The sequence below is a fragment of the Schistocerca americana genome, chromosome 7 (assembly GCF_021461395.2).
Source record: "Schistocerca americana isolate TAMUIC-IGC-003095 chromosome 7, iqSchAmer2.1, whole genome shotgun sequence".
Lineage (NCBI taxonomy): Eukaryota > Metazoa > Arthropoda > Insecta > Orthoptera > Acrididae > Schistocerca > Schistocerca americana.
The window spans coordinates 548,389,909-548,534,087 of record NC_060125.1 but is presented as its reverse complement, the minus strand read 5'-3'; the positions used below and the strand labels follow the sequence as shown (position 1 = coordinate 548,534,087).

At 39.4% G+C, this 144,179-nt stretch overlaps 1 protein-coding gene across 1 annotated transcript; it reads left to right on the top strand.

The window, feature by feature from the left end:
• The first annotated feature begins 69,888 nt into the window (after nt 1-69,888).
• Nucleotides 69,889-134,766, top strand: LOC124623081 (odorant receptor 83a-like). The gene is made up of 3 exons (XM_047148873.1): nt 69,889-70,265; nt 129,960-130,505; nt 134,763-134,766. Exons 1-3 carry the CDS (start codon nt 69,889-69,891, stop codon nt 134,764-134,766), a joined length of 927 nt encoding a protein of 308 aa, XP_047004829.1.
• Nucleotides 134,767-144,179: the final 9,413 nt, after the last annotated feature.

The following is a 144,179-nucleotide window of genomic DNA, read 5'->3' as shown; positions in this document are numbered from 1 at the left end:
TCCGACGGTGAAGTGTGTCAAAACATACTGTTTGTATTCGTTTCTCAGCTCTGCCCCCCCCCCCCCCCCCCCCAGTCTTTCCTGATCGTGGATGAGTTCAATGTCCATCATAACCCTCTGTGTGGTATAACCATGATCACTGGCCATGATAAAGACCTCGAAAATTTACTGGCTCAATGTGACCTTTGCATTTGAATACTGGTACCACCACACTCTTCAGTGTGGCACACAGAACTTACTTGGCCATTGATTATTCCATTTGCAGCTCTTTTCTTCTCCTATCCATCTGCCCATCCATACACCCACCCAACTGCCCACTGGAGGGTCCACAATGGCCTGTGTGTTTATGACCACTTCCCGATCTTCCTGTCCCTCCCTCAGCGTCGCTCCTCAGCGTCACTCCCCTGGGTCCACAATGACCTGTGTGCTAGTGACCACTTCGCGATCTTCCTGCCCTCCCTCAATGTCACTCCTCTGGGCGCCTGTCCGCATGGGCTCCCAACAGTGCTGACTGGAGTGCTCTAGCCTCTGCTGTTGATCTTGGTTCCCCGCCACATGGAGATATCAGTGAGGCAGTCTGGAATACAATTATTTCCATTCTTTCGGCAGCTGATTTAGTGATGTCCTGTTCATTGGACCCGTTCCAACAGAAGACAGTACCTGGCTGGTCTTCAGAAATCGCAGAAGCCATCAGAGATTGTAGGCAGGCTCTCGAACACCATAGGTGGTACCCATCGTTGGAGCACCTCATTGCCTTTATGTGGCTCTGTGCCCAGATTCACCACCCAATAAACAGACTGAAGCAAGAATGCTGGAAATGGTACACTTCAACTATCAGACTGTGTACTTCTCCTTCGCAGGTTTGGGCTAAGATCGGACATCTCTACAGATTCGACATCTGCAGGTGTACCTGGTATTAGCTTGAATGGCACTGTCTACACTGACCCAGCTACTGTCGCTGAACATTTTGCTCTGCACTGTGCTCAAGCCCCAGCATCTGAGAATTATCAACATTTCTTTCGTGTTTGAAAACAGCAGGTGGAATGGAAGCAATTATCATTTACTACTCACCACCTAGAGCCATATAATGCTCCATTCAGTGAGTGGGAATTCGTCAGTGTCCTAGACCACTGCGCTGATACAGCCCCAGGGCCAGACTGTATCCACTACCAAATAATCAAGCACCTACCAGTAGACTGTCAGCGTCATATCCTTGCCATCTTTAACTGCATATGGAGTGAGGACGAGTTCCCATAGCATGGCGAGAAAGCATCATTGTTCCAGTACTGAAACCACGTAAGCACCCGATAGAGGTGGACAATTATCACCCAATAAGTCTTGTCAATGATTTCTGTAAGTAGCTTGAACACATGGTGAACTGGCAGCGGTGTTGGCTCCTCGAGTCTCGGAGTCTTCGGGCTCCATCCCAGGGTGGTTTATGTCAAGGCCGTTCTACTACTAATAATCTAGTTTATCTCTAGTGTGTCACCCAAATAACCTTTGCACAACGTAAACACCTTGTACCCATGTTCTTCGACCTGCAAATGGCTGATGACACCACGTGGTACCACCACATCCGTGCTACCTTACCTGAGTGGGGTCTCTAGGGCCCATTTCAGATTTTCATATGGAACTGCCTGTCACACCGTGTGTTCCAGTGATCCATGTTCAAGTTAGTGATTCCCACAGTAACCCCCCCCCCCCCCCAATCTCCAAGAGAATGGGGTCCTGCAGGGATCTATACTGAGTGTCCTTCTCTTTCTGGTAGCCATCAGTGGTCTAGCAGCAGCTGTGGGGATCCTCAGTAGCACTCTCCTTGTATGCTGATGACTTTCGCCTCTACTATTGCTCCTCCAGTGTGGGCATTGCTGAATGTCAAGTGCCAGGCACCACATGAAAGGTGCAGGCATGGTCCCTTTTTCAGGTGCCAAAATTTGCATCGTGTACTTCTGTTGACATAGTACCATTCACCCACAACCAGAACTTGCCATCAACAAGCAACTGCTCAGTGTGGTGGAGACCTATCGCTTCGTAGGACTGCTCTTAGATTTTCAATTGACGTGGACCAATCTTCACCAGCTTCAGCAAAATTGCTGGCTGCACCTTAATACACTTTGCTGCCGGAATAATGCCAGCCAAGGTGCAGATAGCACTACCCCTTTACAATGACCTGATTGTAGGAGTGTGGCACTTGGTTTGACATCACTCTCAGCATTGCAGATACTGGATCTAATACACCACTACTGCCTTCGACTTGTGACAGGAGGTTATCGAACTAGCCATGTGAACAGCTCCACATGTGGAGGCTGGGGTCCTTCCATTGTGAATCAGGTGACAACAACAGCTTTTTAGATGTGCTACCCATGTTCACATCTCCCTTAAGCATCCAAACTACCTTCTCCTCTTTCCAAACACAGTACTCCAGCTCCTGTAGCAATGGCCAAGATCAGGGATTATGATTGCAACCCACATCTGGTCTATCCTCTCTGAACTTCTGTTGTTTCGTCTTCCACCTCTCCTCAAGATGTATTCCCGTACAACTCCATGGGGCGTTTTGCGGCCACAGTTTCGTCTTGACCTATCACAAGGTCCGAAAGACTTGGTTCATCCCAAGGCCCTCCACCACCAATTTTTCTCCATCCTTGGTGAATCCTAGGGATCAAAAATAGTCTACACTGATGGCTCCATGGTTGCTGGTCATGTAAGCTTTAGAACTGTGCTCCTTGCCGGAGGGCTGCAGTGTTTTCACTGTCGAGTTGCTAGCTATCTCTCGTGCTCTTGAGCATATTCCTTCATGCATTGGTGGGTCCTTTCTCGTTTCCAGTGACTCCTCGAGCAGCTTGCAAGCTCTCGACCAGTGTACGCTCACCATGCCTTGGTCATTGCTATCCAGGATTCCCTGTGTGCCCTCTAACAGTGTGAATGCTCAGTGACCTTCGTCTGGGGTCCAGGCCATGACAGGATTCCTGAGGATGAACTCACTGATAGCCTGGTCAAACTGGCTTCCTGTAAGCTGACTCTTGAGACTGGTATTCCGGAAACAAACCTGATTGTAGTTGTAGGTGCCTGGAATACGGATTGGTTCACTCTAACTTCACCATACTAACTACGGGTGTTAAAGGAGACTGGGAATGTATGGAAGTCCTCCGTGCAGGCGTCTTGCAAGGAGTCTACCATCCTTTGCCAGCTCCGCATCAGCCATACTCGGTCGTCTCTAGTTCATCTCCATAGTGAGGACCCACACCACTGTTGTTGTCGTTCGCATTTGGCGTTGGTCGTCATTGTGCTGGACTGTCCCAACCGGCCTGCCCTGCAGCGGACTCTTTAATTTCCCTGACTCGCTGCCCCTGATGTTAGGAGATGATGGCTCTGCAGCTGATTTAGTTTTATGTTTCATTCATGAAACGGGATTTGACCACTCCCTTTAAGAGAGGTGCACTTAATCTTATCAGCCCATTGAGGTTTTCACAGAACACTCTGTTGCCTCCTCTGCCCAGACGGTCCACCTCTGTCCTCACTCTACCTGCTATTTTCGTCTTCTTCCCTCCCTCCACCTCCCACATAGTTTGTTGGACTCGTTCATTTTTTGTCTCTGTGCTTCTCTTGTCGTGTCTGTGTTGCTAGTCTTTCCAAGCCAGTCTCTGAGTGGAGTGTCTCTGGTAAATGGCAAGGACTGGGGGATGTATGTCCTCATTGCACTCTGTTTTCAGGCTTCTGGGTGCTCGCTGTGTGAGGTACTTTGCCTGCCTTTCTTCCCCTGACTCCCTTTCTTCTTTTTGTCCCTTGGCTCAGCTTTGCTGACCTTTGGTAGACCTTGGGGTTTTCTTCCCCTGGGTTTTACACGGTATGCTCTCTCTATCTACAGTCGTATAGACCTCTCTGTTCGAGGAAAAAGGGACTCATGACCTAGTAGTTTGGTCCCGTCAATCATCCAACTAACAAACCAACCAAAGAATTCAAAGATTTAATTGGTAATGAAAGAGAAAACTAGTTGACAGATCTAAAAAGGTGCAGTGCAGCGCAGCAAGCCTTTCTCAGTGTGATCATTATGTTTGTGTATTTTACCCATTTGCTTGTAGAAATCCTATGTGTTTTACTGTCTTAGTGACTTAAGTTCTTACATTTCAGTTTTGATACAGAAGAAGACACAAAAGCAATCTCTACAGAATGCCGTAAGGGATGGAAAAAATTATCGCAGCTATATGAAAAGTTATTACCGAGTACTTCTCTAGAGACAGTGCCATGGCAAAATTCTCACCAAAATATACCAAAAAAATTTTTCATCATTATTTAATTACTTTTGATTTGTTGAAGACATAACAAAATTTATATCTGGTAGAAACTGTCAGCACACTGGCAGGTGCAGACAAGTTTATCAGATTGTCACTCAAGCTGCCATGTAATCATGACTGACTTAGTTTCATTATTGAAAAAATCCTCCACTCACACATGTTGATGCAAACATGGATATCACTTCTGTAGCCTTATCATGGAGACATAGAAACTCTTCCAAAGGAAAACCATCTTAGAACTCTTGGACAGTTTTAATGTAAAAGAATTTATCTTTTAATCAGGAATTACACTGTAGATCCATCAGCTCAATCTGCAAATTAACAGGTGGGCACTATCAACTGTTATGGCAAATCGATCCAAAAAGCCTCAAAAACAGATGTGTGAGGTTGGCACTGTCCTGAAAATGATTTGAAAACTGTTCCTGTGTTTATTATGAACTGTCCAAAAATTCACATTTTCTTGAACATTGGAAAACTTAGAGAAATAGGTGGTGTACTTTTTCATAACTTGTCTCTTCCACAATGTGATTTTCATTTTAAATGCACCCACCTTTCCTATTAAATCACATATTGATTGCTTCTCACCTTGTTCCATATTATTGTGTTAAAGTGTGCAGTCATGTCAATGAAAAATGCGAGGTCTGCAATCCATTCCGTAACTTCTAACATTTGTTTCTGCTTTTCTTTTTCCTTCATAAATTGAACAGCAGCAGGACTTGACTCGAAAAATCATTCCAGGCATGCCCTTGGCATAAAAAATATACGTCACAGTAGAAATTTGCACGTACATACTGTTCCTGCAGTTCCATCAAAAACTATTTAAACTGATGATGTAATAATCTATGTGACTTGATCATTGGTTGATCGTTTTAGCTTTTTGCGCAACAATGCTATGAGCCCTATTTGTGTAAAATTCCTTTGCCGGTAGTAAGTGAGATCAACATGTTCTAATTCCAGCCAATGACTTCAACTGACTCTTCAACTATTTTTACCATTTCAATCCCTGTAGTTGCGTCTTTCATTGGCACCAGATTTAACAGTTTTGTCACATGCAAATTGCTGTCGACTCCAAGAATGTAAATCACAAGTTGTACCATGTCCAAAATGTTGATCAACACGTCCAAAGCAATCGAGAATGCAATGAACTTGCTGGGCTTGTCAATTAAATGCCTGTAGACACCTGCTGCCTCAACAGCTGTAACATGAGTTATTGTTTGTTGCAAAAGACTGATTTCGGTAACCTTCTGCACCTCCAATGGTGTCATGAATTTCACTGCCCCCAACAATTCACTCTTTAATTAGCTTGCCATTGCTGAAAGGCTTATTAGATCTGGCAAATTTCAGCTTTATTTTGTAGTTTGCATTAAATGATGCGCTGCTACAGTTTTCTGCCAGTTAAAAATAAAGACACAGCTTTAAGTTCTTCAAATTTCCTAATATGGCAAACTATGAAACAGCCGCATGCAAGCCAGTCTGTTTTGTGTGTGACTGTTCTGCCATGTGAGTGACGTGTGAGGTAACGGGCGAATTGTGGCGCCCTGAAAATATTCTAAGTTTGGAGTTGGCGTGGCTGCTTGGCAAGCCGGGGCCCGGCAGCAACCCCGTGGTGCCGAACATTAGCTGAGCAAGAGGGGTAGCCCCAGCACAGGGTCCAGCCGAAGTGTGGCTTGGAATTCCATGGTGACACTGTATCAATGAAGGAGACATGCCAGGAGTGCCAAAGATGGCGGACTTTGTGACACCTTAATGGCAGACATTTCACAGTTTGTATAGAAATTAATATTAGCCAGATGATTCATGATACCTCAAAAAGAAACATGAACGTTACCATTATTTGCATGACGATTCTCATGGTGTAATCAAATTTTCAATATCTTTATTAGTTTAAAGTTTAGTATCTGATGATAAATTATACAAGTATCACCCAGCAATGAATTTCCAAAATCTAAACAGTTAATCTGATTTTTTTGATCGATGCTTTTAGTGTAAACCTAAATTGGTATAAATTACAGGCATGTCACTTGAATAGTACACGAGTTATGGGAGGTCAAAGTGACCAATTACTAACAATCACATCAGACCATAAGTACTCCACAGTTACACGAGAAAACAGTAGCAGCATGCTTATAAATATATATATTCATCTATGTCTTTGTTTATATCTGATATATACAATTCGTGAAGAAATTGGTCAATTATTTACTCTATTTTAGAAAGCACAGAGACAAGAGTCTACTGGCTTACTTCTGTTCTGTTCCTTTGATATATGTTTATTTAATTTTTTTACCTATTAATATTGTGTGTTAGAGTGTGTTTATGGTCCAGCTGTAGGAATATTTATTTAATTTCAAGTTATTTAAATGTAAATCCAGTATTTCGAATGTGTTTCATTATGTTTGTGAGTGTACCGTTGGCTTGAAGGCAGGACGGGAGCACTCTAGCAAGTCACAGTGATCATTTTTAAAAAGGACACATGAAGAGACGTATGGAGGTTGGGGAGGAGCTTCGTTTCCGGGGAGGACATGAGGCAGTTCGAACAGTGCGGCGCGAGGGACAGTTCGGGAGAGGACAGAAGAGAATCCTGGACAGTACAGCGTGACGGACACATGGTCACGGGAAAGACTCGAAGAGTGTAGCAGTTTGCGGGAGATAGAAATATTTCATAGTGCCGACTTGTGCATTTGTGAGATTTCCGTGGCTTCTGCAGTGAAGACGTAGTATGCGTTTAGAAGTGAATATCTCGTGAGCTATGTTGTTGTTCATAACCAATTATGTGAAGTAGGAATCTATTGTTTCCCTGTTATTCAACTTATATTTTATTTAATTGCTGGACCATCGACACCAGTAAGTGTTACAAAGTAATAAAGCATTCTTAAAGGTACTTCTGCTATTGTACTCCTCATTTAAAGTCATTAAAATAGTACCTGCAGATTTTATTTAATTGCAATCTTTCGTTTATAAACTTCTATATAACTTTCAAAATTCGCAACTGCCGAGTGATGGGAACCTTCAACCATTCAATTCATGTGTATATTCACATTGTATACTGTAGACTCAGAAGTATTTGGCTTGTAATGCGGCAACTACATATCCCAGCCATCTAGACAATGAAACCAGCCGATACCTTTTAATATTTCAACTCTGAGTCAGAGGGTATGTACTTGAGGGCCATACCACATTTCATTACATTTTTTTCTTTTTTTTATTAGAAAGCCTGCAATTGGGGGCTCATTCAGGATTTGTGTCCTGCAAAGTGGTAATTCCTTTGCTCTCTGTTAGTCAGCATACTATGTGAAGTGTAAAAACCTTTGCAAAACTAGTAGAGATTTCTGTAGGGTGAACCCCTCACAAAATACAGTGTGAGATCTGTTTTTTTTGCTAGTAGGTTTCTGGAAATAGTGAAATTATGCAGTAATTTTCCCAACTAACACATACCATCCATAGAGGTCCTAAGCTATCATGTTAAAGGCAATTTGCATGGGGCTCAGAGTCTAAGTAAGTTGAGTGTAGGGAACAGTAGCGGTTAGCGCATTTAATGGACAGAGGTATCGGAGATGGATGGAACACACGGTAACCGGCAGCAGCTACAACTACATCAGGCGACTTCTCCAGAGGCAGACGCAGTTCAACAGCAGTACCATGGCAGCGTCTTCAAGTACTCCAGGGCAGTCTTCACTGTCATCTCCCACTACAACCAACGGCATCACCATGGCAGAGGGAACCATCTCAGATCAGATAAGTGTGTGTGCAAATAGTGAGATAGTGTTTAACTCTGAAGTTCAAGCTCCACTTATAGATCTCACAAATATAAAACAGTCACCTAGTATGTGCAATTCTGAAAACGAAAGTGAGCTGGTTAGTCTGAAATCAGAGTGCGAAAGTGTAACTAGTAGGAATTCAGGCAAGGGGAATGAATGTGGGGGAGATATGATGTCTCAGCTAATGCAAATGATCCAGGGAATGTCAAATAATATCAGTGCCGTTCAAACAGATATGGGTACATTGCGAACGGGTATGGGCACATTGCAAACAGTTATGAATACAATTCGGACTGATATGAGTACAATGTGAACTGAAATAAGTTCTGCTGTGAAAGAGAAAGTTGAAAAAATTATGAGTAACCTTGAAAAAGCAATTGATGATAAATTAAAATGTGTCCGGGTGAATACGGGGAAAATTACAGACAAAGTTGTAATAGTAAAATCTAAAATCGAATCAGTGGAAAAAGATCTTGGGGAAAAAAATGGATAAGAAACCGATGGAACTTGGGGGTAAGGTAAGCGATTGTATAAAAGTGCAAGATGCTCATAAAAGTGATATAAATTTAGCAATTAATGACATTTCCATTCGTGTAGATGAGGGGGAGAAAGAAGTGGGCAAAATTAAATATAAAATAGAGTCCAGTATCACTACCCAGTAAATTTCTTGACTTTGTGTAGGGACGCTTTTGTTCATGTCATGTCGGACGAAGTGAAAATAAAATACGTTAAACGGCATTTGGAGGGAGACCCACAGTCTTGAGCAAATGTTAAATGTAGTTCATGTGAATCGTACAAAGAGTTTGAAAAGTGTTTTTTGAATAAATATAGGAGTGAGGCAAAGCAGACACGGATCCAAAATGAATTTTTAAACAGGCTGAGTTACAGGTACGGTAATGGGATGATGAGAGATTTTTGCAAGCGCGAACTTTGCAAGCTTATGTTGTGAAACATTTGTTGGGGGTTCTAATGGAAATCACCTTAAAAAGGTGATTACCCAAAAATTTGCAGTGGGATCTTGTCCACAGTCCATGTGATTCTCTGGTCGAATTTCTAGAATTTGTAGAAAAATTAGAGAGGGCTTTGAAGTTCAAACCTCAGAGCAAACTGGGTGGTAGTTATCAAAACAGGAATCCAGATAATCATCCCAAAATAGTAATTGTGTATGAAATCAAAGGAATTCTCAGGGAAGTAGTAGCTGAAATGAGCAGAATGGTCAGAGAACGAACGGGAGGATAACTTCTGTGCACAGGACCCAAGTAAAGAACGCAGACTTGATGGGGGAAATTCACACGAAGTGCAATCACACAACAACCGCTCAGGAAACTGATGTTTGCCACATCTCAGGTCTGGGGATGGTGATCTGAATAGGTGATGAAAAAGACTGGAGATAATGGTAATGGTAGGAATGTTGGTAGGTTTGGAGAAAGGCAACAAATATGTAATACGGAGTATGTTAAAGACAAAGGCTATATAGGTGGCTCTTTCAATAAAAGCAGGCGCGAACTGCGGAAACATAGATTTGTGAGAGATTTAAGTAAAACTAATGGGAATTAATTTGCGGGGAATGATGTAAGTTATGAATGTGTAATGAGTGAGTGTGCGAATGCTAATGAATGGAAAGATTGAGCAGTTCAAAAAGAAGTTAAAGAGATGAATTTGGTGAAAGCAAATTTTGTGGAGAGTTCTGAAGAGGTATTAGCAAACAGTAACAATTGAAGTAAGTAAGGTGTTGTAGTAGCAAGTGTTTGTGAGTTGGCAAAAAGCGTTGATGATAGTGAAGGCGGCGTAGCTTTGGTCTCGCCAGCTGCAAGTGAGGGTGATCGTGTTTCAGCGGAAAGAGTCAATGTTACTAAGGGGGGCTTAGCATTGGTATCACCAGCAGTTGAAGTTAAAAATGTATCTGTGGAGGTAGATGATTTCTGTTTAAAGGAACAGAGTAATGGTAATTTATGTAATGATGTAAAAGCTACTGGTATTGACACTTCGGAGGAAGGAATTTACACGTTTCTAGTCACAAATGAAGGCGAAACAAAACTTATTGATGAATGTGTGTATCTAAAACGTTCGTCAGTGTATGAATGTGAGAATGTATGTAAAATAGGATTGGGGGTTAATCTGGATGAAAGATGTGTAGAAATGGCAGTGTGTGCTGATTTTTGTCTGATCACAGTGGAATGTAGCAGGGCTGGAAGTCCCAAAATTGTACGACAAAGTAGCAGCAATTTGTGTAATGTAGGAGCGGAGGATAAAGTTGTGTACAATTCACGTAAAGTTAATTCGTCGACGGAGGAAAGTACGGTTTCTGATGTGAATTTATGTAGTGATTTAAATGATGTATCAGCAGATAAGGTTGCTGAGATTAGTACTTATAGTGATGATGGCTTGGACATCGATGTATTATTTCAAGAAGATAAAGTGTTTAACAGTGAATTGATGTGTAATTTTGTTGAAGCTGCAGATGTCGATATTTTGGAGGGGAAAAATAGTAAAGTTGTGCATGCTGTGGGTAGTGAATCAGCGAAATGTGTGGAAGAACTAACAGAAAATATAGAGAGGGATGTGGATGGGGATAGTCTGTGTAATGAAGCTTGTACGAATTGGTATATGAAGGAGGAGTGTGATTTTAATGTGACTGATTGGCGTTGGTACGGTAGAACATTACAATCATTACTGCCGCATATGTGGAAACGAGAAAAGTTTAGAATTGCTAGGGGCTTAGAAAAGGGAAGGAATGAATGTGGGGTAAAGGAAATATTTAATGAATTATTTTGAGATGAACATGAGATTGGGGGATGGATAGAAGAGGAGGTGTGTGCACTAGAATTGGAATGGAAGGGACGAGACATAGAAGATGATTTATTAAGGGAGAAATATTTAGAACGAAAGGAAATGGTAAATGTACAGCCAGTTATTGAAATTAAAGTTGGCAAAGAAATTGTAGAGGCACTTCTAGATTCAGGTAGTAATGTGTCAGCAGTGTCGAAAAGTTTCATGAACATGATCAAAAGTAGGAAACTAGTAATCTTCCCAGTCACTAGTGTTCAGATTAAAACGGCAGTTGGTGGTATGAGTAAGCCAGTAAGACAACAAATACTTTTAGAATTTCAATGTGGAGAGAATAGATTCGAGATATAATGTTTTGTTGGGAGTGGTCTAGTAAAGGAGGTAATTTTAGGAGCTGACTTCCTGTGCAAATGCAATACTTCACTTAATTGTGTAGGGAAATATCTAGAATTTTAATTTAAGAATGAAAAAGGGCAAGTAAAATTTAAAAGACTTTTAACAGGTGAAAATCAGATTGCTCATGCCATAGTTACTGAGGGTTTGAGTGAGGAAGTCGATATGCATAATAGAATTAAGGAAGTGATTCATGCAGTCAATGGTATATCAAAAGGGGAAAAGAAAGAGTTGTATGGGTTGTTGTACTGCTACAAGGATGTATTCTCGGAGGGACCTGGTAAAGTTACTGATTTCAAATACTGTATAAAAGTGAAACCACATGAACCAATAAAGTGCAAACCGTATGTAATACCTATAGGTGATTGGGATGCTGTCAGAGTTCAATTAAAACAAATGTTGGTTTGGGGTATAGTCGAGCACTGTAGGAGCGATTACTGCAATCCTATCGTTATTGTTAAAAAACATGATAACTTGGTCAGAATTGTATTAGATATGAGAAAAATAAATAAAGTAATTGTAAGGGATTTGACCAGCCTGGCAATATGGAGGAACTGCTTCAGAATTTTAATAATATCAATTTAATGTCCAGTGTTGATCTGACCTCAGGATTTTGGCAGATCCCATTGGCAGAGGAAAGCAGACGGTACACTTCCTTCCTTTTTGAAGGGTGAAGCTACCGGTTTAGGGTAGTACCATTCGGACTTACTATTTCTGTGGCAGTTTTCGTAAGAGCGTTGAGTCATGTCATGGGAAGAGTCTAATGAGTGACCTCATGATATACATAGATGATATATTGATCACTACAGAAACATGGAATGAGCACTGTCGAGTTTTGGAGGAGGTACTCATAGCTCTGAGATGAGGTGGAACGGCTTTAAAGCTCACAAAATGTGAACTTGTTCGAGCAGAAATTCAATTCCTGGGGCATATCCTTACTTTGGAAGGAATTTTAGCTAGTTCTGAAAAAGTAAATGTCATTGCCAAATGTTATAGACCCAAAAGTAGGAAACAACTGAAGTCACACTTGGGCTTGTGTGGTTCCTACAGAAAATTCTTGGGGGAGGGAGGAATGAATGGTCCAAATTTATGCAGATTGTTGAAGAAAACTGCAGCTTGGAGGTGGACCAAGGAATGTGAAATGGAATTCCAGGTTTTAAAAGATAAATTGTGAAATAGTAAGATTTTGTACTACCCAGATATGGCTATCCCTTTCTGTTTAGCATAGGACAGTTCAGACTATGGAACAGGTTGTGAGCTGTTTCAGGAAAAGCTAGTCGATGGAAAAACTGAACTCCTTAGTGTGGCATTCTCCAGCCGCATGCTAAATAAGCACGAACGGGGATACAGCATATCCCAGAAGGAGATGCTCATGATTGTACATGGATTTAAGAAATTCTGCATGTATTTAGAGGGCAGAAAAGTGACAGTGTTGTCAGACCACAAGGCGCTGAGTTATCTGCTGGACTGCAGGATACTGAATGACCGCGTAATGCATTGGGCAATCTTCATGCAGCAATTCGAATACAAAATCCGCTACATCAAGGGTACAGAAAATTGTGTTGCTGATTCTCTGTCCAGATTACCAGTGGAGACGGAAGACGATGGAAAGGAAGAGCCGAACAAATTTAAGCTATTGTATATCAAGGGGGTAGCGGTGGAGAAAGAAATTCGTGCGGTGTGCAAAAATATGCGGTGAGCACAAAATGATGATCCTGAGCTGAAACACATTAAGATGAATTTCGATGGCAAGGGATACAAGAAAGTACCAAAATATTTTAAGATACACAAGTAAGTGTTATTCCGGTGGAAGGATGAAAAGACAGACAAACCCAATATGTATGTGAAGCAGTTAATAGACTACATCCATTTAAGTCACGGACATTACGGGGCCAAAAAGTGCACCGAAATCATCGCCCATGTAAATAACCTGGCCAGACGGGTCCGCGTGTAGCTGGCAGTGTGTGACCATTGCCAACGGGTCTAATACTGCAGGACTGCACAACGGGGGGAAGTGCAAAACATTATACCTACTAAAATGGGCGAGTTACTGGTTGTGGGCAATTTTGGCCCACTACCCACAGGACACGGTGGCATAAAGTACATCTTTGTTGTGGTGGACGTATTCTCTAAGTTCATTAAACTGTATCCAATACGGAAAGCGAATACTAAAACTCTGATCGCCAAACTGGAGGATTTCTTCAAGCATATTGTAAAACCAGTAAGCCTTTTGTCTGAAAACAGATCACAGTTTACTTCGAGTGATTGGAATATGTTCATGAACGACCAGAGTGTGCAACATATCCGTCTACCACCCAGCAAGCAAGCCGTGTGAACGGTATATGCTGGGAGTAGGACGTTTATGTAGGATCAATCATCATTCCAAGTGGGTGGAGTACGTGAGTGCATTTGAGGACGTACTCAGCAGAGTAAAAAGTAATGCTACGGGGTACTCACCTTTGGAAATCATGACCGGGGTGAAACCAAAGTTCCTACTCACAGAAACGGTTAGAATTCCTGCCACGAAAAGCTCAATTGGCTGCTGAAAGAGAGCAGGCAGTAACGGCCCGCATGAAAAAGTTAGCCGCTGAAAAGAAAGACGACACGATGGGCGATACACCCGATGAAGTACAAAGTGGAGGACAAAGTGCTTGTACGCACCAAACAGCATGCTAGCGAAGTGAATGGGGAGATTAAGAAATTATTCGAGTTATGCTATGGACCATTTGTTGTGGCAGAGTGCCCTCACTCAAGTCATACTGTTTAAAATACCCTGTCTCAGGAAAACCTTTGGGTCTAAGAAATGTGATGGAGTTGAGGCTGTATATAGAGAAAGGGAAGAAATGAAAAGCTGTTCTAATTTGTAATTAGTGGTAGTAATTTTGGAGGGATAAATTTATATGCTTATTTGGGGATACATTAGTAATTTGGTATTTTATTCTCGCACTGTGTGTGTGCAAAAGGGGAAGTTTAGGCACTGAGGGTGCATGGAGGTCAGTGACCTCATGGATTTAAGGAAAAAAAGTATTGATTTATGCTTTGTATAAGAGTGTGGGGAAGAATTTAGTGGTTAATTTGAAGGGTATTAAAATTGTAATTGTATGTGCATGCAATATTTGGTGCATGGAGGTCGGAAGGATTTATTAAAGTCAATCAAATAGAACTTGTGGGAATTTGAGCTTACTGTTATTCAGTCATTTGCCTTGTGACTTTGTTCCTAACGTATCATTTTCTGCTGGAGTGAATCTTTAGCGAGAATCATGGTTGGGTTTGGGAAATGGTTTGTTGTCGGGTTTCTACTTTTGGTTTTCGTTGTAGACTGATTTGTCACGATAAACGGTGGAACTCAGAATTCAGAGGCAGTGCCCAGGGCACTTGGTCAAAAGACTGATATGAGTTGATCAGTACTTTGTGCGAAAATCCATGTGAGTATGTGTTGTGCGACAGAAAAAACTCGTGCGGTTCTGGGCGCTACAGTCCGGAACCGCGGGACTGCTACGGTCGCAGGTTCGAATCCTGCCTCGGGCATGGATGTGTGTGATGTCCTTAGGTTAGTTAGGTTTAAGTAGTTCTAAGTTCTAGGGACTGATGACCAAAGATGTTAAGTCCCATAGTGCTCAGAGCCATTTGAACCATTTTGAACAGAAAAAACTGGAGCAAGAAGGCGACATAGCGCTCAGTGGTGGCACAAGAAGTGCTTACAAAATCGTACATAAGTGAAAGTGCATTTAAAAATTTTATTTCTTGTCCAAAAAATTGTTTATGCACAACTGAAATGCAGGCACTTCTTTAATATGCCGTTTCATTCATAATTAGTTTTAGTTTATTTCGAAATCCATGCTTGTTTATGCATAACTGAAGTGCGGGCATTTAATTAATATGCCGTTTAATTGATAAAAATTTGGGGAGCGCCAGAAATCTTGATGACTTTCCGTCAATTACTACGAACTGTGACCTCTCTGACAGGAAATCACAAATCCAGTCACATAACTGAGACTATATTTCACAAGCACGCAATTTCACTGCGAGCCACTTGTGTGGTACAGTGTCAAAAACCTTCCGGTAATCCAGAAATACAGAATCGATCTGAATTCTCTTGTCGATAGCATTCAACTCTTCATGTGAATAAAGAGCCAGTCGTGTTTCACAGGAACGATGTTTTCTTAACCCATGTTGACTGCGTCTCAATAGACCGTTTTCTTCGAGGTAATTCATAATGTTTGAACACAATATATGTTCCAAAATCTGCTGCATATTGACGTTAACAATATGGGTCTCTAATTTAGTAGATTACTCCTCCTACCTTTCTTGAATACTGGTGTGACCTGTGCAGCTTTCATCAGAATACGCCAGTCACTACTCTTGATGAACTGTGGTATCATGTTGAAGCTGCATGGGCAGCTGTACCTGTACACGCCATCCAAGCTCTGTTTGACTCGATGCCCAGGCGTACCAAGGCCGTCATTACGGCCAGAGGTGGTTGTTCTGGGTACTGATTTCTAAGGATCTATGCAACCAAATTGCGTGAAAATGTAATCACATGTCAGTACTAGTATAATATGTTTGTCCAATGAATACCCGTTTATCATCTGCATTTCTTCTTGATGTATCTTATGTAAAGTTATACACAGACATTGTAACACTTTAATTCATTAAGAAATATACCCAGACGATAGAAAATAATTAATTACCGTGATGTACAATTGGGTGACAGAAGTCGTGGGATACCTTCTAATATCTGGTCAGACCTCCTTTTGCCCGGCGTGGTGCAGCAACTTGATGTGGCACGGAGTCTGCAAGTTGTTGGAAGTGCCCTGCAGAAATACTAAGCCATGCTGCCTGTAGAGCCGACCATAACTGCGAAAGTGTTACGAGTGCAGGATTTTGTGCACAAACTGATCTCTCGACTAACAAGGGGAGGCCGCCAATTGTGAAATTCAGATTCGATTCATACTGTGCATAATAAAAGCTCATGGCCAGAGGTGTAATGTGGCAAAGCACCAAGATGCACTTCTCAGCCGTTGTCGAGAAAATCGACAGTTAAAAGAAACCATTGCCGTGAAATACTCTCTACGATTAATAATTTTCTTCAGCATCGTGGCGCAGCGGTAAGCGCTCGGGTTCGTAATCCGAAGGTCGCCGGATGCAACCCTTTTTTTGTATTTGTTTTTTGTAATTTATAAAATTCCCGGCAATCAGTTGCAACAATTATGCATATAATAAGTTGTTGAAAGTCGTTTGTCGTGCAAAAACTGGCGACTTCGAACATCATTATGTTTTCCGCAAACAAAGTTGTATTTCACAAATGTTATTAATTGTCTACATAATGTTAACCACGTATAGTTAACGGAAGACATAGAAACGGTATTCCGAAACGAATACGTGTAGCGTAAGTCAAACGTTCGAATTAGAATAGAGACCCCACGAACACAAATTTGCTGCGGCATGTATGAAATATAAACTCCGTTACTCGCTCGTTACACTTGAATGACAGATGTTGAATGGGCCGAAACGAGCCGCCGCATAACAGCGTAGTTGCCTGCTAACTTCGAAAGAAGGTAGATGCGGTCCCTAGCGCAACTTATAACATCGTCGAAAATCAGTGCGGACGGGAGAGCTTTGGTACACCCTGTTAAAAAAACCGAAAAATGGAGGCGGTACAATTGGAGAGCGATCCGCCTTCACCAACATGTATAAGCAATTCATTAATAGTTATATATATATATTTGAATTACAAAAAACTAATAATAAAAAAAAATTGCATGGTGCGAGACTCGATCCGGCGACCTTCGGATTACGAACCCGAGCGCTTACCGCCGCGTCACGACGCTGTAGAAAATTATTAATCGTAGAGAGTATTTCACCGCAACGGTTTCTTTTAACTGTCGATTTTCTCGACAACGGCTGAGAAGTGCATCTAGGTGCTTTGCCACATTACACCTCTGGCCATGAGCTTTTCTTATGCGCAGTATGAATCGAATCTGAATTTCGCAATTGACGGCCTCCCCTTGTAAGACCCATAACTGTTCGACGGGATTCATGTCGGGTGATCTGGGAGGCTAAATCATTCGCTTGAATTATCGAGAATGTTCTTCAAGCCAATCGCAAACGAGTTTGGCCTGGAAACATCGTGCATTGTCAACCATAAAAATTCTATCTTTGTTCGGGGACATGGAGTTAGTGAATGGCTGCAAATGGTCTCCAAGTAGCGGAACATAACCATATCCAGTCAATGATCGGTTCAGCTGGACTAGAAGAGAGAGTACATTCCATGTAAACGCAACTCCCACCATTTTAGAGCCATCATCATCTTGCACAGCTCCTTGTTGACAACTTGGCTCCATGGCTTTGTGGGCTCTGCGCCACATTCAAACCTTAGCATCAGCTCTTACCATCTGAAATCGGGACACATCGGACCAGGCCACGGTTTTCCAAACGTCTGTGGTCCGACCAATACGGTCATGAACGCAGGAGAGATGCTGCAGGCGATATTGTGTTGTTAGCAAAGACACTTGCGTGGATATATATATGAAGATGGTATCTGTTCTTTCGGACATGTCTGAAAGAACTCTTACGGGAATCGGCAGTAAAGCCACGAGTAATGAGTATGATGGGCAGGGGCACTATGAATATAGTGCAGGGCAATAAGCTGCGAGTTTGTGTATCACGGGAGGCGTGCCACAGATAAGTCCCTACAGTCGCACTATCCACTGTGTCCTCTGTGGCTCAGATGGATAGAGTGTCTGCCATGTGAGCAGGAGATCCAAGGTTTGAGTCCCGGTCGGGGCACACATTTTCAGGTGTCCCCATTGACTTATATCAACGCCTGTATGCAGCTAAGGGTATTCATTTCATTGTAATTTCAACTTGCGTGGATAGTCTGCTGCCATAGCCCATTAACGTCAAATGTTGCCGCACTTTCCTAACGGACTTGTTTGTCGTACATCCTACATTGATTTCGGCAATTGTGTTACGCAGTATTCTTGTGTATTAGCATTGACAAATCTATGGAAACATTGCTGCTCTCGGTCGTTAGGTGAAGGACGTCGGCCTCTGCATCGTCCGTGCTGAGAGGTAGTGCCTGAAATTTGGTATTCTCGGCACACTGTTGACACTGTGAATCTTGGAATATTGAATTCGCTAACGACTCCTGGGGTGAAATGTTCCATACATTTAGCTCAACTACCATTCCGCGTTCAAACGCTCTTAATTCCCGTCGTGCGGCAATGATCATGTCGGAAACCATTTGGCATGAATCACCTTAGTGTGCATGACAACTCTGCAAATGCGCCACCCTTTTACACCTTGAGTATACGATACTAACGCGACATGTATACTTGTATATCGGTATCCCATGGCTTTTGTCACCTCAGTGCATACACTAATGAGCCAAACCATGATGATCATCTGCTTAATGGCGAGTTGGTCCACCTTTGGAATGAAATACACCAGAGATTCTACATGGCGTCGATTCGACAAATCCTTGGTGCGTTTCCAGAAGTGTGTGGCACCAGATGTGTCCACGCAGGTCACGCAATTCCTGTAAATCACAGACTGGTGATTTGTAGGCCTGGAGCTTGTGCCAGATAGCATGTCTGAAGTGTCACATCAGGTCCAGATCAAATGAATTTTGTGGGAAACATAGTCCGCAGCTCGTGGTCGTGCGGTAGTGTTCTCGCTTCCCACGCCCGGGTTCGATTCCCGGCGGGGTCAGGGATTTTCTCTGCCTCGTGATGACTGGGTGTTGTGTGCCGTCCTTAGGTTAGTTAGGTTTAAGTAGTTGTAAGTTCTAGGGGACTGATGACCATAAATGCTAAGTCCCATAGTGCTCAGAGCCATTTGAACCATTTGGGAAACATAAATTTGCGTCCACTACCATACTTTTCAACTCAATGTAGCGTGATTCCGCCCTTTTGACATGGGCAGTTATTCTGCTGGAAGTTGCCGTCACAGTTGATCTGTAATATTGTCCACGTAGTCCACAGCTTTCGAGATACTTTTGGTTATCCCCAGGGGTCCCATGGAAACCCAGGTGACTGTCCTCCATAGCATAATACTGCCCCCATCGGCCTGTCTCTGTGACGTGTTGCATATTTTGACTGGCTGTTCACCAGCAGCGTAACTGGGCACAACCGTCAACTTGGTGTAACAAGAGATGTGATTCATCCATTACGTGATATGTCTCCATTGATCCAAGCTCCATTCTCGATGATCACATGCCCATTGCACTCATAAATGATGATGCTGTTGGGCCAATATGGCAACATGTACGAGTCATCTGCTGTGGAGCTGAATGGTGTGCTTGCAAACACTTTTGCCGGCACCAGCTTTGTACTCTGTCGTCAGATATGTTACAGATCGCGGTAATTTCCAAAAATGATTGTCTATCGAAGTCCCTGGGTCCAAACGATACATATCGAACGTACGATCGTAAATCGATCATGCGACTCAGCGGGCGTTATGAGTATGTTTGCGTTTGTCACTACAGCAACGACAAAAGAAGAGCGTTACAAAAATACTTGTAATTGCAAAGGAGACGACTTATCTTACTCGTCGTCGGTGTTGTCGTCATGTGAAAGTCCATTACGGTCGTCTGGATCGATAATTTGGAAGAGTAGAACCACGCATTCTTAATGATACTCGTTCGTTTTCCGCACTGTCTGCAATGAAATTGTAACGGTATTTCAGCGTAGAATCTGTTGATACGAAGTTTTACACACATCGCACTACCACAGTCTACAGTCTACACAGTCCCTTTTTTCCTCGTCCGGTAGTACTCCATATTTGCGACAAAAAGTCGAACAATTTTCTACGCTGGATAAAGGTGGAATTAGATTCTTCCATGTGAGAAACGCCGAAGAAACGTTAACACCAGACATCCCACTCACTAACGACATAAATCGCCTGGATTTCCCTAGAAACTCAAAAATAATTCGCGGAGGTATGTAATTTAGAGCAAGTAAGGGTACAACCGAAAACAGATAAAAATGATCATCACAAATAATTGATCACAACGCCCGCCACCGGTGGAGCATGATCGATTTCCTATCGCACGATCGATATGTATCGTCTGGACTCAGCGACTTCGATAGGCAATCATTCTTGGAAATTACCCAGATCACCGCCTATTCTGCTGTACAGAGTGGGTAAGCCTCTGATTTCTCGATGTTCTGGTATGAAGCGCGGACATCCAGTACCTTGTCGTCTACTTCTGGTTTCAGAACTCTTCAGCCACTTTCTACAGGTATTACGGTAGCACGTGACAAGCTATGCCATTTCTGAGATATTCGTCCCCAGGAGCCAGGCCGAAACAATCTGCCCTATGTCGAAGTCACTATTGTCAGTGCATTTACTCATTTGTGCCCCACATAGTCGCAAGAGTTATTCCCCATTCGCCTCTCCTCAGCCTGTATACTTTGCTTACCGCGTCACACGTCCAAAAAGCATCTATGCGGCGTTCAATGTAGTGGTGAGCAGTGCTCAGAATAGTTTGGTTCATCAGTATGTACATGGCGTCCAAGGTGGAATGGCCAGTATTCAGCGATGTGACAGAAACGATAAATCGGAGCTAAAATGTGTAGTAAATATGGGCTCCAAAACGCAGGCCTTATGAGCTAAAAGCACGCCTCCATCTTCCATACCGCGAACACATCTCTTCAACAATTGCTCATAGCTCTTAAGGCATGCACTTTAGAGCCCATTTTTAACAGGCTTTTTCCTTCGAATGATCGTTCCTTTTATATCTCTGAATATTGACCACTCCTTCTGGGACACCCTGCATATACAAATTTCTGTGTACATCGAAAAGTTTTTTACTTCATTCATAATACGTTTCGATGCTTAGCCCACCATTTTCAGGTAAAAGGCATCTGTTACACGGGTGGTTTTAGTGGCAAGCATTGGCAGTCTCTTGAAGAATGTGCATAAGATGGCCAAGAGCTTAGGTTGTATCTTGCAAGTGCAAGACGAACAGTATGTGATTTACATTCCAGAGTAGAAAATCTCATAGCTTCTCACTGTAGCCCAATCACATAGTGTTGTCATTTCATTTGGCCCATCAAATGATGATGGACAACAGCATCATCAACCACATGACAGTGCTGCGAAAGCTATATGATAAATCGTTTATGTACTGGATGTAACAAAAAGGTACATAAATATTCCTCACACATGTAGGAATAAGATGTGTTGCATGGTCATGGATCTGGAAACGTTTTATTTCCATGTTGGAGTCCACTTTCTACTTGTCTTCATAATCACATGAATCATGGGATAGACACATAAACAGAACATTACGGCCTACTAACATTACATAAACGTTTCCTTCGATGCAATGTTCAAAATACCCTCTCACCTATGCTTGGTTACAACGCCAGTAATCGTCGTTTCAGTTGAAGGTATGTTGACATATGACTCACTTCATTGCACTAGTAGCATCAAGCACGTAGTATCAACTGTTTAGTATTCATTGTGAGCTGTGTTTCCAGTATTGTGCAGTGGAAGTGTACTCAGACGCTGAGTTGGCATTTTCGGTGCAGATTAGTAGATAGTAAGGACCGTGACTTTCAACACTGGAATTGGGAGATATTTCCAGAACGAAAGTGGCCGACAGGAGGACGTTTCAAGTAACTGATCGTCGTGTAATGGAGCATGGGACGTAGCTCCAGGAGGAACTCCTTCGTTGAGTTGAAGGCAACACTACTGTCAACCTAAGACAATTAGCTGTAACTAGTAATGTTGACGACATGTCTGTCTCGAGGCTGCTATATGAGAACCTGCTGTATCCATATCACATACAGGTACACTTCTGTGAGTGGTTCCTTCAAGAACGTGGTCATCCCTCATTTTAGTGCAAATGTGCTATTCACAGATGCGGGTTAGTTTCAAAGTAAATGGTTAATATGTTGAACAGTTGTAGGAACTGAGTTCTAACATGGTGGCCTATTCTACACCTTATTTTATATCTATGTGACGATGCTGTGCTGAGTATATTTACGTGTTTTGTCGATGCCATTACGGCCTTATCACTTTAGGACATGGTGTAGAAAAGGTACGTTTTACCGTATTTTATCTATACATTTCCCTGGTTGTATGATAATATATTGTGATACGTAATGCTGTATTGTGCTGACAGACACACTGCTCAGTAGGTGCATATATTTTTATATTGTAGATCTGAGGATGGTCATTACTGACTGAAACCAGTCATCGTCAAAAGAATTAATATTGTGATCAAAGACTGGACTAAAAAACATTTGACAGTATTGGATCACTGTTCATATACGCAACTATGTCGCAAATGGTGAAATCTTATTATTCTCTTCATTTGTTAATACCACCGCAAACTGTGCTGCTGTGTCAAGGGAACACAACACACTGGTCGTCGGGCAAAGAGACCACCCCCACACAATATCCCTGCCACTGGGGAGCGTGAGATTGCGTGCCTTGCCTGTGGGTCACTTAAGGCCTGTTGCACCTGTGGCGGTCATCTGCTGCAGTAGTCGACCGTGGTCGATCACCTCTTCTTCTGGCAGCAGCGTCTGTCGTCTGGAACGCTCCCCATGCACGTGAAGCAATGCTGTGAGCAACGCCAAACTCCAGGGCTACACCGCTCACACTTCACCCTTCTACCATCTTCCCAATGGTTCTTCCCAGTATTAAACCGTCCAAATGTTGTCCCAGAGCCACGTTGCAAAGAAGAACACCACCACTGTGGACCGCAACAGCTCGCTGATTGCTACGCGCTCTCTTTCTCCGTTTCTTCACCTGCATCCATTGGCGGCGCCAGCCCCATTTGGCGCCATAGTCAGGCTGAGTTCACGCCATGTGACGTACAGCTTTCCGTGAGTCTTGAGACTCCTGCACTTTCATTCATTTCCACCGTGTAGTTACAGTTTTGCACACCAGCGTAGTAAGAAACTGGAACAGACATGTGTATTCAAATACAAAGCTATGTAAACAGGCAGAAAACGGCACTGTGGTCGGCAACGCCTATATAAGACAACAAGTGTCTGGCGCAGTTGTTAGATCGGTTACTGCTGCTACAGTGGCAGATTATCAAGATTTAAGTGAGTAAGAACGAGGTGTTATAGCCGGCGCACGAGCGATGGGATACAGCACCTCCGAGGCTGTGATGAAGTGGGAATTTTCCTGTACGACCATTTCACGAGTGTACCGTGAATATCAGGTTCAAATGGCTCTGAGCACCATGGGACTTAACAGCTGAGGTCCTCAGTCCCCTAGAACTGAGAACTACTTAAACCTAACTAACCTAAGGACATCACACACATCCATGCCAGAGGCAGGATTCGAACCTGTGTGAATATCAGAAATCCGGTAAAACATCAAAGCTCCGATATCGCTGCGACTGGAACGAGATCCTGCAAAAATGGGACCAACGACAACTGAAGAGACTCGTTAAACGTGACAGAAGTGCAACTCTTCCGGAAATTGCAGGAGATTGCAATGCTCGGCCATCAACAAGTGTCAGTGTAGTAATAGTAGTTTATTCATCCGTAGATCTCGTTTTACAAGGATATAGGACATGTCAAAGTATTTAAAAGTTTAGACCAATTTAAAATAAGCTAATTCGTATACACATATAGTTACAGACTTCTAGTTAGAGACAATCATTACATTTACTCCTGGTATAAAATACTTTTTTTTACAAATAACTTATTAAATAATAAAATGTCACACTATTCACTCATATCTCACTATCAGTCACTGTACACACTATACACACATCGTTTCATAACACTTCACTCACTACACACACACACACACACACACACATTGGTGATCTCTGGGCCATTTTCTGTACCACAACTTCCCATTTGCTATCCTGAAAAACTGAGTCGGCGTCCCTCCATAATGAATGAGATGTTGAGCTCAGAAATAGGAAGAGGTGTTAGTATTGTGCTATGCATAGATTGGGGGAAAGTATTTCTAGAAAGGAAAAAAGAAGGAAAAAAACATAAAGTGAAGGTGTTATATGGAATGTTGGATGTTTTATAGTCCTTATTATTGTTATTTATTTGTATAAAATTTTTTTCATGAAACCCCTACTTTATTTTATCGCAGTAATCCTTCAATGTATAAAATGTATTGCACTACAGGTATTTTTAGCTGCCTTTTTAAATAAGTGTATTTTTGCAATTTCTTTAATCTCTTTTGATAATTTATTGTACAGTTTTATTTCTTGGTAGAAAATGCTGTTTTGAGTTCTGTGTTTATTTTTTCTTGGTAAATGTAACTTGAGTCTATCTCTTGTTGCATGGTGCAATAATTACCAATGTTATTTTTGATGTGTACAACTGACTGGTAAATGTATTCACATCGAGCAGTTAAAATCCTTGGTGTTTTGAACTGATCTTTACAGTGAGCTCGACTAGTATTTTTGGTTATTATCCTTATGGCCCTTTTGTGGAGTTTGAAAATTGTGTTCATATTTTGTGCGTTTGTTCCCCAAAAAAGAATGCCATAGCTAAGAATTGAGTGTACATATGAATAACATGTAACTAAAAGAAACTGTATGTTACACACTGATGATAGGATTCTAAGGGTATAACATCTGATGACATTCTGTTTGCAAGTACTTTCGTGTGTTCACACCACTTCAACTGAGAATCAATATTCATTCCTATAAACTTTGCATCTGTTACACAGTCTATAGAGGTGCCATCTACATTTAATTTAACGTTGTCATTTTTCCTCTTCAAACTGAAATTCATGGCATTGTTTATCTCTACGTTCAATGTCACTCTATTGCTTACCGACCAATCATAAACGTCCTTGAGAGTTTCGTTTGCTTTCTCAGTGACTATAATATTGCTGTTATCAGCGAAGAGAATTTTTTCACCATGAGTAACATTACTGGGAAAGTCATTGATGTACATCAGGAATAGTATTGGTCCTAATATGCTACCTTGCAGAACCCCTATAGTAATATATTTTGGTTCTGATAAGTGTTTTACTAAATGTTTAGATCTATTTGAAGTATGTGTTATCTCTACTCTTTGTCCCCTATCTGCTAGGTATGATCGAAACCAGTCATTAGCTACACCTCTTATTCCTAATGCTTCTAATTTATTTAATAGAATCTTGTGGTCGACTGTATCAAACGCCTTAGAAAGATCCAAAAATATGCCTGTGACACAGCTATCTTTAACAAGAGCATCAAGTACAACTGTTGTGAATTCTACTATGGCTGGCTATGTATTTTTGCCACATCAGAAACCAAACTGTGAGTTGCTTAAAAGATTGTATTAATTCAGGTAACTCATTAATCTGTCTTTCATAATTGCTTCTATTATTTTTGAGAATGCTGACAGCAGGGAAATGGGCCAATAATTTTCTGTCTTCTGCATTACCTTTCTTAAGCAAAGGTACAACTCTTGCCTGTTTTAACTGCTCTGAAAATGTCCCTGATGTGAAGGATTCATTCATTACATTTGTTAAGGGGCCATGTATAATCCCTATGTATTGTTTCAGTGCACACATTGGTACTTCATCTAAGCCTACTGACTTTTTATTTTTTAGTTTTTGAACAGTTTTATTGACTTCATTCTCTGTGGTTGGAAGTAACATCATTGTATTTAGTGCAACATTAGTTACAGGTGTTATATTTCTTTTGGGGAATTTTTGCTGTAACTTCTCTGCAATACTTGAAAAATGTTCGTTTACATAGTTTGCTAAGTGTTGTGGATCATTTATTACCTTATCCCCCTCCCTTAGCAGTATGTTATTCTGAATTTGTTTGCCTCTCCCCATTTCCTTTTTCATAACATCCTAGATTGCTTTGCTTTTATTCTCTGCATTATATATTATTTTGCCATTAAACGACTTTTTTGCAGCAATCTGCACCTTCCTATAGATAATTTTGTATCTATGATAGAAATTTAAGAATTGTGGATCATTGCGAATCTTTTCCATGGAACTGAGGTGTTTAAGTGTTTCGGAGGACTTCTTAATACATGTTATCCATCTCTTTTTGTGAGATGTTGATACAGACATGCATACTTTTGGAAATGCCTTTATAAAGTTAAATTTAAACAGTGTGGAGATTTTAGAGAATTTCATATTCACTTTGGTTTCCTTATACACTTCATCCCAGCTTTGTTTTTCTAGTTCTTTTGAAAAATCTTTTATTTTTATTTCTGATAGATGTCGTTTGTAGGCTTATAGTTTAGGAAATGATTCGATGCCTGATTTTACTGTCGTTATTTGACAGAGATGGTCTGATAGTCCGAGACCTTTCACAGCTACATCACATTTTTCCCTGTCGATATTTGTGGCCACATGGTCAGTTACTGATGCAGTCATTGTAGTAACCCTTGTTGCGCTATTGACCAATATGGACATGTCAAAACTTTGAAGGATGTGTATGAAGGTGCTACTGGATTCATTTATGATATTAGTGTTGATGTTAATGTCCCCACACAGAATTATGTTGACCTTTGTACTTGTGACTTTATCTAGAACTTCTGTTAATTTATTTAAAAAAAGTGTCCACACTACCACTAGGAGATCTATACACACACAACATTATTAATTTCTTGCTGATATCAAGCACTGTTAATTCAATAGCTGATATTTCAAAGTGTATATCTTCACTTACTTTACTGAGGTCATGTCTGGATTTGAACTGTGTTCCTTTTCTGATATAAATACATGATCCTCCACCCCTTAAATTAGTTCTGCAGTAAGAGTTTGCTCTTTTGTACAGTGTGTGAAACATTCAACGAAACACCATTGCTATGGGCTTTTGGAGCTGAAGGGCCACTCGTGTACCCTTTGTGACTGCATGACACAAAGCTTTGCGTCTCGCTTCGACCCGCCAACACCAACACTGGACTGTTGGTGAATGGAAACTTGTTGCCTGGTCGAAAAAGTCTCGTTTGAAATTGCATCGAGCGGATGGACGTGTACTGATATGGAGACAGCCTCATGAATACATGGACGCTGCACGTGAGCTGGGGACTATTCAAGCTGGTCGAGGCTCTGTAATGGTGTGGGGCGTGTGAAGATGGTGTGACTGGGGCCCCTGATACTTCTAGATACGACTCTGACTGGTGACAAGTATGTAGACATCCTGTCTGATCACCTGCATCCATTCATGTCCATTGTGCATTCTGATGGACTTGGGCAATTACAGCAGGACAAAGCGACGCCCCACACGTCCAGAATTGCTACAGAATGGCTCCAGGAACACTTTTCTGAGTTTAAACACTTCCGCTGGCCACCCAACTCCCCAGACATGAACATTATTGAGCATATCTGGGATGCCTTGCAACGTGTTGTTCAGAAGAGATCTCCAGCCCCTTGTACTCTTACCAATTTATGGACAGCCCTGCAGGATTCATGGTGTCAGTTCCTTCCAGCACTACTTCAGACATTAGTCGAGTCTGTGCCACATCGTGTTGCAGCACTTCTGCGTGTTCGCGGGGACCCTACACGATATTAGGCAGGTGTATCAGTTTCTTCGGCTCTTCAGTGTAATACCTGAAAACTCAAACAGAATACTTGTTGTAAAACAATATATTGAAAATAGTCTTAAGCGATTATTAAATAATTAAATTATTGAATAATAAAATAATTAATTAAAATAATTAATATTAAGGTATTTAAGTCACTCATTTGTATAAAGTTTGTTTTGGCGCCAACATTGCCAGTCGCACGTCTGTAAAGTACAAGCTCTTACAGACAGTTCCAAGATGGAGTGCTTTGTAAAAAAACTTGTATAGGCTCATGGAGAGATTAAAGTAAAAATTATTTGAACTGAAAATATTGCTCAAATGCAAGATGTTGTAATGAATTTTATGTAATCTATGGACGGCAAAGTAGAAAATGTAATTAATAGGACTTCCATTTTCAATACTATAACGAGAATTCGATTCCTTGAATTTTGCAAGTTCCTTCAATGTTCCTGGGACCACAAAGAAAATATTTCGACGTGAGCTACAAGATTACAACTAAATCAGACAAAATTTGAATAATTAAATATTATTTGTATGCTTTCATTTTTAAAATAATTATTCTTGTAAGAAATATTTGCCAGTTAATTTTAGAAGATAGTAGCTAGTCATTTTTATTTCTCAGGCGGAAATATTGCTGTCCTTTCTTACACGGAACAGGAATATTAAATGGCTATCATTTGCTTTTTTCTGTTCGTCATTGGAAAACGCAGGACAGTGAAACATCGAGCGGATCACATTAGTCTTATGCAAAACGAAGACGGGACTGTTCTCGTGCCTAACACGTGTGTTGTGTAATGAATTTTTTCGTCCGTTTGGAAGACAAAGAGAAGACGCTGCGCTGCGCAGTACGCATTAAATCTTAAAAATTCCCCAGGTTCTTACCGAAAGCCAGTAGCGTGACACACATCCTTGAAATATTAATATGCGTGCGAGTTCGCCACATGAAGATCTTCATTCAACGTCTTTGAGTTCCTTAATCGGTTGTTTTACGCTGGCGAATAACTTCAGGTAAGAAATATGATGAAACACACTACTTTTCCCTATTCGAGTTTTTGTGAACAATGTTTTCGGCTGTATTCGTCGACGGAGTAATTCTTACCGAGAATATTTATAGATGATTCAGGCTTGGTGTGACACTTGCAAAATCCCTTTCGTATTCGCAACTCTACGGATAGCGCTCTGAACATCCTGTCTGCGACGTCAGATTACGTGCCGCAGGATATGTAGTGTGTACCAAAGACACTTTTACAATTCTTGTGAGAGAACTTCTCACCCCAAAACACTGAAACGTATTTCATATATCAGGAAACCTTTCGTTTTGAGTTGTTAATGAAATAACATTTCACAAAGTTTTCAAGTCATAAAACGACAACAAATGTTCAAAATGTCTACCGATTGTATTCATGCAAGCATGCAGTATTTGAATCACGGATTGCACACTTCTTAAATCATTCTCAGATGGTTTCAAATGGTTTCACAGACCTCCATGACAGTGTCGGAGGCTCTAAATTCGAAGTCTCTGCTGCATAAACCATTTGGTACCACAGTTAACAGTTCAAAGGAACAAGGTGAGAGGAATTTTCTGGTCATGGAACTGGCCCTTTCCTACGCGTCCATACATCCACATACCCATCTATCATGACCGAAATAGTGCATCTCGAACAGTGCCCCTGAAATGTGTTGTATCTCCAAGATTTATGAACCCACTCCCTCTTACTTGTGGGACACATCCTGTAGTAGGTCTGGAAGAGTGTGCTGAATGAAGTCCTTATGGACAGTGCCTTTATGATCTGCCAGGAGAAAATGTGGACCTACCTTGCAGTCACCTACAATACCATTGGTCTTAAACTGTCGCTGGTGTCTAAACTGAATTTTATCATCAGTATTTTAATCCATGCATAAATGTTGAATGAGAAGCTGTCAGAGGACATTCTTAAGGTGCATTACAATTTCTATCACGAAAAATACACTCTAAGACACAGAAAAGGACACCCAATGAAGGAATTCGGAGATGGGACGAACACGTTCAGACAAACAAATGACTACAAATTCAAATAAATTGGATGATTTATTCAAGAGAAACAACTTCACTAACTGAAAACGTCAATAATGCGTTGGTCCACCTATGGTCCTCACGCAAGCAATTGCTCAGCTTGATATTGGTTGAAAGAGTTGTTGGATGTCCTCCTGAGAGATACACTTTCAAATTATATCCAACTGGCGCGCTATATCGTCAAAATCCGAGATGGTTGGAGGGACCTGCCATAATGCTCCAAACGCGCTCAATTGTATAGATATCCGGTGACCTTCCTGTGCAAGCTAGGGTTTGGCAAATACGAAGAAAATCAGTTCAAGCGAGGTGGCGCAGTGGTTAGCACACAAGACTCGCATTCGGGAGGACGACGGTTCATTCCCGCGTCCGGCCATCCTGATTTAGGTTTCCGTGATTTCCCTAAACCGCTTCAGGCAAATGCTGGGATGGTTCCTTTGAAACGGCACGGCCGACCTCCTTCCCCGTCCTTTCCTAATCCAATGAGACCGATGACCCCCGCTGTTTGGTCTCTTCCACCAAATCAACCCAATCAGCATAAGACTCTCGTCTTGTGCGGGCGGGCATTATCTTGCTAAAATGTAAGGCTAGGATGGCTTGCCATGTAGGGCAACATAACGGGGCACAGAATATCATCAAATTGCCGTTGTTATTTAAGGGTGCCATGCACGACAACCAAATGCGTTCTGCAGTAAAATAAAATGGCATTTCATACCGTCATTCCTATCTGTCAGGTCGTATGGCGGGCGTAAAAAAAAAAAAAAAAAAAAAAAAAAAAAAAAAAAAAAAAAAAAAAATTTCAAATGGCTCTGAGCACTATGGGACTTAACATCTGAGGTCATCAGTCCAAAAAATGGCTCTGAGCACTATGGGACTTAACATCTGAGGTCATCAGTCCAAAAAATGGCTCTGAGCACTATGGGACTTAACATCTGAGGTCATCAGTCCAAAAAATGGCTCTGAGCACTATGGGACTTAACATCAGAGGTCATCAGTCCTTAGAACTGCTTAAACCTAACTAACCTAAGGACATCACACACATCCATGCCCGAGGCAGGATTCGAACCTGCGACCGTAGCGGTCGCGCGGTTCCAGACTGAAGCGCCTAGAACCGCTCGGCCACATCGGCCGGCGGCCGGCGTCAGTCAGGTTGGTGTCCCACCGTTGTCTTGGGCGCTTCCAACACGGCTTCGGCCTATACTCTCATTCACTGGGGTAGAATTGTCTTGAATGATGAGTGCCGCTTCGAATTGAGCCGCAATGCCCAGCGAAAACGTGTCTGGAGCATTATAGGCCGATCCCTCCAAACATCTCGGGATTGTGACGCTCTAACACGACAGCTGGACAGAATTTGGTACGATGTCCCTCAGAAGTACATCCAAAAACTATATCAATCGGTGCCAATCCCTCCAAACATCTCGGGATTGTGACGGTCTAACACGACAGCTGGACAGAATTTGGTACGATGTCCCTCAGAAGTACATCCAAAAACTATATCAGTCGGTGCCAAGCCGAGTAACTGCTTGCCAAGGGGCCTTAGGTGGACCAATGCATTATTGACTAGCTCATTTTGTGAAGCTCTTTCTCTTGAATAAGACATCCAATTTACCTAATATTGTAATCATTTGTTTGTGTGTGCATGTACATCACATCTACCTATTTCCATCCCATTCGGATAATTCCTTCATAGTGCATCATTTTTTATTTTTTATTTTTTTTATAATAGCCAACAGAAGGACGCCTATGACAAACTCTATTTTTTGCGACTGTTTCATTACAAGTTTAATAAAAAATAGCGAACTTTCATTTATAAATGTACAGTTCCGAGTATTTATCCTGCTGGCCATTAAAACTGAAATGTCAGGAAGATTACCAAATAACAAAATATTACTTATTTGATATATACAGATTTGTAGGTGATCCGGGGATATATAGGAAGCAAACTTTAGTTGACAGTACTGCCACCCTTGATAAAAACAATGGTTCTAACATGGCCAGGCGTTGAGTCGAACTGAGCTTGGCACAGGTCCTCCATTCTCATGCTGCTTTGAACAGTCATAGTCACCAGTTGTGGTGGCTGACAAGTGCTGCCAGTCTCACCAACGCATGTGTGTTCAACGGGTGACATATCAGTAGAACATTCTGGTCTGGGCAACAGGGGGACATCCTCTACGTCGAGGTCTTGTGTTATATTATTGAAACATAACACCACAGAGACCTCGAAGCTAGGACACCGTTGCTGACCGTAACGCATCATAAATGTGACGACTGCTGTTCGTAACAGGTGGGTTATGTGAACCACAGGTGATAGTCTTGTGTGGCCGCTGGGACCCGTACCATCGCCCCATGTACTGGTTCCATGTGGCGGTGGCGAATTCAGTCTGGCACATTCATTCTTCTCGGAGCATCCACACACAGATGTAGCCATCGTGATGCTTTACGCAGGACAGAAACTTCCCGGAATAGATAATTTGGTGCCACACCTACGTCCAGTGTGAGCGTTAGTCACATCATTCTATGTGTGCTTCTCAGTGCTGCTGTGACAATGGGAAGCTGCAAGAATGGTCCCCTGCTGACTGTCTCTGGTGCTCCAGACATGGTCACATCGTCCTTTTAGATACTTGCCTTGCTGTATACAAGTCCAATTCATAAATTTCGTCACATCATTCTGAGCGTTCTTCTCAGTGCTGCTATGACAATGGGGAGCTGCAAGAATGGTCGCATTCTGACTGTCTCTGGTCCTCCAGACATGGTCACACTGTCCTTTCAGATACTTGCCCTGCTGTATACAAGTCCAGTTCCTGGATTTGGTCACATCATTCTGAGCATGCTTCTCAGTGCTGCTATGACAATGGGAAGCTGCAAGGATGGTCGCTTGCTGAATGTCTCTGGTGCTCCAGACATGGTCACACTGTCCTTTAAGATATTTGCCTTGCTGTATATAAGTCCAATTCCTGAATCAGCGTAAAAGAGGATGTGCAGAAATATGGAAACAGCGAAAAAGACAACTCATTTGTCATACCCAGCGCTGTGTACGAAAACTGTGACTATTCAAAAGACCTTCCAGTCATCTCTGAATGGATAAATACGGGCCCTGCATGATTTTCAAGGGAATATTATATAATTCTTGCTGCAAAATAGCGGAAAGTTCTGGTGATGATGATGGAGTTGGACAGCGATCACGCACCCTTCTTCCCTAAGTAGACCACAAATGCTCACCAATATTGAGATCTGGTGACTGTGGTGGGCAGGACATATGCGACAATTCATCCTTGTGCTCACAAGATCAGTCCTGGGCAAGGTGAACTCTGTGAATATGGGGCGGTCGTCTCGGAACATAGCATCATTACTGGGGAACAAACATTGTTTCATGGGATGGACCTGGTCAGCTAAAATGGTCATATGTAACGCCATTCTGCAGAGCAAGCATGGGCCTTTGACATACCATGATATGGCTGTCCAAGTCATCATTGGACCCACGCCATGTTTCACTCTCGGAACGTAAACTCAGCTAGAAGTTAGAAACAGTATGAAACAAGACTCATCTGACCAAATGGTTTCCTTCCACTGCCCCATAGCCCAGGTTTTATGGCTTCAGCACAACTTTTTCCTGTTACGGAAATTTGCATCACTGATGAGAGGTTGTGGGATTCCAGTTTGCCCCGCAATTCCCAGTTCATGGAGCTCCCTTCATATTGTTCTGGTGCTGGCAGGGTTCACAAGTGCGACATTCAGCTCAGCAGTGACTTTTTCAGCTGTCGTCCTCTTAGTTTTCGCCACAATCTCATTCAATGACTCTCTGTCACTATCACTTAACACATTGCAACATGACGTTTTTCGGCTTTCCCTGTGAGCGGTATAAATCTCCGATACAGTGCCTCTTGAAACACCAGATACTTCGGCTTCTTTGGTTACAGAAGCATCTACATATAGACGTTCCCAACTGGTAGTAAGGGGGGCGGGGGCGGCATTCCCCCCCCCCCCCCCCCCCTGGAATATGGGTACAGATTTTTCATTCATTATAGATTTCTCTCGAATTTCTAGTAGCTATTGTCTGCGTCTCCACTCAACTGCAGATTTGACATTGACGACTGAGACGAAAAATACTGCAGATTCAGCGGTCACTATACAACATGGATTTTTTTAGTTGTCACAATGCACTAACAATCTTAGCGTGAACGGACGTTAAGTTTTGTGAGCGAATGAAGTGTTATAGAGAGTGCCAAAATTCTATAAGCCATCTTAAAAGTTTTCTCTAATTCGAGGGGTGTTAACGTGGCATTGTTATTGACATCCAACAGTATTTTCTCTTTCATTTATTCCCCCCCTCTCCCCTGCTATTTTAGATTTTTAATTTGCTATTCCAGCCTAACATTATTAGGATATGAACAAATAATATTTGTGAATATTTTCTAGCTGTATTTCATTACTCTCCGGATGTTCTGGATTTAATAATATGAGGATGTAATTTCAGATTGCTGAATCAAAAAGTGTCATCCACATTCATATCAATAACGTAAAAAGGTGTGCAATTGAAATGTGCTTATCGTTTAGGTACCAAGGTAATCTACCTTAAAAGTGCTAAGTAGATTTTCTCCAGATACAATAAGTTTTGTGGACTTCTTGTCAGTTTTACTTCTTGGGGGCACGACTCGTTCGCAAACTCTCCGAGACGGTTATATCAGACTGGCAAGTTTTGAATCTTGTCCCCTCTTGGAAAAATTTATGTGGACACCCACAATTGAGCATACATGCTCTGAGCTTGAAGAAAGAGAGTATCTTACGAATTAAGTCTCTCGCTTGCTCGTGTATAGTTCATCGCATACCAATGCCATCAGGAATGGCAACTCGCAACAAATGGAATTAAAATCCACTAAATAAATCGCTACGATCACGTTTAATGCTCGCATTGGCTACGACGTTCACACCACCACAAACCGCAGAACACTATAGAACGCTCATTGGCTGTCGCAAAAAGCGTGGCGTAGGTGTGCAGGACAAGATTAAACTCGACCGCCATTGTTCACGAAATATAAATGGGTCAGTCTCAAGTGTTGGCGGACGAGAACGTCGTGGCTATTAGCTGCAAGAGAGGTGGATGAAGGATGGATATATACCATCAACTTGCGTCTGCATGATCTTGTGTTACAAATAGAGTTTTAAAGATTGATCCTCCAGCACTGAACCACCACTCGAGATGGTGGAATGGCATCAGCGATGCCTTATAACTGTTTGCAGTTAATGAACACTGTGATCAGATTTTGTAAGGCCCAAAGAGCTTCAGGTTGCATTATGATAGACTCGCATTTTATCAGCTTCTCGTTTGCACATTTGCAAATTATTTTCCTCGTTATTGGGCAGTGAATCCTTCAGTTCTCCAAAAATTACAGCATGGCGAGGTGTATGCAGCAGGTTGCTTGTATGTTCAAATGATACTCCTGATCTGATACTGGACGTGGAATGCTGGCACTACGACGATGACATTCAGAAAAAGAAACAAAATATCACACTTCAGTCTGATGCACTGGTAAGGCAGTTCATGCGTTAAAAAGGGCAGAAAAAATTGAGTCCCACATAGCGGTCAGTAAATTGATGAGGAGACCATCAGACAGGGCATGCAGTCAGTGATGCTGACGATAGACAGACACAACCACTTAGGATCGACGCGCAAGTCGCCGAAATGGCGTCAAATCGAGAGACTTGCACCAGGTGAGCGGTCTACCCGAAGGGAGGCCCTCGTCACACGCCATTATTATTATTATTACCACTTAGGAGGACGAGATTTATGTTGTGACCCAATATGAAGTGGATAACGCACATTATCTAATCCCACATTGGAAGCAGGCACCTGTATGCGTCGGTAGGTGTGGCGAGGATTGACTTTTAGCAGCTAGATGGCGGCGCGGACTGACGGTCAACCATTGATCAGTGGTGTTGAGTTCTTGGAGGTGTAAGCAAACAAAGTTCTCTGCTCAGAAGAACTTTTAGTTTGGAACTGCTGTTGGGCATTAACTCACCGATTTTTCTATGGCGTGGAGGACGTAAGAGGACACTTTACTGCAGTGAGACTGAATTGGAGTGTCAGCAGCTCTTGCAGGAAACCATAATCGGCATTTGTAACCTGAAATCATTACAGTGCAGATTTTAATTTCCATTATTACTGGTTGACACAGAGAGAAGTAAAACACAAAATTACAGCTACCATATATTTGACTGAAAGTTGGGTTGGCTGATTTCACATTAAACTTAGAGTAAGGTGAGGCGAGGAATTTGCTTGTTCTCAAGTTTTGCTCACGGCAGAACTTGAGAGATAGATGGATAGAGTGTGTGTGTGAGAGAGAGAGTGAGAGAGAGAGAGAGAGAGAGAGAGTAGTCGACGCAGTAAGAGGGAAGACGCAATTGTCTGGAACAGATGAGATAGCAAACCGCCACAGTCCCTTCTAATTACCAGTGCAGTTGGGAGAGAGAGCTTAGTCAAAATTATTCGCCTTCACCAAATAAAGTATAGCATTTGTAGTTCAGCAGGAGAGTAAGAATTAAAACAGTGACAGGCAAAACAAAACCAGGTAACATTCAATGGCAGTCGCCCGCCGATCTTAATTCAAGACGCAGATTGGCAGAACAGATAATCGTGGACGTGCCCCCTTGCTAGTGGAAGATACTGGGCCACCCAAAGTACATCAGAGCCAGTCTCTATCTGTTGTGAGTTTGATACAACCTCCCTAACTGCTTGTTTGTCATACAGGTAACACCAAAGGCCAGCAGATTCTGACAACCACATTTGCTAGTGTGCGTACCCTATGTTACATGAGCTAACCAATGTAGTATAACTCAAAAGGAACGGTGGAGGAGAATTCCTCGATTATATTTTTGCAAGATGTAGGCAACATGGGTGTGTAAACATGATTGTGCATAGGCAGTATCAGATTAAGAGTGTTTGATGTTTATCGTATACAGTCCAAATGACTCTGAAGATTCCTCCAGGTTAGGTAAATAGCCTTTTGTTTGACAGGTGCCAAACGAGAGTGTATGTAGCGTAGGCAGTAGAGTAGTATGAGGCAGCCTTTAGGATGTTATCCTTTAATATGCAGATACTCAGTTCAGCTGGAAAAGATAAGGTGTACATGTTCCGGAAGCTAATGATTAAATTCATACAGCTGGTGGAACCCCTTTGTTTGCTTAGTTGGTGTTATACAACTGGTCATTTAAACTCAATATCTTGTTACGTTATAGAAGCAGTGTAGCATAAAATGTCGTTAAAACAGGCAGTAAAACGTCGTCGCATGCTACTTCAGGAATGACATTCACTCAAATGTGGATCTGATTAAATCCCTGAACTGGCTGAGCACTGTAGTAAGCCATGTGCGAGTTGCATGGAAAAAGCAGGCACCATAGATGGCAGGAATCGGCAAAGTTAAGTGGAACTCGCAGCATACGGACATGGAGATAGAATAGTCATCCATAACATGGAAATACTTAAGGGGACACGCCCCTGAGTGGGCTGCATTTTTAGCATTATCTTCACCCTCACAGTGCAACTGATCTACACTACATGATCAAAGGTATCCGGACAACCTCAAAAACATACGTCTTGTCAGGATATAGCTCTCTGTACAGTTCTGCTGCCTGCATAGCATTTCGCCTACCTTCAACAACAACAACAATAAAGGAAACCTTATGTCGATGCAGTTTGTAGGAAGAACAGCCTTTATTGTTTGCCTACTCTACACACAACAGTATTTGAAAGGACTGGACTACTGCCGCGCGGGATTAGCCGAGCGGTCTTGGGCGCTATAGTCATGGACTGTGCGGCTGATCCCGGCGGAGGTTCGAGTCCTCCCTCGGGCATGGTTGTGTGTTTGTCCTTAGGATAATTTAGGTTAAGTAGTGTGTAAGTTTAGGGACTGATGACCTTAGCAGTTAAGTCCTATAAGATTTCACAAACATTAGAACATTTTTTTGACTAAACTACTGTACTAAAATTACCTGTACATAAGGAAACTGTATCGCAGTTACTGTACTGCTAACTTACATTCCCCAAAGATGAGTAGCATTTCTACCTTCTCTTCGTTGGTGTACATTCTACTCACACAAACCTTCAGCTGACGATGGTTGACGGAATGACGGGTGTGCATTCTACTTATGTTTACATTTGTCCTCTGTCAACGTCAGCACGTGGATGTGTTCCATTACTCCGAGTACCTGCACTAAGCGCTGGGAGTGTCAACGTCAGTGTTGTGTTATGTAATTAATAACGTTGTGTTTCAGTGAATGGTACACTGTGATACATTTTTGAACAGGTCTTTAGGAAAGGAAACGAATTACGGAATAAAAAATACAGGGTGCCATTTAAAAAAGTCAAACCTCTGTTCCATTTACTTGAAACATTTTGTAATTTGCATCTGGACTAACACTTATTTAGGGTGATAAAGATAAATGTGACACCCTGTGTGTAGGGATCTGGCAGACAAAAATCTACTAAGGAAATGCCTCTCTCAGAATGCAAATGAAAGGTTCAACAGCTGTATATGGGAGAGAATACCCAAAACTGTATTTGTTGGGCTGACAGTGCTGAAGATTGGTGTAATGGATGCAATAATAGCATTCAATGATAGTGCAATGTCAAGTATCAATGTTATGAAGAAATTGAACATCCAGACGATAAGGAATATGGCTTCAGGTCTAACTGCTATTGATAAACGGTGGGTAACCGAAGCAGAGACAGCTGCAGAAGCTCTTACCAAGGAGTCAAGGATAAAGGAAAGAATGAAGAGAAAGATTATGGAGGATAAGGAAACAGAAAGACAACTGGTGTATACAGCTGGAATATTCTAAACGAGCATAGTCATGAGTTAATAAATCTGAAAATCTTCTTTTGCGATTACCAAAAACTTGAATTTTCATCAGTCGGGTACACTTTTCTCCTAAATGACTGAAGTTAAACTTACAGAAATTGGTACAGATACTTAGAATGACCTCCTCTACCTCCCTTGCCTACTATTTCCTGAAAACTTTTAAACATGAAGATAATGTCGGTTATACTTGAGCTACATTTTTAAATGTTTTTGTTGTAGTACAATAAATTACTTACCTTTTTCACAGATCAGCATCAGGAAAGGAAATTGGAAGCGTAAAACACTTATGTTAATGTTGTCTGTACTCTGACTCTTTTTCCAAGCCGTGCAGTCAGTTGTTCCAAAGACAATGGTACCACAGTGAAATAGTGCTCCATTTTTTATACTATTATAAATATTGTCGTCAGTACCAAAATGTAATAAATGTCTCAATGGTTTTGTGGGAAAAACTTTGACTAATGGCCCTGACTCAGAGTGTAAGAGTTTTCAGCTATCTCTCATTTATACACTATGTGATCAAAAGCAAACGGACACCTGGCTGAAAATAACTTCCAAATTCGTGGCACCCTCCATCGGTAATGCTGGAATTCAACATGGTGTTGGCCCATCCTCAGCCTTGAAGACAGCTTCCACTCTCGCAGGCATACGTTCAATCAGGTGTTGGAAGGTTTCTTGGGGAATGGCAGCCCATTATTCACGGAGTTCTGCACTGAGGAGAGGTATCGATGTTGGTCGGTGAGGCCTGGCACAAAGTCGGCGCTCCAGAACATCCCAAAGGTGTTCTTTAGGATTCAGGACAGGACTCTATGCAGGCCAGTCCATTACAGGGATGTTATTGTCGTGTAACCACTCCGCCACAGGCTGTACGTTATGAACAGGTGCTCGATCGTATTGAGAGATGCAGTTGCCATCCCTGACTGCTCTTCCATAGTGGGAAGCAAGAAGGTGCTTAAAACATCAATGTAGGCCTGTGCTGTGATAGTGCCACGCAAAACAATACGGGGTGTAAGCCCCACCCATAAAAAACACGACCACACCATAACACCACCGCCCCCGAATTTTACAATTGGCACTACACACGCTGGCCGATGACGTTCAACGAGCATTCGCCATACCCACATCCTGCCATAGGCTCGCCACATTGTGTACCGTGAACGTCACTCCACATAACGTTTTCCTACTGTTCAATCGCCCAATGTTTACGACCCTTACATCAAGTGAGGCGCCGTTTGGCATTTACCAGCGTGATGTATGGCTTAAGAGCATTCGCTCGACCATGAAATCCAAGTTTTCTCACCTCCCGCCTAACTGTCATAGTACTTGCGGTGGATCCTGATTCAGTTCGGAATTCCTGTGTGATGGTGTGGATAGATGTCTGCCTATTAGACATTACTACCCTCTTCATCTGTCGGCGGTCTCTGTCAGTCAACAGACAAGGTCGGCCTTTACGATCTTGTGCTGTATGTGTCCCTTCATGTTTCCACTTCAATATCACATCGGAAACAGTGGACCTAGGGATGTTTAGGAGTGTGGAAATATCGCGTACAGACGCATGGACAGAAGTGACACCCAGTCACCTGAACGGAGTCCGTGAGTTCCGCGGAGCACCCCATTCTGCTCTCTCACGATGTCTAATGACTATTGAGGTCGCTGATATGGAGTGCCTGTCAGTAGGTGCACAATGCACCTTCCCGACGGATGTTTTCTCGTCTTGTTGCGAGGTTTTAGGAAACGGGAAGTTCCAGCCCACGACAGCGCAATCGTCGTAGCACTCGCACAGACAAAGCTGCCGAAGTTACTGTACTCGCTTCTGTTGCTACGAATCCACATATGAGCACACAACAGCTTGAACACGAGATTGGTACTCCTAAAACCAGTGTACATCGTATTCTTACACGTCACCAGTTCCATCCTTACCATGTACACCTACATCAAGAATCGCATGGGAATGATTTCCAGAATCGTGTATAGTTCTGTCAGTGGGCAAAGCAGGAAATCCTCGCCAACCCGAACTTCTTCTCCAATGTTCTATTTACCGATGAGTATTCCTTCTCAAACAAAGGACAGGTAAATACAAGGAACAAGCATTATTGGTCTAGTGACAACCCACAATGACTTATACAGGTGGAACATCAGCGTCAGTGGAGAGTTAACGTCTTGTGTGGGATGCTTGGTACTACAACTATTGGCCCTTATTTCATCAATTGTAGTCTAAACGGCACAGCGTATGCCAAATTCCTCAGACAAATTTTTCCTCCTCTTCTGGATGAAGTGCCACTAAGAACCAGACTACTTATGTGGTATCAATACGATGGATGTCCAGCATATAATGCCTTGTGTGCACGTCTTGTTCTGAACTGAAGGTATCCAGCCAGATGGATTGGTCGAGGAGGAACAGTTACTTGGCCTGCTAGGTCTCCCGATTTAAATCCTTTGGACTTTATTCTTTGAGGATGCATCGCGATATTCCAACAGCTCCAGAGGGCTTGCAGGAACGTGTCGACCTTGCTTGTAATTTTCTTCAGCAGGCAACACTGGAAGCAGTAAATAATTCTTTCATTCAACGAGTACACCGGTGTATCGGTCTCCAGGGTCACCACTTTGAGCACCTATGAAGTTCTGTTCCTGGTCAATGGTACAGGAGAGTCAAAGTCAATTTTGTGTTATGTTTTTACTTGGTTTTCAGTTGTTTTCTGACAACTCCAGCAAGTGGAAGAGTTTGTGATCCTGGGCTCAATGTCAAACTTGTGTTATGTAATTAATAACTTTGTGTTTCAGTGAATGGTACACTGTGATACATATTTGATTAGATCTTTAGGAGAGGAAATGAATTAGCAGGGTGCCATTTAAAAAAGTCATACTGTTGTTCATATCTTTGTAAAAAACAAAGCTACAACGAAGGCAATCATGCTGATTGTTGTCCCCCTGACGTCTAAAGGACATTTGCTTGAAACATATTGTAATTTGCATCTGAACAAACAGTTATTTAGGGTGGTCAAGATAAATGGGACACCCTATATAGGCCTAACTGCGTCCATTACAGCAAGTGGTAAGGAATGCTTGTGGGTATATTGTGTGCCTGTAGCATTGCTCAGCCAGTAATTGCACCACGGATCTTCCCCTTTTGGACACAAACCACACTGTGGGGTTTCATCTGTTGACACTCTGTGAAACCATGTTGCCCAAATCTCGTACATCACTCTTTATTGCTGGTCCATAATATTGAGTCAAAGAATCAATTCCACTTTGTAAGACGATCTGGAACACCTGTGTGTTTTCTGCCTGACAGTTTTTCTCCACTGAAGTCTTTACATAATTTTCTCAGACGAGCCCCCATTCTTTTTTGTACATGCCGAACACATTCAAGCTTGTCTATCAGTGTGTCCCCATATGGTCTGTCATTAACAACAGTACTGTGCCCTTTACACTCTCCATCCCCAAGGTAGCATACATACCTCACACCACGACTGACCTTTGATCTTCTAAAAACGTTTAGAACTCCTTTCGTTTCCATGTTTGCACTTGGGCCACAAAAATTTCTTTTCACAAACATGGGTGCCACTAAATTTACTTGAACAAACTGGCAGTGCTTTGTTAGACATTCATAATCTAGTATGTTACCAGTTACAATGAATGTGGCAGTTACAACCCCATTCAGAGAAGTATGACCTCTCTTCTGCCAAGATTCATCAAATGCTGCTACAATGTCTGTATTCTCAGACAAGGCTATTGCTTCTTCTGCTGCTCTTTTCATTGAATGTTCACTCACACCACATAAAGCATTGCGTTTTAATTTATTGTATCTGTCAAACCTCAGTGGAGGAGGAGTCAAATCCATCATTGCACAAAAAGTCTGTGCAGCTCTCCTGCCCCTTCCAATACATCGCATTGCATAAGGAAGCTGAATATTTACACTACAATGTCAACTATCAGTTACTGGCGATGTCATAGTATCGCTGTGCATCTTACATGAGTTACAGGCAATCACAAACCGACTTGAAAGGCCCTTGCTTCCTGAAATGTCCTCAGAAACGTCAATACTATCTTAACAACTGCAGTACTTACATTTCACAACACTCTTCAAAAGTCTTGACAGCATATTTAGGTTCACAATAACATTTCCGTCGTTATTGCTGCTCACAATACTACTAGGCTTGTGCTTATTACATTCAGAAAGCGAAAGTTTACTCCTAGAAGCACTGCCTGTAGACATAGTTTCCGCAGGCGACTTTTGAAGCAACTGATGTGTACTATTCAGTTGTGTTTGGAACTGGTTACCGCGAAATTTTTGTCTGGGGCTAAATTTCTTTACTCTCGGCATTTGTAGCACAGGAAACACACATAGAAACACACAATAACTACAAAACCACACGTGTATGAAATTCCGAAATCATATATTCTCATACTTTTCTTTACATTCGAACCATAGCCTTCTAGACATGCCTGTACTTTGGTTCTGGTAGTCAGTGCCTTCTAGAATACACCTGTGTTAACGATCCGTAACTAACAATGGAAGTAATGGAAAAACAATGTAATGCATCACGTATTCTGATGCACTTCAAACTGACAGATACGTGTGGCCCCGGTGCAACATTACGTTCAACCTCAATTTTAGAATGAACAGAAAATAATAATGCCCATTAACTATACCTTTTTGTAGTCTGCATGAAATGCTCTTTTCTATAAGGCAAGAATTTTTTTCAAATTTTTGATAATTTTTATGAGCATGTCCTCTTAAACTGTTCAGAAGAAGACAGTTAACAAAGTAATATACCATTATCACTAGAAACTAAGGTTTATATAATATGTGCAAAGTATTAACATTGTTAATAGCAAGCATGTAACATCTTATAATCATGCAATTAGCTAGGCTCACCAACACATCACTTATGCGTTGGTGGAAGTACATGACACTGCTCACTAGCTGACTGATGTTAGTGTATCTTTATAAGAAATCAAAGAGTAATAATAGGCATATTTTGGGCATCCTCGTACTTAATCACAGACATCACCCTCTGTTTTCAGCAGACTTGTCAGAAAGAACAGACACCACACATATAAATACATGTGCCATGATGGCAAATAATGATACCTTCTGTGTTTGTTAGACCTCTAGCAGGAATCAGGTGACAATGTGAGCAATGAAGATATTGGATGGTGGATGCCATGTATGTAGTGTGTAACATATGAGAATTTGGATCAGATGGGAAGCATGCTCAGATTGTTAAGGCCACAACTCGTGGTAAGTGGGGAACCTGGTTTCAAGTCCCAGACCAGCACAAATTTTCACTTGTCACCATTACATTTATTTCAGTTTCCAATTGCAGCTGAGATCAGAATTTCTGTTCCATCATGTATATATGGCTGAAGTATCATGAATGGAGTCTGTTCTTCCAAATATGTCTGAAAGAACAGACACTACACATATAAATATATGCACCTTGACACCAAGTAGTGATACCTTCTGTGTGGATTGTGGACATCATGTGAGGCTTAAAACAATGAGGATAATGGACAGGTGATGCCGTACTCTCTTTATTCTTATTTGGACACTCCTTTTAATCCAGAGGTGAACTGCTTTAAGAACTTACAAAGGTGAGGTGTACACCTGCCTTTGGATGGTGTAGCTATGCCAGCTGGACTAGGAACTGAGTCATTGGGTCGGATCAGAAGTGTGCTCAGATAGCCAAGGTGGTCAAGGCCACCATCCGCAATAAGCAGGAAATTCAGGCTCAGGTCCTGGTCCAGCACAAATTTTCACTTGTCACCACTTGATTTATTTCAGTGCCAGGTTGCAGCTGATATCAGAATTATTCTTTCATCATGTATATATGGCTGCAGGCTCATGAGTGGAGTCTGTTCTTTTGGACACTGCACATATAAATATAAACCATCTTAGCTATCAGTTGGCCTACTTCTTCATGGTAAAGTATACCCTAATCCATATTGAAAGCGGGAGCAGCTCTGGTAGCAGGCAGTGGGGCCAATACTATTAGATCAAATTAAAAAGTTGGCAGCCAGAAACATGGTGGAGTTAGTTGTCAGTTATTGGGGTGCTTGGGGTGGCCTTTCATTTCAACATATGCAGGGAAACTAAAGAAGATATCAAGACATTTCTGTGAAACCTTCAGGACATAAGTCACCACAGAATAAAAAAGGAGAATAAGTGGCTTATATGAAGTCGTCCTGCCAAGATTGGACAAATACAAAAGTCTTTAGGACAGAGTACAGTAATTTTTCATGACATGGTGACATATCAGTGCTAAGAGATATGGCTGCCAGGCAGTGGTGCACCCTCACATGCAGTGTGGTTGCTGACAGCTCATCCCGTGGCTCAGTACCTAGTCCAGCTGCCATAGCTACACCATCCCAAGGTAGATGTACATCTCACCTTTGTAAGTTCTAAAAGCAATTCACCTCTGGATAAAAAGGAGTGTCCAAATAAGAGTAAAGAGAGTAGAGTGTTGTCTATCTTACGGATGTTTCTTTGTATATTGCACGTAAGAGTGGTCCAGCCTAAATAAAGTTATGAAATGAGCACTGAGTTAGTATTAACTGCACATTGCATAGAATGTTAAAACTCATATTCAGTGTGCTAGCTGCTAAAAATTCTAACGGGTACACACAGTCTACCTGTTGGCATAAAGATAGATGCAGCAGAGCCATGGCTGGGAAAATTAACGTTTAATGGTGCAGTTGTATCTAATGCAGTTGCACCAGGATCTAGATTTTACATCTGGATGTATACTCTCATTTAGCAGGTTATAACTAAGGTGAATTTGACAGCTCAGACTGGAACAATGCTCCATAAATAATATATTAGGAGCTAAATAAACTCACACCTTAAGTTTCCAGTTATGGACGAAGGAAGAAAATAGTGACAGTGATTGGTTGAGCTTGCTGCTGAACTGAATCGTGGACATTGCAGTGTGAGTGACTCTGGCTAACGCAGGAAATTGTGATGGACTGACAATCAGTAGAATGCCACTAAGTAGAGAAACCATGAAAGTGTATGAAATGACTGAGACCCTGTGGATGTGTTTTTCACATCTATCTTGTAATTAAGATGTACAGCTCATCACAGGATATATTCTCTGTATAGGTATGAAGATATAAGTATTGTCTTGTAAAACACACTGTGGAAGAAAAGAGGCACTGCTCAGGTGACAGAGGACTATATTAAAAACATTGTTACAAAGGACAATATAAAGAAGGGCATTCATATCATAACATGCAGAGAACAAAATTCTTGGAATAACTCTCCTGGAAAACATATGAAACAGTAGTAGCCAAAAGCACCGAAAAAACTGTAGAAATTCTAGTCATACAGTTTACTTTCCAGTGCTGTTTGATGGTGGCATCATTAAAATGTTTGGGACTAAGACTAGCAAGACTAAAATTGTCCAGAGATGCACATAACTATGCATAGATTAAGTAATTGTAATAGTAAGGCCAAATGGGTAAGGTGCTTTCAGTGGCATAAAGTGTATCATTCCCATTGACAGAAGAGTAGTAACAGATACAGCTTTGATCATGACCATAGGCCCCAGATATGGCCTGCACCAATTTGTCAAATGTAACAACTATTTGGCACGCACACCAGATGTATAATTATATGTGCAATGAATGAAGTGTTACTAGAAGAGGCCAAGGTTATGGCAGCATTCTTTATGCACCCAGAGCTCACTTCCACAGTGGTCCTAATGCTGCTAGGTGAAAACATGGTGATAGCTTCAATCACAACTGTAGTGGTAAATACTGTTTCATGTATGTGGGTAAAATTGTGAATAGAGATATCTGTGGATCTTTCTAGGACTTACAGGCAACATGAAGATCTCTGGCAGGAGACACAGCAGTCAAGCTCACTCTATTGAAGGTAGTAACGTGGCAGGAGGGGGCGATAAGGCACCAAAATACTTGGCATGGGCTAGCATTCCAAGACACTTGCATGGCAGGGAGACAGGTTACACCCCACCCCCACAAACACGGGTGCCACACATGTTTGCTAACTCCTATAGGAGAGTGGGGCGTGGAATGCCTCTGAATTGGTTGTATCAGTGGCTCTCTTAAAACTGGCTACAGTTAACATCAAAGAAATAGCTCACTTCACTATAGCACAATCAATATTAGAGCCATGACTTCAAAATAGCAGCAAAATACAGTAGTCATTCTAGGAGGTCTGGTTTTCTCATCCACATGTGTCACGAAACATATATTGACATAAGCAATATACCCTTGGTTAAAAAAGATTGGATAGGTCAAATAAAAGCCTAAGAAACATACCTGATATTTAAAAACCATAAGTTACTTAGGTGTAATAGCAAGATCTGTAGTGAGTAGCAAACAGAGTTTATTTATTTATATAGTACCAGTGTAATGTACAGTGGTCCACATGTCAGCTTAGGCCCCATGTAAACAGGTATCTGGTTCTGCTTTGTTTTCTCATTGATTGTCCTTGGTGTCGACGTACTGCGTTGCTATACTGGCTGAAAAATGGGGAGGGGGTGGGGGTGGAAGATCAACACTGACGGCTTTAAATGATGTAGCCAACAGGTGCACATTGGCGTTTCACAGTTCTTTACTTTCACTGTCGACAATCCACCCAATAATACACAGTTATATGGCCAGTGCACTATTGTTTAACTTTCGATAAGCCTCATTAATAGTTTGCAGGCATACATCAGCATACTGCTACAATAGTTACCGTTAAACATCTATGAGCAGTAAAAACATAACCACGCAGTTCACAGTTCTTATAGAATAATACAGTGTGTATTAAACAGACACTGTCATTGTTTTAACATGTGGCCTATTTGTATTACTCTTATTTCACTGTTAAGTCGATGCATTGTTGTTGATCTAACCAATATGGGTTTCTCGTCTGAAACTCGGACATGGATTGATCATATCGAGACCAAAAGTGGAGCATTTATATATCATCAAAATAACACATACTGAAACTATACATTGTTTTATGTTTAATTTAAAGAAATTACAATTACAACATCACTCATTAATTTAACTGAATTCATCGAAAAATTGGTTCTTTCTAACTGTTTCTTCTACCAAGAGGATTAAGCCGAATTATTTGTTTAAATGATGAAATTAACAGATATAGTTACGCAAACAATGCTTTTGACAAAACTGGTGATTACTTTGGAATTAATTAAGGGCTGGTTTGGCTAACATGTTTTCGAATAGAGCCAAATAAATACTTGTAGAATACTATTGTTTTGTCCTCCCAATGTTTATAATTAGTAAAGAATTTATATTTGTTTATAAGTCAACAATAGAATTTAAGTTACTAAACAATTACTGATTTCACCCTATAACAAAAGATATTAACTAGGAATAGTCGAAATAAATTAGAAAATCAAATACATACATAAAACTAAGCACAAAATTAGATCTGGTGCTATATTCTCTAAAACTGAGGACCAATCTTTCTCTTTTATGAAAATGGATCTTATATTCATGTATGTTAATAGTAATTAGTCAGACATGGAAAATTGAATTTTAAGGAGGCAGATGGCAAAACAAGAGGGGAAGTAAAAATATCCCAGCTTGCTTCGTCACATGGTGACAAGTCCAAAGGAAAAAGGGTAAAATGTTTAAGCAATTTTTTAATTTGTTTGTCTTCATCAAATGCAATAATGAGTGATCAAAGTGTATACATCTCAATAGTGTATTCCAGCAAATGGCTTTCCTGGATATGGTTCTGTAGGATGCCTCTCTTTGTATAGGCACAGCGTGTGCACACTTGAACAACACTTAATAACACTCACATTAGGTGTATGTTCTAAACCCAGACTGTTGTTGTTGTTGTGGTCTTCAGTCCTGAGACTGGTTTGATGCAGCTCTCCATGCTACTCTATCCTGTGCAAGTTTCTTCATCTCCCAGTACCTACTGCAACCTACATTCTTCTGAATCTGCTTGGTGTATTCATCTCTTGGTCTCCCTCTACGACTTTTACCCTCCACGCTGCCCTCCAGTACTAAATTGGTGATCCCTTGATGGCTCAGAACATGTCCTACCAACCGATCCCTTCTTCTAGCCAAGTTGTGCCACAAACTTCTCTTCTCCCCAATCCTATTCAACACCTCCTCATTAGTTATGTGATCCACCCATCTAATCTTCAGCACTCTTCTGTAGCACATTTCAAAAGCTTCTATTCTCTTCTTATCTAAACTATTTATCGTCCATGTTTCACTTCCATACATGGCTACACTCCATATAAATACTTTCAGAAACGACTTCCTGACACTTAAATCTATAGTCGATGTTAACAAATTTCTCTTCTTCAGAAACGCTTTCCTTCCCATTGCCAGTCTACATTTCATATCCTCTCTACTTCGACCATCATCAGTTATTTTGCTCCCCAAATAGCAGAACTCCTTTACTACTTTAAGTGTCTCATTTCCTAATCTAATACCCTCAACATCACCCGACTTAATTCGACTACATTCCATTATCCTCGTTTTGCTTTTGTTGATGTTCATCTTATATCCTCCTTTCATGACAGTGTCCATTCCGTTCAACTGCTCCTCCAGGTCCTTTGCTGTATCTGACAGAATTACAATGTCATCGGCGAACCTCAAAGTTTTTATTTCTTCTCCATGGATTTTAGTACCTACTCCAAATTTATCTTTTGTTTCCTTTACTGCTTGCTCCATATACAGATTGAATAACATCGGGGAGAGGCTACTATCCTGTCTCACTCCCTTACCAACCACTGCTTCCCTTTCATGCCCCTCAACTCTTATAACTGCCATTTGGTTTCTATACAAATTGTAAATAGCCTTTCGCTCCATATATTTTACCCCCTGCCACCTTCAAAATTTGAAAGAGAGTATTCCAGTCAACATTTTCAAAAGCTTTCTCTAAGTCTACAAATGCTAGAAACATAGGTTTGCCTTTCCTTAATCTAGCTTCTAAGATAAGTTGTAGGGTCAGTATTGCCTCACTTGTTCCAATATTTCTACGGAATCCAAACTGATCTTCCCCAACGTCAGCTTCTATTAGTTTTTCCATTCGTCTGTAAAGAATCCGCGTTAGTATTTTGCAGCCGTGACTTATTAAACTGATAGTTCGGTAATTTTCACATCTGTCAACACCTCCTGATTGGAATTATTATATTCTTCTTGAAGTCTGAGGGTATTTCGCCTGTCTCATACATCTTGCTCACCAGATGGTAGAGTTTTGTCAGGACTGGCTCTCCCAAGGCCGTCAGTAGTTCTAATGGAATGTTGTCTACTCCCGGGGCCTTGTTTCGACTCAGGTCTTTCAGTGCTCTGTCAAACTCTTCACGCAGTATCATATCTCCCATTTCATCTTCATCTACATCCTCTTCCAATTCCATAATATTGTCCTCAAGTACATCGCCCTTGTATAGACCCTCTATATACTCCTTCCACCTTTTTGCTTTCCCTTCTTTGTTTAGAACTGGGTTTCCATCTGAGCTCTTGATATTCATACAAGTGGTTCTCTTTTCTCCAAAGGTCTCTTTAATTTTCCTGTAGGCAGTATCTATCTTACACCTAATGAGATAAGCCTCTACATCCTTACATTTATCCTCTAGCCATCCCTGCTTAACCATTTTGCACTTCCTGTTGATCTCATTTTTGAGACGTTTGTATTCCTTTTCGCCTGCTTCATTTACTGCATTTTTATATTTTCTCCTTTCATCAATTAAATTCAATATTTCTTTGTTGCCCAAGGATTTCTACTAGCCCTCGTCTTTTTACCTATTTGATCCTCTGCTGCCTTCACTACTTCATCCCTCAAAGCTACCCATTCTTCTTCTACTGTATTTCTTTCCCTCATTCCTGCCATTTGTTCCTTTACGCTCTCCCTGAAACTCTGTACAACCTCTGGTTTAGTCGGTTTATCCAGGTCCCATCTCCTTAAATTCCAACCTTTTTGCAGTTTCTTCAGTTTTAATCTACAGTTCATAACCAATAGATTGTGGTCAGAGTCCACATCTGCCCCTGGAAATGTCTTACAATTTAAAACCTGGTTCGTAAATCTCTGTCTTACCATTATATAATCTATCTGATACCTTTTAGTATCTCCAGGCTAGTCACTGCATATTGACCTTCAGAGTGGCTGACAGTTCTCTCCACGATTAACCAGTGTAATGGAGAGGGTGTCATCAAGACGGTTGATAACACCTTGTTCATCTTGTGTAATAAACTTGTGAATGTAGCTGCACAGGTATTCTGTATGATTTACATTGCCACTTCCAGACATCAAGTCACCAGGTTATTAATCTCAGGGAAGTAGAATTCAATGGGAAAATTAGGGAATTTATTTAAAGTTTTCTTTTCTTTTGTTTTTCTCTCCCTATTGTGAGCTACTGAGGACCAAGGACTGTAATTACTATGAATGACAGATTATAGTCTGTAATATTAACAAGGTAACAAAAGACAAATTGCTACTTGCCGTAAAAACGGCATGTCAAGTTGCAGACAGGGACAATTTAAAGACATTCACATATAGATTTTGGCGACAGCGTTTGTCAGTAAAAGACACACACACACACACACACACACACACACACACACACACACACACACACGACCGCCATTCCAACCTGAGATGCTGAAGTTGGCAGTCATGTGTTTGTGGGGTCTGCTTGCTTCTGTGTGTGTGTGTGTGTGTGTGTGTGTGTGTGTGTCTCTCTCTCTTTTACTGACAAAGGCTGTCCCCAAAATCTATATGTGTGTGTGTCTCCTTTATCGACGAAAGTTTTGGCCAGAAGCTTTATGTGAGTGTTTTTAAATTGTGTCTGTCTGCTACTTGACCTGTCTTCTATACGGTAAGCAGATAGTGTCTTTTACTACATTGTTGATATTCCTACCTGGAGTTTCCATTGTTTGAGGTGTAGTCTATAAGACATGCAACAGAGGTTAGCATGACGTACATGGAAGATGTCAGGTACTAACTACAGACTAACTACAGACTACATGGCAGTGGAGTGTGTGGTGGGGTGGCTCCATCTATACAGCGATGACATTACTGATGGTGGTGCGTGATGCACTGCAACACGTAATCTCATGTGTGAAACAAATCCTGTTGCTCAAGAAAAATGTAGCTGTCACTAATGGAATTCACCAGAAAAGAATAAGGTGGTCAGGGTCTGTACTGCACATGCAGCCTGTTAACAGTGGACTGTACAAAACTTCACTTGGAATGAAAAGGGCAAAGGCTGGTTTGGTTTCAGTGTCCAGTAGGCATAAGGTTAACGACAGTATGATCACAAACTAATAATTTCCAGCCACATACAATTCCAGTACTACTTCATAATGCTACTTCACAGCAGACTTCTTACCTTTCAAAATTACGCAAGGAAATGTATTTGAGATGTGCATGAGGGGGGACTCCGGGCAACACAAAAGTTAAAGGGTGAAGCCTTCATTCGAGTAAGTACCGATACACCCAGACATTGGTTAATGTAAACACACTAACAATAACAGTGATCGTCTTTACATGCAGTAGTGCCAGAAGGAAGAATTAGTGTAGGAGTTAGCAAATTATTACACAGTGGGGGCCACACATTTAACTTTTAATCTCAGTGGGTACTGGATAACACGTTTTCAGACATACTAAAAAAATATATATCAAGAAGTTTATTGTTGTTTGGCGCACCAGGCTGTCAGTGGAGTCCTCAGTCACGCTGTGTTATTCTTTACCATATTTAGTGACATATATGAAATTTGTCTTTTGAAAACAAAACTTTCTCGAACTGTAGCTCCAACCTAGTCTCTGGCTTAAGTGAAATATCTCGTAAACGTTCATTACTCAGATTATTTCTGCATTCAAATCATGTAAACTTCAGCAAAGAAAATATTTGTTGCCAAGTTTATTACAGAGCTACAAGGGGGGAAAGGAATCATGTTAATGATGTAACATTTACATTGGCTGTTGTCTGAGAAGAATTCACAAATAAAGGCAGCACAGTATAATTGGCACATATTCAACCTCACAAATGGTAGTAACTAGCCGTACTAATGGCTTACATGTTGGTGCATGAAGACATGCTTGGTGAGGTGCTATTAATTCCAGTAGAAGACTGGGAATACTTATAATCTTGTCATAGAAGTAACTGTCCCCATTGTTACAACATAACATTTCACATTAGGGAGGACAACATTTCAAATCCGCAGACAGTTCATGGTAAAGGGATAATCTTTACTTTTACTTCCTCTGAATATGCAAATACAACCACTGATGGAAGTTTTAGAAAGATTTTTTCAATGGAAAGTGAACAGTGATTGGTGTGAATATTTTAAAAATTTTAGTAAAACAGTCTTGAACACTACAGATGTCTATTTTGGTTGTAAACTGGCTTTGGTCTATAACTTAGACCATCTTCGGATCACAGGCACCATGATAGTGGCAACTTGAGAAGTTAACGTCCGCGTTCTTATGATCTTGCTCTATCTGCCGCCAACAACTTCCATCATGGGTCCTACTACCTGAAGTTGGTCTAAATTATAGACCAAAACTGGATAACAACCAAAATAAACATCTGTTGCGTTATACTAACATTTAGTAAAAAAAAAAAAAAAACATTGCATAAAACCTGCAACGAAAATTACACGTAATCTTAAGGTATCCATATCCCACATGTGAGTGGCACAGTGCAGCACAACATAGCAATGTAAGGCGTTTGACGACATCACATTGATCCATCCCTGAAAAAGAAAAGCAAGCAACTGGTCCAGGCAGCTGAGAAGCATATCAGCAAGTACCGATAGTGGGAATATGGAGACCCATAAACATAATAACCATAACACAACATCATCTACTGAAACTGATCAAGGAGTTTGTGAGATCATATACCCTAAGTGAAGGCCTCCGCTGAAACAACACCAAGGGAGGGATGACAGGTGGTATGAAAGGTCACAACACAAAAATATAAAACGAAATACTGTTGTAACCAGCTAGGAATATTCAGTGAGCGCCAGCTACATCTTGCGAGCTATCATCCCAGAGATGTTTTGGCTCACATGCAGTTCCTCTTCGTCGAAATATCTTGGCACAAACTCGTCTAGGGGTTGAACTGCACGTGTTGCATTACACGCCCGTTAAATTAGACACTTGTGATCCTTTGGTTAAATTGTCTGACTGATGGCAAGTTTGCGAAATACAAAGTTAATTTTACGTATAATAACAGTAATAAAAATATCGGGAACTAAATCAACGACCCATAAATGATGTAGGCCACACAGTTGCGATTTGGTTAGAGTAATGTTTATTCAGAAAGCAAACTAATAGAGAAAGTCGTCGTATTTAGAGTTACTGTTACACTCGAGTGCATATCTATTTGACACAGTTCGATCATTTACAATCTCATCGCTAAACACAAGTCCAATACTCCGCCTCCTTAGCTACACGAAAAGTTACGAGTTCACACTAGGCGTGCGGCTACTCACTGCTCAGAGACTAGGTCTCGCGATACCACACAACGCGAAATTTTCTAAGTCGTTTCACTTCCTAGCTACCTAATGACCGACCGTGTGCTTTCACGTCTCCTCCAGCACTCCCTAGGCCCGTCCCCGGCCGCGTTTCCCGCGCGCCGAATATCCTCGTTCAATTGACTAGGGTAGTTCCCTTTCCTGAAGCCGTCCATCTGATTGGCTACAACTTATTCTACATTGTTTTACTTTTTAACATATCTAAATAATGAAGGCTTGACCACTTTCAAATTCAAAATAATGTAACAAGAATATCCATTACATAATTAACGTTAAATTCTTCTACATAAAACCAATACAATTTTCTCCTTTACTTTGAATGTCACGTCCAGTAGCCTTGCACCAATGTGCTTTCTGATAAATAAATAAAGAACAAAAGTAACTATTATCCACTAAACTTTACAACAAATATTCTAGTACCTAATGATTCAATAAGGTGTCATGCTGTCACCGTTCAATGTGTTTTGCGTGGAGGAAATGATGATCCGATGCTTAACTGAAAATACTGATAATTTAAATTTAGTATATCTTTTAAACAAATAAAGAAACAATGGTGTTATTTACAACATTGTCATTTTGATGATGCGCTTCTATATGAAATTCAAGTTTTATTGGGATCACCATGAAAATTTATGAAGGATGATAGATTAAAATAACTGTGGCTTAATTCCATGCACTACTACAAAATTAAACAGTTTTCATAAATGTTTACCTTTATGCCCGATCTTAGGTGCGCCATATTTAACACTGCTACGTCTCCTTGGCCACAAAAGCCCTCTACTGGGTTTCCCTGTGATGTAGGTACTCGTCTATCTCACTCGCACACTACAGTGCTTAAGCCTCAATAGACAGACGTCTGTGAGTTACCCCATCTCGTAGTGAATCTGCGCCTTTGGGGCATCCGGTACTTTACAACAGGGTTCATTTCAGAATTCCTGAAGGCTGACTCTTTCAGCCATATACTTAAATTAGAGAAAAATCTTTGTTAACTCAGAATATCTCCAGTTGAGAGTTGCTAGAGAATAATGGCTCTGAACATAGACTGCTGCTAACTGTGTGATCATAGTGCATAAGGATGCTCTGAATGTAGAGGATATCTTGGTCATGACAGGGGTGCTGATCTTTTCCTCTTCAGCATTGCTTTACCAATGTGCACTTTGTCTCTTGGTGGCTCTATTATGCCAGCAGGCATGGTTAGCACTGTGTTCCCCTGATAAGCTCATCAACTGACAAAAAGAACTACCATGGAGTGGTCAGCTGGTTGTATCCCTGATTTGACAGGAGATGGTAAAAGCATAATTTGATAAGAATTTTCATAAGGAGGAATAAATTTCTTTGTCTTTCCATTCTTGAATACTGTGTTTCGCATCAGGACCCAGTCATTCTGTTGATAAAGAGGATACTACTGTTCTTTTATTTACTCCCTGTACTTACTTGGTTCTGAGTTTAGTATTACACTGAATCACCAAAGAAACTGGTATAGGCATGCGTTTTCAAATACAGAGGTATGTAAAAAGGCAGAATACAGCAACACAGTCGGCAACACCCATATAAAACAACGATTGTCTGGCGCAGTTGTTAGATTGGTTACTGTTGCTAGAATAGTAAGTTATCAAGATTTAAATGAGTTTGGACATGGTGTTATAGTCGGTGCATGAGCGATGGGAGACAGAATTTCTGAGGTAGCGATGAAATGGGGATTTTCCCGTACGACCATTTCACGAATGTACCATGAATATCAGGAATCTGGTAAAACATCAAATCTGCGACATCGCTGCGGCTGGAAATAGATCCTGCAAGAATGGTACCAACAACAACTGAAAAGAAGCGTTCAATGTGATAGAAGTGCAACCCTTCCGCAAATTTCTGCAGATTTCAAAGCTAGACCATCAATAAGTGTCAGCATGCAAACCATTCAATGAAACATCATCAATACAGGCTTCCAGAGCTGAATGCCCACTCATGTATCCTTGATGGCTGCACAACACGAAGCTTTACGCCTCGTCTGGGGCTGTCAACACCAACATTAGGCTGTTGATGACTGGAAACATGTTGCCTGGTCGGACAAGTCTCGTTTCAGATTTTTTCGAGCAGATGGACATGTATGGGTATGGAGACAACCTCATGAATCAGTGGACCCCGCATGTCAGCAGGGGACTGTTCAGCTGGTGGAGGCTCATAATGCTGTGGGGCATGTGCAGTTGGAGTGATATGGGGCCCCTGATACGTCTAGATATGACTCTGACAGGTGACACATACATAAGCATCCTGTCCGATCACCTGCATCTATTCATGTCCTTTGTGCATTCCGACAGACTTAGGCAATTCCAGCAGGGCAATGCGACACTTCACACGTCCAGAATTGCTGTAGAGTGGCTCCAGGAACACTCTTCTAAGTTCAAACACTTCCACTGGCCACCAAAGTCCCCAAACATGAACATTATTGAGCATATCTGAGATGCCTTGCAACGTGCTGTTCAGAAGAGGTCTCCATCCTTTCGTACTCTTACAGATTTAATGGCAGCTCTGCAAGATTCATGGTGTCAGTTCCCTCCAGCACTATTTCAGACATTAGTCGAGTCCATGTCATGTCGTGTTGCGGCACTCCTGTATGCTCGTGGGACCCTACATGATATTAGGTAGGTGTACTAGTTTCTTTGGCCATTCAGCGTATTTCGCTGAACTCATTTCCACATCAATTTGGATCCATGTGCCAAGTTTCTTACATCCTTACAAGGGAACCTCCCCATCGCACCCCCCCCTCAGATTTAGTTGTAAGTCGGCACAGTGGATAGGCCTTGAAAAACTGAACACAGATCAATCGAGAAAACAGGAAGAAGTTGTGTGGAACTATGAAAAAAAGAAGCAAAGTATACAAACTGAGTATTCAATGCGCAACATAGACAACAACATAGACAGTGTGAGCTCTGGAGCACCGTGGTGCAGTGGTTAACGTGAGCAGCTGCGAAACGAGAGGTCCTTGGTTCAATTCTTCCCTCGAGTGAAAAATTTAATTTTTTATTTCAGACAATTATTATCTGTCCGTCCGATGCGAGGTAACTGCTCTTATGTTTTCATCACTTTTTTGGGAGTGATTATCACATCCACAAGAAAACCTAAATCGGGCAAGGTAGAAGAATCTTTTTACCCATTCGCCAAGTGTACAAGTTAGGTGGGTCGACAACATATTCCTGTCATGTGGCGCACATGCCGTCACCAGTGTCGTGTAGAATGTATCAGACGTGTTTTCCTGTGGGGTAATCGGTTGACCTATGACCTTGCGATCAAATGTTTTCGGTTCCCATTGGAGAGGCACGTCCTTTCGTCTACTAATCGCACGATTTTACGGTGCGGTCGCGAAACACAGACACTAAACTTATTACAGTGAACAGAGACGTCAATGAACGAACGCACAGATCATAACTTTGCGAAAATAAAGAAAGTAAACTTTTCACTCGAGGGAAGACTTGAACCGAGGACCTCTCTTTCCGCAGCTGCTCACGCTAACCACGGGACTACGGCGCTCCTGAGGTCACATTATCCTTGATGTTGCCTATGTTGCGCATTTACTACTCAGTTTGTATATTTTGCTTATTTTTTTCATAGTTCCTCACAACTTCTTCCTGTTATCTCGATTGATCAGTGTTCAGTTTTTCAAGGCCTATCCACTGTGCCAACTTATAACTAAATCTGAGGGGGGTGCGATGGGGAGGTTCCCTTGTTAGAATCTACACTTCGATGCAACTTGTCTACCTCAAAATGTAATCTCATAGGACAACCACAGATCACCTCATAGTGGATGTGCCCAGTTGCCTCATGAATTCTGCTACTGCAAGCAGATTGGGCATATAGAATATACTGGTCCCAATCAGAAAGTGATTTATTCAGATAATACAATAACTTACAAATGATAATTTGATGGCCCATTCAAACAGCCATTCACCTCTGGGTGGAAGGGCATAGTCCTCCACTTTTTGATTCTGAGAAGTCTACACACTTGTACAAATAATGAAAACATAAGATTTCTTCCCTGGTAGTTAATATAACATCAGGAGTGTCAGAAGATAGTATTATGTGGTTGACAAATGCCTTTATTGCAGTTTCTGCAATGAAATCAGCAAGTGCTATTAGTGCTACTAGTAATCAATAACTGACCAGATATATTCGTTTTCCTGTTGGGTCTGGGAGAATGGTCCTGTTATGTCTGTAGCCACAATCCCAAAAGATCTAGAGCCTTCAGATATGATTTGCAACAGAAATCATGGACGTATCTGTCGTGTCTGCTGTGTGCATATCAAGCACATGCATATATATTTATTGATGTCACAGAGCCAATCGGGCCACCAACAGTGAATAGCAGCATGGGCATCTGTGGCATGTTTGCCACTGTAACAACTTGGACGCTATCATGACACTAGGAGCAACTCCTGTGTTAATAACCCATCTCCAAGTTGAGTCTGGCGGTTTAAGACACTGTCTTCAGACACAAAATCAGGCTATGTGGTATATTGTTTGTAATCTGTATTTTTTCTGTGAGTGTCTTTTAATGCTGCTATAAGTACTTCATCTGCTTGTAGCACTTGGGCCTTCTACTTAGGCCATCTGCATTTTGAAGTGGTTTACCAGGTTATGGCACACTTCCTAGTTATACTCAGATAATTTTGATGCCCATCATGTCAGGTGGCTACTGGGGTCTTTTACATTGAAAAGCTATAAGAGGGCAATGTGATTAGTTACCGTGGTAGTTTTTCTGCTGTGTAAGTAACATTTAAAATAGTTAACACCAAACATCAAAGTGAGCAACTCTTTTTCTGTGGTGCTGTAGTTAACTTCAGCCTTATGGAGCTGGCAAGAAGCATAAGCAATAGGCTTTTCCTTCCCAGTGTACTCTTAACTCAGAATACAGCCTATGAGAAATCAGAGGCATTGCATGATAATATAAATGGATTTTCAAGGTCAGAGTACCTGAGCAAATGTGAACTTGTTAGTATCTCATTATTTTGCCTCATTACAGTTTCACACTCAGTGGACCCTTCATAACTTGGTCCTCATCAAAGGTTTAGTCACAGTAGCATTGTCTTTTAGAAAGTCAAGGCAGTTATTAGTCAGCCCCAGAAAACTCTGTAATTATTTTACATTTGTAGTGGCAGGAAAGTTGTCTACAGATTCTGTCAGCCATAGAACTGCCTTTACTCCAGGAAAACTGATAATGTATCCCAAATCCTGAAATTGAGACTCTACAAAGGAGCTTTTTTTTCAACTTCAAAATTAAGAGAGCATTCTGCGACACTGCTAATCCATTTATCAGTCGCTCAGCATGCTCTTTCATAGTTTGAGAGAACACTATGGTGTGATCTCAGTATACTGAACAGGTGATGAATTTCAAGCATCATAATAACAAATCAGCAAATCTCTGGAATATGACAGATGCATATCTCAGCCAAAAATGCATACTTAAGATCTCATATAAATCTGAGGGTGTGACAAAATCAGTCTCTGGCCAGTCCTGGGAGGCTATTGTAACTTGGTGGTAGCCTGATAGTATACAAAGAGTAATGCAAAACTTCCAATTCTCCAAGCTGTTCAGTGTTTCGCCAATTTGTGGCAAGGGGAAAGTATCAGCTGTAATAACCTTGCTTACTGCCTTCATGCCTACACGTAGGTGATAGGACTCCTCACCATTGATTGATTTTTATATCTATGCTAGCAGATGACTGAATTATTCCTGCATCAAGCTGTTGCTGGATTGTCTCTTTCACAAAAGACTGTAATTGATATGGAATTTTGTATGGTTTCTGCACTAGGGTCTGAAGTTTCCAGTAGATATTTCATTGTAAATGAGATCAGTGGAGGGGACGTACTGCATTTCCTCAAACAAACATGAATGTAACATCAAAACCAGATACAATTGATTCCACTCAGAGTCAGTAACATGTGACAGCTTACTTTGCAACTGCCATTAGTGGGCTGGCATGGCTCTGTACGCTTCTTGGATAGGTAATGGCTTTTGTTGGCATTTTCTCTTAATTACCCTTTCAGCACAGAGCTCCTCAGCCTCACTTATTTTCTGTATACTGGCCAGTATAGTTCCTGACGGTATTACTACGTCTCACACATCAAAATTATCTGCACTCAATGAGATACACACTTTCATCCCTCCAGTTTCAGTTGTGCACAAACTTCTTGTTATATGCTCCTGGATTCTATGGAGAATATCATTTTAGATGAACAGGTCTTGGATTTGACGGTCAGCCAGAGAAACTTTCCATTACCAGCAATGATTGTTACAGGGGTGTTGGTTATCAATGCCATAGTACGCAGTTTATTCGGAACTCGAGAAATAGGCTTTTTTCCCATGTTTCACACGTCTGCATGGTGTGGCTACCATTAAAACAATTCACCGAATCCAACAGAATGCATCCTGTAGTCAATTACATGCTGGTAGTAGCCTCCATTTCAAACACATAAAAGTTGCCATTAAGGCTGCTGGTGAAATATCGACATAACTATATTCTTTCAAAAAATATCGATATAATTTGGAGACATTTTCCCACAGTATATCGATATCAATATGGTAATATCGAGAGCCGATATTTTTATTTTGTGTTATATTTTTTTCACAATTTTCTGTAAATATTTGAAGTTGTTATTTTGAAATTGCAGTATACCATAATTTTACTTTCACTGTGTGAAGAAGTCTTACTGCTTTTTGAGCTTTCATCACATTAGGTCTTTCTCTTTGACTGTGCGAAGCAAGTGTAGATGGCACAAAGGACCAAGTCTAATTGCAAAGGGGGATGGCGGCGTCATTGGAATAACAAGATCTCCGATGTGAAGAAATATGACATCAGTTGCATTAAAAATCAATTTTGAATGCAACTAGTGTGCTATTTCTTCACATCGGCATTCTTCAGAAACAGTTACTGGAAATGATAAACAATAATCTAAATCTAAATGACAACAAGATTGGTTTTTGTGGTGGACAGAGACATGCGAGAGGGAATGATGGTGAAACCGGCGTTCGGCGCTTCCATCAGAAACTGCAAGGTTTAGCTTCACTGTGCAATTTTGACGTTACTCCTGCTAGGTCGCTGTTATTGGCAGAAACGAAAAGAAACAGGTAAGTCGACATGAAGTGGTCCAGCCAAATCCAATATCTGACGAAACCGGTGGATGGAACTACTTACCTGGAGTTACTAGTGTCAGCAAAGTGGTATCGTTTTCCTTTCAGTTCTTGTTCTAAGGGTGGAGGGGGGGGGATTGGCAGATTGCTAACCTGTTGATGTACAGAATATATAACAATAAATTATTACTTAAATATACAGCTCTAAAGCCGGCATTGTATTTACAACGTGCAGCCGATAGGTCGGTACGTCGATATTTTTTCTGTCGATATATCGATATATTGGGACTTTTTCCGATATGTTAAGAGCCGACAATAATATTTTTTTAAATATGTATAAAATGGATTCTCGATATTTTTAAAACTATCAGCAGTCCTAGTTGCCATTGATCGTTAATTTAGTGAACATGCACCTGCAGACTTTATCACTTCAGTGCTCAAATTACTAATATGAAGGTGATTCGGTTTTAGTGACTGTCTGTCGCCGGGAGGGAAAGAGATAGTTATTTGGTCAGCAAATTGTTGAAAATTTCTGGCCGTCTTTGTCTTGGGGTGGACTATTTGCCACTGCAGTAACTAACAGCCCACTTATCAGAATACTTCTCTGCTAAGCCTTATATCAGGATTTCAAACTCATCTGCATTCTTTAATGTGCCAACTGATTCCGCAGCGAAGTATGGGTCTCCTGTCAACTTTACTCGTGCCATATTCAATAGAAAACAGTTCTGCCATGAAAAATGATAACCCATGACGTTTTGTTGTAGATTTTTCTAAGAATGAAGGAATAAAATTAACTGCTGGAAATCTATTTGCAACAGTAGATTGTGAAACAGCCACGCTAGTTTCCAACCCTCTATATCCACTAGGAGGAACCTGAAAATTAAGGTCTGCCCTGGATGTAGTTGCTTGTCTTCGCGTCCCACTGTTCTGGTCTTACAGCTCTACGGTTTTGGCCATAAGTTTCTGTATTTGTTGCTGCATTGATACAACAAGGTCTTCTCCGTCACTCTCAGCAACATTTTTCTTCTTAGAACTTGCCTTTTGAACCATCATTGTAGCAAAAAGAAGTCCTAGCACGCAACAGTAAACAACAGTAGACCAAAGCAAAACAGGAGGGAGATCGTGCAGAAAAAAAATGCCCTACTACCTCTGGCTGCTACCGAAGCAAGCACATTCTCCAGCAGATCGGCGACAGGATGCGAAAGCAGTGGCTAGCGTCAGTCACGTTTGTAGTGTTGTGTGGAGATGGTGGCGGCAGTGATGCATCACTATGGCGTGGACCCCATGACCCTTGGTCAGGTGGCAGCTTGATGATAGTGATGATGAGGTGGCGTCGACACCTAGACCTTCACAGCGACGACAGGAACAAGCGAGAGCAACAGTGATTGCAGCCTGGCATTGGGCAGCACCACGGCAGCAAACGGTGACGTTACAGTGAGCAGTGCCTGACCAGCAGCAGCCATGGTTGGGTGGAAGGAAGTGTAGGCCAGAAAAAACCTTCTCACAGTGGGCACGTGGGTATGTGTATGTGTGTGTGTGTGCCAAGTGTGCAAGGGTGGTGGAATGCAGCTGGCTAGTTAGAGCCAGATGTGACCACAGGCTGTGTCTAAAGTTGTGGCACGTGTCTGATCATGCCAACAAGGAGCAGTAGCGACAACTAGCCATAAGGAAATAACTGTTTCTGCACTGAACGATGGGACTTAGCCTACTGATGTGACACCAGACTGTGCAGGACAGACGAGTGGGCACCTGGAATATCCAAGATCTTCGAAATACTACTTGGTTACTTGTGGGCGCCTAGAACAGCTGGGTTCTTTGAAATAATAGTTAGAAAAATTAAGAAAAATCCCAAAGGGTTTTATTCACGATAAAGTAGTACAAATAAGACACCTTAGAAAATTGCCACTACGGTCAAAGTTCAGATAAAACCATGGAAGTGCAGGTGAGCACCATGTTAGCAAATCGGAGGCCAGCAATCTCGAGAGAGTAAAGCGTCGTCATCTCACCCATTTCTGTTGGTGTCCATTGCACTACATAATCCTTTCTTGCACCCTTATTGCAATTCACCCAAGGTGTCACTCCTCAGCAATCCTGTCTATGTGCACAACAACAGGCCGGCAGCACATACTGATGCTACGGGTGGGCTGCAAAGAGTCTTCACATCATTTACACTTGGAGCAAAGGAATGAAAGCATTAATTAAAAAAATTGAAATTGTCTGTCCCTACCCCTCCAAGCAGGTGGCTCTCGTACAGGGTTTATGCTGTAGCATGAAAAAGATCGTAATTTAGTATTTCTAAACTTGTTGGTTAACTATTTCCGTGGAATAGCGTGATTGGCCTGTGTTTTCTGTGTCTGGCCACACCACTCGCTTGACTGTGCTGGTTGTTGATGTGTAATGAACACATGAGCGTCCTCACACAGTATGCTTCTGCTGATACATGCATTTGTTTGTATGCCAAAGCCTATGAGGATGAAAATCAAGTTTGCTTTAAATAAACGCTGTAATGGTTGTAAACATGAGTTACCTTTGAGATTGAACGTGGTGAGTTGATGATGGTCAAGAATGTCTTTAAGGTGACAAAGACGCCATAGTCAGTACCTCACTGAGTTTGAAAGAGGTTATGTAATAGGGCGAGAAGAAGCTAGATGGTCCTTCAGCTGTACTGTAGAAAGACTTGGCAGGAATGTAGCCACTGTACATGTTGCTGGCAGCAGTAGTCACCAGAATGTATGGTGCTAGAAGACTGGGCTTTAAATGGCCATATGGTATTACAAAGAGGGAAGACCTTGGTTTTTGGGATATGCCTCTGGTACATCACACTGCATCTGTAGCAGCAAATTTAGCAGCAGTTGGCAGCATTGTGACACAACAAAGTGTAACAAATTGGTTACTTCAAGGATGTCTCCAAGATGCCCTGTAGCATGCATTCCACTGATCCCAAACCACGGCCATTTGCAACTGCACTGACGTTGAGTGAGAGCTCATTAGAGGACAGGATTAAGGGCTTTGTGTTTTCTGATGAAAGTTGGTTCAGCCTCAGTGCCAGTGATGGCTGTGTTGAGGGCTTGTAGCCACCCTGTTTGTGTGCTAGACACAATGGACCTACACCTGGAATTATGGTCTGGGGTGTAATTTCATACGACAGCAGGAGCACTCTCGTGGTTATTCCACACACCCTAACTGCATGTTTGTACAACAATCTGGTGGTTCGACCTGTTGTGCTGCCATTCATGAACAGCATTACATGTGGTGTTTCCCAGCTGGATAACACTCGCCCATATATCACGTTACAACCCAACATGCTCTACATACTGTCGACATGTTGCCATGGCCTGCTTCATCACCAGATGTGTCTCCAGTCAAGCACCTATTGGACATCACCAGATGACATCCACATTTAGCTTTAGCTGTCCCTGCATTGACCAACCAAGTGCAACAGATATGGAACTCCGTCCTACAAACTACCATTTATTACCTGTACATAACAATACATGCTGGCAGTCAAGGATGTAGCCAGGATTTTGTCAAAGGGTGAGTCTGATTTGTTAAAGAGGTCCTTAAAAAGGCTCATGTTTTTATTTATTCTGAAAACATTTTTTTTAATTTTATATATCTAATTTGCTTTTGGGAGTCCTTCATAAAAATAGTAATTGGTCTATAAAATTAAACATGGTGCCTTGTATGAGCTCCACTTGACCCATGGATTCACACGTGAACATTCCACAGACCATACTGAATCTGCTGCCAGTTTGTCTCTGTCTTGCAGTATAAGTATCACAGAGATGTTTCCCTGGAAGAGACAGGCCCCCACAACCGCACGAGTGGTCGACTGTGAAGAGCGGACAAATTGAATAGCTGGGCGGCAGCCATTAGAGTGGTAAACTGATGCGCGGAGTTCAAATGTTTATACATCGCTTCTGGTTATAAAATGCCTTTCCTTGAGTTAGGTCACAAACATAATGCCTCATTTAAATACGTTACTACGATATACTTTTTAATTTATGAACAAACAGCAACTAGTCACTGTTTATGAATTTATCTTACGTACTACATGGAATCTGCCGTAGCTAAAAGTTACGTACTGGACCCCTAGCATTTTTCGTAGTTCATTTACGATAGATGTACGCAAAATGCATCAAAATACTCGAAGATTTGCCCACTATATTAATAGATATTTTCTGACTCTACCTTGCTTTAGATTTTATGACGAGAAGTGCGTTATATATGGCATAGTGCTTTGTCAACTCACGACCAAATTATCAAGTTTCAACCTAACCTAGACCATGAAAACACTACAGATCAGCCAACTTTCTTCAAAATGATCAGAACATATAAAATGGTATTCTTTCGGTCGGAAACGTTGCCTCCTGAGAGCGTGTAACCATTTATGTAACAGCTATGGTTTTGAGAAAGGAAATCTGCAAATAGATGCACAGACATTATGCTAATATCGTGTTACAAAAACATTTATTAAGCAAGTGCACTGACATACAAAACAACTTAAAATATTCACTTACCTGTGAAATGTAATATTCGTTCCTTTCTCGAATTTAATGGTACAATTAATCGCTGCACGACTCTTCACCATTGTACTTCTTTTGATTGGAATGTACAGACAGTATAATTACGAGTAACAAATACTGTATGTACGTCCCAACAAGTATACAACGTTGAATCAGGGTCTTCATAAACAACAGCACTACACAACACATCAGATTACAACCACTATAATGGCGTCCAGCCAAAGGTTCAAATTATCCCGCGACTGCAGCGCCATCAGTGAGTCTAGTTATTTTTTACAAGGTCTTTGGGAAGAGAACAGATTTTCGTCTCATCGCAAAGCTCTGCTAACGCAGTCCTTGGTTTGCATTCCCCACAACATGTTGTGTGTGTTCTTTCCACTTTAAGTTCTTTATAATTGTAATTCCTATGATTTACTTGAAAAATGGTTCAAAATGGTTCAAATGGCTCTGAGCACTATGGGACTTAACATCTATGGTCATCAGTCCCCTAGAACTTAGAACTACTTAAACCTAACTAACCTAAGGACAGCACACAACACCCAGCCATCACGAGGCAGAGAAAATCCCTGACCCCGCCGGGAATCGAACCCGGGAACCCGGGCGTGGGAAGCGAGAACGCTACCGCACGACCACGAGATGCGGGCTTTAGTTGAATTTACAGACTTTAGATTTGACTTATTTGTCGTCTAATTGAAGTTTAACGAATTCCTTTTAGCACTCATGTGGATAACTCCACACTTTTCACTATTTAGGGTCAATTTCCAATTTTCACACAATACAGATATCTTTTGTAAATCGTTTTGGAACTTGTTTTGATCTTCTAATGACTTTACTAGACGATAAACGACAGCATTTCTTGAACAGACCTCGTATTCCTGAAATATCATTAATCTGCATTAATTTGTTTATGGTGTTGTGATATTTTTGCCATCAGTGTAGTTGTTCCAGGCCTCAACTTGTCGATTGTATCTCAGAAAGGATGGTGGTGTCGTCTTAACTTGTAGTAGCTTTTGGCCTTTGCCCTTGCTTTCTTCATGTCTGGCCAAGCACATCACCATCATATCCTAGCCATCAGTTGTAATAATTGGAGCATGGGCTGCAGGATATCGAGTTAGTTAGGCAATGTCTGAAAAACACACTCAGAGCAGTTTACAAAATTCAGACAAATCTTCCTGAAAAAGAAACGGATTGGTAGTCCTAGCATCTAGCATGCACAGAATAACTGGAAGACACACAGTGTCGCCACGAAAATAAATGAAATAAGATATGTGCTCGAAAGAGAAAACTGAAAATAAAAATACATGCTTAATGTGTTAATGTTGTTTCCAGTACTGGTTCTTTTTGCTCGCCGCCCTTGAAGATGAGAATAATTTCTGGATCTGCACAGTCTTGTTGGGAACTGGCAAAAATATCATCAATGTTGACTTAGTCTCGACAGCAGTGCTGGGTTCTGATCAAAACTTTTAGCAGTTAGTAAGCTGTTTGCTCATCGCCAATGTTGGGATATTGGTCTTAAACCGTTTACCTCGTCGCCAGTGTTGATAGCTGATGAAAAACTGTTCTCATCAAATTTCAGTTTTCCTCATCGCCAGTGCTGATAACTGGCGATAAATTATGAACAATTTTTACTTATCCTTGTCGCCAGTGTTGGGATGCTGTAACTGAATGTTACTATCGGTTCAGCGCAAACATCCATGCTAGCAGAAAAGATATTTCCTACAATGGTTCTAATTAAGGTGGCAGTATGCACGCTAGTAAAATCTACTTGCTTGACAGGGCGCTACTAGCAGAGAGATGTGCAACACTACAAGAAATTAGCAATAATATTTACTAATAGTTATGATACAAAATTGTACATAACTTTGGTAACATTTTGATGCGTGGTACTTAATATCCTACACCTAATACAATGAAATCTAATTAGCTCTGTTGTCTTTTAGCAATCGGCGGTATTGTAACTATAATTGAAAGTAATTATTCAGACACTCCTGACTGACTATATCTAGTGTCCATAAATAGCAACAGCTGAGTCAGAACTGTTGTCTTCTGGAAAGAACTCAGGAACTATAATCCTTAGTGTAACTGCAGGAAATGGTGGTGCTGTAGGGATGGCTGAATTGCAGTAACTCTGAGTGTCAGTGGGTCATCGTCCTTTGTTGGCACTGGTAGAACAATCTCCAATTGTGCCCGTACTAGGCGGAAGCAAAATAGTCCACTGTTGACAACTCTCTCTCTCTCTCTCTCTCTCTCTCTCTCTCTCTCTCTCTCTGGTGGTTGACAACAACATTGGTGAAGGAATAACAGGAGCAGAGTGTAGTCCTGACGAGTGAGTGCTGTCTGGAAGCATCTGCTCAGAACTGAGAAGGCATCAGGCGACTGGTTGTGCATGCATGGTTACAGGCTTTCGTGGTATCGCAGAGTACCTCTTGGCATGTACACAGCATTAATGACCCATCCTCACAACTTTATTTCTGGCAGTACCTCATCTCCTACCTTCCAAACTTCACAGAGGTGGTGCTGGGGATTTTCATCACAGTTACCTTCTTGTACTAATATTTGTCTTCCCACTTCTGTGATTTCTCGTTTTGGGTATATCCACTCCTCTTCAACAGCACTACCTGTATGATACTCATCATCTCAGTATCTACAGCCTTTGATATCTTCAAATGCATATCATCATTCCTCACTATTTCAGTGCCTCACTTCTTCCACATTGATTCTTCAACATGATTAGCTTACGGATCACTCTGCTCTTCATCATCATCATTACATTGTCATCTGAGTCTTTAATTATCTGAGCGTGGTTACGCCTTCCAAGCAAGTGGCTGTGAAATCTCTGTCTGACCATGATGTAATCCAGCTCGGATCGTTATGTGTCTAGCGGCCTTGTCCAAGCATACCTTCCTCTCTTGTGATTTTTGGAGTATTTATTTCAGAACTCAGTTAATCCTTCTCCTCTCTCATTCCTACAATCAAGCTCAAATTCTCCTAACGCTGTCTTTTATTCTTTGCCTACTGTCATGTTCCAATGCTCCATGATTATTAGATAATTATCTTCCTTTATATACCAAGTTACCTGTTTCTGTCATTACATACTTTCTCTGTCTCTACATTTTCTGCTTTTAATATTCGCAGTTATATCTGAACTATTATTGTCAGCATTGGTCTGCTGCTGGTTCTGATGAAATCTACCTTATCCCTTATCCCTAATCTGTTCACAGCAACTCAGTCTTTGCCCTATCTTTCTACTCGTAACGAATCCTACTCCAGTTAAAGTATTTTCTGCCGTTGTTGATATTACCCTGTACTCATTTGAGCAGCAATCCTTATCTTCTTTGCATTTCACTTCACTTCTGTCAATGGAGAGATCGTTATGAATAATTTTTCTATTACAGGCGATAGGTCTTGTAGATAACCATCATGTGTAGTGAGCGCAGTGGTTTCTATTGCCTTCTGCGTCCTCATGCCGTAGATCATTGCTGATTCTTCCGCCTTTTAGGAGCAGTTTCGCACCCAAAGGGTAATAAACCCCTTCCCTTCCGTTGTCTTTGACAAAGCCATTGGCAGAATGGAGTGATTCTCTGAACCAGAACTTGTTGGCTGCCATTGCTGATATATTTTATTCAGAATTTAAATAGTGGCTGGGATCGAACCCACGGACTCAGTGTCTTTCAATCACTGGTCTACATCACTACCACTAGAGCATGAGTCTTCTCTAAGTGTACACGTGCTGTAATTGTTAGTTTCCCTTTCTTCAGCCCATCTTGCAAGATGAGTCGAAAATTCCGTATAGCTTCAAGTGCTCCTACATTTCTTTGAGCCCAAACTGATCTTACGCCAGGTTGGCTTCTATCAGTTTTTTCATTCTTCTGTGAATAATTTGTGTTGGCGTTTGCAACCACGAGTTACTATATTGATAGTTTGGTTCAGGGTATCATTCGCAGCTGTCGGCAGCCACTTTACTTGGTACTGCGATTATTACATTCTTCTCGATGTCTGGGGATATTTAACCTGTCTCATTTACCCTGCATACGTGATGGAACAGCTTCATTGCAGCTCGTTTGCCCAAGCATGATATAACACCATGAAATCGGCCAGTAATTTGTGACAACCCCATATTTCTCCCTAGTTGCAGCAGTGGCAGCCATGTTACGGCGGGTGTACAATGCACTGCGTAATGTGGATGAACCATCACGTTACATGGAGTTCAACATCCTGATGGTGCGGTTCATGGGCGTGCTGGTGAACCGTGGCATGCCTGGAGCGCTGTTGACATGGTCGCTGCTCGCGCTGCTTCTCAGCCAGGGGCTGGCCGGTGTGCTCGACCTGTACGAAAACCATAGTGACATCGCTGATATCACTGCTAACCTGCCTGTCACCACCATTGTCTTCAGCTCTGCCTACCGCCTCTTCTTCTTCACCCTACACCATGATCGCTACCAGGCGATCGTAGACACCGTTGGGGATCGTTTTGTCGCCTCTTCCAGCAGCATCAACATGGCTCCCTGGCTACGACGCTCCAGGTTGGTGTGCCCAACGTCTGCTCATTGACTGTTTAATGTTTTGTTTCAGTTACAGGTTTGTAGAGAATGTATGTAGTACTAGATGACACTGTCATAATTGGAATACCTATAGGAATTTGAGCCAACAGTTCAAGCAGCCATCGCTAGTCAGCACAGCAGTCGCCAAAAATTTCGAGACGGTGGTGGCAGGAAATTCAAAAATTCAAGATGGCGCTAGCAGTAAATTCGAAAATGCAAGATGGCAGTGGTGGAAATACAAAAGCTGCAAGATGGCCCAGTAGCTGAATTGTGCTAGTGGGAAATAAAAAATATCCAATATGGAAAAAGTAGCCCACTTGTGCTAGCAACCATCACGGATCCATGATCAAAAGAATCCAGATAGTCTGAATTTTGTGTCATGTTGAAAAACATCTGAATAAAAAAATATGTAAAGGGCGTATTAAAGGACTTCCACATGCATAGCATTTATCAGAAATACATAAGCATCGTCTGGATTTCATAAAATGTCGCCATGTTCGAAAGTATCTGAACAACCTTGGGAAAGATGTTTCAATGTGTGTGAACAGTCTGAACTGTGTAAAGTGGTGTAATGTTCAAATGTATCCAAACCACAGCAAATATTGATCAAACACACGCACAGACACACACACACACACACACACACACACACACACACACACACACACACACACACAATTGGCATGTCAATTGTCACAATGTTAATTCCACATCTAAAATGACTGTCAAAATACATAAAGAGTATAACTCACAGTATTTCCACCTCGAAAATATATGTCAATAAAAGCCACCAACACACATAATGTTTATACCAAGCGTCATGAGATTATTACCAAATCTCAGCTGACCCCTAAAACATAACTCTGGACTCCTAAATTGTGTGCCACAATGTCATTTTCACATCTAAATGGTCTGTAACATTTGTTAAAATACGTAAAGGGATTGGCATTCGAACTTAGGGCCATATGAGGCTAGATTACTAGTAATACAAAGACAGAAATTTTATAATCTAACATTTTTAGATACTTTTCAGTAATGTTTTATTTTACTAAGCACTGTTTTAGGGGAAAAGATGGTAATGCATGATGTTCTACACTACAGAAATGTTATCGATGTTATTGAATGCCTAATACAGCTTTTTTATTAGTCTAAGTCTCAGGCCTACTTGAAGTTACACTGAAGCGCCAAAGAAACTGATATAGGCAGGCACATTCAAATACAGAGATATGTAAACAGGCAGAATTTGGCACTGCAGTCGGCACCGCCTATATGAGACATCAAGTGTCTGGCGCAGTAGTTAGATCGGCTACTGCTGCTACAATTGCACGCTATCAAGATTTAAGTGAGGTCGAACGTGGTGTTATACTCGGTGTATGAGCGATGGCACACAGCATCCCCAAGGGAGTGACTAAATGGGGATTTTCCCATATGACCATTCCACCAGTGTACCGTGAATATTAGGAATCTAGTAAAACATTAAATCACTGACATCGCTGCAGCTGGAAAAAGATCCTGCAAGAATGAGACCAACGACGATTGAAGAGAATTGTTCAGTGTGACAGAAATGAAATCCTTCCGCAAATTGCTGCAGATTTCAATGCTGGGCCATCAATGAATGTCGGCGTGTGAACAATTCAACGAAACGTCATCAATATGGGCCTTCAGAACCAAAGACCCACTCATGTATCCTTGATAACTGCATGACACAAAGCTTTACGTCTCACTTGTCAACACCGACATTGGACTGTTGGTGACTGGAAACATGTTGCCTGGTCATAAGATTCTTGTTTTAAATTGTATTGAGCAGATGGATGTATACGAGTATGGAGACAACCTCATGAATCCGTGGACCCTGCATGTCAGCAGGAGACTGTTCAAACTGCTGGAGGTTCTGTAATGGTGTGGTGTGTGTGCAGTTGGAATGATATGGGACCCCTGATATGTCTAGATACGGTTCTTACAGGTGACACGTATGTAAGCGTCCTGTCTGATCACCTGCATCCATTCATATTCACTACTGGCCTTTAAAATTGCTGCACTAAGAAGAAATGCAGATGATAAACGGGTATTCATTGGACAAATATATTATACTAGAACTGACATCTGATTACATTTTCACGCAATTTGGGTGCATAGATCCTGAGAAATCAATACCCAGAACAACCACCTCTGGCCGCAATAACGGCCTTGATACGCCTGGGCATTGAGTCAAACAGAGCTTGGATGGCGTGTACAGGTACAGCTGCCCATGCAGCATCAATACGATACCACAGTTAATCAAGAGTAGTGACTGGCGTATTGTGACGAGCCAGTTGCTCGGCCACCATTGACCAGACTTTTCAGTTGGTGAGAGATCTGGAGAATATGCTGGCCAGGGCAGCAGTCGAACATTTTCTGTATCCAGAAAGGCCCATACAGGACCTGCAACATGCGGTCGTGCATTATCCTGCTGAAATGTAGGGTTTCGCAGGGATCGATTAAGGGTAGAGCCACGGGTCGTAACACATCTGAAATGTAACGTCCACTGTTCAAAGTGCCGTCAATGCGAACAAGAGGTGGCAGAGACGTGTAACCAATGGCACCCCATACCATCACGCCGGGTGATGCGCCAGTATGACGATGACGAATACACGCTTCCAATGTGCGTTCACCGCGGTGTCGCCAAACACGGATGCGACCATTATGATGCTGTAAATAGAACCTGGATTCATCCGAAAAAATGACGTTTTGCCATTCGTGCGCCCAGGTTCGTCATTGAGTACACCATCGCAGGCGCTCCTGTCTACGATGCAGCGTCAAGGGTAGCCCCAGCCATGGTCTCCGAGCTGATAGTCCACGCTGCTGCAAACGTCGTCGAACTGTTCGTGCAGACCGTTGTTGTCTTGCAAACGTCCCCATCTGTTGACTCAGGGATCGAGAGTTGGCTGCACGATCCATTACAGCCATGCGGATAATATGCCTGTCATCTCGACTGCTAGTGATACGAGGCCGTTGGGATCCAGCACGGCGTTCCGTATAACTCTCCTGAATCCACCGATACCATATTCTGTTAACAGTCATTGGATCTCGACCAACGCGAGCAGCAATGTCGCGATACGATAAGCCGCAATCGCGATAGGCTACAAATTCCGACCTTTATCAAAGTCGGAAACGTGATGGTACGCATTTCTCCTCCTTACACGAGGCATCACAACAACGTTTCACCAGGCAACGCCGGTCAACTGCTGTTTGTGTATGAGAAATCGGTTGGAAACGTTCCTCATGTCAGGACGTTGTAGGTCTCGCCACCGGCGCCAACCTTGTGTGAATGCTCTGAAAAGCTAATCATTTGCATATCACAGCATCTTCTTCCTGTCGGTTAAATTTTGCGTCTGTAGCACGTCATCTTCGTGGTGTAGCAATTTTAATGGCCAGTAGTATACATTGTGCATTCCGACGGACTTTAGCAATTCCAGCAGGATTATGCGATATCCCACACGTCCAGAATTGTTACAAAGTGGCTCCAGGAACACTCTTCTGAGTTTAAACACTTCCGCTGGCCATCAAACTCCCCACACATGAACATTATTGAGCATAACTCGGATGCCTTGCAACGTGCTGTTCAGAAGAGATCTCTCACTGATATATGGACAGCCCTGCAGGATTGATGGTGTCAATTGCCTCCAGTACTACTTCAGACATTATTCGAGTCCATGCCACGTCGTAATGTGGCACTTTTATGTGCTCGTGGGGGCCCTACACGGTATTAGGCAGGTGTACCAATTTCTTTGGCTCTCCAGTGTATTTTCTACTAGTGTTTCAAAAACAAACATGCGAGGATCTGCCAAAAAATAATGCCTCCTATTTTTTGCTGCATAAATAAATTTCTTTCAGTGAAAAATTTGAGTTTGGCGCTAGTCCGCAAAGCTTGTTCTCTTATCTACTGCAGTAGTAACTTTCTACATCAACATAGGGCAGTACTGCAGTCACTTACAAAATGGCTGATATCGATATTCGTATAAGATAGTTTTCTGTGACAGAATTCTTGAATGGAGAAGATGGAATTCCCATTCACATTCACGAAAGACTGAAAACTGTGTAGTGAAGCAACAGGAGGACTGTTAGACAATGGGTTTGCCACTGTATTGGAGCTGAAGGACAATCACCACAAGCTGATGAAATGCAGAGTATCAGAGCAGTGACTTCAGAGAATCCACACAACATTCAGTGAGTCGATGACATCATTTGTGGTGACTACCAGGCGACTGTAGATGACATGTGTCACATTACTCTCCCCAGAAAAGGAAGCAAAACTGCCTCCCAACTCTTGCAGGATTTCTGTTTGGAGAGAGAGGAGTTTCTGGAAAAAATTATGACTGAGGACGAAACAAAGAAGATGAAAGAACTGAAGAAGAATCAACTACTTGATGAAATGGCATCACAGAAGCTCACAGCAGAAGAAACTGTTTGACTGGCAAGGAAAGCGTTGCCTATAATATTCTGCGGTGCAAGGGGTGTGATTATGGCTTATCTGTTGGAGTGGGGATACACAGTAAATTGTGTCCAATACATCACAATCCTCAAACAGGCTAAAGCATTCCTTCAGTGAGTTAGACCAACAAAAGCTGTAGTGGATGTTCTTCTTTTGCATTATAGTGCAAGACTACACACCAGACATCACACCACGGACCAGTTAATGAAAATTGGATGTAAATTCTTGTCTGACCTGGTACCATCTGACTTCCAGCTTTTCAGGCAGCTAAAAGAAGCTCGTCACTTGGAAGATGAGGAGGCCGTGAAAATATCTATGGACCAGCGGCATCAAAAGCAGGTTGCTGTATTTGTGAAAATGGATAGAGATTATACTGAAAAGTCATAAATTTATCTTCAGTGTTGTAGTTTTCAACCCATGTAGCTGTGTTTTAAATTTTTGGCCAATTAGAAAGGGAGCCATTACTTTTTAGCTGACCCTTGCATTTTGAACTATGGTGCCAAGGCTATCTAAACAATTTACCTGGGTCTAAAACGTATATCAAAAAATACATCAGCAGCGAACACACGCACACGTTTTTTTCAAATGCCTCATTGTTATTACCATGTCTTCTATAATGCCTAAAACATGCCTGTGGACTCTCAAATTAAGTGCCACTACGCCATTTCCCCCTCTAAATTGTCAGTAATGTTTGTCAAAATATGTAAAAATAGTGGTATTTTTATCTCAAGCCTACTTGAGGCTATGTTACTGGTGGTACAAAGATCAAACTGTCATAATGTGATACAGATTTTTTCAGGTATTCTTCACTTCTCCAAGCACTAACTCTGGGAACAGGAGGGGGGAGGGGAAGAAGGTAATGCATTACGCTTTACACAAGAAAAATCTGCTTGATGATATGGACCAGCTAATGTAGCTTTCATATTCATTTTTATCTTGGACTTACCTGTGCTAGTATACTTCTCAGCTGACAGATTTTCCCTAACCTTAGCGAAACTAACCGTACATATTTTTAATATTTAAGTCCAACTTCATGATGTGGCAAATGTGAAATGTAAACACAAGACAACATGGTCAAAGACTGTGATGGACAAGATGCCATACAGAGAGGAAAGTCCGATATTTCTAAAACATGATCTTTTCACCAAAGTAAATTATATATCAAATACATATGGATTTCAAGAACAAAATATACATAGGTTACTTATCATAATATGCCAATATAATTACAGACGTCTGATTACACATGAAAATTCGATCTTTGCACTAAAATAAAATTGTCTATACTATTTATCAAAATACATAAATATTTTAAATACATAACACTTGTGGAACAGTTGTCATAACTTAATTGTTCTAACAGATTTTCAAAAACCTATATATGACTTGCATATTGGCACTATTGATGTAATTTACAGGTTAAGCAACACTTCCAAATGCGCTGAGTTTTATTTTCATACAACAGGCCTATTGTAAGGAAATCAAAAATTCCCTATGTTATATATTATGATACATACACATTTATTCTATAACATTACATAACACTCATGGCGCTATCGCTGATCTAACTTACATCCTGAAATGCACTTGCCAGTGCTAATAGTTTGATTATTGTATACCATTTTAAATAAAGAAAAGAGCTGCATTTATAATTTATCAAAACTCAAATGGCACCACTCACCTAACTTAGGGGCTAAAGTACATATGATTAAGACTGACTTATGCTGTCACACAGAGGAAACTACTAGACATTTCGATGAAATAACATGCTGAGCAGTAGTAATTCATATTCATGTAGGTAAGAAACAAACTTTCAACTAATTTTCTAAGACAGCCAAACATTATAGTGACTCCATTTCAGAGTATTAACTTTAAGCTGCAGTAATACAGCTGTCCAGTAAAAAATGTTTGTCACCTTCTGGTGATAATAGTAATTTTTTCTATCGCAAAGTGGAGATTGCATGAAACTTTGCCCAAAACATGAACATAGTACTGCAAAATTGTAACAAATCGCCTCATACAATGTCAGCTACAAGATCATGAATAGTATTCTCAATTGGATGTAAGTATCATACATAACTGTAGCAAACTGCTCTATATGTCATGATATTAGACCAAAATTGTAACAAATCACTCATTGTTACAACGAAATTGTAACAAACTGCTGTACAAATCGATTTGTTACAGCAAAATAGTAACAAATTGGTACTTTTACAAAACTTTAGTCGTATTCTGCTGATAATTCTAACTTACATTATTCCACAATGGAAACTACAATGCCAAGCAGGCAAGGCAGTGATAGCTGACACAAACATATAGCCATCCAGAGTTTAAAAAGTATACTGACATCAAATGTTGACAGTGTACATAACTCGACAGTGGTAGCCACCTACTGAATCTTAAAACTATGTTGTAACACTAGAAACTAACAGTGTATGTGCCGATACTTCCCAGTGGCTGTGAGCTAATGGATCTCTGATAGTATTCTAACACCAGAAGCTGATAGTTTAGGTACCACAACTTGGCAGTGGGTGTCAGCTATTGTATCTAAAAACTGTGTTGTAACACAAGAACCTATCATTATATGTGCCATAGCCTATCTATGGGTGTCACCTACTGAATTACAAATGGAATTTTCAGATAATCACCATGTTTCAACAAAGTTGTAAGAAGTCACCCATGTTACAGAAAATTGTAACAAACTGTCACATGCATAATGTATTTGCCATCTTTTGCTAATAATTCCAGCTTATGCTATCATAGTGGAGATTACATGACACTCTATCCTATACATCATCTTTTTACAGTAAAATGGTAACAAATCTTCCCTTGCATCACCATGTTATCTCAAAAATTGTAACACATTAACACATACATTGCTATGTTACAGTAAATTACCAGTAAATATACTACGTTGTAGCAAAATTGCCACACATTGCCCCATTTATCAACATGTTACAACAAATCTCCAACAGAGTACCCAGTACACCAGAAGTGGTTGTCAGCTACTGGGTCTCAGATAGTATTCTAACAGAAGAAGCTGACAGGCTGCATGTGCCATAACCTGACAGTGGGTGTCATCTGTTGGATCCCAAATAATATCCCAAGCATTAAGGAACACCTTAGAAATCGTTCTATATATATATATATTTATTTATTTATTTATTATCATCCCAATGATCACATTTGTGATATAGGATTTGTCAGGGTACATTTTAACAACTATATAATATCTCTACAAAATTTGTATCTGTGCTGAATTCATACTAATCTATCTTATGTTTAATACAATATACAACTAATAAGGGTTTTTATAACATAATTTATTATGCACTGATGTAATTTCATTTGTCACATTAACTTAAACATATATTTTATACAGTTGCGCAGAGATATTCACTTATGCTGTAATAGCATTTGTCAAGCACGTGGTTCTTTAGAGCAGTTTTAAATTTATCCTCATTTTCCAGCTCTTTGATATGTTTTGGTAGTGCATTAAAAAGTTTGATGCCTTGATTACATACGTGTTTCTGGCTTCGGGTCCTTGTTACAGCTTGTATGTGGAGATCTTTACATTGCCGTGTACCGTAATTATGGAAGTCTGTATTGGTTTTCATTTTGTCCTGATTTCTTTTGATCACCAACAGACAGTTCAGAATATATAATGATGGAATTGTTAAAATTTTCAACGCTTTAAAAAGGGGCCTACAATGTGTTTGAGGTGGGCTGTGGGTCATTATCCGAATAGCACGTTTTTGCAATTTGAAAATCTCATTTAGACGACAATTTGTTTTTCCCCAGAATACTATCCCATAGGATGCAATGGACTGAAAATAGCCAAAATATACTAATCTGGTACAGTCATTACTACAAACTCTTGAAATTATTCTAAGCACAAAACATGCTGAATTTAGTTTTAGTGCTAAGTTCACCACATGGTCCTTCCAATTAATCTTCTCATCAATGTGCATACCCAGGAATTTTGCACACTGTACTCTTTCAAGTTGTTTGCCTTCCATGGTGGGATTTAGGTCGTCCTGTTCACTTATTTTTCCATATTGCACATAATTAGTTTTTTTTTGCATTCAGTGTTAGCTTGTTAGCACTAAACCATTTTTGTATATCTTGTAGGACATGGTCCACAGTACTGTGCAATGACTGCTTCATATCACTAACTATTAAACTAGTATCATCAGCAAATAGCATGATTATAGCTTTTCTCTCTGACACCTGAATATCATTAATGTAAATGAGGTTCAGCAATGGGCCTAATACACTTCCTTGAGGTACTCCTACTGTGACCTCCCTTGGATCTGATCTTAGTTTAATTTTTTGATTAATATTTGGTGCTGTAATTTCAACCACCTGCATCCTCTTTTCCAGATAAGACTCGAACCACTTTTTTACCGGTCCTCTGATACCTATAGCTTCAAGCTTTTTTAAAAGTATGCTGTGGTCAACAGTGTCAAAGGCTTTTGACAAATCTAGATTTATCCCAACTACACTATTTCCCTCTTCCAATTTAGTGATTATTTCTTTTGTGTATTCTAGTACAGCTGTTTCGGTACTTCTCCCAGCTAGAAATCCATGCTGATTACTGTTTATCAGATTGTGCATATACCATCATTGCTACACAAAACTTCAACAAATTAGTTACATACATCACCGTTGTTACACATAATTGTAACAACTGACCCCACACTTTGCTACACAAGCAGTTTGAGACTTGTTGTAACAAGTAATGTCTTCCTGCAACAGGCATACGCAGTTAGTGAGCAACCTGAGACTTGTCCATACCAGAAAATCAAGACCTTTTACATAAGAAGCAAAACAATTAGGTCCATGGCATCATGTCTGCAGGTCAGTACCACATTCATGACATTACAAGCTGTGTCACCTTTATTATGTCATCTTTATGACATCACATATGTCACTGTCCTTTTCTCCATCGCATCATTATCGGCACATTATTATACCAGTCATTAAAATAATTAGCCAATCAGATTGTGTCTGCCATTTTGTATTGTGATGTTGCATGGTCATGGTCAGTGACCTGCACATGATGCCACTACCACATCACAGCAAATGGTGTGTGACAAGTGACCACACCTGCGATATCATCCTTTTGACAAACTATTTTGCTTGTTGTAACATGTCTTGACTTACTGGTGTAGACAAGTCTATAGTGGCAGACTAATCACTTTTGCTTGAAGGAATAAGTTGCAACTGGCCAGAGCAAGTCTCCTTTTTCTTAGGTGGAAGTGCATTGATCAGCTTTACAATTTTGCTGTGACATGTCGATGCAAGAGGAAATTTGTCAAAATTTTGCCATAACAGGGGTCATTAATTCACAAATTAGCTGTAATATAGCAATGTATGTGGCACTTCGTTACAATTTTTGCTGTAAATGGTGATGTGTGGTGCAATTCGTTTCATTTTCAGTAACTTGACGATTTAAGGTACCATTTGATACAAGTCTGGCATAACATGACAATGTATGGGACGATTCGTTACACTTTTGCTATAAGGAGGAAATATGTTATAGTATTTCTGTAGAATAACACTGCATTCGGTAAATTTTTGCAATTTTCTTACAACACAATTTTTCTGTAAAGTACCTGTATATGATGCAGATTGTTAAAATTTTGATACAACAAGGAAAACTTGCTATAATTTTATGTGTCAGTAGTAATGTATGGGGGAGTAAATTTCTAAATTTTGCTGTAACATGGCAATGTATATATCAGTTTTTTAAAATTTTGCACTAATATTTAAATGTATGAGGCATTATGTTACAAGTTTGCTGTAACATGAAGATATAAGGGGCAATTATGTATAATATTTCTGGAAAATTATGATTATAGTAGAGTTTGTTACAAAATTGTTAAATGCTGATGCGCAGGCGAAGTGTCATGTAGTCTCCACTGTGCATCAGCATTTTAGCATTATCAGAAGATGTTAAAAATTTGGAACAGAGGGCAATTTGTTACAATTTTGGTACTATATAGTGATGCATGGAAAACTCAGTTACAATTTTTTTGTAACATAATGCGATTTGTTACAATTTTGCTGTAACATGATGCCATAGTGAGTCATTTGTTGTAAATTTGTTTGATGCTCATATGTAACCAAGATTACTATTTACAATCCAGTAGTTCACACAAGTAATCAAGTTATCACACGCACACCCATCTGCTTCTGGTGTTATAGTACAATTTCAATAGCCAGTAGCTGTAACCTATTGTCAAGTTATGGCACATTAACTGTCAGCTTATTGTGTCAGAATGCTAAGTCAGTTCTGAATGGCTCTTTTTTTGTGTCAACTCTTACTCCTTGGTCTGTTTAGCATTGTTCTTTCTACTGTATGTTAGCATAGGCTACCATTGTCAGTGAAATACGACAAACGTTTTGTACACGGGAAAATTTGTTACACTTTTTCTGTAGCATAGCCATATGCGCAGTATTTTGTTACAATGTCGCTGTAACATGCTGAACCACCTCAAAGATGTTTAAAGATGGGACAGTTAATATTTCTGGTCTTTAAATAATGGTCGACATGATGCTCTTGGCTGTGCAGAGCACATGTTGTGAATGAGTCTCCCTGCACTAGCTGCTTGCAACATTGAAATTTTTAATTTTATTTGAAATATTTATTGTATTAGAGCTAAGGCAGTGTTCATTTAAAGAAATAATTTGTATGTTTTTACATTCTGAGAGAAGAATTTCTAACTCATCAAGTTTGTAGCTTAGGCTGCTGCAAGTTTTATAATTTAAGCCATTTATATACCAGTGAACCAAATAAGAATTTTCGCTTGTTTTAATAGTATTAAGCATACATTTTCATAGTCACTCTTTAGCAGTTTTCTGTTCAGCTAAAAGGCTTTTTTTTACATACCCCCCAGTAAATGTTAGTTTCCCTTAGTTCTAATGATTCTACAAACATCCATAAAATTTTGCTGAAGGTCAACGATCCTAGTGTATTTAGATATATACAGTCCATCCTTGGCTAGACCTTCCTTGATCAAAAACTTATTTGAGTCTATAGCACCTAGTCTGTCACAACACTCATTAATTCGGCATTTGATTTGATCAATGTAACTGTCACTCACCGACCTCACGTTTATGATTCTGCTGATCACTATCCTGGAAGCATGGTAAATTTTTCTGGCTGATCAGATTATATTTTTTGATTCGTTGATAATTTCCTCTTCGCTGTATCCTTGGAGGCAATTAGTTCCAACATGGATGAAAATGGCATTGTAATTTTTGTTCGCTTCTTTTTTGATGTTTTCTCTTGAATTTGTAGTGTTTTTAAAATAGTTACTGAGCAGATGGGACATAATTCCTGGGTGGTCTTCAACTTCACATGTTGGCACTATGACATTTTTCAACATGGAATCGCCAGTTATGAGAAATTCATTTTCAGTTACACTTTTAATATTATGACGTCTTTTGATCTCGAAGTTTTCACTTGTCCATTTATACATAGTATTTACGCCTACTGAGTCTGCATTTTGTTTTGATTCACGTGATGTGCAATGCTCAACATGCAGAGAGCTCGTATTTGTACCCCTCCGCAAATGCCATAGTTCCTTGTTTGAATCGGTCATTTTTTGGGACTTGTTTGAGTCGCAGCTTTATTCATGAATAAGATCCACATATTCATTTCTAGTCGTCGGTACCTCTGATTGTAGTTTCATTGCTTCACAGGATGCCTCATTACCGTTTTTTGAAACACAGCTTGTATCACTCCGCATCCACAGATTTTCATCATCTCTGGCGATGTAGTTCATGCATTCACTGTCTTTTTGGCCCATAAGTTCGCTGTTTTTGAGTTGTAATGCTAACAAGTCGTCCTTGACGGATTCAGTTTCTTTCTGCAGCTTCTGAATAACAGTCAGTTCACTTTGGAGATCAGCCTTTTCTTCGCTTAAACAGGTCCATAAACAATTTTGGAAACGCCATAAGAAATCATTATTTATGAATTTTAGGTTCATTCTTGCACGCTTTTCATGTAGGCAGAAGCGACAATTTACTCACAGAATTCCTTTAAAACACGGTTTTTACATTCCTTGCACATTGCACTGCTAAACACTTGCTTTTTTAAGAGTGCTGCACTATTACACTGACCTGTTGGCGCAATCATTTTATAGACACAACACAAAGTAAGTTTTTATAATTTTGCCATAACATATAGATGTTTGGGGTGAAGAAACATGCAGTATAAACTACGCAATACCAGTCGATAGATATTGGGTTTTCTGTCCTACTTTGCCACAATAATGCCTAAAATCTCAAAAATAAGCACAAAAAGACCAAAAATTAATCAAAAAGCATAAAAACACTAACTTATCAAGAAGTTAGATTTTACAATAATAAAGGAGTGCTCCACATTTTAGAGCATTTTTCTATCATTTTCGAACCTTCACATCATTTATTATATTTTTTTTATATGTGTCAATATACACCAAAGGATTTCAGGAAAGGTCATAAAATTTGAAGAATAAAATCTACCTATAAAAGTTTAAAATCATCCCTTTTTCTCTTGAATTTTTGGATTGAACAATGAAAAAAACTCAATAAACCAGTATTATTTAAATATTTTTAGCACTTAAAAACATAGGAAACGATTGGAAAAAAAGATCATAACCCTGAGACATTTAACCTAAAAACTCGATATCTAAGATTAATATTCGCATGTTCAAAGTAATAAAAGTCATAATCACTAATTAATTTATAATATCCATTTGGTAAAACAATTTTAAGCTCATTATTGAGCTCCATACACTTTTTTCTCCATATTCAGTATTCAAATATTCGCATCCAGCAACATTATACCAAATACTCACTTACAGCTCAGTATTTTTTTTAATCAGATTAGAATTGCTGGCATTGTAGAGCTTCTTCAGCAGACCTTCCATTTATATAGAAAAAAGACAGAAAATAATTCTTGTAAATGAGTGTCAAATATTAATACACACAAAAAAATTTATTTTATTTTATTTAGCAACATGTTAATTACTTGAGGAATATTGTAAATATTACTAGCTGGATAATCACTACTATCAAATTTATCTTTGATATCTTCATAAAACTCTTCAATTTTTTTACTATACCTAAGACTTATGTAAGCTGAATATTATCCCCCTTTTTCAATTTATTACATTATAATGGAAATCATGACATAATTATTTGCATAAACCAAAAATACTCACTACAATATAGGTTAATTGTTGAACATAGTTTTAGTCTTATTCATGTGAATAGCAGCATGGTTTTCATTAAATGTTGTTCTTCCTTTGAAATTTGATTATCCTATAAGGTTTTCACAATTTTTGGATTAGAAACTAATTATATATCCGCTCTGTTTCTTACAGTTTCCATTGCTTTTCCAAATACTGACTTATTCGTCAATTTGTAGAGCTCATTTGAAAATCATTTTTGCTTTAGTCTTCATTTCTCTATTCAAATCTATGTATTTTTTCAACTGATCAGATTGATTAAATTTTAAAACTTTGTGTATTTTTGTTATCATCATTCCTACAGATAAAAACTGTTTGATATTTCTATAATGAACTACATAACTTTCTCTCATTTAATGTTATTAATAACTTGCTTTCTTTAGTCCACAACACATTTTTATTTTTTGAAGGAAGAGGTAAATCGTTATGCAAATCATGTGGTTCTCTAAGATATTCTTGATATAATTCAAATATGTATTCAATTTTAGCAATATTTGATATTTCATTCAATTTTGTGAAAACAAATAAATTTGGATTATCTCATTCAAATCATATAAATCGTAAATATTGGTTTGAAGCGTATCCATAGATTATTTGTACCAAATGTTTGATATCTTAGCTTCATCAGACTTTTTCACTAATTTATTAATTGTTTTTACTTACCTTTTACAACATTTTGGTGTTCCTCCTCTCATTCCTTTTCTAATCACAAAAATCGTAGCATACTCATGTAATAATTCTAGTGGTTGTCCAGTCATTTTTAGCATTGCATCCCAAGATAAACCAGGTGCTGTAAAATACCAGGACAAATCTTAATCTGTCTAAATCTTCTATATAATTTTTTCTAAAATTTTCAAACATGTCAGCCAACAACAAAACATCAGACTTAAGACGTAAATAATGATCTACTTCAAGATTTTCTTACATGAAATTTTTATTTACCTTTGTTCAATTTATTATAGAATTCTTTTTTTGGTGGAAGCTAATTTCTGCCAGTTATATAAATAACCATAAGGATAAACACCTTTTAAAATAACTTGTGGAAAAAACTTTCATAGTTGTCACTTGATTCTTTCTTAAATTTGATAGAAGTTTGTCAAGAGTTGAAGCCATGAATTTAATTGCGCCAACATATAATTTTTTAATATTCTGTTTTTTACCGAAATGAGTGTATATGTCTTCTTTATTTGGTATTAAATCTATTTGTTTTTCGTCATAATCAAGTTCTTTTGCAAACAAATAGAGTCATATCATGATAAATTATGTAAATAAATTGCTACAAAACTTGGATGATTTAGTTGAAATTACAATTATATGCCTAATAGATTTATATATTTTCCAATTAGATGATCATGATGATTAACATTTTGATTATTGTTTAAATCATGGCATCTACAAACAGAACATATTTTAATTTTTTTGTCTTTATTGTTCTTCATGTGTCAACGGTTTCATTTCATTACTTCAATTTCAGAACAAATTCCTCCAATTTCTTCAACTTCTTTTTTAAACATTTGATAAAATTTTTGACTGTTTGGTCCTCTATATGCAACAGGACCTTAATAATGACCAGCATATGCAATGTAGTAACAAAAACTACTTTGATATTTCATAGTATAAGATTCGTTATTTAATTTTCGTTCAATTAGAATTATCTGTTCATTGCTAAGTTATCTACACTTTAATATTTTCATGTATAAACCATTATAAATATTATCCTCTGTTAATAGTGAATATTTATGAATTAGTTTAAATATTTTTATCATTTATGGTTCTGATTGACGATTTCACAATATAAAAGAAATTTTTTTTAAATCTGCAAAAATAACAATAGACCCTTTTTGAGTGTGACAAAAATTTTTAAAACTTACTTATCTGTCTCTCTTTGGTAATTGTGCTTTCAATGGTTTGTTGACTAAACAGTGTGGTTTTCCTTTTGTTTGTTTATTTTTTGTACTACTACATGCTTGTATTATGTGCGTTGTGGTTGACTTAGGATATAATTTTATAGCAAGAACATAACACTTAAAGAAACAGTGAGTTTCCTCTTTTAATATCTAAAAAGATAATGTAGCAACAAAAAATTCATGGAATAGAAGCATGAAGGAAAGAAACTCGTATGAGTAAAGAAATTCTCGCAATACAAAACCAAGCACCACTGTAGGAGAGGACAGAAAACATACAGTTCTGGTTTATTTATTTTTACACATTTCCCTGAATCAAACTGTGCTCTACAGAATAACTTTTAAATAAAAAATAAGAGGTCATAACATATTAGTTATAAAGTCCTAACTTGGTATACATTTCCTTAAATTTGTTTCACTTGAAGACTTTGTAAACATCTCACCAAGATGATTTTCAGAACGAAAAATTAATCTGAAGATCCCACTGTTATTTTGAATACTGATTTTAACACATCTAAAAATGAAATCACTGTGCTTTGAGTTGTTCCAGCGATAAGTCCATCATCGGGATCAATGCAAGGATCTGCTGGAGTACTAGTAAAGCCTCTAAAGTTTTAAATTTTCTTCTTCTGCAATCGGTATTACAACACTAACGTCACAATGAGCAACTGGACAAAAAGTTTCATCATAATGAAGTCTGGCACGTTGAAACTTACACATCCACTTGAGCACAGTATCTATCAATCTATTAGTTGGGCTGGGTCTATTTTTAATACAAAATACCCATCGATAATCGATAGCATGTTTTCCTCTAGGCAGCTCTACCAAGTCCTAGGCATCATTTCTTCTTTCATTGCAGTAAACGATTTGCTGAAATTACTACCTTCAATAGCTTCCATCTTCCATCAGGCTTCATTGAAATATGTTGGTGCAAGCTCTTCATGGATTGCTTTTGTCAAGCAAACTAAGGCGTTTGCTTCTTGAGCCTGGTGTGGCCAGTATCCTAATCCGTAGTCACTAAATTTCACTGGTGGGTGTAATTCACGAACTGGATGTCAATATGTTAACTCATTCATTTGGTCACTAGTCTCACTTTGAGCAACAGTCGATTCACTTTTCGCTCCTGTTTCCTGACATATGGAATTAAATTACAACTCAATCGAATTTCCAGTTGTGCATAGCTTTCCTGGTTGAAAATCAACATTGCATGAATTCATCAAACAATGTTTTGATGGAATGCACACGTTGCAACTATCTGTGTCATTCACGTAGCCAGTGAAATGGCCAGATATAGTCTTGTCATCGAATTTAGAACGAAATTTCTTTGGCCAGCGAACGTAGCATTTTTATCCAAAAATGCGTAGATTGCCAGTCCACAATTCGAAAGATGTGTTACCTTCAACATTTGACATCCCAGTACAATCGAGTAGAAAAACGCTGTGTCACACGCATGAGCTCAAAACGAATTAGGTAATTTACTAAATGATAACACTAAATGAGCTGATTCAACTATATGTCGATTTGCTTGTTCAGCACCACCGTTTTCTCAGGAGTGTCCGGACACATCAGACGAAACTCAGTACCACGGTCTCATAGCACTGCAGCTACTATGTTGTAATTAAACTGTCCTCCACCATCAGACTGAAATATTTTTACCTTACAACCAACAGAATCACACTCCTTCAAAAATGTTTTCGAATTGTCAAGCACTTTAGATTTATTTCGCATGAAATACTGTATATCCAAACGAAAAGGGAATAATCATCTTTGAAGATCACATATTTACGAAAACCATTTATAGAGTCAATAGACAATGGTTCACTAACGTCTGCAACGATCAACTCACCGACAGTTTGTGAACGATCTCTGTGATGGCTAAATAGTTCGTGATGGGATTTCCCAAGAACACATCTCTCACAAAACAATGTGGTATCAGGGCATCTCGTACATGATGTTTATCTTGATGATCGAGTCTGTCACGCAAACATTGTAGCTGTTCTGAAGTTGCAAAATTAATCATTACTTGTGCATCCTGAGTACAGACTCGCATGTTCAGAATGTATACTGAAACAACTAGTCTTCCTGTTGTGACTATTACACTCTGTCGCCAAATGATAACACTTTTATTGTCACAAGTCACATTACATCCATGTTATGTAGCTTGACGGACATAAAAAACCTGGTCTCTGCCCTTAGGTACATGCCAGACATTTTCAAGCATAAAACGTGTCTACCTTTTATTTATGAATCTTTCAATATGAACACTGCCAGTCCCACATAGTATGTAGCCAGTCCCAGATGCAAAATTAACTTATTTTCCAACTGTCTGTACACACTGTGGAATCAGAAACTTTTCTAACGTAGCAAAATGCCATTTACTTGTTGAATTATGATGCTTTGTGACAGAGTCTCAAATCCAAGAATCTGCACTATCAAAATTAACATGAAACAACAGGCTAGTAGCTAGAAATGGAACATATCTATTAATTCCTAATTGCAAACCACTAATTCTATTTAATGTCCAGCCAGAGTCACAGGTTCATTCTTGATATAATTTCTCTTTTCCCTTTTTTAATCAAACCTCTTTAATCCATAATTACATAATTTTGTCCCTAAAAGTTAAAGTTCATAATTCTTTGATCTGTTTGCATTCTTTACTCGCAAAGTAGGATGCAGCTAAATTTCAATCAGTGACAAGCTTTTAGATAATTTTTCACAGTTTTCATAATTTTTGGCATTGATCATTCAACAAAAAATATGCTTATTATTTTCAGAATCTATAATTTGTAATCTGTTTTCAAATGCTATATTAAATAGATAATCTTTGATTCTTTTTTTAGCTTTTTGTTTCCCTAGTACATTATTAGTAAAAGAAATGTTTCTTTCAGTGGTATAGTTTCGTTGTTTTATCTTCATTTTCAGTTTTAGGCTAAGGTGATTATGACCAAATGTTTGTCTTAATATTATGATGTTTCATTGTAAAGGCAATTAAATCATCATATCTCAATTTACAATATCCGCTTATATTATTTCATTTAAAGTAATCAAAAGTAGACTGATCGTGAACTGAGTCCACTTTGTAATTCTTTATGAAAAAAAAGTTTTATTAGGACAAAAAATAACATTAACTGGCGGAGTTTAACACCAAAATTATTACTTTTTATATGTTGTGGAATACATTTCTTACATTTAGTCATAAGTTTGAAAAGAATTGCTCTTTTTCAGAAAGAGATATAAAACATAAAATAAATAACAAACATATTGTATCTTGTATAGAAGAAGGAAAGATTTTAGATATTTTAAATTTAGTAAACAAATATATTATAATATTAATCTAGGGTCATAGTTTAAAGATATTTGGGTTGGTTTATTTGAAGAAAAACTGTAATGGTAACTAATGATATTTTGTTTTATTCATAATGACTAGGAAATTATTTAGACCCTACACATGTAGTACCAGAGAGAAGTAATAAAATCAAGTCAAATTTGATGGAATGCTTAAATAATTGTAATCTAGATAATACAGAAATAAAATCCAATAATCCTTTTACTTTAGAATACGATTATATTCGAAACACTTCATTCTCACAATTTGGTTAAGATGAAATGGATGTTATTAAGTTTTAGAAACCCAGAGAAACTTGTATGAGTCTAAGATCTAAAATTGCTGATGAAATCTGAGATTATTGTCTTACTATTTAGGAAATTCTCTTTGATTGCCTTAAATATACAAAAGATTTAAAAGACGCTAAAATACAGCAACTGACAAATGATTTCCATTAAATAAACTATCTGTACATAAAGAAAGAACAAAAGACAATTAAGTATTAATAAACAACAAAAAAGAAATTAACCCAAGAAATAAAATTAAAAGAAGCTTATCAGATTTATTGCAACAGACTTCAAAATAAAATTTAGTTAAACAACATAAAGTTACTTCAGGTCAACTCCATTTATAGCACAAAAATTTCTAATTTTTTTATATATCCTTGGATACATGTATTGGATTTATTCATAAGCTTGACTTTACAAAATGGATTTCTATGAAAATAATCTAGTCTTGAATTTCTAGACAATTAATACATTTTTTCGAGATGTTATCCTCCTCAGATTGTTGTTGTTCTTCAAGTTTAATCAGTAATGATATTTCAGAATGTTCTTCAGTTGGATTTTTCTTCACATGTTCTTCGTAATAATATTTCTTCATAATAATATTTTCCATGTACACACAGAATTTGTATAAATTACACAATTTTTTATGATATTCATTTAAACATTGTATATAAATTGTCCTATAACCATCATTTCTGTATTTCTGAGAAGTAAAATTATCGGTTAATTTCTCCATTTCGCAAGTTTTAAACTTTTCGGATTTGATGCAGTCTGTAGATTTCTCCAGCGCTCATATAATCCTTTCCATTTATTTAGAAAAAATATTCAATAGGAAAAAATACAGTTTATGAAGCAGTAAAAATTGTTTAGCTTAGCAAGCGGTCTCCAATTCTCTGTGAGTGACTGCTAATCTGTCGATTAAATGTCTAACATCATTCATTTAAGTATATTCAACTTGTTTTTCTGTATATTTCTTTATTAATCCTTCGAGATTCTTCACGTAAATGAAGAATCTGCTGCTAATTTTGAAAAATGAATTTTAACAATTTCTTTTGCACATAATTGTGTTTAATTCCTCAACTTTGTAAGGTGTCAGACAAATCCAACACCTTCCATGAACCCCCTGACATGATAAGCAAATCCAGTAGTATGTCACATAGCTCTGAATAAATCGTGACATTGAATTAACCAAAGTAATACGAGTAACAAGTGAGCAAATGGAATACGACAAACTAACACAAGAGACAGACGCAGTTCCGAGGGGAGAAACGAGAACGGAAACCGAGAGCAGAACCATGTTAAGCTAGAAGGCCCTACGATAAGGGACGGACGGACACCCACGTCGCCAGCTAACCGCTAGGACCACACAAACCGCAAGTTTTAGCGTGAGACTTTTTCGCGTCTCTGTTACATTAGGACCACCCCCCAGCCCATGTTAAAAGCTATAGCCCTACAGAAGAACAGTATAGATCTTACGATAGCACAAAAAGGGCTACACCACCCGCAGGTTTTAGTGTGAGACTTTTTCGCGTCTCTGTTACATCAGGACCACCCCCCGGCCCATGTTAAAAGATAGAGCCCTCCAGAAGAACAGTATAGATCTTACGATAACGCTAAAAGGGTCACACCAGCTGCAAGTTTTAGTGTAAGACTTTTTTGCGTCTCTGTTACGTTGCAAACTTTAAAAACATTGCCCCACCACGAAAAGTATAACGTTTCTCATTAGAGAGACAGAATTTTTGTAGGCGGAGCTTAAGGTTAACATTGAGACCTTGATTGGTCAGATGAAAACACAGCCAGATAGTTTTTTTTAAACCAACTTCAGTAAATTGTAGTAAGGAGAAGTTAGGAGAGAGTGGCTTCCGAGACAGCGAGGTGAGCGGAGCTGTGCTGCCTGCCGCCCCCTGACGAACACCGACAAGGTAATGAATGCACGCGATGCACAGAAGTCTCATATCTTACACCCCCTTTTTGCGTAACACTACTGTCGATCGTCAATTGAAGCTCATGGTGTTCACATTTGCCACTTGAAGTAAAAATCTGAAATGCGATGATTTTTCTGTTATATAGTTATTGAGAAGCCACATCAGCCACTGTAATTTACGACAAGTTAGATAAGTAATTAAAGATAATTGAGGGTCACTGTATACCATTTGATAGTTTTCTCTTTTGTGAAACTTAATTTAAACCTAGATTATAGATGTGATATGGTAAAGGTCATCCTTCGATCCATTGTAGAACTTGGAAACCCATTGAGGGAATATTCGTTCACATTTTTGTTGAACACAGTTGGTTTTTACCATCCTGTATTAAAACATTTCCTTTTATCAATAGTGCAACTTATAAACAATGTTTTGTGAGTAGAATAAAATTTCCAATGGTAAACGTAACTGCTTTTTCGACGTTATTTTACCAGCTAACTAAAAATAGGAAAGCCTTGAACCCCTTCCACTAAATATAGTTAGTATTAAGATTCTTTTACAGGGAGTGCAGTGGAGCTGACGCTGAAATCATTAAGTATTTGGTTATATCATCGCTAGTCTCACTGAACTCTTCCGAATTCTACATGTCATGTGTGGTCTGGCGTCTCCTTACCAGCAACAGGTCCCAGGTTCAAACTAGACAATTCCCCAAAAAACACGCTCAGAGCGTCGTTGCGTGAAAGTGGTAGGTAAACACGGTATAGAACAAACAGACACCACGCAGAATGTTAGAATTTTATTCTATTTTATTTGGATTATTTTCAGAATGTAATGCTCCTTAATCATATAATACATTAGCATAACTGGATAAATTGACATAATCATATTTTGAATTTATATCATATATATCAATATGTTATATTAAATGATTCATTAATCTATCTCTTTCTACTAGTAAATTGAAAATATATTTAAACACGCCATCAGGTTGTAATCTAAAAACATTCTCTTCCCCGGTGATAATATATTTCGACTTTCTTCCACTTATTTTCATTTTCTTAGCATCTAATGTTTTTAATTTTTCTCTTCATCTTACTTCTTCAATCCATCTTGTATTTTGATTCAAACATTTAATACAGATTAAAAATAAAATAATTTAACATGTTACGTTATTGTTTAACATTTATGTTTATAGTGTTTAACAGGTAACGAATTTATGTATATTACATTTAACATATTTACCATTTATGTTTATTGTTCTATTAATAACTTCTAATTCTATATCTGTACTTTCCTTCATTAAGCTGCCTAATCATGTCTATCATAAAAAAGCTGAAGTTTTCCCCATTCCAACATTTACCACACATTTATTAAAAAATCTTCAAATTTTAAGTTCCTATTAATAATCTCATGATAAATATGATCTAAGGTTGCATCACACTGTCTAAAAACATTTAAAAATGTGTGTTAACTCTGGCTAATTCCTTAGGTATTTTTGAATATGTCTGACATAATTAAATACAATCTATTCCTCTATATCTTTCGCTAGTGAAGTATTCTCTAACTATGTCCTGATTTTCAAAAATTAAATCATCAAATAAATCAACTGGATTATTTTCACATTCATCTAATGGAATAGCATGATCGTTATGTTCAATAAAAGTAGTAGTATTATTTTTATATTCCACTTTTTAACAGATTTTTAATAAATTCTTGATTTTGGTTGATCTAATATTTTAATATACATATAAATCATTGATTTTATTCTTGTTTTACCACCCTAGTGCTAAAATATAATTATTGGAGGTTAGTGTTGTTTCCTTGCATCTGCTTGGTACAACTATTGAACATAGAAAGAATTTGATAGTAGCTTAACATATTTCTTATTTGATTGCTTGTTTGGAATTCTTATTTTAACAACCTCTTTTCATATAATTAGTAAAATTTTAGTTAGTATTAAATGAGTCACTTATTTCAATTGAGTGGTAAGTCACCTATTTTTAAAAAAGGATTAACTAAAGATATAAGAGATAGTTATAAAACTTTGCACTAGTTGGTTTTTATACAACATTTTTAACTCCAAATATTATATCAAAAAACAATAACCTTATTGTGATGGAGAAACAAATGGAGTTTCTATTTATCAGTACAGTTTAAAAAGGTTAGAAAAATTCATTCACGCAAAAAACCTCATATAATCATTAAACCAGGTGAAAAGTTATTATGGAGTGAGATGGTAAATTGCATATGGATGTAAAAGATACTATAGGAAGTGTGTTAGAATTTAATACTCAAAATAGTCTATTAATGACAAAATGTTTGGTAACAAAATTCCTAAAATTAATCCATTCGAGGTAATTAATATTAATTTAGTTTCGAATGTCTGTAAAAATGATGACTACTTTCATAGAGAGACAAATATTATTGCTTTATTTTAGCCTAAGGATGAATTTGGCGCCCCAGTAATGTATGAACCAAATTATACTTCATTTAGTTCAGTTCATGATTAAATTTTCGATTTAAAAATAAATATTACTGATGAAAATGTTAATTTGGTTAACTTCAATAGTGGTACTGTAACAGTTGTTTAACAAATGCAATAGGTTAATTAAATTTTATTCTTAATAAATGAGCTACAACTTTTACTCGTTCTCTGTGAATGAGAAAAGTAATATAATCTAAATATCCCTAGGAAGATGTTTACATTAGCTTAAATGTTGGCGATGGCTGGCTACATCCAAATCGTACTCAGTTATTCATGAAGTTTACAATTATTAAGGGGATGCAACAGACTATGCAACATATGATGGAAAACTTAATAAAAAAATATTTGATAACTTTGGGGCAAAGCTATTTGATTTTGTAACCATAAAGAAAGGAATAATTTTTACCTAGAATAGAACATCCATTTACTTCTTCATCATTTTTATTAAATTTAACTTCATCTTGTAGTGATAAAATTTGTGTGAAACGACATATACTTATCAGTGGAAAAAAATTGAAATATTAAAATCATGTATTATATCCACTTGAAATGTTTGCAGGATTTTTAAAGACCTTAAAGAAGTTATGTCGAAAGGTGGTATACTTTTAATTTTTACTTGGAAGTCAAGTCGAAATGATGGGCCAATTATAATGATCATGGAGTCGAAATAAAAGATACGTTGCTGAAAGACAGTAAAATTGTAGTTGAGAATATGGAAGTTCGAATTCCAGTTTTTAAATATGAGTCTAAATATGCACTTGTAGTAGAAGAAGAAAGACTTAAAAACCATAAAATAACAATATCATTCTTTGAATTACTAACTACAAAAATAGCTGAACTTAGTGACAGACAAAATTATGAGCTAGATACCACAAATTACTACTACACAGTACAATCTGATATGGGTTACTTTATTTTTGTTATGTTTCAAACTAATTAACAAAGAAATCACTTGGTTGATTCTTCATATAAGATCATGTTGAACTACATAAATTGCGTAATTCTTCAGGTTTTCCCAGAAAGGGTTTCTGCCGGTCATTTGCGTCTTTCCTCGGTGATATTTCAACTGCATGACTTGCAGTCTTCCTCAGGTGCTGTCTGGACAGCACCTGAAGAAGACTAAGAATCACACAGTGGAAATATCGTGCGAATAACCGGCAGAAACATGATTAAGCAACATACATTATTTATATATGAAAAATGGAAGAAATGAAATATCTCTGTAAGAAATTAGGAAATTGAAGCCACCTAATAATTTTTAAAAATTATGGAAAACGTTTATTTTTCTTTGTTCCCGCCTTTATCACTTTATTTTCTTATAGAACATGACTTTATGATCAAATCATGTTTTTTTCATGTTTTCTGATGAATTTTAGACCTTTGACGTGAAATTTATGTATATTTTTCCGATTTTGAGGCGAAGTGGAGCAGAAGCCCCAATATATATCTGTTAAAACTGCATAAATTAGTGTTATCAGCAGAACGTTTTGTAGTGAAAGATAAAGCAACCAGCATCAGACACTATAATGTTTGGCCGGCTTTGAAATGTTGTTGAAATTAGGTAGTTAAGAACCTGTCAACCCTTATTTCTTACCTTTATGAATATGTATTATTTCTTTTTAAATATGTTATTTTATCCAAGGTTCATGTAGTTTACATTGTGTGACAGCTTAAGTCATGCCTCTCCAAATGTACTTTAAACTGTAGGATAGATCAATAGTGCCATTTGTGTTTTGATAAATAAAAAGAAATCTTTTCTTTCTTTAAAAGTATTCTCGCCAGTAAGTGTCATGATTGATTTGCGATGTTACAGGACAAATTCTTACATATTTTACTAAATGCAAATTTTGGTTTCTGTAAGGTGTGACATGAAAAAAGTAAGCTCACAGAGAAGTGCTGCTTAACCTATAAATTGTGACACTAGTGTCAATATGTATGCCATACATGTGTTTCTCAAAATCTTGCAGAATAGTTAAGTTGTGACAGTAGTACCACATATGTTTTGTACTTGAAATCTTTATTTATTTTGATGAATAATATAGATATTTTCGACAAATGTCAAATTGTTCATGACCAGAGATCCATCATTATACTTGCATATTAGTTTCAGTGAGCTGCAAGTATTTCATACTTCTTCTTCTTCTTTTCCTTCATCTTCATTTTCTTATTTTTCCTTTCTTCTTAGCCTAAAGCATGCTTCCTTCAGTACCATCAGTTTACCCTGAGGTTGTCACTCCATCTTTTCTTTGGACAGCTAATATTTCTTTTACCAGGTGGTGATTTATTTCGTATGATTTTCAGAATCTTCGATTTATCAAATCTGCCTATGTATTCATGCTTTCTCTCATATACTAACTCATTCATTGAGTCCACTTTACGTCATTTTCTAATTATTTCATTTCTTTCTCTACCTTTCAGTGTCTTCCCTGAACCCTTCTCAGAATTTCGTTTCAGTAGTTTCCAAAAGTCTTTTTGTTTTTGATGTTTGTGGTCTTGTCTCAGCAGTGTATGTTATAATTCGTCTCACTATAGCTTGTTGTATTGTTCCCTTTGCATCTTTTCCTATATGCTTGTTTTTCCAAATAGTATGATTGAAACACACTGCCACTATGTTTGCTTTTGCTACTTGTTCTCTAACTTACTTTTGACATTTCTGTTGCTGGACAGTTCAATACCAAGATATTTTAAATGTCATTACCAGCTGAATAACTTTTCCATCCACTTCCAGCATGCATCTAATTGGTTCCACAGTTGTGGTCATACAATTGGTTCTTTGTGTGGATATGACTATATGCAGAATTTTAGCTGCCACATTAATTATTTGTAAAAGTTTCTGCAGGTTATCTTCACTGCCTACCAGTAGAATTGTATTGTCAGCAGAACAAATTATTTTTATTTCTTTGTCCCTATTCTATAACAACTACCTAGTAGTACCTTCTTTGTCACCTTGTCCATGATTATATTAAAAATTGGCAGACTCAGAGAGTCATCTTGTCTTATACCATTAATAACTGGTCTGCTGCTGGTTAACTTGGAACCAATTTTCACCTGGATGTAGCTTTTTTGTCATGACTTTATTTTATTTATTTTTTTCTTGTTATGGCAATCCATGTTGTGACAATATCACAGGATATGGAACATGACAGAAAGCTATGGTAGCACATAAAAATAAAATAATATGATTTCATATTACAGGAACTTACGTTCTACTGCAAAAAATCAATTTTGCGAGATAAATAAATATTACAAAATAGTAAGTGCTCCAAAAAATAAATAGTGCAAAATAAGTTTTTACAATAAAGAATAGTCTGTATTATGAATGAAGATTTGGGCATATATTTGCAGTTAACAATACGAGAAATGCTGAACACTGTGGTTCAGGAACTCTTCTATCATATAAAATAATCCTTGCATTAGGAACTGTAATAAAGTTTTTTCTTAAAATAAGAGCTCATCTTCTACCAAACTCTTTAATTCTTGAAGGGATGGTGCTAAAAATTTTACTGCCAATGGACTCTTTTCTGTACCATACTTAAATTTGCTAGTTCATATTGGATATCATGTTTTCTTCTCAAGTCATGACTAAGATACTCACTATCCGGCTTAAAAATTGATTTTAATTTCCTTATGAAGCATATCAAAGTGACTGTACATTGTGCAGAGGATATAAGGATTCCAAGATTCTTAAAAAGATTCCTGTATTTGACTCTATGATGGACTCCACACATGATCATTATGGCTCTTTTTTGTGCACACAGTACTTTTTAGCCAGTGACTGATGACCCCAAAATATAATTCCATATGCCAAAATGGCATGAAAATAAGCATAATAGGCTGCCTTCGTGGTTTCCACACTTCTAAAAGAAGAAACAATGTGTAATGCATAAGTTTCTGAACTCAATCTTTTGCGTAGATCCAGGATGTGGTTTGACCAGTTCAGTTTGCTGTCAATATGCAAGCCTAGGTATTTCTCCATCTTTGAATGTCGTATGGAACTAAATGTAGTTTGTTTTAGTGTAAGTTAAAGGAGGGCCATTATTGTCAAATCAGTTCACTGTTTCACGTAAACCTTATTTGCTGTTTCCTCGGGTTTATCTACCGAATTATCAATAAGTAGTGTAGTGGTATCAGCAAAATGGTGAATCTACAATATTCTGTACAGGGTGGCAGACCATTTATATAGATAATAAAAACTGTGGGGCCCCGAACTGAGCCCTGTGACACTCCACATGTGATGCTACCCCATTTTGATAATAGTGGGACTCCATTTTGACTATCCATTACAACTTCCTGTTTACTGTTTGACAGGTACAAGTCAAGCCATTTCTCTGATGAACCACTTATACCGAGATGTGCAGCTTTTTGTAAAATAATCTGGTGATCAACGCAGTTAAATGCTTTTGTTAGGTCACAAAAAATCCAAACCACCTTCATTTTTTGTTGATAGATTCCAAGACTTTGCCATCAAATGCAAATATTGCATCTTCTATTGACAATCCTTTCTGAAATCCAAACTGACTTTCGCTGAGGATATTTTGATCTCTGAGATGCTTAACTATCCTGGCATATATTAGTTTCTATAAAACCTTTGAAAAACTTGTCAATAATGATACTGGCCTATAGTTAGCAGTATCCATCTTATCTCGATTCTTATACAGTTGTTTTACAACTGCATACTTAAGCTTCTCAGTAACTATTCCTTGCTTAAGTGATGCATCAGAAATGTGGCAAAGGATTTTACTTACATGGCTGGAGCAGTATTTTAATAATTCGTAAGGAATATTGTCAATTCGAGTAGAGTTTTTACTTTTCAGGGATTTAATAACTCTTTCAATTTCTTGAACAGTGATTGTTGTTACCTTCATGTGTTGTACTGAGCTAAGTACAGTGGCTTTCAAAAGATTGATGGCTTGATTCATGGAGCTTTGTAAGCCTATTTTTCTGTTACTTTAAAAAAATGTTTGTTTAATGTGTCTGCAACTATTATTGGATTGCTAACAAGATGATACCCACTTTTTATTTGTATATTTTCCCTACAAACTGTATTTTTCCTTGTTTCCTTCTTTACAAAATTCCAAGTAGTTTTTACTTTATTGCTCACGTTCTTTGCTACTTGTATGGTCTTATTCAGAACTTTATTGTAGAGTTTATAGTGCACACACCTATTGGGATCATTTGATCTCTTGGCTGTTGCATGTAGTTCTCTTCTTGTATTACAAGAAATTTTGATGCCTTTAGTAGTCCAAGACATGTTTCCAGATTTTAACAGGTTTTCTCTCACTGACTTTTTTGGAAAGGTTTCTTCAAAATGACTTGTAACTTCAATGATAAAAATATTAAATTTTGAGTTAACACCAATTGTAGCATACATAAGAGACCAGTCCACTACTTGTAATTGCTGATTAAAGCTTTCAATGGTATGTTCGTTTATAATCCTAAAAGTTTTTCCAAATGAAATTTTCTTTCCTTTGCACACTAATTTGGTTAGGAGTGAGGAATTGCCCTTATGATCAGAAAGGCCATTTATAATATTTTTCACAGTTCAGTTATTGTTAATATCCTTATCGACAAATACATTATCTATTAAAGTGTTAGAGCCAGATGTTACTCTACTTGGAGTGTCCACCACTGGTACTAAGTTGTAACAGTATATCAGATTTTCAGAACCTGTTTTGTTTCTATTTCCATTTAAAAAGTCCACATTTAAGTCAACCATAACAATGGTTGATTTAGTTTTCCTACATAGGTGGGACAGAAGTGATTCTATTTTTCTCAGAAATACATTCAGATTTCCAGCAGGTGTCATGTAAACAGCCAGCACAATAATTGTTGCACTGTCTGTTGTTAACTTGATGCCACAAACCTTAAAATGCTGTTCATCACAGTATTTGCTTAAATCTAGAGATTTGTTCACTAGATTTTTTTCTTTTTTTTCTACAAATATTGCAACTCCACGTTTTCTTATAATACATCTATAGTGAAGTGCAGCTAAACTTATGTTCTCAATCTGTAGCATGTGGATTCCACTCATAATATGATGTTCTGTGAAACACAGTATACCAGGCTCACTTTCACACTCGTCTTTTAAATTTACTAACAACTGGTCTATTTTATTCTTGAGACTACATATATTTTGGTGGAATAATGACAATTTTTTATTTTTGCTCACCCTAGCATTTGCAGGATGTTTGCTCGGGGTGGCTTTTTCCAGTACACTAGTTGATAGTATTGCTTGAGGTGTGGAAGACATATTGAGCACACGAGAGAGAAGTTTCATGCATCCTGTTCTCTCACGTTACTCGCCATAAAAAACGCTGTGCTTGCTTTCTACTGTGTGTAGAACGGGCAACAGTTTCTGCTGCATGTGTTGATGTTTCAGCTGTTAGTCCTGCCACTGATGATTTTGCTGCTTTTGATGATGATGCTTCTTCTGCAGCTAAGACTGGTCCCATACCGGTATATGAAATTTTGCTGTTAGCTCTCACTCTGTTCGCAATGATTTCATTTATCATTTTACACACAAAGTTTTTTCCTTCATAATCTAGATGCATTCCATTTTTGATATGCTGCCATCTGCCCATTTTCCATATTTCAAGGATGCTACATTTTCAGACAAAGAACACATTTTTTTATTTTAATGTTAGTTTTTCGAATTTCTTAGTTAATACAATAGTGATACTTTAAACCATATCTCTGTGGTAAAGGTGCAACTATTGTATTTCGTTGTCTTTTGCACTCCAGGAGCTTTTTTAGTTCCATTAGGCAGTTATTTGCTTCATTTTTTTGCAATATTATTTGCACCCGCTATACACAAGATATAGTCATTTTTTCCTGACTTTTTATCTGTAAGTCAACATCAATAATGTTTCTCGTTGTTGCTCCCGGCTTTACAATACTTGTTGCGTCGCATTTTTTGTTTTCTTTTAAAAGTCTCATCGTGTTTTTGCCATGACTGTCTATTAGAAGTAATACTCTACTTTCTTGTTTGCACTGTTGTATGTGTTCGTTGATATTGTCTTTCTCATTCGTCCCATTGCTACATGCAAAAGATAATATGCTCAATTTCTCACAGTCACTGTTTGCCTTAATGCTGAATTTTCACCATTCTGTTGATAAGGATTGTTCAAAGGTCCATGTTCCCTTAATGATGTTAGGCCTAAATCTGCCTCTTCACTCATGGTAAAAATATGAAAGTTGTTTTTAACCGACAAATGTTTGATGTTATCACTCCCTGGCGATGTTTTCGTATTTACATCTCTTTTTTTATATGGTATTTTCGTTCACTTGTTAGAGTTTTTTTGTGGAAGAGAAATGGACTTTTGCTTCACTAATGGCTCACTTATTTATTTTCGAACTTTTAACATCTCACTACTCAATACACTGAAGATTTGCTGAAGGCTAGAAATACGCTCATTTAGCTTCATGATTTCGTCCCTACAATTTACACACACGGACATTATTTTCGTTTTTCGCAAGTGCACTGCTCACTCGTACACACAAGGTGTCCGCCATCTTGTTACTTCTGGAACTGCACTGTTTGTACTTTGTGGTGTAAAGCCTAGTTTACACGGCTCATTAGTAGCAGCCGCTGCAGACAACTGCGCTACCGGCCTCTGCGCATTCACGCCGCGTATTTGCGCAACTCGGTGAAAGCAAACTTGTTCGGCGTGTTCCAACTTTGGCGACACTAGTTGCATGAGTTTTGAGGTAACGAGTGTTCATAGAATGTAGACAAACTGAAATATGAAGTGGGGGAACGGAGAATAATGTTCGATTTTTGATATCTATGCATTGCATAGGTGTTTGTGGGATTTCGATGAAGCTGATTACAAAAATAAGCAACATATTGCTGCCGCTGAGACCGTCATGTACGATCATAACATAGATGGTTTGACAATATCTGAGCTGCAGGTCAAAATTTTTTGAGTTAGCAGCACATGTACATCTGAATTAAGAAAAATACAAGCAAGTGTTATTCTAGCTGTGGCAATGCTCTCGTCTACAGGACTAAAATCCCATCGTTCGAGTTGGCCTCTCTTTGTTAAGGAATATTGTTGACAGGAGGGAAGGGTATACAAATTCAAGTAACTACATTCTTTATTCAATATCCATCTCTTTAAAACGTGGCTGCAGTGCTCCCCATTCACATATGTTAGAATTTTGAAATATTGCCACTGTACAGACCTACCTTCAAGAGAGTAGTTTGCAAACCATTGTCTTTTTAATCTGGCCTGCGTTCAATAATTATTCTTGCTAATGTTAATAATTATTACTATACTGTTAATGTTAATAATTATTGGTGTTAATGAAAAAGCGTTACCACCAACTAAAACCGTATCTTATACCATGCCAAGTTTTCTCGATTGTAATGCACGCATTATGATATGTAATTTCAGTTCTGGCGACAGTGCTTCATGCATTACAGTATCTTCATTCCTTATCGCATAATTAACTGTATTTAGAAGAAACGTGAACAGTTCTGGTGAAATTCTAATATAATTAAAAGAACTTCTTGGATCTTCTATTATAAATTATTTCTGCAAGGATGCTGAGCAACCGATCTGACGTCTTTTCTTCATCCAGTCACGAATCAAAACACGTTTCTTATTTTTTTGTTATGCAGCTATTCCACACAACAAGCGTTAACACTATCACAACTCGTGCGACGTGCAGCTGCCAAAATTTTTATTTCAGGCACGTCAAAACAACGAAACTGAAGTGTATACTGGTATCGTCGTGTCTACAGTCGTGTATGAAACCACTTGCGTGCAATTCATTCCACGCAATGAGTAGCGCAACACAATATCGTCGGGTAAACTAGGCTTTAGTGTCATGACTTGCCATTATGCGCCAGTACTGATATGGTGATGTGTGGTTAAAAGACAGGCAGACAGAAAATATGGATGTGGACACGATAAGCAGGGCTTTAACGTAAAGCTGTTTTATGAAAACAACAGCAATAGTGCCATTGCTTTTCATGAGTATTGATGCATCAAAGGAGTATGGAGAGGTTCTTTTTCCACACTAGGAATGAAGAACATTGTTCTGATGTTCAACTTAACTTGTCATTTGGGAATTCTCCCTGGGACAGCCTGGCGGCCAATAGAGGAACAAATTGTTGAAGCTGTGGCACAAAGCGTCATATCTCTGGACCTGAGGCTCTTTGCTTCACTTTGTCTATGTCTGCGGCGCGCTACATTTGTAAGGCCATGCTATATTCGACTTGTTCTGTGCTTAAATAAATGTTCATTCGACAGCTAAAGTGTGCTATTACTGATCTACGATACGTAATATCCACAATGGTGACCCCGACATCATCATCGTGCGTTAGGGAATTACTATGTGGTTTGTTTAATCACAAATGGACTCCCTGTACCGGTCCACATTGTCTTTGGAACAACGGATCTACCAGTGTCCTTTCATGCTACTGCCTTGCACCCTGTTAACTGTGCTTGCGTGTTTACTAGTGTACCTAATGTGCATTTGGTGAAAAGTAAACAATTACCTGGGCCCAGCCATGCTTGTGGCCACTTAACCGTAACCATCCCAACATGGCCACTGTCAAGTGCTACTATGCAGCAATGGCTGCTACACGGACAGTGCATGCAGTTTAGCGATATTGTGAACGATAATCGAGTGATGGACGTAGTGGTTCACCCCTCAGCTAAGCAGTCCTCTTCAGTTTGGTAAATATGGAAATGGTGTGTGGAAGGGGCCTCCCATCGGGTAGATCATTTGCCTGGTGCGAGTCTTTCGAGTTGACGCCACTTTGGCGACTTGTGTGTTGATGGAAATGAAATGATAATGATGAGGACAACATAACACCCAGTCCCTGAGTGGAGAAAATCTCGGACCCAGCCAGGAGTCGAACCTGGGCTGTTAGAACTGCTATCGAACATTCATGTGCATGATGTCGCACATTTGTATATGCCTGACGTCATAGCACCACCCCCGCGCACCGTCTCGACAACACCAGCTGCCTCGGCCACGCCAGTTTCCCTGGCCATCGCTCTGTGGTTATACCACAATCGCCTTCTGACTGCTTTTGTAATGGCACCAGCCATTCCACCCACAGCAGTTACCGGATCAGCCTCCCTGTGGCTGCACCATAACTGCCTTCCACCCACTGTTGCAATGGCACCAGCTATTACACCCACATCCTGTTTGCCTTTGAGCTTGCAGTTGGGACACATCGTGCTGTCAGTTGCATCGGCTCACTCAACATCGTGTGCTGCTTGGGCTGCCCACGCAATGCACGCAGATCTTGGCAGTGCATCGTCCAAGTCCCAGTGTCGGGCTTCCTACCCTGCTCACACAGATCTTCACCTCCCAGTGCTGCATCATGTGTTACCCAGCAGGTTTCCTGCATTGCAAAAGGACAACCCTAAGACTTGATTCTCATTGGTGGATCATCTGCTGGATATCCATGAGATTTCGGACGACAACACGCATTTCGTCTGTCTGGTGAGCTACCTCCATGCTCATCCAGACCTCATCGGTGATCTGTTTAATTGGGAAAACATTGCTCTTCAAACGCCTTTCTCAACCACCAGCAGAGGTTATCCACTACATCATCCATGACGAGCACCTCAACAACCACACACCTTAACAGCTATGGCAGTGCCTTCTTGCATTAACTGAACATCAAGCACTACCAGACGCCATGCTGTGGACCTTGTGGATGGTCAAACATCCGTCAGACCTACAACTTCACCTGCTATCTCGTGTAGCTGACCCTCTCAAGGTTCATCTATGCATGGCCGAACAGGCCCATACAATCATTTGTCACTGACACCGCCTGTCACGTATGACATCGCCACCGCTTTCAGTTGGCAAGCCTGCACCTTCGGTTCTGCGACCTGCTGGCGGGGGCCAGTGTGCACGCCTCAGCATCTCAGTGGCCTGTCAGGAGCTGCCACCTGATGGCCTACAGGAGGTACTGCCTACTACTTCCTGACAGCAGGCGACCCCGCCCGAGCAGCAGCTAGAGCGGTCTCAGGCAATGACGCAGTCAGCTGTGTAACCCAACCCCTCCACATCGCCTGCTATGCTGGTACCATGCCACTTGCGGGGACACTATTCGCAACTTGTGTGTATCAAACGATTCTGGCAGGCACGTTTAGGGGCCTGGTCCCACCTCAACCATCCATGGTGCCCACCATCCAACCCGCACCACTTGCTCCAGTGGCGCGACGCCTCTACGCCACAGACTTGTCATCAGACACTTGCTTTTTTGTCGACACCGGTGCTGACATCAGCGTTATCCCGGCCAAGCACGCAGGTAAGATGCTTTCTCCCGCTAACCTTGCTTTGATAGCTGCAAATCACTCTCCTATCACGGTCCTTGGATCCATCAAGATTTTGCTCCAGCTGTCACCAGTCACCACCTTTCCTTGGACTTTCTATGTCACGAATGTGGATGAACCTGTGATCTGGTTGGACTTTCTACACCATTACAAACTTCTGCCAGACCTGCAGGCCGCAGTGCTCTGCCACGCACCTGGTTCTACCATTCCATGCTCTAACGAGTTTGGCACAACTCCGCTCTCCGCCCCCTTGGCTACGCTTTCCACATGTGCATTTCTGCTCGAGGGTATTACTGCACGTCTCTCTTGGATGTGTGTACACAGATCCACGAGCTCCACACACATAACAAGGCAGTACATACCCACATTGCCACCGCCTCTGCTGAATTGGCTCACGCACGAAATATGATTCACATTCTATCTGCAGAGCTGCATCATTCGGAACCGTCATTCGCTTCTATTGCATCTTCACACTGCATCACTCCTGTGTCAAGTTTCCCTCCTCCTGCTGCCAGCTCTGCGCCGTCACAGGTGAATCAAGAAGACACTCGTGTTCTCGCTTTGCAAGATCTCTCGCACTGCGTGGCTGCCACACCACACCCTCCATCATTGTCTGCTGCTGACTCCCCACCCACGCCATTCCGCCCCAGCAAGTTCAGTGAACCGCTCATGCCCCCCCTCTTCCCCAAGCCTGCCTGCCTTAATGGGTATCGGCCATCAGCAGTGGCACTCATCATAGAATCTGCACCATGGATGACCCACCTGTATGTTATAAAGCTAGACGTCTTAACGCTTCCAAACTTGTGCAAGCGAAAGAAATTGTTCAAGATTTCTTGACTTCCAGTGTGCTCCGACCATCAGACAGCAGCTGGTCTTCACCTATCCACCTTGTTCCTAAGAAGGACGGATCGTTACACATATGTGAGGACTACAGGTCGCTTAATGCTTGGACAATTATTGATAACTGTCCCATTCCTCATATCCAGAATTTTACACAATTACTGCATGGCTCAAAGTTCTTCTCTGTCTTAGATAGTTTGAAGGCATGTCACCAAATTCCCATTTACCCACCAGATATTCTGAAGATGGCCATCATCACATCCTTCAGCCTATTTTAATACTGTTACATCCCTTACGGCTTGAAAAATGCTGCACAGATGTGGCAATGCTGCATTGATTCCATTTTGCTAGCTCTGCCTTTCGCTTTCACTTATTTGGATGACATCCTGATTGTTTCCTCATCTGCCAAGGAGCACCAGTTTCACCTTGATGCAGTCCATTCGGCTCTCACAGCCAACAGTGTGGTATTCAACCACAACAAATCTCAACTCTGTTTTACACATGTTACATTCCTTGGCCATACAGTTTCGGCCAGCGGCCTCTGGCCAACGGATTCTCATGTCGAAACCATTCTTGCACTGTCTCTTTCTGAATGTTATGGTCAACTCCATCGTTTTCTGGGTATGGTAAACTTTTATTGACGCCATATCCCTTAGGCTGCTTCCATTCAATTGGCCCTTACCAACGCCCTCTCTGGTAAAAATACCATGGGGAAGTGAAAGTTGGACTGGACTAAGCCCATGCTCGATGCATTTGATAATCTGAAAACTGTGATCGCAAAAGTGGTCACTCTCGCCCCCGCCAAGGCCCATATTCCTATTATGACCAATGCTAGTGAGTCAGCTGTGGCTGCTGTCTTACAACAGCACACTGGACTCTACTCAGCCACTCTTTCTTTTCAAAAAAAAGTAAGTGGTCAGTTATCGACTGTGAGCTTTTCGTGGTTTATGAGGCAGTCAAACACTTCTGGGGTGACTTGGAGGGGCGTCCTTTCACTATCTACTCAGACCAAAAACCTCTCATTGTCACAATACACAACCCAGCGAAGGATCTCCCGCTACGACCCTTTCTGCACATGGACTTGATTTGCCAACATTCCTCGGACACTTGTTACATCCGCAGTGTGGAAAATGTAGCTGGCTACCTATTTCGCATCTCGGTGCTCTCTGCACCCTTGAATTTAGACGACCTCCCTTGACTCCAGACTAAAGGCGCAGATACACAGCGATTGATTTGGGATAACGAGTCTTAGCTCGCTATCAAACCTTTTGCCCTGCACAGGTCGACAGCCCCGGTCCTCTGTGACGTTTCTACGGCCTCCCTCTGCCCCTTGGTGCCGTCCACTCTTCGGCACAGGATCTTCGATGCTTTACACAACTTGGCCCACCCCAGAACGTGGATAATGACAAGGCTAGTCACTAAACGTTTTGTCTGCCCTGGCGTGCGGCATGATTGCCACTCGTGGACGAGTGTGTGTGTCCCTTGCCAATGTAGTAAAGTGGGCAAACACACGCAGCCTTCTTTAGGACAGTTCGACATCCCCAGGGGTCACCTGCGGCATGTGCACATTGATGTATACCCATTCCGAAGGGTATAAATACGTATTGTCTATGATCGACCACACAACCCGTTGGGTTGAGGTGATCCCTCTCGTCGACATGATGGCAGAGACCATAGCTCGCACTTTCCTATTGCGTGAGTTACGAGATTTGGCTGCCCCCTTCCACTTACTATGGATCAGGGGCGACAATTCGAATCCACGCTTTTCGCTGGACTGTGCGAGCTGTGCGGAGAAGCAAAATTCCACACTACAGCCTATCACCCACAGGTGAATGGCCTGGTTGAGTGATGGCACCGAACTCTAAAAGCTGCTCTCATGAACCATGGTGGGCTTTGGTCTGAGGCACTTCCTTGGGTCTTACCCGGCATCCGTTCCGCCCACAAGGAGGACCTGACTGCTTTGCTGGCGGTGATCTTATACGGAGAACCCCTCGTCCTGCCAGCTGAATTCATCAAGGATGCACACCCGACTGATGCAATCGACCTGCCGGCCCTTGTAGAACGAGTGCATGTGCATGTCACCTTCCTTCGACAACCTCTGCCTCACACTCATTCCTCGCCACTGGTGTTTGTCCACAAAGACCTGGCATCGTGCGAGTTTGCAGTGCTACGCAACGACTCCATACGTGCGGCCTTGCAACCACCTTACTCGGGTCTGCACCGTGTCTTACACTGCGGAGTGAATACTTTAATGATACTTGTCAACGGACGACCAAATACGGTTTCAGTTAACCGATTAAAACCGGTATGGTCCCTTGCCGAATGGCATTCCAACACCTCCGGTCTGCCTGCCATTGCTGCTGCCTCGCCCACCGATGCCGCCAATGTGACCTCCAGCAGCATTGCACCACCTGCACAGCACTCTGATGCACGTGGCCCAGTCGGCGCAGCTTCTGAGGTGCCCATTTCTCACGCTTGACGCCACCTTCATCCACCATTCTGGCATGACGACTTTGCGTTCAAGTGAGAAAGTTGCCCTCCGCACTGCTGTGTGTGTGGGGGGGAGGGGGGGGGTATCTGTGGCGCCACTGGCGTAAGGCACCATATCTTTGGATACAAGCATCTTTGACTTCTTTTTGTCTATGTCTTCTCAGCGCACTACGTTTGTACAGCCATGGTGTATTCACCTTGTTCTGTGCTTAAATAAATTTTTCATTCGACAGATAAAGTGTGTTATTAACGGTCTACGGCCATGCCTATAGCCATCCTACTGTCATATTAGATGTCATTTAGATATTAATGGTGACTTTTCAGGTATTCAGTTGAAATACTGGTTCTAGCTTGCTATGCAATATTTAACAATTGACCCAGTTGTCTTCTTCAGTTGCTGCTAGCTTTTATATCATGTAAACTCACTGACTGGACTCCATGCAGACCGTGAAGTACCATTAATATTGTGCTGCTACATAGATGACTTCAGGTTCTGGCATCTGCCATGCTCTTTGATGCTTATTTGCTTTTCAGATCCTCCACTTTTGTATCATAAAACACACATTCTCTTAACATGTCCCAGCTGTGAATGAAAAAGAAGAGCTAATAATTGCTTACATACCTTATGCTGGCACAGTTTTCGGTAAGATTGATACTGTTGTACAGAAATGTATTTCACTTCCAAGATCGTTTATAAAAACTCCTCTTTGTCATGCTAAAGATGATCTTCATAGGTCTCCCCAAGCTTGGTGTGTACACTATTCCATGTGAATGTGGCTGAGAAAGAGAGATGCAGAAACATAAGTGACAGACACAATGAAAAAACCAAGCCAATATGTTGTCACTGAGCACTGTCTCAATTGTAGTCATGAAATGACGTATTACAAGACCAATATCCTGGTGCAAATGCCTTGTTTGTTGGACAGTGTAATTAAGGAGACTATTGAAATAAAGATGTAGGAAAACATAATAAACTAGGAGAGGGATTTCAAATTAAGAAAGCTTGGGACCTGGCACTCAATTTACTGATACATCACTGGCCATCTCAGCCACCAGAGGTAGAAAATGCTGAGAGAGTAAACATTTCATAGAATAACATTGCAGGCTTTGAAAACCAGATGAGTATCAAAGGTTGTAGTGGACACTGGTAATCGAACTGTTCTGACATTGTGGCACTTCGGCACATTATCAACAGTATTTCAAAGTGTGATTGGAGTCCATATAATGAATACACATAATAATACAGCTCACAGAATCTGCATAAGACTACTGAGTCTGTCACTGGTATATTGTAGAGACAAATCAAATCAACAACTTACCTGAATACCCAAAGCACACTACTAATCAATCACATCCTTTTTAGAAATAAATAATTTTTACAACAGTAGCAGATTTTATCACTAATATGCCAAGGAAATCAAGATCACCTCAATTTGTATATTGCTCTTCAGAAACTATTTCCAGAGCGTGTTATACGAATTAGTCTAATGCATCCAGATTATGGGTTTATAGAATCTTAAAAAATGGTAGTTCCTCAAGACAAAAACAATCCTATATGCCAAAGTATAGGTGACAGGTGAAGCATAAAACAGTGTTGAATGATCAGTCACCTCTCATGTGTGGAATATACACTAAAATTACCGCCAACTGCATATTTATTTATTTTTATTTATTTATTTATTCATCCGTGGAACAATAAATATTGTATGGATGTCATCAGATTACAACACATGAGCACACATTTACATTTACAATTAAACAGGTTTCTCATATTTTGTGTAGTTTTTATAACTAGTCATACACATATTTATTATTACATAATATTTTGGTGATAATGTCATATGTTGCTAATAATCTACATCTATATTAAATATTCTTTTACAGTATAACAACTTTTACTTACTAAAAAGGTTTTAAGCTTTTGTCTGAAAGTGAGGGGCTCATTTATTTCTTTAATTTCTTGTGGTAATTTGTTGTACAGTTTTATCCCATTGTAAAATATACTTTTTTGCGTCTTTGCCTTGTTCTTTCTATCTAGATGAATGTGGTGACAAGCTCTTGTTTCATGGTCATGTATTAGGCTGTTTGTGTTGTACATGTTAAGATTTTTCTTAATGAACATTATGTTCTGAAAGATATACTCACAAGAAACAGTTAGAATTCCTAGCTTTCTAAATAATTCTAGACAGTGGGCCCTGTTGTTGCTATTTGTTATTATCCTTATGGCTCTTTTTTGTACTTTGAACACAGTTTGTATGTTACTGGCACTTGTTCCCCAAAACATGATCCCATAGCTGAGGACTGAGTGTAGATATCCGTAATATGTTATTTTAAGACAGGTATTATTGCATACCGGTGCAAGGATTCTAAGACCATAGCATGCTGTGGATAATTTCATTGCCAAAATGTTGACATGGTTTGTCCATTTCAGTTGGCTGTCTACATTCATCCCTAAGAATTTGGTACTTGTTACACATTCTAATTCATTATTATTAACTTTTATTCTAGTGGCATTGTGTTTTTTGTTCAATTGGAAGTTAATATAGTTAGTTTTCTTTACATTTAGGGTTACTTTATTTTTTAATGACCGGTTGTGGACATCATTGAGAGCCTCATTTGCTCTTTCTGACAGTTGTGCTGGATTTTCACCTGTTATTACTATGTTGCTATCATCAGCAAAAAGTATTTCTTCGCCATGTCTGATACTTTGTGGGAAGTCGTTAATGTATATAAGAAACAATATTGGGCCTAATACACTTCCCTGTGGGACGCCTATATTCACATTTTCTGGGTCAGACAGGTGTTTTATAAGGGAATTGTTTGAAACTTGTGATATCTCAACTCGTTGAACTCTGTTTTCCAAGTATGATTTGAACCACTTCTTTGTCACACCTCTTATTCCTATTTGCCCTAATTTATGAAGTAAGATTTTGTGGTCAACTGTATCAAAGGCCTTGGACAAGACTAAAAAGATACCACTTACATTTTCACCTTTGTCCAGTGCTTCTAAAATTACTTTAGTGAACTGTGCTATAGCATATTGTGTGCCTTTTCCGGGCCTAAAACCAAATTGGTCATTGGAAAGAAGATTATATTTATTCAGGTAATTTAGCAGTCTCTTTTTGACTAGTATTTCTATTGTTTTAGAAATGATAGACAGTATAGAGATTGGCCTGTAGTTCTCTACATTTTCCACATCTCCGTTTTTAAGGATAGATATAACTTTTGCTTGTTTTAGGTACTCCGGAAAGTATCCAGACTCGAAACATTCATTAATTATGTCTGTTAATGGGCCCTTTATGGAGTCTATACAATCTTTAATTACGCAGACTGGGATTTCATCAAGTCCTACTGAAGTTTTATTTTTTAGTTGGTGTACTACTAGTGCCACTTCCCTTTCTGTAGTTGGCAAGAGCACCATTGAGTTTGTTGGCTGGTTCTGAGTAGGTAAATCATACATATCTGGAAATTTCTGCTGTAATTTTTTTGCAATACTACTGAAATATGAGTTTACAAAATCAATAATTTTTTAGGGTTACCTACTGGTACATCTTTGTTTTTAATATGTGAATTGAGGTCCTTTTTAGCAGAGTTAGATGTTTCCTGTTTGACGATGTTCCAGGCTGCTTTGCTCTTGTTTTCAGCTTCAAGTAATATTTTGTTGTTTGAAAGTTTTTTTGCGGCTAGCAACACCTTTCTGTAAATTTTCCTGTACTTTTTGTAGGATTGCGGAACTTCTGGGTTAGATTGATTATTTTTTATGGAGTTGAGATATCTAAGAGTTTCTGAGGATTTTTTGATACCTGTAGTCACCCACTGATTTCTCTTTGTAGTTTTAATTTGATAAAGAGTTTTCGGAAACATCTATTCAAATCTGAGTTTAAAAATTGACATGAACTTGATAAATTTCTGATTTGCGTTGGTTTCTGCATAGACTTCCCTCCAATCTTCATATTCTAGCTGGGATTTAAACTGATGCAGGGCTGATTTGGAAAACATTCTTTTGTATGTACAAAGTTTAGGAGGAGTTTCTACATGAATGTTAGTTTTTAAGATCTGGCAGAGGTGGTCTGCTAGGCCCAGGTTTTGGACAACAATATGACATTTTTTACTATCAATATCTGTAGCTACATGATCTATAGAAGAGGAGGATTCTTTCATTATTCTAGTTGGACAATTAACAAGGGAGGATATTCCGTAACAGCTTAGAATATTCACATATATGTTACTAGCCTTATAAGGCTTCATCATATTAATGTTTAAGTCACCACAGATAATTACATTTGCTTTTGGTCCAGAAACCTTGTCTAAGCTTTGATTCAGTTTTGAGAAGAATATATCAAAATATGAGTAATTTTTTTGCTATGCCAGGTCCTATTATTTCAACAGCGGAAAGTTCGAAATGTTTGTCCTCACCTAGATCTAAAAGATCATATCTTACTTTAAATGACATACTTTTTTTTTACATAGATACATGAACCTCCACCATTCATTGAGATTCTGCTATAGTAACATGCAAGGTCAAATGAGGCTAATGCAATGTGTTCAATTCGCTTCCCTTTGCACCAGTGTTCAGTGATACACAAAATTTGGCTATCAAATTTTTCCAATTCTACTTCTAGCTGTTGTGCTTTGTTCTTTATGGCTTGAATGTTTTGGTGAAACACTGTTAGGTATTTGTTTTCACTTATCTTGGTGGCACCTTTCCCTTTAGACCTGATGCTAAAAAATCCTTCAGGTGAGTTGGTGGCATGGTTATTCTTCTGTTGATGACAGTGGAGGTGAGTCTGTTGCCGGTTTGACTTGGAAGTTGGTGTATCTGAGGGTATCTGCCTTATGTTAGTCTTGTAACTGAGGCCGGGTACCAAAAATCCTGCAGAGTTGAAAGTTTCCTGGTTCTTGTGCTTCTTCTGTTTGCTTCTGTTACTGATGATGATGGTGAAGCTGGTGAAAAGTTTTTCACTTTTGAAGACTGAGGAGCGGCCAATACTGATGAAAGGTCATTGGCTGTTGGCACATCAGGCGTTTTTTTTCTTGTTAATGATGCAGTTGCGTAGTATGTAGCTGCTTCTGCTGAAGCTGCTTTGGAAACTTCTGTTCTAGTTGACTCATTTATCTCAGCTGTTTTTGACGAAAGTGGAGATTCTAGTGCTGGACCTGTTGTCAGTGATTCAGTTTCATTTTCTTGTTGGAAATTTTCAGTTGCTGTGTTTGGTGGTGGAAGTGGTATGGTCGTGCTATTCTTGTCCTTAACTGCCTTCACTGCATTAAGGATTTCTCGACTAATGAATGATTTTCCGAGTTTATTTCTGTGAAGCCCATGCCTTGTAAAATGACTTCTCTCTGCGGATGGTACGTCCACATATGTGGCATTTGGGAGGCTTCGGCAGATTTTCTCAAATTTCCTATTAGTAACTGTGATTTCTCTGTTGACACAGGATTCTTCTATAAGATCATGTCTTTGTGGGATACTGGCAATAAAGAAGTAACATCTGTAATTTTCTGTAATGTACTTCTTAGAGCTCTTGTGGCGAGTTTGCCCTCGTTCCTATAAACGTCATTAGCACCTCCTATTATTTGACAGTTGCTTCCAAGCTTCAAAGAATGTTCACAGTCTTTTAAAACTTCGCGCAAAGGGGCCCCCGGTTTCGTTATTCCACTAACCTTGAATATAGATTGCATGTTACACAACATGTCGGCTAAGCCCTTTCCACGACTGTCTGAAAGTATGAAAATATCTTCTTTTTTCTTCTTACCTGTATTGGTAGATATCTTGTTTGCACGATAAGTATGTTCCATGTATTTTATGGTATTTCCTTTCTTGTTATTACAGGACTTCGTAGGCCTACTGAAATGATTTGTGGTCGCTGCATTTGATGAAAGTACTTCCTTTCTTTGGCTCTTTTCACATATTTCATATTCATCACACGTTAAAAATTCAAACTTATTTGCTTGTGGGAGACGAAAGTTGTTTCCGTTACGATTAACACGACAAAACTTTTTAGGCCTAATAAAGTTACCGTTTTGTTCGTTTACAACCGTTTCACTACCCTTTGAATGGTCTATCACTTCTTCCAGCTTCTGTACACTATCTATCACTGATTAAAGCTTCTCTACATATAGTTTAGCTAACATAAGATCATATTTTAATGAAGAAGTCGTGCATTCTTCTTCGCATTCCGTTTGTAAACACACGATATGACGATAGTTACAGTGCACATTTCCACAGTCACAGGTCATGTTTTTTTCCTCAAAGACATTTAAACATTGACGATGGATCCATTTCTGTGACCACGAACATAATTTAACACCATATTTCACCTTCTTACTGCATTTTACACACACAGGATTTAAAAACTCGTAATTTTCCGCGGATCGGTTTATTAGTACGTCTACACGCGCCGCCATCTTACAGGAGAATATTAAACACAAACTGCTGTAATCCAATAGAGAAACAAACAGGACTTAAAAGTGTATACTATGCAGTGTTACAGAAAGATGTTTTAAAAATTTCAGACGTTGTAAAGGATGAAATTTGCAACATTTTGATATAAGGAACCAACAGCAGTAAAAGTGAAGTAAAGTTTCAGCAGTTACCACTGAGCTGTTGAAAATCCACCCACTACCTGTATGAGAAGTTACACAGTGATGCTCTCAGTAAACATTTGGGTTGTACTCTTTGGAGATACACTTACCAGATCATTTGAATTATGCATAGTGTTTGAAATTTCTGGACAAGGCGTTTCCTGTACTTCTGGAGGTCATTCCCTTGCAATTGTGCTCCAGTTTATGGTTTCAGAATGATGGTGCTCCAATGTACTTTGATCGTCAGCCCTGGGCACATCTCACACAGAACTTCAGGCAGAGAGTAATTAGCAGGGGATGTCGGGATTCCCAGTCTGTTTGGCCTATGCACTCCCCTGACTTTCTTCTCTGGGGTCTGTAAAGCCCCTTGTGTACTCAACATCAGTAGGAGCAGTACCTGAGCTTGTTGGGTGTATCATTACAGCATTTGATACTGCCAGAGGAGAGCGCAGAATATTATAGAGAATCAGACAAAACATGGCTCATTGTTACATATTATGTAACGAACTTTGTGTTCATCAAATTGAACATTTGCTCTACAGTAGTGATGCAACAGATTTGGTTTATCATTTGATTGCACTCTACTATCAATAAAGGTGTTCCAAAGTACTGTAAATGGTGTTTCATTTAGCCTACTGAATGCATAGAAAATGCATAGTGCTGTAGAAACTTTATTTCATATTTCTAGCTGCAGGTTTCTTATTGAAAAATATTCTGAATTTAACATTATAAAATGTCCTAAATTTTTAAAACGTCACTCTGTAACACCCTGTGTAGTACTAGGGATAATTTGCAAGCAATGAACAAAATTAATGAATGGGGCAATGAGTATTAATCACTGCTTTGCCTGGATTTTGCAGATTTCGAGAAACATTTTCTTTCAGTATATATATACATGAAATCTGTAGTAGCATCCCATGCAGAACAAGCATTGATTCATCACATGTTAGTATAATGAAGAATGCATTCATTGATACTACAGCTTCCATTAGTGTTCATCAGGAGTGTAGGAAATTTAGGATTGAAAGAGGGCTTAGGCAAGGAGGTTCCAGAAAAACAAAACAGTTCTGCGGACCTCTCTACAAAACAGTATGCAATGTGGCATCAAACAGGCAAGTGGTAATCTCTGTGAAATCATCTAAAGTGACAATGTTCAGTCAGTGATGCAGGCATGTACACTAAGGTGACAGAAGTCATGGGATAGTGATATGCTCATGTGCAGATGATGATAGTATCACATACACAAGGTATGCAAGGGCAGTGCATTGGTGGGGCTGTCATTTGTAGTCATGTGGTTCATGTGAAAAGGTTTCTGACATGATTATGGCCATACGTAGTTGGAGATAGATGCATGGGACACTCCATAAGGGAAATCACAGTGTCAGAAGCATGCAGAGAATACTGAATTTCAGGCATTACCTCTCACCACAAACAACATAGTGACTGATGACCATTATTATTTAATGACCGAGAGCAGCGGTATTGGCTTAAAATTGTTAGTGCTAACAGACAAGCAACTCTGCATCAAATAACCACAGAAATCAACTTGGGATGTATGACCAACGTATCCTTTAGGACAGTGCATAGAAATATGGCAGTAATGGGCTATGGCAGCAGCCAACTAACCCAAATGCTTTTTCTATCAGCACAACATCACCTTCAGCACCTCTCCTGGGCTTGTAACCATATTGGTGGATTGGAGGACCCTAGATGCTGGAAAACTGTGGCCTGGTTAGATGAGCAGTGATTTCAGTTGGTAAGAGCTGATGGTAGAGTTCAAGTGTAGTGTAGATCCCATGAAGCTATGGACCCAAGTTGTCAACTAGGCACTGTGCGTGCTCATGGTGGCTTCATAATGGTGTGGGCTGTGTTTATATGGAATGGACTGGGTATACTGGTTCAACTGAACTGATCACTCACTAGGAATGGTTATTTTTGGTTACTTGGAGACCGTTTGCAGCCATTCATGGACTTCACATTCCCAAACGAAGATGAAACCTTTATGGATGGTAATGCACCAAGTTTCCAGACCACAATTGTTTGCAACTGGTTTGGAGGACATTCTGAACAATTTGAGTGAATGATTTGGCCACTCACTGAACATTCATGGGCCATAATCAAGAAGTCAGTTTGTGCATAATTTCCTGTACCAGCAACACTTTCGCAATTATGGATGGCTATAGAGGCTACATGGCTCAATATTTCTACAGGGGCTTCCAGCAGTTTGTCGAGTCCATGGCATATCAAGTTGGTGCAATACACTGTGCAGAAGGAGGTCTGATGCAATATTAGGAGGTATCCCATGACTTTTGTCACCTCAGCGCATATCAGTGAAAGAGTGCATCTTATTACACAGAGATTCTCACTCTCCTGCTCCTCTGCTTCCTACCACACGTGCAGCTGTAAATGCCACAGGTTGACTTTTGGCAGGAGACTATGAGTCAACACATTACTCCTGGCTTCTATAGTCATCATCGAGGGGGAGTCAAATGAAAAATCTGAACTATTTTTAGTGGAATACAAGTGTATCATTATTTGACAGACTTCCTGTCTCCTGAATGAGATTTTCACTCTGCAGCAGAGTGTGCTCTGATATAAAACTTCCTGGCAGATTAAAACTGTGTGCCAGATCGAGGCTTGCACCAGGGACCTTTGCCACTCGCAGGCAAGTGCTCTACCAACTGAGCTACCCAAGCGCGACTCACAACCCATCATCACAGCTTCAATTCTGCCAATACCTTGGCTTCTGCCTTCCAGACGCAGAAGAGCTCCTGCAAAGTTTGGATGGTAGGAGACAAGGTATTGGCATAATTGAAGCTGTGAGGATGTGTTGTGAGTTGTGCTTGGGTAGCTCAGTTGGTAGAGCACTTGCCGCGAGTGGCAAAGGTCCTGAGTTTGAGTATCAGTCCGGCACACAGTTTTAATCTGCCAAGAAGTTCCATATCAGTGCACACTCTGCTGCAGAGTGAAAATCTCATTCTGGAAACATCTCCCAGGCTGTGGCTAAGCCGTGTCTCTGCCATATCCTTTCTGCCAAGAGTGCCAGTTCTGCTAGGTTCACAGAAGATCTGTGAAGTTTAGAAGGTAGGGGATGAGGTATTGACAGAATTGAAGCTGTGAGGATGGGTCATTCATTGTGCTTGGGTAACTCAGTTGGTAGAGCACTTGGACACTTAAAGCAAAGGTCCCAAGTTTGAGCCCAAAGCTGACTTTTTAACATATTGAAATATGGTGCACTGGTGATGGTGTTACTCCCTCATTTGCCTCAAAAGTGAGTCAGTAAACTGTCGCCGCATGCAGTGGCCATGCGGTTAGAGGCACCATGTCACGGACTGTGCAGACCCTCCCGCTGAAGGTTTGAGTCGTCCCTCGTGTATGGGTGTGTGTTGTTCATAGTATAAGTTAGTTTACGTAGTGTGTAAACCTAGAGACCGATGGCATCAGCAGTTTGGTCCCTTAGGAATTCACACACATTTGAACAATTTTTCATTTCAGTAAACTGTCCCTTCAGATGACTGCATCTGGAACTTCTTGTGTTTCGGCAATGAGGAATGGTGCCATTCCTAGCTTGCTCTCTTTTTTTTTGGGGAGGGGGGGTTATGGTAGTGTACCCAGGTTTTGTCTGAAGTAACAACTCTCACAAATCAGCCATCACCTTCTGCTTCAAAGCACCACAAAAGTTCTTCACAAATATCAATGCATTGCTCTTCCATTTCTGGAATCAGCTGTTGTGACACACATTCTGCAGACACTTCATGAAACTTAACCACATCATGAGTGTTCTGACGTGCTGAGCCATCACTGATGTTCATACACTTTTTGCAGTGATGGACGCATAGCACCATACTGGACCTTCATTCGCCAAAGGAATTCAGTAGGTTTCTAGCTTCACTTCTCAGAGAATCTATGACAGAATGCTGTTCTTCCTTAGTGTAATCCACAAGAGGGCAGCCATTTTGAACTGGTATTGTGGCCACATTTCATTTGTCCGTAGCATGCTGCCACATGCAGGCCATTCCTTACATCACTGGTAACAGTACCGGCAACTTACAAACAAAAGTCTGAAATATCAGTTATTAATTACAGTATTAAAGTTTTCATTTGACTCCCATTCATATTTTAAAGTTATTGGGCGATTAGGATTTTTGACAAAAAAAAGAAAAGAAAAACAGTTCATGTCCCATTATACTGCTTCAGTGTATCTCAAGTAGCAGTTTAGTTCCAAGAATGGTATAAAATACTGTTCAAACCATTCAAGATTTGTGTATATTGACCCCACGAGACTTTAACCAGTTTTCGTTACCAAAACCACTACAATTCCTGAGTCATAGTGGATATATCTGGTGATAAATATGACACAATAGTACACTCAAGAGAACTATTTTATCATAATAATCAACATGGTACAACATACATAAAATAATTAACGCAGTCTGAAAAACAACAGTATTTGTTATCTCTGTCTCTAAAGAAGGCAAACATTTTGATTGCGCAGGAATATTTCCCACTATTGACAATTTTTATATCAATCATTAAACAATTATTGTGGTGATCGCTAGGTAGACCCCTTCCCCATCCCCCTCCAGTGTGGAGCACTATTGAAAAGAAAGAGTGGTTTCATAAAAGTAGTTGTTGCAGGTTAAACACACCACTGAAAAAGAAATATGATGAAAAACACTAGACATGAAAATGCAGAAGTACAAAACAGTAACGAGAAGGAAATATAATAAAAATTAGATCCAGATTAGAAACAGGTGTCCTCATAGCATCTTGTTCCTTGCTACAAACAAGATAATTTGAGGAGTCATTCATGCTTTGGGTGGCAACACTGTGACAATAATAAATACAAGCAAAGAAATTTGCTTTTGTGTGTCATAAATGAAAGCAAACTTAATAGAACACAGTAACACATAATACACAACAGAGGATGTATCAAAAAGAATCATCCAATTAGGCATGTCTATATTTCTGAAACTAATTTTTGATGAATGGGAAACTCTAAAAGTTTTTGTTCATACCTTTTCATAGTTTTTCAATTGCCCCCCCTTGAGATGCACAGCATAAGTCGATACGATAGTCAAAATGTTCCCACACTGCATCAAGCATGTCGTAAGTTAACAGCTTCCACAACTGCTGTTATGTGATGTCTCAGTTCATTCATTGTTGTTGATAATGGATGCACATAAACAGTCTTTTATAAACCCCCACAAGAACTAATCACATACAGTCAGGTAGGCCAGTAATGCAAGCCTGAATGATTTGGTCCAGTACAACTGATCCATTGTTCAGTAATTGTTTGAGATAAAGAAATCCCACACTTCCAGATGCCAGTGTCACAGTCGCCCCATCCTGTCGGTAAATGAAGTTTTACCAATCAGTCTCCAATTATGGGAAAAGAAAGTTCCCAAGCATTTCAAGATATGTGCTTCCTGTAACAGTGTTCTTGGCAAAGAAAAATGGTCCACACAACTTTTCTGATGAAACTGCACAAAACATATTAAATTTTGGAGAGTCCCTCTCATGTTGTACAATTTTGTATCATTATCCTATACCTCATATTCTCACATTATGATGGTTCACCTTTCCATTTAAATGGAATGTTGCCTCATCACTAAACACTAAGCATGGAAGAAAACTGTCATCCTCCATCTTACCAGAAGAACTCCACACATTGTTGTTTGTCACCTTCACAAAGAGCTTGCAGTCACTGAATTTTGTGTGGTTTCATGTGTAAATGTTGATGCAACACATGTCAGAGGGACATTGAGGGCATGCTGAGCTGTCAAGCTGCATTGCAAATGGATTTCTGTGGACTCCTTGAGAAACTATAGTGGATGTGTTGAGTATCTGTGTCAGGGGACGGCCCAGCGATTTGCCTTTACACAAATAACATGTTTCTCAGAATTGTTAATACTATCGTCTAATATTCTTTCCTGTAGGAGGATCCACACCACATCTAGTACAGAAGTTATTCTGAACAGTTATTACTGACCCACACTGCACAACACGTAAAACACAAAATGCTTTCTGTTGTCCTGACACCGTTTTTACTAGAACTGAAGTGGGCACACACTGCTGCTAGCTAGTGGGAACTATGTAAAAATCAAGAGTTTGCTCTTCTCAATGGTGCACTGTTCATGCACATATCTCAAATAACATAATAGTCACAATTTTTTTTAATTGGGTGATTCTTTTTGATACAACCTGTATTTTGAGTACAAATTTATGCAGTCACATAATTAGGAAAGCAATGTATGAAGTTCATGTGAGAACAGTGAGTCCAATTTGTAAGACATGGATATTACAAATTCTTAACAATTATAGAGGTTATATATGAACACAACAGAAGGAATGACCTGGGAAAGTCATTACCTACTCAATGATGTAGTCAGTGAAGTGTGTCAGTAATCAGTGATAGCGGCCAAAAAGGGATTGTGTTACCAATGGCATTGTCAGTGTATTGCCTGGGTTTCAGTGGTAGACTGTTGTACAACAGTCTGAGGTGCCTTCTGTACTTCTTCATGAGTTGCCTTGTCACCGCCTGAAGTCCATTCTGGCTTTAATCTCGTTCAGAAACTGTGGACATGCAACCATTTAGGCTGATGCCCAAGGTACTGTGACTTCTGTTTAAAACTTTATGAGGACCTGAATAGGAGGGCTGTAATGATGGATGCACTGATTCATCCCTTAACATGACATACTTGCAGCTTTTGGAGTCTTGTTATATGAATGCCAACGGCGAACCATGTGAGTGAAGAGGAGGAGAAGGTATACAAATGTGAACTATGTCCTTTTTAACCTTGCTTACAGTTTTGGCAATGCCAGTATTTCATGTACATCTGTAGCCTCCATGATTTCCACAGGTAAAATCATGATTTCTGACAATGTTGGCTTGAATGTGGAACATACCCCCAGCAACATACACCAAAGGGCCTCTTGCCATTCTCCTCCATGGCACATTAGTGCTCCTTTAAAAGTGAGGTGCCAGCTTCTCTGCCAACCCTTTCCTCTGAGGATGGTAGGCAGTGGTGCAAATTCATTTGAACCCACACATTTTGTAATTGTTGGCGAACAGTGCAGATTCAAATTGTCTTCCCCATACGTGTTACAACAGGCTGGCCTGTTGTTACATGTACAGGGAAGCCAAAACAAGATAGTCACAACTCTGAGAAGGCTTTCACCATCGATTCTGCTTAATATCTGTCAATGGTGTTGCCTTCACCCATTGTAACACCCTGTCAATCACCTAAGAATGTTCCAGAAACCACCAGATGCTCGTAATTATCCCACAAGGTTGCAGCCTCCCAGTTGGGATATCAAATTTGGCCAATGGTGGGCTCATGCACCGCCTAAAATTACTTCTCTAACTATCTATGCATACTTGAGCCAACCATCAGCAATCATGCTTCATACAAGGCCATACAAAACTTTCAGTCACTAACTGAACTGACAGACATATACCAGGGTGTGCCAGGCTGTGCAAACATTTGAATATAGTTATTCTACATGGCTTGGGAGTAAATGGCCATATGTGGCCTGTGATGTGTCGCATCACAATTTACAACGCAAAGTAAGTACTTGGAAACATTCAAATTTAAGACTCATTGTATCATCTGTTAACAATTATAGTGTGTCATAAAAGTACTGAGCTTCTGTGATTTGGGCCACATCAATGGTGTTTGACAGCAGATTAATCCTTGACAGAAAGTCTGCAACTAAATTGTCAGTCCCCTTGATGTATTTCACAGTCATTGAAAATTATCCAGTAAATTCTAGATGCCTGAAATTGCAGGGAGGACAGACTCTGCTTGGAGTTTCTAGTTGTCTCTGCCAGTGGGCCCAACATGTTCCAATGTATCCACTGTACTTTTTGTACCCACATTGTTGATTTCTGTGGTTTCAAAGTTTATGGACAGTTTATAGTGACTAAGGAAGTTTGAACCTATAACTGGAAGTACAATTTAGTGTCTCAAAAATTCCACACAAAGCTGTGATGCAGTTCCCAGTTGATTATTAAAAATGGTGCACTGTTGTGTTGTTAACAGCCCATAAAGATATCACCCCATGTTTAGCACCTTCACATGAATGTTCATAAGAGATGGTGCTAACTGCTCAGCCTGAGTCAATAAGAAAGCGTCTTTGTGATACTCAATCTGATACAAATGTTCTCGGGCCCTTAGGTGGTGAAACATCACACACAATTTTAGCATCATACCCTGTTAATTTGGAATCTTGTGCTGTCTCCAGTGTGCTTATGTGTGGTGGTTGCACCTGGTATGAAAAACTGCAGAGCAGGTTGCACTTATGTGCAGATTTGCCAAATATTGCATGGTGCAACAGAAGTATACTGAGTGATGTTCCTCTGTGTGTTGCTGAATGATAGATGTGGTCCATGCAACCAACATTGTGCTTTCCAGATCTAGCACTTGTGAAGTTTTGTCTGACTCCAACAGTGCTCATGTAGTCTGTGCTCAACAAGCAGGTCCAGCTCCCAGCTCCACATGTGATTGGAAGTGCTCAAGGAATGATCGGGTTGCACCCATTCCATTGCAGAGGCCTTGCTACTTGCACTGTACTGAAGTTACATATTGTAACACAAGTAGCTTGGTTTTGCCTCTGCTGAAGCACAAAAATCCAGTCTGCTAAATCAAGTTTGCTGTTGATAGGATCCCCCTAAATGGCGACTAATACTGTATGCAAAGTCAATGGCAACTTCAGAAACCAGATCCTCCATAAAGCAGTGTCGGGCAAGATGTCACCCCCACAGATGACCGAAGGTGCCACCGGAATTGTGATGGTTCTTATTGTCCAGTGTATCTTTGTAAAGTATCTGGTGCATTTGCAGTTCTTACAACTTTGATAAATGAGATTATAAGTACTTTTTTAACATATCAAACTTGTTTACGATAGGGATGCTGTTACTATGTCACTAACCATGTTAGTGTGTTCTGCTAAAACATTTAAAACTTTCACAAACTAATGATTGTTTTCAGTGATACTTTTTGGTGGCATGGCAATTTTCTTGCAAGCAGGACCATGTGCCCATGACTACAGGTGCCGCCCATGGACTATCACTGGCTTCTATGGTGCCTTTTGCCAACTGTCAGTCTATGAACTCTTCCACAGCTGGTTGCAAATGCTTTGGTATATGATGTGACTTACTATAAAATGGAGCATTATTTCCTGCTAGTATGCAATGTTGGGTAACAAGAATTGCAGGTAATGGACCTTGTTCAGGAAACAAATCTTTAAAGTGTAACAGTAATGCTTCCATAGCTTGCCAATCACTGCCCTGCAATGACCCTCTTTGTCATACAACGCAGACTGACTGATGGTATGCTTGTAGCTGTGGTCAATACATGACCTATCTATAGCCTTTTGCCCGTATGCATGGCAACTCATGCCCAGAAAGACTGCTAAATGCACACCTGGCAGGTGTTAAAGATGACTCACAACAATTATTACTATTAAAAGCAGACAGGTCAGAAGGTGCACACAGCTATACAAATATTATCCTCAAATTAAAATGACCACCCCTATGATCCACACAATGAAAATGGCCAGGTAAACAAAATACTTCTCAATCACTGCCCTACATTGTGTGAAGCATTGACTGCAAGATGAGTGAAACTGCTGTGGTGATGATGGTGATATCAGAAATTGGCACCATTGGTACTGGCACCAGGATCACTTCTGACCACCAGTTAAGTTGTTACTGCTCAGGTCAGGATATTTAGTGGGCAAGGAGGCTGAGCAGGTGAGTGCCTCACCCAACAGGCCGAAGGCAGCAGTTTGCAGATACTTGTTACAGCTCTTCACCAGGGGGAGGCTCAGGCTTGTCTGCATCTTCTTTCAGTCATGGAGATTACCAGACAGCAGTGACAGCTTGCATTCCCACTGAACCTGGCTGCCTGTGGTCTTGGTGGGGAAGTATTCACTCAGACAGTAGGTAACACATCACCATTCACCAGTCAGGCTATCCTGCAACTGGGGAAACAATCATTACTTTTGAATCAGAGATGCAGATGAGATGACCACACACTGAGTCTTCTGAAACAGGGTATTTAAACTGGACATAACTCATTGCAGCTAGCAATGCAGTCATTTGCCCTCATTACCTGGAGGCTTCAGTGGACTTTTCCCTATTGTGGTGACTCAGTTATTGTCAGTCCTGTTGCCTTTGCACTTTCCATCAGTGCTATGACACCATCAAGAGGCTGAGCTTGGATGGAGTGGACATTACATGTTACAGCTCCATATTGCGGGTCTCAAAGAATGATGCATTGGATACTGTCATACTGCACAGTTTGTGCCTCATGATTATGGTTCAGCTCAATGTGAAAATCTGTTACAAGTGACATTCTGCCATCTGAAGAATTGGCACTCTGTGCATGCCCCAGATACTGACTCTGGCACGGGTCAATATGGTTCTGTGCCATCTGTGCCAAGTAATAATTTTAAAGATCTATATACTCACACAGAAATTGGATCTACTGGGCAACATTACGGTTAATGTAATGGGTGTAATATTATTTTCAAATCAGTGTTAATGTGTGATGGAAAGAAATTAGCTGGTCTGAATCAAACAGCTCAGTGTAAAACTTCTCATGGCTGAGGTACACAGCCGTGTAGAATTTTTTACAAGTCATCGTAATCACCTTTGATCATAGGAATTATTTTTTTCACAACTGCAATTTTGGCCTTTGGGCCATTTTCAAGTGGTAACACAAAGGCTAAAGGAATACAAAAATGAAGCACAGAGTGTACCCATATATACAGAAATACACAAACATGTTATTTCAGATGTTACCAATATTAACATCATTCATGCAAATCAAAGTAAATTTTCACTGTAGAAGTACAGTAACATTACATGAATGTGTTATGTTACCAATGTCAACATTTCATGTAATTTACATTATTTCACAATGTACACAGCTTTGTACTTGTCTGATGTTACTGTATTTCTACAATGCAAAGACCTGATTTTGACAATGACAGTTTACATGTCAAAGGATTCTAAACCCTGACTTTGACTGAAGCAAAATGTAAGTCACATGTAATTTTCAACATTTTTGTAATGTACTACTGTCTACACAACATGTTTTGGTAGCTCTTTGTATACAAGTACGCTCTGTACACACTTCTAGATTTTGCAGTAACATGTGAAAATGGCCCAAAAGATCGAAATTGCAGTTGTGAAATAAATAATTCTTACCATCAATGGCGAATGTGATGTCCCTTAAAAAACCTTCAGTGTAAGTTAATAAGTAATTATTTGAAGTGTAACTACCACTAATTAAACTATGATCCAAAAGAAGTAATTTTTTTTAGAATTAATAGTAATTATGGTTTGTTCTTCTGGTATACAATTGCATTCTGCCTGTAGTTTAGAAGTGATAAATCTAATTAGTGTAAATAAGCTTCTTAAGCTGGATAACGTAATAAATTTATCCACATAGAAAAAGCTTCTCATATTGCCCTGAAGGTAAGTTTAAAACTGTTTACCATTGTGCGGCTACTAAAAGTATTACAACATAATCTAGTTTGAAGATTTTCTGAAGAAGATAAATTTCATTCAAACAACTTTGTTGAGGGTTCCCAAACATATTAACAGAAATTGTAAACATATTCTTCAATTTTTTTTTCTTGTACACCCACTTCAGTAAATGGAAGAACTTTAAACTAGTCTTTTGTGTTTCTTCTAACAATTTTAGTAATGTCTAGCATTAGTATTCATTAGATATGCTTTTGCTCTATAGATATAAGTACCGCCACAATAGCTGGCCATTGTGGCCGAGCAGTTCTAGGTGCTTCAATCTGGAACCGCACAACCGCTACGGTTGCAGGTTTGAATCGTGCCTCGGGCATGGATGTGTGTGATGGCCTTAGGTTAGTTAGGTTTAAGTAGTTCTCAGTTCTAGGGGAAAGATGACCTCAGATGTTAAGTCCCATAGTGCTCAGAGCCATTTGAACCATTTCAAACGCCACAGTAGTGATTATTATTTTTATTAGAAGTCAAAAATATATTTCCACAAGATTGTCTCCATAGCCAAATGATTTGCAGTCAGCCACTCAGAACATGCATAAGGACTAATCCATGAGTGGCGTTTAGTTACTTTACTTGTGTTTTCACAAAATACACTATTTTTTTGCTCTTTCCCTTTTTACCACCAAAATTTTTGAAATTATTGCTGAAAATAATGATGATTATCAGTTTTGTTTACACCTCTTATACAGTTATCATTTTTTTTGGAAGTGTTTTAAATTTAAGTAATTTTTGATCTGCCTATAGTTTCTTTACTTCTATTATCAAATTTTTTAAGCATTCATATCTTTGTCTTTTTTAAGCAACATTTTTAATGAAGACAGTTTTTTACTCATGAGCAATGTGTACATTGTTAAATTGTGTTTTAGCCATTAGGACATATAGAAACAGATGATCATGAATGTAAAGAATTCTTTGTAAATATAATTTCATAGTTAATGGAGGTAAAATTTCCATATTTACAGAATATTTTATACTGATAGTTTCTGTGTAAAGTACTCTAAAATCCTAATACACACAGTCTTTACAACACACATGGTGCTTCTTGTTCATCATATCACAATGTTAATAAAAGTAATTATCTAAACTCTTATCAGTGTTATATTTTTACACATTTTCTTCTGCATACAGTTAACATTTATTTATTATAGATATACCCATATAGCTAACATTCCTTTCCCTTGGATTTGACATGTTTTTGAACTTCCCACTGTTCCTCCTACTAAAAACAATACATTTTGGTTACTGGTCCCAATGGGAAGTGTGCAGATAGTGGGTTAACACAAAACTGCTTAGCTAATGTTGCAGACAAAAATAATTTTGTTAGCTGTAAAATTTCCTGTCATTACGAAAATAAATTGCAGTAAAATACCAATAGTATGTAGCAATGTAGCAAGTGATATGTTTATCCATATTATCATTAATGTTGCAGCATCTAAATTTATACTCATAGAACTTGAGTTATTAAGAAAAATTTAAATTAAAATTAGAATTCAAACTGTCTAACCATAATTAGTTTTATACCTAAAATTTTATTTTTGCTGTCTAGTGTGTTAAAATTTTTAGGAATTTTTTATGAATGTACATCACAATACAGAATGTTAAAGCACACCTTGGTTTAGAGAAATGTTTTATTTTTTCTTAAAAGTATTGTTTTTGTTGGTTTCTACAGCTTTCCACATTTGCAGACTGAATAAAGAAATACAAATACAAATATAAACTGAACTGGCATCATTAGGGCCTGTCATTCAAAGTTTATTACTACTCTCAACCAGTGCTATAATGTGACTGAAAACAGCTCAGAGTTCATAACCACAAATGCTCCACGTGGCTTTACATGCATGACAAACCACAGTTCACCCAAAACACAAATATAAGTGACACAGTCTTCTATATTTTCGTGTTCTAGAGGGAATTACAGTTTGGACAGCAAAAAATTTTTCTTCCCTTGCAGAACACTATTTTATTCTTAAATCAAACTGATAATGCACCATAAACTATTATTTTTACTGCCAGTAATAACAAATTAATACTTTTTTCTAAGATCTTTCCCCGGAAACCATAAATCACAGTTTTCACTGCTGAGCCCTGAACTTGCATTCACTCACATAGTTTTGTATCATTTCTCTGATGACTACTACTTAGCACTAAAATATTGTTGATCTTCTTAAATGCTCCCTTCCTATTGTTTGCATATATCTTATGCTTTCTATTATCAAACTATCTGTGCCCTCACTGGGACCTGTCTATCCTTTGTTATGAGTCTACAAAATAATGAAGCTACTGCAGATGCAGTATACGTCTGCTGCTAGAGATGCAGTGTCTCTTGGTTTTGGTAATTTGGAAGATTTAACTGCACACCAGTTGTCTAATATTGACATAATGAGACATTGGAAAACTGCAGCTCACATCTGTTCTGATTCTGCTGTGCAGCTTCCAAATCATATTGAAAGTCCTAGTTTTATAACTGTGTAGCAATACCATCTGAGCTACCGAAGCACGACTCACGCCTGGTCCTCACAGCTTTACTTCTACCAGTATCTCGTCTCCTGCCTTCCAAACTTCACAGAAGCTCTCCTGCGAACCTTGCAGAACTAGCACTCCTGAAAGAAAGGATATTGTGGAGACATGGCATAGCCACAGCCTGGGGGATGTTTCCAGAATGAGATTTTCACTCTGCAGCGGAGTGTGTGCTGATATGAAACTTCCTGGCACATTAAAAATGTGTGCCCGACCGAGACTCGAACTTGGGACCTTTGCCTTTTGTGGGCAAGTGCTCTACCATCTGAGCTACCAAAGCATGACTCACGCCTGGTCCTCACAGCTTTACTTCTGCCAGGCCTGTTCCAACTAGCTAGTTGTTTCCTATGCACAGTAATCTATGAAAAAAATCCTGAAGATGCCTCTGCTTCTTTTATTCTATGAGCTCTTCATTTGACCTGTGGGGGCCGCATTCTATACCTACCTATCTGAGGAAAATCTGTCGGAGGCACTGGGAATTGAAAATGAGGCCTTCTGCACCAAAGGCAGTGATGTTAACCATTCAGCTACAAAAGAGGTCTTCATGAAAAACATATTGACAATCAATTTACACAGATTTTGAACTGAAATCTGTGTGAATATCATGAAAATCATGTTGATAATGCAGGTTTCCATTTCAGATTGACACACACTGTTAATGAAACACACTGCTCTCATTATTATAACAGTGTGTGGCTTTTATTAATAACCTTTTTATGCCAATGATTTATAATATATTTTTACTTTACAGAATAATTTCCATACTATACTTCACATATGGTTCGTTTGTGGCTTCAACTTGGCAGCTGCACCCACTAATTTCAGCACAATTGACATCAGCTGAAATGAGAAAGGAAAGTAATGGAACTTTTGAAGGCTTACCTAGAGAGCTGTGGGAGTTTCCTTTCAGAGCACAATACCCATTTGATGCAAGGCAGCCATATGTCTACACTGTTGTTTTTCTATTACAAGGAGCTTGTATATTTGTTTCTGGATGCATGATAGTTGTACTAGATATGATGTTTATTACACTAACGTTACTCATATGTGGACAACTTGAAATACTCAAAGATAAACTTCGAAATATGAGAAACATAGCAACTGACCAAAGGCAAAATGAAGATATTGGTTTAGTGGGAAAAGCTCTGGAAAAACAAGCTCTGGAGAGACGTAAAATGATCCTGAACTCGAGTACTGACATAACTAAACAGGATGAAAATTTTAATGAAGATCTTGTAACTAAAAAGATAAATCTATTACTTGGTGAATGTGTAGAGCACCACAATATGCTACTGTCGTAAGTACATGAAAATTATGTATAATATCTTTATTTATTAAGGATATTTAATATGAATTTTATGATGATGTGCACATTTTCATATCACAGTCACATTACACTTTATGTTACATGAACTGTATTCCACAAATCCTACTGAACTGAGTCTCTCGGAACTGCAAAAGTCCGAAAAATGAACATTTTATTTAAGCTCTATGCTTTGACTTAAAGTGTGAAATATTACATTATAAAAAAGATAATATGATATGTAAAGAAATACATTTTAAAGCAAGTTAATTCATTTCACAGTAGCCTTAGGTATACAGGGTGTCCTCGTATAAATGGTCAGTATTCAGGGATAAGAGAGGAATGGTCATTTGAAGGAAAACTTCATACGGACATATGCCCTATTCCATATAGTTTCTGAGATAGATCACATTTAAAGTACATTGTTATTAATTTTCTGTATTATTCAATATTTTGTCAGACTTACACATGTAACCACAGATAGTAAGCATTGCAACATGTGTTTTACAAAGTATCAATTGAGAAATGAACATTTTTAACACACTCATCTCTAAGCATTATTGTGCATATCACACTGCAGCTGTTGCATGGTTCACAATAAATGTATGAATAACCCACTGTCAGCTTCAGTGTGTCTGTGCACTCTTGGGAGAACATGTTGTGTTGCTTGTCTGAGTGCCTCTCCATGTTCCCTAGTGAGGACAGCAGCATCCTTGATTTGACCAAGTATTTCATGTTGCATATTCATCTTTGTTTGCATAACTCAGAATTCATCCAACCTCATGAACAAAAATCTAACAGCATAAGATCTGGCGATTCTGATAGCCAGTTAGTTGTACCACTATGACTGATCCAGCAATTGGGGTCACTGAAGTCCCTCACACATCTCGTAAAATGACAAGAAGCTCCATCATGATGGAAGTACATTGTGGTCTGTGTGACCAAGGGCACAAACGTTCTCACGGTGTTCAGCAAATGAATTTTCCAAAAAATGGAAGTAATTCTATCCTGTCATTTGCTCTTCTAAAATGACTGGACATGTCAACATATTACCAATCATGCCCTGCAAAACATTGATTGAAAAACTAACTTTGAAATTGATTTCCACCATAGCATGTGAATGTTCCTGTGACCACTGATGATTATTATGGATACCGCTGACTCCATTCTTTGTAAAAGTGACTTCATCAGTGAGAAATATTAATGTAAGCAAATGACAATTGTCATTTAACCAACAACAAAATTCAAGTCAAGTGGCATTGTTGCCTGTGTGAAGATTATGGACATACTGTATGTGAAATGAGTACAGGTTTTTCTCATGTAATGTTCACCATACATGTTTTCATGGGACACTAATATATGCAGAAAGTCACCATGTGGTGGTAACAGAACTATGGTGCATCATTTGTTGTTCATTCACAGATTGTTGAAGTATACATTCAGAAGAAAAATGGGATCTTGGAAGAATACCTGTTTCATGCACTGTACTAAAAACTCTGTTAAACACTCTACAATCAAGAATACGATGTGTCAGAAAGCCCTGACAGTTTTCATCGATAGCAGCAGGAGCACTATCGCTGCAGAAGCTGTAAATGTACACCATATCTGCGTATTCTTAATTAGTATAGATATGTGGTATTTTAGCCAGCATGTGTACAAACCCAGTTGATCGATGCTTCTCTCTGACACATTCTCAATCCCTCGCACTACTTCACTCACAACCACCGTGAGCAATTGTGTGTTCAATAGTCTAGTTTAATGACAGAAAGACATCCCAAGAAAGGAGGCTGAAAGCAATGATGTACGTTGGGCTAGAATAATATATTAGAGATGTTGTGTTGGTAAGATACAGAGAATAGACAAAATAATGTGAACACCTCTGCTTACTTGGGAATAGCTTATTAATAAGGGGTTGGACTTCCATTTGCCGTAATAGAACTGTGATTCTTCTTAGAATACTGACATATAATGATTGTACAGTCTCCAGTGGAATGTTATGCCGCTGTTTGATCAAAACCTCTTCTAACTCCTGTAGTAAGGAGGGAAGCAGAAATCTGCTCCGGACTCTGCGCTCCAATACTGCCCACAAGGGTTCAATAATGTTCAAGTTGGGGGACTGAGCTGGGCAGGGAACATGCTGCAGTTCAGTTGCATGCTCCTCATACCATGATTGTACTGTCCTGGCTGTGTGAATGAGTGTATTGTTGTCCTGAAATATGGCATCATTGTTGGGGAAAAACATTTGAATCACGGGATGTACATGATCATCTAAAATGGCTGTAACATGGCCTTTGAGAGTAATGATCAGACCAGCAGAATACCATGATATGGCTGCCCACACCATCACACTTCCACCTCCGTGCCTAACTGTTGGAATCAAGCCATCAGGATTGTAGGTTTCTTTTGGCATTCTCCAGGGGTAAACCCAACCCGATGTTGTAAATAACGAATAATGTGGCACAAGCAGTGTGAATGCGGGTGCACAAGCACACAGACTACTCTGAATTCACTCAGCAAACGAAACGGAGAGGAATCTTCAGGCGTAAAAGTAACTTCGGCTGTACCCCGAGGGAGTGTTATAGGTCCATTTACATTCACAATATGTGACCAAGTGGACAACTTCGGTAGTTCCATGAGGCTTTACACAGGCGATGTTGCTATATACAGAGAAGTAGCGAAAAATTTTAGCGAACTGCAAGAAGACCTGTAGAAGATCGACACTTTGTGTATGGAATGGCAACTGACTCTCAGTATAACGACAGTTATGTATTGTGCATGAATGACCAGAAAGACCCATTATTGTATGACTGAAGGATTGCAGACCAATCACAGGCAGCAGTTACATCCATACAGTGTGTCTGAGTGTGCATACAAATCGATTTACAGTGGAACGACCATATAAAGCTAATCACAAGTACGTTAGATGCCACATAGATGCACTGTAAGAATCTTAAGGAAATGTAGTTCACTAACAAGTTGAGTAGACTACATAATTCTCGTTCAAGCAATACCACAATATTGGTCATCAGTCTGGGATCCGTACCAGATAAGATTGGAAGTATTAGAGAAAATTCGAAGAAGAGTAGCACGTTTCATCACAGGTTCACTTAGCAGGTGCAAAAGCGTCACAGAGGTTTGCAGCCAACTCTGGTGTCAGGTGTGTGAGACGAGTCTGCGCTATCTCGGTTTCATTTTTTACACATCCAGCATAGAAAGTTTCAAAAGCTCTTAGGAGTGTGTAATTATTGTCAACAATTTACAAATTAAGAATGAAATACACTTGCTTTATAATTTGTAATACACCATTTCAATGAAATGGAGCATTCAAAATTTATCACAAAAACATCAGCATCATCATTAAATGACACTTAAAAACGCATCAATAGCGCAAGCCCTCAAGACAGAATGTGAAGACGAAGATTGGAGTTAAACATCACATGGTTAGGTGCAAGCGTAATGAATAACGTCGTGATTTCTGGTGTCCAAAGTTGTTCGTTCGCATCCTGTTACATGCTTTCTTCCCGTCATTGTGACGTGTAATATCTTAGTGCTTATCAAATTATGCTAAGTTATACAAGGTGATATTTATTAATGTTTAGAAACCTCCGAAGTGGTATACATGACGCTGAGACAATTTAATGTACGACACATGGGGCCATAAATGTTGGCAAATATCTCAAAACTAGATAACAAATGTTGAACATGTGACGTCACCAGATGATGTACGTCACCTCACAAGGAGCGGTGGACCCTCTGTCTGTCGCACCTGAGGCTCAGGGTTCGATTCTTGCTTCTGGCAGGCAGTATTTTTATCATTGCTTTGGACGTCTGTGCATTTACATTGAGGTAAGATAATTGTATTTACCAGTCTCGTGGCCTCCGTTGGTTTATTGCAAAGTGCAGTACAACGAAAACCTTCCGTATTGAGTCATAAGTAAACGGGTATAAAGAAGCTTCCGAATTTCGTCGTTATCTATCAATGACCAACGTTTCCTCTACTAAATAATGCATGTAAAGAGAAAAAGAAGGAACAAAACAAAAAATAAAATAAGAATAGCTGTAGCTTGATTATGAGGCTAGTAATTTTGTCACTTTTCGTTTACCACACCTCACAGATTAGATTAGATTAGTTTTTCGTTCCATAGATCCGTGCTGAGGAAATCCTCGTGGATGTAAACATGTCTTTTTTTTTTTTTTAGCTGAAATAACAATACTAATAGTATGAGTATATACATAATCTTTTTCTTTAAGCTGAAATAACAACACTAATAGTATGGGTATATACAATACATTGTTTGTTTCTATTAAAAAATTCGTCAAAGGAGTAGAAGGAGTTGGCCACTAGTAAGTCTTTCAGGCTCCTTTTAAACTGATCTTTATTTGTAACTAAATTTTTTATGTTTGCTGGCAAATTATTGGAGATGAGTGTTCCTGAGTAGTGGACCCCTTTTTGAACTAAAGTAAGTGCTTTTAAGTCCTTGTGCAGATCATTTTTGTTCCTGGTACTGTATGTATGAACTGAGCTGTTTGTTGGAAAAATAGATATATTATTTAGGACAAATTTCATTAACGAGTAAATATACTGAGAGGCAGTAGTTAGTATAACCAGTTCTTTGAAAAGGTTTCTACAGGACGTCCGTGAACTTACTCCACAAATAATACATATTACATGCTTTTGGACTCTGAAAACTTTTGTTTGACTTAAAGAGTTACCCCAAAATATTATACCATATGACATTATGGAATGAAAGTAGGCAAAGTATGCAATCTTTTTCATTTTTATGTTGCCTATGTCAGCTAACACTCGAATTGAAAATACAGATTTGTTAAGGCGTTTCTGCAGTTCTGTGGTGTGCTCCTCCCAACTGAACTTATTATCAAGTTGCAATCCCAGGAATTACCTCTTCTATCTGCTCTTCTTCATACTTTATGCATATGCTGGGTGGAAACCTCTTACAGGTTCTGAATTGCATATAGTGAGTCTTTTCGACGTTTAATGTCAGTGAGTTGGCTTTAAACCATTTACTAATATCCATGAAAATATCATTACCAGATCTTTCTAGAACTACACTCAACATACTATTTATTGCAATTCTTGTGTCATCTGCAAACAAAACGAACTCTGCTTCTGGCAGTGTAACTGATGAGAGATCACTAATGTACACAAGAAAAAGCAATGGCCCTAAGATGGATCCTTGTGGGACACCACATGTAATTTCTTCCCATTCTGATGATGACTGACAACTTAATTCACTGGTCCCTTGCACTGACACCCTTTGTTTCCTGTTAGCGAGGTATGACTTGAACCATTTTGCAGCACTGCCTGTGACACCATAGAATTCTAATTTATTTAAAAGGATGCTGTGGTTCACACAATCAAATGCCTTTGACAAATCACAGAAAATACCTGCTGCTTGTAATTTGTTATTTAATGAATGAAGTACATTTTCACTGTAGGTGTAAATAGCCTTCTCGATATCAGAACCCTTCAGAAATCCAAACTGTGTTCTTGATAATATGTTATTTGTGGTCAGTTGGTTGAGCAGCTGCCTGTACATTACTTTTTCTAAAATCTTTGAGAATGTTGGCAAAAGTTAAATCGGTCTGTAGTTTGATGGTATCTCTTTATCCCCATTCTTGAATAGAGGCGTAACATCTGCATATTTTAGCCAGTCAGGAAATGTCACAGTTATAATTGACTGGTTACACAAGTAACTCAGAATTGTACTAAACTCACAAGAACATGCCTTAATTAACTTTGTTGGAATTTCATCGTAACCACTAGAATGCTTTGTTTTTAAAGATTTTATTATGGAAGTTATTTCTTTTGGTGAAGTGAGTAACATATTCATGTACCTGAAGCTATTTGTAAAGGCTAGTTTCAGATATTCAAGGGCATTATTTACTAATCCTGACAATCCCATTCTATCAGTAATGGATGTAAAGTACTTGTTAAATAGATTTACCACACTATGCCCATCAGTTACTAATGTGTCATCTACCCTTAGTGCTATTTGCCCCTGTTCCTTTCTGGTTCTACCAGTCTCTTCTTTCACTATATCCCATATTGGTTTTATTTTGTTCCTGACTTTGCTATCTTATTCTCGTAGTGCATTTGTTTAGGTGTCTGAATTACCTTTTTTTAATATTTTGCGGTATTCCTTGTATTTAGCTAAATCATCAGCATTGTAGCTATTCTTGGTTGACAGATACATTTTCCTTTTTGTCTTACAGGAAATCCTTATTCCTTGTGTAATCTATGGTTTTATTATAGAATCCTGTTTAATTTGAGTAACTTTTAGAGGCAAACAGTTTTCAAAAATGGTACTGACATTGTTCATGAATGTGTTATATTTTTCATTCATGTCATGAGCACTATAAACATCTTTACAGTTTATATTTTTGAGCAGTTTTCTAAAACACTCAATTTTTGGTTGATTGACTACTCTCCTGTACTCAGATTTAGCAGTCTTGATAATCTGCTTAGAATTTACATCTAAAACAAGGAGCTGCATGTCATGATCTGATAGTCCATTTATTACAGGTTTTATTATATGATTTTGTTCCTTTGATTTGTCTCTAAAAATGTTATCAAATACTGTCCTTGGAGCTGCATGTCATGATCTGATTGTCCATTTATTACAGGTTTTATGATATGATTTTGTTCCTTTGATTTGTCTATAAAAATGTTATCAAATACTGTCCTTGAGGATTTAGTGATCCTAGTTGGAAAGTTTACAGTGTGAGTTCGATTGAAAGACAACATTACTAACTGCAGTAAATGTTTACTGGGAAATTGCATTAGAAAATCTGTATTAAAGTCACCAGCAATCAAAATTTCTTTGTTTCTTCCTGTTAAATAACCCAAAAGAGCTTCTAGATGATTTATGAATAGATTATAATTTCCTGCAGGTGCTCAGTAAATAGTTACTATTATATAGGATCTGTTATGGAACTCTACTTCTGTTGCACATGCTTCTAGATGCTGCTCTAAACAGAGTTTATTAATGTCAATGTTCTTGAATTTATGGCAGTTTTTAATAAATGTGGCAACTCCTCCTCCATCCATATCTACTCAGCAGAAGTAGGAAGCTAGCTTAAATCCTGAAATGTCTAACATATCTATACCAGTGGTCAGTTGATGTTCAGAGAGGCAGATTGTGTCAATTTGGTTAGATGAATTCATTTCATCAATACAAACAAATAGTTCGTCAACTTTATTTCTGAGTCCCGGAATGTTCTGATGTAATAAAGATAACTGATACTGCATACTAATGGGATTATAACTGCTTTGGCAAAGATGAACTGGCAGTTTCTGATTACTTTCTGTTAAACATTGTTTAAATTGAGGCTGTATGCTAAAATCTGACTCCTGTTCATCTGTTTTCTCAAACTGAGTGTGTCTGCCAATCTCTCTTAAAATTAATTTTCTTTCCCCCTTCCCTATCCTAAAAAAGGCATCCCTCTGACACCTGTGACCACTGGTATTTTACCACTTGTGACACTGTCCCCCTTACGTTTTCTGCAATCAACCCAGACAGTTTTCCCTTCCCTTTCCTATTGAGGTGAAGGCCATGCCTGGTGTAGTCCCACCTATCGATAGCATCCACAGGAATCAAACCAATATGGGACCCTATATCCGTCCTAAGCAGCCACTCCAACTCCAAGTTCACCCTCCCAATGGAAGAGTTCAGATGAGGCCGATCATGGTGTCTCAACACAGACACAAATCCCACTCTAGTATGCTTCGTTGCTGATGCTATCTTCACCAGGTCACTCTCCATGGAATATTTAAAGTCTCTGTCAATGCTATTTCCCGGACCACCCACTATAACCACAGCTTCCTCCTTTGTGAAATCCTTGTATAAAGAACCTACATCCTCTGTTACCTGACCCAGATCTGCACTAAGCTTGAAAAAGTTTGTGACCTGGTACTCTGGACCTAGATTTTCCTGCAGTAGTCGGCCAACACCTCTACCATGGGAGCTACCTAACAACAGAACTTTCTTTCTCTTTACAAATTTCCCTACCTTTTACAAGTCCTTGAAAGCTTCTTGTGCCCTTTCTACAGCTTCAGCTACATGAGGCTCATCTGATTCTGACTGAAGTAACAGGTCAAATCTATTTTCAAGATTTATGACAAAGCTGTCTGATGCTCTCCTTTGCCCGTTCCCCCTATTACCTGTTGCCTCTTCCCACCTCTGTCCACCCTTCTCCCTCTTTAACCTGTCCAGATCCTCCCTTGCCTTGTCTAAGTCAGCTTGAAGAGCTGCAATTTTCCCTTCCTGTTCCAGTATTTTCCTATCTCTACTGCAGATCCTACAATACCACTGGTGAGCCTCATTTATGTCCCCATTTCCTACACCACTACATTCCCCCCAATGAAAGAAACTACAGCACCCATCACACCACACCCCAGAAATAATGATCCTACGGCATGTCACAACTTCTCACTCATGGTAAAAACAGAAATCGTATAAACTGATTTAAGTACTGACTAAAACGTAAACAAAGGACCCTAGAAACTATTCAGGAAGATATAAGTAAATTGAAAGAGTACTGAATAAAGAAACTGGTGATTACATATAAGTTTAAGTCACTGTTTACTTACGATACACGCGCATGAAATTAAGCCTAAAATCTGTGCTATAGGTGCTAGAAGGAAAATAAACTTCTTACCCCGTTTAATCTTCTTTAACACTTCACTAACACTTCCACTAATGTAACAACACTTATATTTATACCAACTGGAAACTAAGGATTTCTGTTGTGCTAATTAGTTAAAGATTGTAATGCATTTTGACAAACATTATGGATTGTGAAACTTCAAGGGACATGAAAAATGTGTACAAGACCAGGACTCAATGCTGGGACCTTTGCTTTTCACAGGCATGTGTGCTGCTGACTGAGCTAACCAAGCATGACTCATGACCAAACCTCATAGCTTCATTTTCTCCAGTACCTCATCTCCTACCTTTCAAACTTCACGTAAGTTCTCCTATAAAACTTGCTAGACTAGCACTCCTGGAAGAAAGGATAGTGCGGAAACATGGCTTAGCCACAGACTGGGAGATGTTTTCCAGAAAGAATATTCAATCTGGAGGTGTGTGCTGATCTGAACCCCCCTGTCAGATTAAAACTGTGTGCCAGACCAGGAATCAAACATGGGTCCTCAGCTCAGTCGGAAGAGCACTTGCCTGTGAAAGGCAAAGGTCCCAGGTTTGAGTCCTGGACTAGTGCAGAGTTTTAATCTACCAGGAAGTTTCATATCTGCACACAATCTGCTGCAGAGTGAAAATTCATTCTGGAGATTACTGGCTTTGTTGAACTACTACCTCCAATACTAAGACCTAAATGTATTGGACATTCACAAAAGCCGCCACATTGATGACTTCACATAAAAAATTGAGCAAATGAATAAATAAGTAAACCACGTCATTTACAGAGCAGTATGACAATCCTGGTGAACATTTTAATGTATATATGTAACAAAATTCTGAAGGTCAAAAAAACTGTGGATCTGAAGGAACACTCATTTAGCTTATTTTGTCAAAATGTAATAAGAGTAAATTTCTAATACCAGTATTGAAAAATGAAAGAGCAAGATGATTATCAATAGATGTTTCATGTTTATCAAAAGATCACTTGTAAATCGCTGAAATTAGAAATTTACTGTATAATATCAGATTATTGTAGGCCCTATAAAGAAATTGAGAAGTGGCCATGTATTCAAATACTGGTATCAAGTCTCAAGCTCTGCAGGTTAGTGGATATTGTGCCAAACACCTGTTGAATGCTGTACAATAGCATTTGGTCCGAGAACACTGTATCTGGTAGTAGTGACACATTTAAAGGGTATCTGACTGACAATGTGTTTTAAGTTTCACATAGCTGTTATAGAACACAAAGAAGATTATTCAGCATTAACTGGAGACTCATTTCTATGCAGGTTGTACTATTGATTGCCTGCTTGACTGTACTGACTAAATATACAAGGTGCAACTTAATGGCATTTTAAGATTTTGAGAGATAGTAGAGGATGAAACTTTGAACATTCTAATATTAAAAAAAAAAAAAAATACATAGCTGGAAATGTGAAATAAAGTTTTTGCAGAACTATGCACTTCGTATCCTTTTGATTGGCTGAATGAAACACCAGAATACTGTAGTTTGAAAAATGTTTATTGATATTAGAGTACAATTAAATACTATAAACCAAATCTGTGGCTACACTACTGTGAAGTAAATATTCAATATGATGGCAATCAACCTCATCAGATAATATTAGAAGATACAATGTAACAAAAAGAGTTTGTAAAAGGAAGATGTTGAAAAAGAAAAATTCTAGGTACACTAAAACACTGTCCAATGTGTAAGATAATGTAATGAAGCTGTTAGACATGTACAATAATACCAGGTCTGAAAATGCAAAATCCTTGTATGTAAGATGGAGAAACAATTATAAAAAAAAAACAGTTATTGAAGCAAAAAAGTCACACAATGTGCAGTGCATTGAGAGTTCTAACAAAAAATGCAGAGCTGCTTGGAATCTCATAAACAATGTTGCCAAAGAATTGCTTGATGTCAAAATCATTATCTCTCCATAAAAGTAATGATTACTTTATAAAGTCTGTGGAGGAAGTAAGTCATTTCATCAGTAAATCCGATACATGTCCATCAGAGCTCTTAGGAAAAAATTATCATGGAACACCCTACAACCATATTCTCAATTTCTCTGAGATTACGCCTAGTATTGTGTTAAAAATAGTAAGGAGCTTCAAGTCAGCAGATAGTGTTGAAATTTATGACATGTCTTGCAACTTGCTGAAGAAAATCATTTACTCTATTGTTTATCCATTGGTGCAATGTGTAAATAAATGTATATCACAGGAGTACTTTGCAGAGGTGCTAAAATTATCTATGGTGACAAAGTCAACCCTGCAGGTTTCAGACCAATATCAGTAGCTCCAGTCCTAGCCAAAAGAGTAGAATACATCATTTATCATCAACTGTCTGCTCATTTTGAAAAACTTGGAATATTTAATGTAGCACAGTATGAATTTAGAAAAAAATTATCAACAGCTGATACAATAGACACTGTAATTAAATGTATGGCAAAGCAGATTACACTGCAAATAATTAATAGGCTCCAAGTACTGCTCCTTGCAGCTACCCCAAAGTTTAAGAAGATTACCCAGTTCCTCTGGCCCAAACAAAGTAGCCTTTAAGTTACAGTGACATTCCCACCAGGATCCTATGTCCGTCATACACCAAAAATAGCCAACAGTTCTCTCACTCTTCCCACTGTGTTGACACTGTAGGCCATATTTCAGTTGTCATGGTGCTTGGATGACAAACCATCTGCTACCCACTAAAGTTGATTTCACCACTTTTGATACCAACTACAGCCAACAAGGTCAGGAGGCAGGCAGCACAGGGCTGAGGTGGGTTAGCACACCGGTGAAGGTCCAGAGAGACTCAGATGTCAAAATTAACATTTTATTTTACTTGTACATTTGTGCTACATTGGTGTGGTGTAACAACCATGCCCTCACCCCAATGAGATGACTGGTGAAATGATAAGCAGAGTCCAGCTAACTGACTGTAACAAGCATGCTAGTTTTGCTTATGGTGGGATCAACCCCACTGTGTGAGTCAAGCCACAAACATCTTTTGTCAGCATCACACGAAGATTGGGCAGAAGTCCAAATTGCTGGTGAAGTGAGCCTGGGTAGGTGTGCTGCACTGTGGGACTAAGTCCAGAGGAGAGACTTAGTGCAGGAAGCTGGTAATGCTGGGCTGTGAATGAAACTGCTACAACAGTGATAGCTATTTATGCAATATGGCATTGCACCAGTTATGCCAATGTGCAGCTTCTAGTCATATTTTCAGCAACACCACTGGAGAAGAAATCACCTTTCCTGTATGGCAAGAACTGTGCATTACTGCTGCAGTGGCAGATTTCAATGAGCGAGCCTGGCCTGTCTCACAATACTTTAACAGCTCTGTTTCTATAACCAATATAACAACACTGCTAGTTCTCCCTAGGATCTCAAGCATTCAGAGGGAATGTCACCATCTCAAGGAGCCTTGTTTTCACTTAGGTTTTTCAGTGCTCTGTCAAATTCTTCTCACAGTATTGTAACTCCCATCTGATCTTCACCTACTTCTTCCTCTATTTCTATACCCTCATGATTAATTTTATTGCGAAACTAGGAAAAATATTACTTTGCATGTGAGTGCATGAAAATTGTTCCACCACTTTGAACAAATATGAAAGGAGAATGAATCATTTGTAAAATACTGCTTGTGAATAATAAGAATTTATTAGCTTTCATTACTTAACTTACTGTCATAATTTCTTGAAAATTCAGTGTCTTTGTTGGCTCATCTTGTAGACATTTTTTCCCCTTATACTGACTCTCCACATATTCCTTCCATCTTTCAGCCCTCCATTCCTTGCCTAGTACTGATCTGTCATCTGATCTCCTGATATTCTTCTGTTTTCTTCAAAGGTGTATTCAATTTTCCTGTGGACAGCATCTATCTTTCTCCTAGTTATGCATGCTTCTACAGCCTTGAATTTGTCATCTAGCCATTCCTGGTTAGCCATTTTGCACTTTTAAGTTAATGGTAATGTGACAGTTCTGTGGTCATCCGTCCACCTGACATACTGTAAGATGGCACCAGGTGTACACTTTGTTGATTGTTTTTCTGCGGATGTAATTTTTAATAAAGAAGAAAACTGTCCATCATTTTGAAAAGTTGATGTTTATGATCATAGAAAGTGCACCACCACCAGTTTTTCTGAACTACGCAAATGAGAGTTATCCTTGCAACATATCATTAACTTCCAAAATCCTTTTCTCCTAAATCTCCATTAACCCACAGTCCACACACCCTCCACCCAACAGTTTCCCCTTCCTTTGACCTGTCAGCCCACCCAGTCAATGCCTTTTTCTTCTTGTGTCACATGCCACCAGCTCCAGTGGCTGTGCATGCCTAGCCCATGTGCTTTCAAACCTTCCTGCTCATCTGATGATTAATTTCATTGCAAAACTGGGAAAAATCTTACTTTTCATCTGTTTGCATGAAAACTGTTCTGCCGCTCTGAACGAATATGAAAGTAGGACAAAACTATTTGTCAAATATTGTTTGTGAATAACAAAAATTTAGTAATTTCCATTACTTAACTTATTGTCCTAATTTCTTAAAGTTCAGTGTCTCTGTTGGCTCATCTTGCGCAATGATTTTTGCCTGCAAGAGTATATTCAGATTTTGATGTAAATATAGAATGAGAAATGACCAGTTGCAGCCAACATAAAATGTTTGATTCCTGTTCCCCTCCACACTGCACACAGTGATGCCACTGGCGGAGGACACTGTGGCAGTTGGTCGGGCCTTACTTGCCCATCTAAGGCCAGGATGCAGAATGTTACCTTCGTCTTTACCATTAAGAAAAAAATAACATCATACAATTTTCAATCTTTTTGAAACATTTAGGAAACAGTCAAAGTTTTTAACATTCTACTCCAAAGACACTTCTGGTATCTTTCTTTTTGTGTAAGTTATTTTTAAATAGTCACACCTGTTTCAACATTGTGGCAATATAAAATGGTAGTTAGTAACATCACCACATTACAAACACCTAATTACAAATACTTTCCA

Excerpts from the sequence above, each read along its gene's own strand:
- LOC124623081 (XM_047148873.1), top strand. The coding sequence starts at position 69,889 with ATGTTACGGCGGGTGTACAATGCACTGCGTAATGTGGATGAACCATCA. Across the intron at positions 70,266-129,959 it reads CCCTGGCTACGACGCTCCAG|AATAATTTCCATACTATACT; the intron begins GTTGGTGTGCCC and ends TTTACTTTACAG.